This window comes from Grampus griseus (genome assembly GCF_964374135.1).
Source record: "Grampus griseus genome assembly, chromosome: 1".
Classification (NCBI taxonomy): domain Eukaryota; kingdom Metazoa; phylum Chordata; class Mammalia; order Artiodactyla; family Delphinidae; genus Grampus; species Grampus griseus.
In genome coordinates, this window is record NC_139017.1 from 86,972,021 (window position 1) to 87,099,413 (window position 127,393).

At 45.4% G+C, this 127,393-nt stretch overlaps 4 protein-coding genes across 8 annotated transcripts; 2 read left to right on the forward strand and 2 right to left on the reverse strand.

The window, feature by feature from the left end:
* Positions 1–711: 711 nt before the first annotated feature.
* Positions 712–10,314, forward strand: ALX3 (ALX homeobox 3; the record flags this gene model as incomplete). The annotated part of the gene is made up of 4 exons (XM_082657917.1): positions 712–988; positions 6,117–6,433; positions 9,285–9,413; positions 9,821–10,314. 4 exons carry the CDS (start codon positions 712–714, stop codon positions 10,127–10,129), a joined length of 1,032 nt encoding a protein of 343 aa, XP_082514043.1. The 3' UTR covers positions 10,130–10,314.
* Positions 10,315–14,980: 4,666 nt separating this feature from the next.
* Positions 14,981–33,125, reverse strand: STRIP1 (striatin interacting protein 1). 2 transcript variants are annotated; one of them, XM_082667839.1, is made up of 21 exons: positions 32,940–33,125; positions 30,422–30,491; positions 29,602–29,676; positions 29,037–29,171; positions 28,818–28,938; positions 27,968–28,036; positions 26,864–26,970; positions 26,628–26,755; positions 25,188–25,370; positions 24,583–24,800; positions 23,326–23,391; positions 23,157–23,220; positions 21,993–22,064; positions 21,442–21,516; positions 21,147–21,244; positions 19,718–19,844; positions 19,411–19,511; positions 18,579–18,645; positions 17,944–18,048; positions 17,128–17,332; positions 14,981–15,946 (listed from the first exon to the last, which is right to left on the reverse strand). In XM_082667839.1, the coding sequence occupies exons 1-21, from the start codon at positions 33,117–33,119 to the stop codon at positions 15,699–15,701; spliced, it is 2,514 nt and encodes an 837-aa protein (XP_082523965.1). In that variant the 5' UTR covers positions 33,120–33,125; the 3' UTR covers positions 14,981–15,698. The 2 variants fall into 2 exon arrangements, with proteins under 2 accessions (XP_082523965.1, XP_082523964.1); XM_082667838.1 differs by having other exon boundaries at positions 30,422–30,494.
* Positions 33,126–42,595: 9,470 nt separating this feature from the next.
* Positions 42,596–43,135, forward strand: LOC309830534 (thymosin beta-4-like). Its single transcript, XM_082667129.1, has one exon. The coding sequence runs from the start codon at positions 42,651–42,653 to the stop codon at positions 42,783–42,785; it is 135 nt and encodes a 44-aa protein (XP_082523255.1). The 5' UTR covers positions 42,596–42,650; the 3' UTR covers positions 42,786–43,135.
* A 6,196-nt stretch (positions 43,136–49,331) lies between these two features.
* AHCYL1 (adenosylhomocysteinase like 1) lies at positions 49,332–96,658 on the reverse strand (the record flags this gene model as incomplete). Of its 4 annotated transcripts, none has more annotated exons than XM_082656508.1 (17): positions 96,521–96,658; positions 64,456–64,567; positions 61,797–61,940; positions 60,521–60,621; positions 59,982–60,084; positions 58,719–58,813; positions 58,033–58,139; positions 57,095–57,211; positions 56,776–56,839; positions 55,882–55,970; positions 55,448–55,518; positions 54,977–55,071; positions 54,793–54,891; positions 54,330–54,398; positions 53,794–53,872; positions 52,534–52,654; positions 49,332–52,015 (listed from the first exon to the last, which is right to left on the reverse strand). In XM_082656508.1, the coding sequence occupies exons 2-17, from the start codon at positions 64,544–64,546 to the stop codon at positions 52,009–52,011; spliced, it is 1,452 nt and encodes a 483-aa protein (XP_082512634.1). In that variant the 5' UTR covers positions 64,547–64,567; positions 96,521–96,658. The 4 variants fall into 4 exon arrangements, with proteins under 4 accessions (XP_082512634.1, XP_082512631.1, XP_082512633.1 ...); XM_082656505.1 differs by lacking the exon at positions 96,521–96,658 and adding an exon at positions 90,349–90,692; XM_082656507.1 differs by lacking the exon at positions 96,521–96,658 and adding an exon at positions 69,693–70,045.
* Between the last annotated feature and the right edge of the window lie 30,735 nt (positions 96,659–127,393).

Genomic DNA, 127,393 nt, shown 5'->3' on the forward strand with positions numbered 1-127,393 from the left:
ACTAAGTGGCTAGTTCAAGGCTCCACAGCTAAGTAATGATCGTGCCCAGCTCCCAACCCTCATTGCCAGATAAGAGCTGTTTCCACACAACACTCCCAGTGACTCCTCTCCCCTCCTCTCCCCGAAACAAGAGCTCTCTAACGGAGGTGTTTTTGGTGGAGGCAAGTTTTTCCAACTCCCAGTAAAGAGAGTTAGATAAAGTCCCAGCCCAGCTCCTACCTGCTGCCTGGCCATTATCCCAGGCTAATGTCAGGAGACCAGGCCTAAAAGTATTTGTTGTGGGTGGAGGTGGTCTCTATCCCTGAACTGCCTCACCCCTCCAGGGTCAAGAGCCTCCAGGCCAGATATCAGGGCCAAGGGTGCTGCTCTAAACAAGGGACTCACCAAGATGGGCAGACAAAAAGGACCCTGCCCTCGAGAGGGGGTGGTTTCCTCCCCCTCTCCAACTGCTTCTGATACCGCGACTGGAGTGAATCAGGGGGCTCCCGGGCTCCGAGGGGTTAACCCGCGCGGGGCCGCACGTGACGTGGATGGTTCCAGCATTAAGTCAGAGTGCGGCCCCCTCCCCTGTCCCCCGCCCCCCGCGGCGCGCGCCGCTCCCGGGGGCTCCGCGCCCCCGCGCCCAGGTCCCTCCCCCTTGGCGGGCGCTCACAGGCCGCGCGGGCAGCGCGAGCCCCGGAGCCCCCGGCGGCCTGTGTGCCCCGAGCCGGCATGGACCCGGAGAGCTGCGCGCCTTTCGGCGTGGGGCCCGGGCCTCGCCCCTACGCGGCCGCCGGGGATGAGCCTCCGGGCCCCCAGGGGACCCCGGCCGCCGCGCCTCACCTGCACCCTGCGCCACCCCGCGGCCCGCGGCTGACCCGCTTTCCGGCCTGCGGGCCCCTGGAGCCCTACCTCCCGGAGCCAGCCAAGCCGCCCGCCAAGTACCTGCAGGACCTCGGCCCCAGCCCGGCGCTCAACGGCAGCCACTTCTACGAGGGCCCCGCGGAAGGTAAAGCGCGGCGCGGGGCGTAGCGCGCAGCCCCTACCAGCTCTCCGTCTTCCATCCCCGGGCCCGCAGGGGCCTCCCCGCTTCCCTCTCCCGCTCGCCTACTCTTAACTTTTTACCTCTCTCGCCCTTCGCCGCGGCTCCCTCTGAAGCCGGACCGGTGCTGGTCCCGGCCGGGCGAAAGCCAGCGCGGTGCGGGAGGCAGAGCCACGCGTGCCTCTGGTGGCGGGAATGGGAGGCGGGAGGTCGAGAGAGGGTGGAGTGGCGACGGCCCGGGGCCCACTCGGGCCCGAAGGCGGCCGGAACCGGGAAAGAGAGATCGTGCTTGGCCGGAACTGACACCGACCCAGAAGCCCGGACCGGGCCCAGGACCCGGGCGCCACACTTAACTCTTGGCCCGCATACGGGGAGAGAAGCGCGGCTTTTGTGTCTGGCGCCCGCTGAGGGCCCTGAGGCTGGCCCCGACCTACAGTGGCCAAGCCGGGACTCAGCCGAGGGCTGCGGCCTGGCCTCCCCGGGAAAGGCTCTGCTGCCTGCGCCTTAGGCGCTCGGCGCAGTGGCCGCGGCTAGTGCCGCAGTGCCGGGGCCGTTCTCAATACGGAATAACTGTGTTCTTATTTCCCAGACTAACCTGGCCTCCCCGTCGTTATGCACGGCGATGGCCGCCCTTCTCGCAGTCTTGGCTTCCTCGCACTGGATCGTCACCGCGGGGCCGTCGGGAGCGGGCCTAACCCCTGGGTGCCTCCGGCTCCTGGGCCAGTGCCCTATTCACTAAGGCCAGTTGGACCGCTCAGTCTCCCAAGAACGCGCCTGAACTCCGGGGCCTGGCGGGCGGGTTCGCAACCCCGCCGCCGCCCGCTGCACCGGCTGACCTGTGGAAATGTCGGTGCCCGCGCCCGCCTCATCTTTGCTGCCGCATCCCGCAGCTTAGGCCCAGAGCTGGATCCTCCGAGATCGGCTGCAACCCGCCTCCGCCCCGCTGGCGCCTCGCGGGCCTCCTCGGAGAGGCCAGGCAGCTCGGGCCTTCGCCCAGTCGGGGCGGTGGGAATGTGTAGGGGAGGGCTGGGAGGTGTGTGGGGGTCAGCGGAGGAAATGAGCGAGTCCGCGGAGCTTCGTGTCTGTGCCCTTTGAAAGAGGCTCTCCTGATAAAAACCACAGTTGGGACTTAATGAGAAGCAGTTGGCCTGGCTCCTCTGATCCCAGACAGACGGCGGCGGCCGCGCAGCGCCGTGAGCACCGCCGGGGACAGGTACCCGGCCTGGCTTGGTGCGCCACGTCCGGCAGGACCCACCCTGCAGGTCCGAGTCCCTGCTGGGCGCGACGGATCCCGCACTGACCGCCAGGATCGCGACCGGCCCCGGCCCCGGCCCCAGCGCCGAGCAAACTACGGAGAGCGCTGGAGCAGAACGAGCGGGCGGGGAGGAATCTAGCGACGGCGAGGGTGTTCACAACGAAATGCGTGGAAAGAAAACCAAAAAGTGTAAACCACCACCAAAAAGAGGGAAAAGGAAATTGGACAAAACAACAGAGGAGAGAGGAAAGAAGGAGAGCTAAAAGGCGGTCGGCGAACTGGGCAGAACGGAAAGGAATAAATGAACGAATGAAAAAAAGAAAGCAAGGGGAGGATCGAACGAAGCGGGTAAATGGAGAAGGAGGGAACGGAGGAAGAGAGAAGCAGCAGACAATACGAAAGAAAAAAAGGACATCCTAAAAGAGTAGAAAATAGCAAAATGGGAACAAGTGGGAGAAGGAAATTAACGATTCCAGCTGAGCAAAGGACAGACCAAACGAAAAGGAGGTGCGGCGGGTGCGAGCCGAGTCTGGGTAGAGACCCCGGCCGCCACTGGATTCCTCAGTGCCCTGGCCTGAACTCGGCAGTCGGGCGGGTGGCCTGCGTCCCTGTGGCAGAGCTGGGCTGCTAGGGAGGGACAGCCTCGGGGACTGGGGCCCGCGGTCTGCTTGGTGGGAAATGTTGGTCAAAGGGGGAGCCCGCTTAGTTTCTTGGCTTTTAAAATAACGAGCTCCGAGCGTTTCCAGTTCAGACCAGTGAGCGCGCAGCTGCGCCCATCTGCTGCGCGATCCTTGCGAGGCCGGGCAACTGCGCGCTCGAGAGCCTGGCACGGCGCTCCTCTCCAGCCCTTGGCCGCCCTGTGCGGAGAGCGCCCAGCCCTGGTCTGCACCGCGGTCGCGTCCTGGCGGCGCCAGCCATCTTCGCGCCCTCAGCGCGTGGCTGCTCAGAGGGACGGAGAAGTGCCTGGCTGTTCCTTCCTGCTCTGCCGGGTTCTGTCCCCTAGCTTGGCTTCTTGATCTCGGAACGCGCCCGCCGCCGCTGAGGCCCTGAGCCGGATAACCAGGCTGACCGCGGTCTCCGGGCCGGCCGCGGACTTCGAGAAGAGTCCTCAGCCGTTGGCCCCCGCTGAGGCCTCTAGGGCAAGGCTGGGAACCTCGAGGGAGAGCACCAAGGCCCCACTGGGGGTTTACAAACGGCGTGTAGGTCCACACCAGCTTCGGATATTCAGCCGGAGCAGCGGAAGCGCAGGCTTCAGAGCGCTCTGCGGGTCGCTTGGGAAAGGGCGCGCGCGGAGCAAGGCTGCCGCGAAAGCTGAAAGCCGGATGGCTGGTCCTGCGGCGTCGATGGACGCCATCCATGGGGCCAGTGGGGCTCCCGAGCTGCCAAGGCTTCGAGGCAGCCGCTAGTAGGGGCTCTGGCAGCCCCCCGCGTGGGGGAGTGTCCGGGGTGTGAGAGCCCAGTCAGGGACAGAGCTCTGCTGGTTCTTGTCTTTCAGGCCCAACAGACTGCTGCTGTGGTTCTGCGGTTGTGCAGGCCACGGACACCCCAGTGCTGAGCTCCAAGGCTTCCTGTCTCCAACGGGAGCACTACCCTCTTAATCACCCAGTGTCCCCACCAGGTGCAAGTGACTCCTGTACAGAGCCTGTGCACATCTTAAACATGCACCGGGCTTACAGTGCACCTTTCCCCTGATAAGCTTAGATTCAAGCTGCTGGCTTCTGTTCCTGCTCTGCCTTTCTTTGATCGCTGCCCTTCGCTTAGCCCACCTCCATCTCTTTTCTCTTCCGGGCCTTGCTCCTCGGGAGGCCGCTTGGTGTTCTATGAGGCGTGCCCCTGTCTCCAAAGTGGGGGACTGCTGCCCTTACACTGGAGTCCTCCAGGCGGATGGAGGTTCCAGGACAATGGCAGTGAAAAGGGAAGAAGTTCTGTGGGCGTCTGAGAGGGCTGCAGAATGGGCAGTCCTGGGAGGCCACGTCCCAGGAGGCCAGCAGGCTTGGCTCTGTTTTTGGATAGCTATTCTGAGACGGGACCTGCTGCATTTTCATCCTTTATCCTGGTAGCTAGGTGGCTTAAGGTCAAGAGGGCAAGTCCCAGAGCTCCAGGTCTGATCACTTCCAATCTGGGCAGATCCTATTGAGATAGTCACTGAGGGCCCAAGAGGCAGATGAGCCAGCCCCAGAGCTTTCGGGAGCCCTCTGCAGTGACATCAGTGCTCCTCTGACCCCGTCCCTGAGCCACCCTCGCCCTTTTCTGCCTGGAGTCCAGCTGTCCCTCCCTCTGAATCCAAGATACCGAGAGCCCTCCCTCTCAGGCCTGCTGTGTGTACAGTGCCCCCTCCCAGTCTCCCTGGTCTTCCCGACCATTTAAAATTATTTGGTTTAACTCCCATTGAGTCCTCCTTCCTCAGGTCCTACCAGGTGGAACTACCCCAGAACCAAAATGTGTTGCCCAGGAATAGAAGTCAGGGACTGAAGCATTTTCCCCACCTATGCTCCACCTGAATTATGAAAGAAGCCTGGTGTCTGGGCTGTCACTATGCACTGGCCTGAGAGCGGGCCCTACCTGACTCTCCCCGGCCTCCAGGACACACTCACGAAGCGTAGCTTATTTCACGGCCTGGGTGGTCCTGGGAGGTCACCCACCACCTTCCAGCTGGGGGGGACCTTGCCCAACTTGTCCTCCACAGGCAGACAGGGACTCGTCAGACCCAGAACCCCAGAGCCCATCTCTCCAGTTCTATCCCCACCCCCGCCCCCACCCCCCAAGCTGTAAGTCCTGGGAAGAAACTGCCTCTTGGTGCTAGGTTACTGGGCCTCCTGGGGGCCAGGCCCCCCTGGGGATGGGCCTGGGGCCAGGGAAGAGGCTGTGTGAATCAGTGGGACATCTTTGTGGCGCTGCTTCTGCCATCCCAGAGGACTGTTAAGAAGAGATTTCATGGCGACGCTGCTGGGGGTCCTTGCCAGAGGGAGAGGGCGGGGTGATCAGGGTGACCTATTTTTCACCATGCCCCAGTTGTGGCAGAGCTCCATTAAGTTTCCTGAGTGAGGGCTAGCACGTCAGAGTGGGGCTGCTTGTTAATCGTGGGCAGTGGGGGAGCCGTCAGAAACTCCTGGGGAGGGGAGGGGCAGACGATGACAAGAACGATGGGCTATGGAACTGTGCCCTGTTTCCACTGTCCCCTACCTCTCCTTTTCCGAGCAGAGCCTGTCTCTATCTCCTGCTCTCTAATGCTGGAGCTTAAGTCCTTGCCCAAACATCAGTATTTTCAGAGGAATTTGACAATCCTTCTTGAAGCTTCTTTGCCCCATCTTGCCTTTCATACCCCAGGGCAGGGGGACTTGACATTGTCCTGAGACTCGGGGTTCAGAGAATAAGGCCCAGCCAGATCGGCCAAAGGTGGTCTGAGCACCCCTGTCCCTATCCAGTCCTGGAGCAGAGGCACGGGCATGGGAGCCAAGGCCTGCAGAGTCAGGGTCAAGGAGGCCACCCCCACTTCCCGCCCCTGTGCTAGGCCCTGCCGTGGCATCCATCCTGGTACCTCCACACCCTGTGGGACGCGCCACCACAGGATACTTCCCCGAAATGAACCCCCCTCCGTCCCCAGCAGATCCACCCAGACCACAGAGCACATGGCTCCCCAGGGCCCCCTCCCCAGCTGGAGGCTCAGCAGGCAGGCCTCCGAATGCCAGGCTCCCTTGAAGGGTGGCTGCCAGGAGGACGGGAGGAAAAAGGAAGGGGGAGGCGGGGACTGAAGCGTCAACGTTCTTCCCCCTCCCTCTATTCCACCCACAAAACCCCCCGGTTCGGTTTCCATCCTCCTTTTTGTGTTTTCCATTGCAGCTGAGGAGAAGGCCTCCAAAGCTGCCAGCTTCCCCCAGCTGCCCTTGGACTGCCGAGGGGGCCCCCGAGACGGGCCCTCTAACTTGCCAGGCTCCCCAGGCCCCTGCTTGGCCAGCCTGCGTGTCCCTCTGTCCCCGGGACTCCCTGACTCCATGGAGTTGGCCAAGAACAAGAGCAAGAAGCGCCGTAACCGCACGACCTTCAGCACGTTCCAGCTGGAGGAGCTGGAGAAAGTCTTCCAGAAAACCCACTACCCTGATGTGTATGCCCGGGAGCAGCTGGCTCTGCGCACGGACCTCACCGAGGCCCGGGTACAGGTGAGGGCACCCCGGCCACAGGGCTCTCTGGCTGCCTCAACCGTCCAGACCATAAGCTGGGCCACAGAGGGGCTGGGAGAGGTGGACGCTGGTACCACACAGAGTCGGCCTGCCCCCGTCGGCCCTCCTGGGCTCCCCTCCACGCCCTGCTCTGTTGCAGCCACAGGCTCGCGGCCCAAGTTGAGGCTCCTGCAGGGGATGGGGGTGACAGGCTCCTGGAGTCAAAAGACCTGTATGGGAGTCCTAACTCTGCCACTTCTAGCTGACCAGGTGACTTGGGGCATGTCACTGAATCTCTGTCTTGGTTTCCCAATTTAAGAAAAGGGAATGATAGTACTACCTACATAAGGAGTATCTTTGAGGATCACAGATGTGTGCATTTTGGAAGACGTGAAATGCTAAAACACGAATCCGGGCTTCTCCCAAGGTAGCTGCCCAGAGTGGGGAGGGTCCCTGCCGGGGGGGTCTCAGGATCGGTGATGCTTAAAGCCATCCTGAACCAGTGACCTCAGTCCTGCCAACTCCCAGACTGTGGTTGGGAGAGCCTGACCGGGAGCCCCTGCCCACAACAAACTCTTCCCCAACAGAAATCAGGCCCCGGGGTGGGATGGGGCTGTTGCCAGCTTCACTAGGGTGGAGCCCAGCCTGTGTGGATGGGGTGGGAGGATGGAGGAATGCTGGGAAAGGACGAAGGGAAGGGAATCCATGTCCAAGGCATGCTGGAAGCGAGCAAGAACATGAAGGTGGCAGACAGGGGGTGGGGATGGAAAAGGAGGCTTCAGTAAGCGTCTGGCCCAAGAGGAAGATGGTCACTGCTGCCTTGCTCTGAACCTGCTTGACATGCAGCAGGCTCCCTGATGCCAAATAAGAGGCACCGGGAGAAGGCTTGGGTCTGGGCCTCTTGGGAAAGGTGAGGAGGTGACCTCTAAGCAGAGGACAGTCCCTCTCCCGGCAGAGGAGACTCACAATCTGGGTGGGGCCCCTCCAGAGGCTCCGAGGGCACTGGGGCAGGGGCCAGCTCTGGCAGAATATGGGAACCAGCAGTCAGTCTATAAAGAGGCCAGCTGCGGCCTAGCAGAGAAGGCCCTACAGCTGGATTCAACATAGGATCAGAGGGAGTTGGGCTGTTTCCCCTCCTCTGCTGGGTCTTCCTGCTTCCGTGTTCCTACCAGGTGGAACCCAAACCAGACTTCCAGAACTGTTCCTCAGGGCTCCTCAGGGCCTGGGGCCATCAGGGTAAGAGGCCCAGCATTCAACGTAACCCCAGACCACATAAGCCATAGAAGTCCAAATGTCGCCTATCCAGACACCCCAGCAGGCCTTAGTGAGGGTGGGGGGACTCTGAATAGCTGCCCCGGTGCAGCTGCTTTGGGGAAGCGAAGCACACTTCCCCCACTGCTCTTCTAGGCCTTTTCAACCCTAAAAGCGTGGAGGCGTGGCCACAAGGCCCCCCAGACCTAGTCTAGAAGCTTCAGTGATGATTGAAGCCCAAGAGTAGGGATGCTTGGCAGATGCATGACACCACCCATAGACCTCACCCCGTTGGGAGGAATAAGGGGACCACACACGGGACAGTGCAGGGGGCAGGTTCAGAGCGAGGAGGGGAGAGCGGGGTGGTGACAGGGAAGAATTCCCAGAAAAGTGATCAGCAACTCCAGGCTCTTTCATCTCCTGCAGGGAAGGGAGAGTAGGGAAAGGACAGCCGGTTGTGGGTCCTTCCTCAGCCTTGCCCCAGGCCTGCTCTGGGATCCTGCCTGCATGAGAGGCGGTGTGGGGAGTGAGGGACTCAGGTAGGGTTACTTTTACACACTCGCAGCTTCTTTTGTTGTGGCTCCCAGCTAAATCCCTGGAAAGCAGGAGGATTTGGGGGGTTTGGTTTGGTTTTGATATTGCCAATGTCTAGCCTAGAGCCTGACACATAAAAGTTTATTAAATGATAGAAATACACAATACGTGCACCAACACACACAGGGCACATACCAGATGACAAATCCACCCCAGATATGTGCACAGCACACAGGTATGCCACCCCACCCGCCAAGAGCTCACAAATGAATGGGAAAGGCGGATTCCAAACCAGATAATGGTAGTGGGATGTGGTAAGTATAATGAGAGCAATGCTGGCGTATTTAGGAAGTCCAGTGGAGGATGCGCAGCTCAGATGTATGTGTGTGGTGGGGATGGGTAGCGCAGGCAGGGAAAACGTGGGCAAAGGCAGGAGGAGTAAGAGAGCAGTGTTTTAAAGGCAAGCTGGGGTGAGAGGCAGCTAAGAAGAATCGAGAAGAACTGAGTGTTGTTGCCTGACAGGAGATGAGGCTGTGGGGAGGGGCAGGGTCAGTGCCAAGGGGCCTTGTGAAGGAGCTGGGCTCTCGGCCGAGGTCTCCAGGGAGCCTCTGAGAGTTTAAGCAGAAGCAGGACCCAAACAGAAATATCTTTAAGATTTCTCAGATGCGGTAAGGTGGGAACACTGGGAAAGGGATGAGGCAGGGGGGCTAGACACCCAGCATACGTGTACTGGTCCAGGGCCTCTGAGGCCACGGACCCCAACGATACCCTTACCAGACACAGCCAGGCTGGAGAACCAGAGAGTGACTCAGCCCGGGAGCGGGGGAGGGCCTATGGGGCCAATAAACCCGCTCTGGGCTTGGGCCTCTCTTAGGCCCCATCCCAGCTCCCTCGCTGGCCCTGAGGATGATGTGAATTTATAAGCTCCTGCAACTCGAGATCCTCCAGCCTGGAGCCGGCTCCCCACCACCCCACAAGAGGATGCAACCATCAACGGTCTCCCCGGTGGGCTCCACGCCTCAGGGCTGCTTTATCACCCCCTCAACCTCTCCCAACCTGCCCCCAGGTCTGGTTTCAGAACCGCAGAGCCAAGTGGCGGAAGCGTGAGCGTTATGGGAAGATCCAGGAGGGGCGGAACCCCTTCACGTCTGCCTATGACATCTCCATGCTGCCCCGAACCGACAGCCATCCCCAGGTGAGACCCCTCCCCCCCCAGACTCGGGGCCTGGCAATTCCGTGGGGAGGCCAGCAAGAGTGTGAACTGTGGTCCCAGGGAAACCTGGAGCAGCATTAGGGCTCCAAGTGATTGTGGGTAAATCACTTCTTCCTCTGCAAAATGGGCTCTTACCAGTCTCATGAATGGTGTATGCAGAGCAGTTGGTACAAAGGAATCACCAGAGGAAATCTCATTTTGAGATGTAATGGCAGGGGCCTTCTGAGATGCCACTGCAAGTGTTGGGGGCAGGAGGGAGCAGATTCTAGACCTGGACCAAGTGGAGTTTTCTTGTAAAGTTTCTGGAGCCGTAAGGGCAAAGAGAGTCCCTAGGTAAGGAGGGCCCCCCAGGCTCCTGATTCATGGGTTTTCTTTTTCTCTCTTTTCAGCTGCAGAACTCCCTGTGGCCCAGTCCAGGGTCTGGGAGCCCCAGGGGGCCCTGCCTCATGTCTCCAGAGGGCATCCCCTCCCCATGCATGTCTCCATACTCCCACTCTCATGGGAATGTGGCTGGCTTCATGGGGGTACCAGCCTCTCCTGGAGCCCACCCTGGCATCTACTCCATCCATGGCTTTTCCCCTGCCCTAGGGGGCCCCAGCTTTGAGCCCTCCCCGGATGGCGACTATAAGTCTCCAAGCCTCATCTCACTCAGGGTGAAGTCCAAGGAGCCACCCAGCCTGCTGAACTGGACCACATGATCTGTCACGTGGACATGCAGACTGAGCTGCCCAACCCCGTTTCTGTTTCCAGCTGCTCCCACCCCACCCCGGCCTGGATGCCAGAGAGGACACACCTCTGCCTCCAAGGCCCAGATGGTTCCTGGAGGACCCGGCAGAGCAGCTGGGACCCTCAGGCTTCCGCAGGGAACAAGCTACAGAATCTTTTCTGTTAGAATAAGGTGAGGCTGCCCAGGAGAAAAGGGGCTTCAAAGCAGGTAGGACTCTTCCTACCACACACTGGGTCCCCTCCCCCAAACCCTGGGCCAGAGGGAAAAAGATACTGCCCTGCTTCCTTCAGACTTTGTCTGAGTTTAACTGTCATCCCTCCAGCTGAAACAACTTAACTGGCGCTTCATTCAGGGAATGCAGGAAAATGGGAGGACGAAACAGGTTGAACTGGGCGGCGCTCCCTGCCTCTTAGGGGAAACCAGTCTTGTATGACAACCTAGGGCCGGCCTCACTTCCCCCTCCCACCACAAGGGGGTGTGCACCCAGCATCTGGCGCTGACAAGGGCCTGTAAACTGGAGGTCAGTGTAAAAGGTACCCCTTCTCCCCTGCTCAGCCGTCTCTACTCTTGACCTGCAACATGTGCCCCCTCCTGCAACATGCTATGGAGTCCTCTTACCCCTCCAAGGGGCAGAAACTCCACCAGAAATCACCAAATATTTGGATTCTCTTCCATGAGATCAGGCCAGAGCAATGCCATAGAAACCTTAGGCTCCCTTGGTTTACTCATTGGCTGTTGGTAAGAATAAAACAGATTTCCACAGACTCAACCCCTGAGATTCCAAACCCCACTTTTGTAAAGGTACTTTTGTAAAAAATGTGCTGCCCAGCATAATAATAAAGGTGGCAGTATTTTTTATACCAGGTGATTGTGTATCCTCAGGGTTTGGCACTTGGTTGCTCTAAGGCTGGTCTGTGCCCGGGGTCCAAGCAGAGATCCTAGAGGCTAGGGGAAGATGGGCCTGCGGCCAGCCCTCAATGTGTGCCACGCCTGGCTCTGTCACCTGCTCGGGGTCCCTGTGGCTTCGGCTGGTACAAGGAGGAAGGGGGAAAAGCCCGGCTCTAGGGTTGCTGGGCTCATCTGGAAGGGAAAATGCGGCATGGGAAGGGGAGTGAGAGAGCTGAAATAAGATTGTGGCTGAACGGACACTGGAGGGGAGATGGAACGGAAGTCCGGGGAGCCCACCGAGGGTTCTGAGCTCCCCTAGGCTGGGACCCCAGAGTAATGGGGGTGTGGCCATTCCCTGCTCCCAGACGCCCAGGAGCATGTCTGAGCTGTAGGGCAGAGACGAAAGCCAGGACTCTTTCTTGTGGTTTGAGAGTATTACCCATTCTATCCTTCATCCCCGCTTTCTGCCTTATCTTCCTGGAAGGCAGGGAAAAAGCAGGCCTGGCCCTCCCACCCTCCCAGTAAACACAACCACATTGCTCAGAGCAGCTCAGCCTCAGCTAGCAGCCCAGCTCCCCCGACCCCGGGCCTCCTCCTCCAGGCCCAGAGAAACCCAAGCACACAAAGATTCCAGTGGCCAGGGCCGTGCTTCTTCCCAAGGAGAGTGCAAATCCATCAGATCGGATTTGCCGGCCAAGACAGTTACTGTGACAAGGCCCAAGTATCACCCAGAGGAAACCAGTGTCCTCCTTCTCTTCCCTTCCCTTCATTTGAGGGCCTGGCTTCTGAGGTCCAGGTGCGAGCCCCATGTGCATCAGGAAGGGAAGAGTCTGGGCAGTAAGGAGAGGCAGCCCCAGCTACTGCTGATGAACAGAACCACCTTCGCCCAGCTGGGCAATAATGAACTGGGGTACAAACCCACCCTTCTAATTCCAGGGCTAAGAGAACTGCACTAGAAGTTTCTTCACCCAAGGAGTGGCCAGCAAAATTTTGGACTTTTTGTCTCACAAAAGTTAAGAGAGATGCAGAGAGAAAGATTAGTTTGTTCTACAAATACTGAGTGCCCACTCGTGTTAGGTATTGTGCTGGGTGCCAGAGACAGAGTGATGGTCAAGAAAAACCATGATTCCCTCTCTCACGGCTTAGAAAGAGGGAAGAGGAAAGAATCTGTGAAAGCAAAGGAAGCAGAAGTGGGGAAGAGACAGGCAAGAGAAGAAACTAAAGTTGAGTCAGAGATCAATGCAGCAACGGCAGGAGAGGCAGGCAGAGGCCAGAGCGAGCCCTGTGCGGGAGGGAGGCCCTGGTGGGGGAGGGCACAGGGAGGCCAGAGACCAGCTACTGGCTCCCATCCAGGGGCATCTGCCCACAGCTCATATTTTTCTGTCTAGTGACAGCTAAATGAAGAGAAAGCTAACTTTACAACCGCCCACTTCACACATAATGAATATGAATGGGCATCCCGGAGCCTGTTCCCTAGGATTATCTGTGAGTTGACGGGTTCTCCCACTGACTGGGCCATCCCAGCCAGCCTGTCCCCTGGCTGGGACTCAGGCAGCCCTTCCACCTGCTTCCCATTAGCCGTCCTTCCATCTTCCCCTCCTCCTCCACACCCTAGGCGTCTCACCCCTAAGACAGCCCCCAGGTCTCCAGACGCCCCTGCCCCCATGGCCTCACTCCAGAGGCAACCTCAGCCCTCAGCCTAGGCCCGATGTTTTCCCAAGGCCAGGCTGGGGCTCTGGTCGGCCCCTCTGAAAAAGAAAAGGGAAGTGGCCCCACTTGGAATCTCAACCTAAGAGAGGTGCTAGGCTCGGTCTCCCTTTGCTAAGGTTCCTCTCTGCTCCTGTGAGGCCCACCCAGAGAAGCCCTAAATCTTGGTCCTGGCAGGGGCCCGGACACCAGGCCCGGAGAGGAGGGCCCTAGCCAGATCGCCCTTCAGTCCCAGCTTCTAGCCTCAGTCCAGCATCAGGAAATGCTTCTCATTAGAGGCATTCAGTTTTCATGCCCGGCCTCCCCCAGTCCTTTACACATCAACCTGAATTACAACCCCTAAGTGCAGACCCTCTGCAGTCACAGACAGGAACAGAGCCCAGTATCCCCAGGAACTGGGCATTTCCTGTATCCGGCAGAGGGAGAACATACCTCACCCCTGCTCCAGCCTTGGCCACGGGCTCATCCCAGCATGAGCACAAAGCGTCCGCTCTTGGAGCCCTTGTTCCTGATGCTGGAGCCCCCTTGCCTTGCCCTCAACAACTGCAGCCTCCCCTCGCCTTGTCCCTTCTCCAGTAGGTGGGCACCAGCTGGGAGCAATGGGTCCTGTGGAGCCCTGAAGATGTCTGTCTCAGTACCTAGCACACTACTGCTCTTACTTGCTTTTATGGCCAGCTCTCCATCAACTGTGAGCTTGTCAAGGAAAGTAAGAGTGTGGTGTCCTATTCACCTGGACACTCAGGGCACCCAGAACGGGGACCGCCAGAACAGGCCTCCAAGGTATGATGGCAGGGCTGATGCTCCAGGGGTACTTCTGTACAAAGACCAGGCTTCAAACAGCCAGTCTGCCCAGAGCACACTCTGTGGCCATGGTAAGGCAGCTCCCCTCCTGGGCCAGCCCCTGGGCCCACAGATGCGGGATCCACCTGCCCAACCTTTACAGCCCTTGCAGCTTTGATATTCTGTGTTCTTTCTGCACAGAGTTATATAGAGATATTTACAGACATTTGCAAACCAAGAGAGAAAATGGCACCTCTAGTTAAGGTGAAGCCTCAGAGAAGCTTCAGAGGAGAGATTTGGGGAAATCAAAAAATGGGAAGGAGGTCAAAGCCTCAGCCAGACGGCTTCAGTAAACCAGGCTGCGTGGTCAAGCAAGAACGTGAAATTCCAACTTACTCAAATTGCCACCTCAAGATGCATACTTCCTATTGACCCTAGTAAGAAACAGCAAAGAATCCACTGTGCACACATAAATTGTGTCAAAGTCCCTTGTCCTGTGCAAGTTACTTTGTGGCAAAGGCCAATCACAGGGACTTCCCATCTCCTAGGCCGTGTGACTTACATACGGACGCACTGCTGGCTCCTACCGGCTGCTCATAATCACACTGGCGCATAAAGGCCTGTCCCAGAAGCCCAGCTCAGGGCCTGGACTGAGGCTCAGTGGACACGTACTGAACGGAAGAGCCAACAAAGGGGAGATTTCCCCCAGAATACGTTTATTTTATTAGTCAAGACCCCTTGGAGACTTAAAATCCCCTACAGGTGGCCTACAGGTAAGATAAGGGAACTTGAAGCAATTCCTAAAAGGGAACACTCCTTTTCTCAGCATCAGAGTGGTAAGATCCTCAGAAGCAGAGCGTCAAGATCGAGCAAGGCGGAGGCAGACACGTCCGGGGATCTGAAGGCCAGATGCAGGCTCCAGAAGCCTCAAACTGACACCGACCACAAAGGTGTTTGCTTCTCCCTCAGCCACGCGGGCTCCTGGGCCTCCCGACACTCCCTTTCCTGGGACTCCTGACGGTCTGCTTCCCCAGGCTCTGGGCACTTAAGCTTCCTCTCAGTTCCCATCTACCCCAGTGAGAGTCCAGCACAGTCGAGCCCCTCTCTGACCTGCCCCTCCCTCCCTAATACTGATACCAGCTCAGGGGTGTGATCCAGAGAAGCCTGGGGTGCCTACTGTAATACCTCTAACCCAGGGGTGCAGACAACTTACAGCTCCAGCAACCCAGAGCCCTGGGGCTGGGCGCCCTGGAGCAAAACCAGACTGATGTGGGGAAAGAACACTTGGGATAAGTGCCAACTCCCCCCCCCTTCCCCCTCAGATGAGAAAGGTGGGCAGCTTGGCAGGGACAAGGGGGTGACCTATCAATGCTGGCAAGAAAACTCTCTTTCTAGACCTGGAGGAGATATTCAGGGGCCATATTTCCTGCAGACAAGGCAATGGGCATTGTTTTTGCTTCCTTTTAATGTAAACAGAATACACAAACACATTAAAAACCCCAATATGACACAACAGAACACACACAGATTCATATATATTTACAGACCCTTGCACACCAAGAAAAAAAAAAATGGCACCTCTGGTTAAGGGAAGCTTCTCTTCCTGTCCCAACCCCGTCCAAAACCAAACTGCTGAGGCAGCTGCAGGAGCCTCTGCAATTGCTTCTAGATGAAACTTAGCAAGAGGCTGGAATGACATCAGAAAGCCCCCAAAGCAAAACCAAGATTCTGACTTTCTGGCCTGGCTCTAATCGTAAGCCCTCCTCTTTGGCAAGCTGACATGCCAAGGATTTGTGTCTCAGGAAGAGTCAGCGTGACCCCTGAAATTCAGATGCAGCGGGTTCCCAGCCCATCCCAGGTTTTCCCAGCCTTGGGTGGAATGACAAATGAGCTGCAACCAACTATGTCCAAGAGAGGAGGGCGCGGAGGAGTGAAGGAAGAGAGGATCCCAAGCAGAGAGATGACCACTCACGAGCAGGACGCTGGGAATCAATGAGAGGTCAGATGCAGACTCCCCAGCCAACCCAGCACTGGCTGGGAAGGGCACAGTGGGGCTGTGCTGCCACCTGGAGGGGGATGGGAGCACTGCAGCAAGGAACCAGGACAGCCCCTGGGGTACCTGGAGATCACCCCTTCTTTCATTTTCAGTCTCTTGCCCAGGAGCCTCACTGCAGCAGCTCCTCCCAGGAAATGGGCTTGGAGAAGACCTCCCTTTCTAACCAGAGGTCGTAGTTCATCTGGAAGTCCTCAGGGAGGTCCACCCGCTGGCCCAGGACACTTTGCAGGCAGTTGTCCACAGGCAGGAAGTCGGGGTTGCTGTGGACCCGGTCGTACCGCCTGGCGTTGAAGCGCTCGATGTTGGCACGAAGGGCACACTCCTCTGCCTGGAAGTCCCAAGGCCGGGCATCAAGATCTAGGACAAAGCAGGAAGCCATGGTTAGGAGCCAAGCCCTTGTGGCAGCTCCCCTGGGGTTCACTGCAGCTTAGGGCCACGCCAGCCTGGGCTTGGAATGTTGACTGTCAACCAGGAGCGGGAAACCTCCGAGCCCCATCCTCGGGAAAACTGACAGGACTTCTTTCCTAGACACACAGGTAAGTCAGGTCAAAGGCGAAAAGCCAGAGCTACGGAGAAAGAGGCTACACTGCAGTTTATGTGGATCCAGTGAGGGAAAGCCAGGGGTACAACGTGCTTCTCTCAAAGTCACGCTCTCCCTGGCTCTCTGGGATCAGAGGCAGGAACCTGCAGATCCCCTCCTCTGCTTGTTCTCTCAATTCCCTGACCAGGTGCCGTGGGCCACCTTGGCTCTGCACAAATTCAGGGCGTTGGGCGTGCAGATGCAGCCATATGGTCCTGGTGCTGTGGCCAGGAATCGTAAGGGTGCGGGTAGCATGCTCAGGGGACACCGGGAAGACCCACTCTGCCAGGGAGGCCAAGGTGCGGAGGGGAGGAACACATGCAGATGCAGAACGATTAGGGGGTACGGGGAGGTGCGCTGCCGGGAGAGGGTACAAACTGGGGGAAAGCATGGCCAATGTGCACTGACTGTGCCCAGAGCCCTATAGGTGTGATGGAAGCTGGGCCGAGGGGAAGCTGGAACAGATTAGATGAGGACACGGAGGGACAAAGTGTGGGCCTTAAATACGTTAAGAGTTTGGCACTAATTCTTAGGGAAATCAGAAGCCAATGAAGGATTTTACTCAGGGAGGTACCACCACTGGATCTGTATTTTAAAAAGATCACTAGAGCCAAGTCTGAGGCACTGATGGAGAGAAAGGAACTGGCAGGGAATCCATCAGGAGCTGTGAGAATTTCAGTGACCAGAACCACGGCAGCTGCAGGGGGGAGAGGACGAGAGGACAGAGAAAGTCTTGTGACCATTTCTGGAGAAGGAAAGGGGAGGCTCAAAGAGGAATGGGTATGATCACAGATGCCAAGCCTGGCAGCTTCTCCAAGTCCTTCCCAGGGCTCCCATCCTGACGCTACAGAAGCAGGAGCTGGCCTCTTCCAGGTTACTCAGGGAAGCTTAGAGGGAAAGCTGTCACCTCCCCGCGCCCCTCCACCCCCGCCCCGCCTCGCCTCGCGGGGAGCCTCACCGTTGCCGTAAGCCCAGTCGTCGTTCAGCCGATGCCGCACCTTCTGGTAGATGGCAGACATCGTCTTCATGTTGCTCTTTCGCCACTGCCGCCCCAGATACTTGGTCTGCACCTTGAGCAGCTTCAGCACATAGAGCTGCATCATGGCCTGTTTCACCTTCAGGGCCCGCTTCAAGATGGGGGCTGACTTGAACACCACCAGCATCTGGGAAGGGTTAAAAGGGAGGCCCACGTTGAGGGCAGAAATAAATACCTGCACCACCACCATGCTGCCATCCCTTCTGGGGTTAGGGGCAGGGTGACCAACTGCTGCAGTTTCCCCCAGACTGAAGGGTTTCCTGGGACTTGGGACACTTCCACTGCTGAAACCAGGAAAGTCCCAGGCAAAGCTGGATGGCTGGTCATCCTAATTATGGGTCATTCTGGAATCTGAAGAAAGCTATGAATTCCTTCACCAGAAATATCCCTATGTGCACACATACACAATTTCAGAGGATTCACGGACCTCCCCGCCCCAAAGGGATCCACAGACTCAGGGTTAAGGAGACTCTCAGAACCTTGGTGGAGAACCAGCAGAGATTAAGAGGATACAGAAAATGCCTTCTACATATGTAGATTTGTTTCAGCACATGACTGAGCCTCTTCCAGCTTCCAGTTCAACTCATCAAGGCACCAGAGATCAGCCCTTAAAATGCAAGGATGTGGCTATAGGAAAGTTAGGTGGGGACCCCTGCCCCCTAACGTGAAGGGACCGGACAGCAGGTGGCACGCTGCTTTGAGCTCCAAGATTCATGCCTGCTGGCTGCGCTGACTCACCATCGTCCTCGAATGCTTCCATTTTGTCAGCTTGTTCAAGATCCGAAGCAGATTAATACAGGAAAAGAGGTTCCTCCAGCAAAACTGGTTATTGTCACCTGCTTCCTACAGGGAAAACCCAGGAACAATCATCTCTTGCACAGCTGCAGGTGCTCCGCAGTTTCCAAGGCCCTCCCATCTGTGACGTCAGCACTGCTCAGTCTCTCCACACGTGTACCAGGAACCCTCTCCTCCCCTCAGCCCAGGGGGACGTCCATCCCAGAAGCTGGCAGAGGGTAAGGGGTGCTCCCTAGAATTTTCCTGCAGGAAACATGGAGCATGATATTGGGGGCTGTGTCTCCTCAGAGCTGTGGCCCCAGAGAGTTCGAGTGTGGGGAGAGGGAAACAACTCAACCAGGTGAGCTCTGGGTCGGCAGCACCTGAAGACCACACTTCTGAAACAAGCCCTAAATCCAAATCTTCCCACTCTGCAGGGTCCGCCCCTCAGCCCTTCTATGCAATTACAGTGCTTCAAAAGCCCGGCACTTAACAGTGACCGCACCTGTGAAGAACCTCTACCCCTGTGAGGGGGAGGCAGGCTCTCCACCACAACCCTCACACCAAAGGGACCGCCGGGGAAGAGGCTAGTTACTCACCAGACTCTCGGCAGTCAGCTCCGGCAGCTCGTGCACCACGCACTGAGGGTAGTCTAGGACAGAGATGCTGCACAGGGCAAGAGAGCCCAGGCACCCGCCCTGAGCGAGGGCTGGAGTCTGGAGGAGCAGCTGCTGGCTCCTGGCCTCCCTCCCGCACTTGTGGGAGCAGAAGCAGTAATCGACCTTGTCCGCACCACCCCACTTTCCCCAGCTCTAAGACGGGGAAATACCTGCTACGAGTGAACTTGTAAGATCCCTCTGTAGCCAGAGACAAGCTCGTAATCTTGTAAGGGGTGGAGAGAGCACATTATCCCTCACAGCAATAAATCTGGAGCGGGGGGCGGACTTCTCAAGGCAATTAATTTATGCCAAGCCGCCACTGGAGACTGTGTCTGGCTAACAGCTCAGCTTGTGGTGTTATCACGCCGATGAGCTGTCAATGTCAAGTACAGCTGGCGCCAGGTGATGGGGTCAGGACAAGACATTATAGTGCACGGGGCCAAACTCCTTTGAGAGCAAGCGCCCAGCCAGTCCCCTCAAAAAAAAAGGGCACAAAAGGGCAGTGAGGGCGGTATTGGAGCCCAGGATGAGAACCCTGCCATCCAGCCATCCAGGCAAAGACAGACTGAGTCACCTGTCACTAGACTAGCTAGACTCAGGTTTGACAAACTGGTGCTCTCTATAGGCAGGCACCATGTCTCATTCATCTTCGGGTCCTGACGCCTGGCAGAGCACTGGCTTGTGGGTGCTGAACGGACTCAGTGGGAGAGGCCAGCTGGGAGCCCTGCCATCTGGCCATACCCACCCCTTCCTGATCCCTGGTCCTTATCACCTGTTCTTGGCAGTGATGTAAGACATAATGTTTTGATTGAAGAATTTCAGGATCAAAGGGATGCAGTTGGCAAACACCAGGTGCTGTGCCATATACTCAAACTGCAAGCAACAGGAAGAAATATAAGCATGCCCGTGGGACCTCACCCTCCTTCCTCCAGGTAAAAGGCCTTGGGAGGACTGTGTCTTAGAACATTCATGCAGAGCTCAAGGAGATTTGAAGGCCAAGGCCTCTGTTCTTTGGGGCTAGAGGAGCAGCACTGCCTGAGGCCCTGGCCCAGTGGACAGAAGGAAGGGGCTGCAGGTACCTGGTAGACGTGGTTCAACTTAAAGTGCTTGAGCAGCAGCAGCAGGACCGCAGAAATGGCCTTAACAATGACCTCTTTGTGGCGGTTCACATCCACTCCCAGCTTCATGCTCTGCAACACTGTGGTGCTAGAAGCACAATCACCCGGGTGGGCCCCCAGCAGGTGCAGCACCCTCCTCTCTGGTGGTCCCAGGAGAGACGGGATTCCTGAGCCTTCTCTGGGCGAAGCTCCCACCTCACCCCCACCCTACGGACATCTCAGAGGTTACGCCCAGCTCCACCCACCCACCTAACAAGCAATCTAGCTCAGCATAATTGATTTCTTCCTTGTGATGCCCCAAACACATTCTTAGCCTATTTCTTTGCTTTTCCTCCAAAACTGAACTTCTCATCTCAAGATCTCCCCTAAGCTTCTGCCACCATATGAACCTGTGCTCCTCAGAGTGTGTTCTGTGGAATACCAGTATATTGAGATGTTTCATATTATGGGGAAAAGGGGTTTTGGAGTCAGATAAATTTAGGAAGCATTTACTTAAATCAGTTTCTTGCAAATTTAGGAGCTCTCACTATAAATCTTTATAAGAGGAGATCGATATTTGACTGTGGAGGCTTTTTCCCAAGGACCATCACGATGGCCTGGTGCTCCATGACATTCCCTTCGGTGTTAGCCAACGCTGCCTCCTCCCTCACTTGGCTGTCACCACCAGACGCAAGGGGTCCACCCACCAGGGAACTGGCCTCAGAGCTGGGTGGTACTGGTAGGCAGGCAGGAGATCAAGTGCCCAGGTCCTTCTCAAAGCACAAAGTGATCTTAGTTCGTACTCTCACATCAAAAAGATGAGGTCCGTGCCCCAGGGAGGAAGAACCCCTAAGGATTTTACTATCACCCTGAGACATTCAAAAATATTCTGCATGCCAGTTCACTGGCAAATAGGAAAGAATCTACACGCAGCTCAGGTCCAGCTGTTGGCTGATTTTTGTCCAGAAGCTAAAACTGTACGTCCTGGATGTCCCAATCACATAGCTTTCAAAGGAGCCTTTGGGGAAATGTCAAACACAGTCCGATTCATTTTACAGAGGAGGAAGTGACTTTCACCAATTCACTCAGATCCTCACTCAGCGGCAGAGTCTACACTAGAATCCAGGCCAACCAGATTAAGCCACCTCCCCAAGCAGTAAAACTGAGTATTTCACCCAGTACGTTTTCTTTCATCTGAGCCAGGAATACCCTAAACTTAATCTACAGAGAAGTTGAGCCAAAACAACAGCAGCGGCAGCAACAACAAAAACAAAGAATGACAACAGCAAACAACCTAGCAAACAGTGGGACCAAAAGGCAAACACTTCCCCTTTCGCCTCTACCCTCCTGCCCCTGACCTGCTCCATTCATAGGAGCCATACACACTCAATACTCAAGACTTGATACTCACGGCATCTCCTCAGGCAGGACATCTGCTAGGATGTTGATTGAGTCCGTTTTGGCCTTTGAGGTGGGAGCTGCGGCCAGCAGGATCTTCAGAAGCGCAATCTGGGGAGGAGCAGACTGTTCAGACGGTGTGGATGAGAGGGGCCAGGGGCAGCACTAGGCCCTGAGAGGTGGTCCTTCTGGAGGTGCTCAGGCAGCAGGAGGAGGGGTTAAAGGACACTGGCGGGCATGCTCTCAAGGCCAGTGTTGTGGGGAGGGGACCCCATGGCAGGTAGAACACTCAGGAGAAGTGCACTCACCATGTACTGCGGCAGGCTGGGGAGCAAGCCTTGGTAGAGGGTTTCTGCAGGGACTTGCTCGACTTCCTCTTCTCCCTTTCAACAAAATGGGTAATAGGTACAAATACAAAGCCCGGTCCTGACGATGCTCTCCTGAGCCAGCTTGCTGGCTGGCTGGAGGAGAATCTGTAAGTATGGATGTAAATGATGATAATGATAGCAAACCTTGAATGATACAACATGCCAGACACTTTACTTGTAAAAACACATTTAATCCTTACTACAACTCTATGGAGAAGGTACTATTGTCATTCCCATTTAAGAGGCTAGGAAACGAAAGCGGAAGGAGAGCCAGTACCTTGCCTAGGTCGCTACCCACTAAATGGATTCAGAGGAAGGTGGCCGGCCCAGAGTCTGTGCTCTTAAGCCCTGTACCTGACACTCGCCAGCCCTGCAGCGGGAGCCAGACTGGGAGCTTTTTGAGGGCAGGCCTGGGGCATTTTGCCGTCTAGGCCCAGCACAGTGCTGGGAACAGCTGGGATCCTACGGACTGAGGAAGGCCTCCAACTCACCCCTGAGAGAGGAGAGCGAAGGTACTCCTCCTCCATCTGCGCCTGGACCTCTGCAATCGACGTGTACTTGTGCTGGAGAGAGAGGGAACGAGGCGCCGGGGAAAACACCCCTCATTCTCTGGCCAAATGCCCACACCTGGCAAAGACCCCACACAATTTTCCTCAAACATCATCTTCTCAAAGAGCGCTAAGTCACCATACAGATCCCGAACTAAAATCCCAAACGTGAAATATTTTTCTAAGTGGGCACCTACCTCTTAAAACCAGTGTAAAAAAGCACACGATAGATCAGGAAAAAAGCAAATTAAAGAAGAAAAGGGGTTTTGCAGATAGTGACAATGACAGGAGGAAAACAAAAGCAGAATCAAGCACCCAAGTACTCAGAATCAAGGACTCAAATGCTCAGAAAGCCCCTGCATGAAGCCCACTTGGTACCACAAATTTCAAAAACATATAAACATTTACATTCCAGACGTGCTATTAGGGGCCACACCTCTTCCCCACTCGTGCTGCTTCCTCCCAGGTGGAGGGACACGAGTGCACAGAGCACTCCTGGCCCCTCCCCGCCCCTCCCCCACACTCACTCCTCCCCTCCCGGGCTGGCCAATACGGGAGGAGGAACAGGACAGTCTCAGCCCCTCTTTCTCTTCTCTCTTCAGAAAAAAGAAAAGCCTGTAAACTCTTCTGCTCCTTGACCAGGCTCAGCAGGGTTCTAGCACTGCCTGGTCTGGGTAGGCGAGTCTGCCTAACTCTGGAAGTGAGGTATCCGGACACCTATTGTTGTTGTGTTCTCATGCCTCATTCTCCAATCACTCCATGGGCAATAAAGCTGGCATTTCAATCTCCCTCTGCCTACTCCCCTAACTCAACTGCCTTAGAACTTGGGCAAGGAAAAGGCAGGCTACTTACTAAGCCCCTTAAAACCCAACTGTCAGGTAATATAATCTTTCATGAACCCCCAGTAAGTGCCCCAAACAAAACCTCAGTTAAAATAAGTAAAACGCATGAAAAACTGTTTTAAAGGATGCCGCCACTGTCCACCTGTTCCTCCACCCCCAGTTCCTTCAGGGAGACAGAAGTCTAAAAAGGCTTCTCCCAAAGGGCTGGTCTCACTTTACTCACTTGGGACCAACCTAGGCCAAAAGCTCACCCAAAGCCACCTACCTGCTTCAGAGTCTTGATGCTTTCGTGGATTGGCCTGGGCAGCCCCACCACTGTGTTTGTGTCACTGGAGAATAACAGAGGCCCTGTGTTAGGCCTGGGTCCCCACACACCAAAGGCTGGGAGGGTGACCCCACTACCTTTCTTTAAAAGGAACTCGGATCACACTCACCTGCCCAGAGTGTAACCTATGAACTTGCTGCGGCTGGACTCGAGGAACACCTCGATGTCTTTCTCTCTGCCAAAGGAAAAGACTGCAGCTTTCTTAAATGTTATCTCAAGTCATCATGGTTAACAAAACACAGAATGTCCAGAAACTGTGAAGCCAAAAGAAAAAGTCTCCCACAATTGTTTTTCTTTTTGGAAAAAAGAAAATAAAAAAACAAAGAACTGAAATCTTCAGACTATTTTAAGGTCCTTCATAATGCTGTTGGATCAATAATCTAAAAATGTGTAACTAGTTTATTCATTAGATTAAGGTGATACATCAAACTTAAAAGCATACTTTATTCAGATATTAATAACAAGTTTGTCACAACAGAATTTCTCAGATATTCACAATTTTTACAATTAGAGCTGTAAGCTACTGATTTTTTCATATGAGTCATACTGTCCTGTCTCAGACAATCAGGCTAGCTTGCCTTTTCTGATGACTTGTTTTGTATTCCCACCACAGATCACTGAAAACGGGGGCTTTAGCCTGGATCAAGAAAATGACCCCTATATCTTTTCACATGTTCATCTATTTCTTAAGTTGGTGCCCTTTCAAACAGATACCATTTATATACATCCAGGAACCTTGACATCCACTGACTCACGCACATATATCTCAAACATCTTAATTATGGTTCTAAAGAAATTCTCCCTTAATCTATAATATTCTGTCAAAAATCATATACAGGGCTTCCCTGGTGGCTCAGTGGTTGAGAGTCCGCCTGCCGATGCAGGGGACACGGGTTCGTGCCCTGGTCCGGGAAGATCCCACAGGCCGTGGAGTGGCTGGGCCCGTGAGCCATGGCCGCTGAGCCTGCGCGTCGGGAGCCTGTGCTCCGCAACGGGAGAGGCCACAACAGTGAGAGGCCCGCGTACCGCAAAAAAAATCATATACAACCCCAGGGTGGGTGGAGATGGGTTCACTTAAATGTCCTTGTTTTAATTTTTTCCCGCTCCCTTTCACTAGTATCATGTCCAACCAAGAGCTAACCCACGTTACTGACTCAAGAGCCATATAAGGGCCTCTCTGTGCAAGGCCAGCACCCTGACACCCCCAGGGCCAGCACTGGGCACTTTAAGAGAGGCTCATCGCAGAGCCAAGGCCAGAATGGCCCTGCACAGGACCTCACGTGACAACTCAGGCCCGGTGCCAGGCGTGGGGATGTGACAACACTGGTTTCAGGAGCACAGAGTGTTGCGGAGGTCTGAGACTCACCTGACCTTGGGAGCCCACGGGAGCCCCTTTGGGCAGGTAAGCCTGTCAGTCTGGGGGTGCTGCAGTGGGGGAGGCATCACCTCATCCCGCTCAAGGGGGAATGTCTCCCCCTCCAGACTGCTGTCGTCATCGTTCTCCTCTTCCTCCTCTCGAGAGTCATCAGCCTTGTAGGGATCCCGCTCGTTGAAGGCATCCAAGTTGTCCTGCTTTATCAGAGCCTGAGAGCAGAGGGACGGGAGAGCAGACAAGTGCCAACTGACGAACTGTATAAAAAGGGGCATGGAGGCTAAAGAAGTGATCACACAGAAAGGTGGTAGGAAGAGAGCCAGGAGCAGTGGAAACCTGAGAGGAAGTCAAGGTTGGGCCCAAGTGACAAATCAGTCCTTGCCCAAGTCCCTCACAAGTGCCACATTCTGAGTGCCCACTATAAGCTGGGCCCTGGGCTGGGGACACAGTGTCCCTGCCCTAAAGGCATTCATTCTGACTTGCTGATCAGGGGAGACTTCAACAACCGTCCAACAACCTGGGGCTCATCCAGTGACTATGCCACTGCACCCGTGCACCTTGAGAACTCTCAGGAGTCGTAGGGACCTTGTCGCCCTCACCTTGTGCTCCCGACGGCCCCGTTTCTGCTGCTGCTCGATCAGGTCAGAGGCAGACGCTGGGGGAGAGGCGGCCCTCATGTTGCGGATGACTTTGATGCTGTCCTCAGGCAGCGGGGGGAGGCCCAGGATGGCACGCTTCTCGGCCTTCATGCTCTGCAGCTCCTCAAAGCCGCCCAGCGTGCACTGTGTCACAGACAGGCGCAGAGCCGGGAAGACATGTCCGTAAGCGGGTCCCTGTCTGTGTCAAGCTCAAAAGCATCTGGCACACCGTGACCCATATCTTTAGAGACCCACACAACCTCCCAACAAGGGACTGAATGCACCCCCAGGAGAAACGAGCGACATCAACATGGGAGAGGAGCACAGGGGGCAAGGAGTGGAGATGCGCAGGCTGACTGAGCCTAGTGCAGAGGCACGCCTAGCTCTGTGTGTACAACAGACTCCTCGAGTGAGACAAAGGCCATCTGAAGAGCTTAACCCTTCAAGTTCCTAGAAAAGTAGGTGAGACTCAAATGCTTCAAAAGCTGTACATGCCAGTCTTTCAAAGTCAAATGGGGAATACACTGTTGGATGTTCAAGTTAAAAACCAACCAAACAAACAAAAAACCCACCTTCATCTAAACATCCCCCTAGCAGCAAAACCTCAGCAGCGTTCAGCAACTTTAGGCTGCTCAGTTTCACTGTTTCTGAGCAATTCGGCTTTCCTCTCTGGCTTCAGTGAGGCTTCGTGGGGGTCAACAAGCTTATCTGGCCAACGTCAGATGTCTAGAGCACTCTAAGGAGGCCTAACCTCGCTGAGCCCCGGCTCCGCAGAGCTGGCCCATTGTGAAAGAGGGGAAGGTGAGTCCCAGCAAGAGCAGGAGTCCAGACCCCAGCTCCGCTGTCTCCCCAGGTCGCTCCTCCTGGAGGGAAGGGCTCCTGGTTTGGCCTGGGCCTGGCTGCTGACAGCGGCTCCCAAGCCAAGGGTGCTAGCCAGCCCACTCTGCTGGACCCACCCCTTCACTAGCTAGAGAAAGAGTCAGCTTTCACACCATACCCTGAGGAAAATGGAGGCACAGGACTCTTTCTTCTTTCAAGTGACATCTGACTGAGGGGGCCCCAATTACACCAGCTCTAATTTTGCCTCAAATCACTTTGCAAACTCCAGGTTCAAGAGCAGCGTGCCTGGAGAGACGTGTCCTATGACTGCAGAAAACAGCTTCCAGGAACCAGGGAGCCAACAGTCTATTCTGATTCAAAGGCCAAGTCCTCTTTGGCTGCAGTGAGGCCAAAGTGACACTTTTTTTGCCATCACCTTTCAGGAATCTTCTTTCAGAACTTTTTTTTTAACCAAAGCAATTATATATTCATATAATTCAATACTCAAAAGGATATACAGTGAAAACTCTCCCTCCTGCCCTGTCCCCTAGCACGGGAATTCCCCTTCAAGGACGCACTCACCAACACTGTCTTCCAGAGCAGCAAGAGAACCTTCTTCATGGGGAAGTGAGGGGCATGGCCGCTGCAAAATTTGGTCACCATCCCAAACAGCATGATGGCAAATGGCTCGCTGTTGTACAGAGGGGAACCTGGGGTACACAAAGGTATCAGGGCCACAGGCAGGAACAGGACCCTCCCAAAGCCCTCCAGCCTCAATTCCCAGGCAGGGCCTTGAGCCAGGATCCCCAGAGTCCTACCCAGCTCAGCCCTGAAGGTCTGTCGCATTGTCCTCCATTCGGCCTTATCACCCTCACATTCCTGGTGAACGGTCTCCACAATCAGGTACATGATGTTTAGCAAGACCCTGGCGACAAAAGCCAGCTATAATGAAGCAGGATGGGGGGTCAGGGGAGCACCCCCTGGCTTCCTCACATCCCACACGACACGAGAAAGGCCTGCGCACCAAGGCTGGCTGGGGGGGAGGGCTGTAATGTAAAAAAAACTACAAGAGTCCCACAGAGCACCTTGCGGTGGGTGCTTCCTTCTCTGTCTCTGGTGCTAAGGTTGGGACCAGATCGTCTTCCGTTTCTAGCAAAGTGCTTGCTCAAAGCAGGTGCTTAATAAGTGGCTGCTGAATGGATGGATATGAACAAGAACGGCCAAAAGCATTTACTACCCTGAGCTTCCCGGAATGAGAAAAACACAGAGGCAGGCGTGAGCTATGGAAGCCCGTGTTGGATCAGACAAAGCAGTGGATGATCAAGGTGAGAGCAAGGAAGTGTTTACCATGATGGAGGGGAAATCAGGAGCAAGCAGGGCGATGGCCAGGGACCATAACTACAGTGGGGAACACCACCAGTATCTAGCTGAAAACTTCCAAATTCACAGAAAGAGTCAGATTCTAATCCTTACAAAAATGGGAAGGTGTTCTTGTTCTTTAGCAGTTGCTATTACTTCCGGCACAGCCAGGAAACGTCATGAAGTTGTCAGGACTAACCCCACACAGACAGGCATCAAGCTTTGCACGGAAAGGCAGAAGCAGAAGGAGCCACCTCATGTGCTTTGTCCAAATACAAAATGCCACTCCACCGAGTTTCCCAGCAGCAGTGTGGGCAGGAGGCCACATTTCACTGTGGCTCTGTTAAGCATCTTCACCCTGGATTTCCGTTGGGAGTCTCAACCCAGGGCCCCACCTAGGGAGAGCCCTCAGTAGGGCCTACCGATCACACTGAGTCCATCACGCCTGCAAATTAGAGGGTGAGCACACACAGCAAGGAAACCCAAAGGTGCCCGCCCATGCCCTGCCCTGCCCTCGTTCTCCAGCTAGAGCTCAGGGAGTCTGGGCTTGCTGCTCGCCTCACCTCAGGTCCGTGCTATCAGCCAGGGAGATGGCCGGCTTCCTCACCGCACTGCTGCAGGCAGCACTGTTGCTGCAGGAGAGATGCGAGAGTCAGTGCCTTCCCCCAGGAAGGAAGAGAAATGGCTCCCCCGACAAGTGTCGCCCAACAGGGGGATAAAACCCTATGCTATGCGCTTAGATTGCAAAAGAACCCACAGGACCCAGTGCATAAGGACTCAAGCCCAAGACCAGACTGCCAAGGTTTGAATCTTGGCTCTAACACTTACTAGTTATGTGCCCCTGGGCACTCAACTTCTCGGTGCCATAGTTTCCTCATCTGCAAAATGGGGACAGTAATAGCAGCTAATTCATTAACATGAATTAGTACATGTAGTGTCCTTAGAACAATGCCTGGGACATATAAGCACGCAATGAGTGCTTTTATTATTGATGGTGTTTTCCTCAGACGAGCAGCAGCTGACCTGTCCACCAAGCAAAGGACTAGTGGAGACACAGGCTACAGCAGGCTTTGTTTGAGCCCATGTGTCAGACTTGTGCCTGGCTTCCTGCTGCGGGGAAACCTGTGGTGCAAACACAATGGAGTCTGAAGGTTCAAAATGAGAAGGCTTTTTATTTTTCTGAGGGGCACTGTGGGCCTGGGCAGGAGCTGCAGTGTCTGGCGAGCTCTCTGGTGTTCGCGGGCTGCGAGGCCCCTCACTGGTCTTCAACGTTTGGGTGAGCATCTCCCGTTATTCAAACTGGCTGGTTAGAACAGAACCCCAAGTGGCGCATATAACCCTCTCAAAAACCAGTTCTGCAAGCTCTGTCCCTCCGCCGCCCTTTCCCTACTTTAGCCCCTCAGAAGAACTCACTCTATTTCCATGTTCAGAAGCTCCACCAAAGCGTTGAACGTGCCCACCTCCAGGAGCAGAAAGATGTTGTAGCGCATCCAGGACTGCACCTCTGCCTCCGAGCTACACTCCCCGAAGGTGCCTGCAAACACAGGGCACAGCTCACTGAGCCCCTGTCCATATCTGACTGGGCAGCACCACTGAAGTGGGTGCCAGGGGTCCCTGGGTGTCCACTCAGACCTTGGGCAACGTAGAGGATCGCTCGAGCCACCTTCAGCCTCTTCTCCCTGGCAGTGACCTCCAAGCCGTCCAGGAGCCTCATAGCATGGGTGCGGTGCTGGTTGGTGTCCAGCTCAGTCCACTTCTTATCTGTCACTGCCGGGCAAGAGACCACTTACACTGGAGCCCACAAAAACCCTCACAGTGGGACGGACACCATGTCAACCCATCAAATTCAGGACTGCCACAGAACCAGAACACTCAGAAAGATAAATTACTCTCTATATAAGGGATGAGGTCACACTGCTGCCCTATGAATCTGAATTTCCAGCCTGAAACACTGCTTTTTTGTGTGCAATTTTAATCACATAAAGGTTTTTCCCCCCAATACTCACATTCTGAAAAGGCCCCACCGAGTACCTGCAAGCCCACCCTAAATGTCCCATCTGGCCTTGAATAATCATGGTTCAGCAGGTTTCTCAGGCCACTCCAGGATGACTTAAGTCATTCAGATGACTAAGAGAAGCCCTGCAGAGCTCTCATGATGCAAGTTGAAAGAGCCAAGAAGTGGGGGGAATCATCTCACCGTGCATCCGGAAGTCCTCCTCAAAGCATTTTCGATTCATCAGGAATTCTGGCCCTTCTGTATAGCTGTAAAGCTCTGTCAAGAACAAAGTGTCATCGTCTCCATGTCCACGTCCTACAGCAGGTGTCACATGTAGCAGAGAAGGTATGCTCCTAGACCCAGCTCTGTCCCTGAGTCACAGTGACTCCTGGACTGTGCTGTCTAATGACTGATGGGGTCTTAATGCTCTGATGTGCACAAAGCAGAGAATGCTGACTTCCCTTGCAGCCGATAACCAGATGCCAGTTAGGCATAAAGCCAGGCATTTCCAGTCCGACGTGCATCAACCCCACCATGCCATGCCACAGGATGACCGCCACCGTGAAAGTGTGTCTCGCAACTGGCTTGAGAATAGGGCCTGTGCTATGGAGGCATGAAATTCAACTCAGGCTGACTTCATATTACACGTGAGCAGCAGTGGCAGCGACAGATGGGCACAGATGCAGGCACACTTGCTGGCACTCCTCAGGACCCCTGTTCTAGGAGAGACCACTGTCAGGGGGATTGCATATGGCCAAGGAACATCAATGTCCACACTGGGACTGGGCCACAGCCAAGTAAGGTGATCATGCAGAGATGCTTCATAAAAGTAAAGGACAAGCCGAAGTTATGAGATACAAAGGGCTTGAACCCAATAATTGACATGTTTTACATATACACATCACTACTAGGACTATCTAGGGGGAAAAAATGAACTCCAAGATGACACTCACTCCTAATTTTATTAAAGACCAATAAGGAAAAACAGCACCCCCAAATAATACGAAGGCCTGTGCTTTACCTGAGAGCTCTGCAGCCCACTTGTCCGTGTCAGCATACTCAAACTCCAGGTCTGGAGACTCGGAATAGCCCTGCTGAGAAAAGGAGAGTTATGCAAAAGATCACTGTGTTTTCCAAAGGAACAAACACATATGCTTCCAGAGACACTGTTGTGTTACAGGACGTCCTTGCCTCTACTTTTCTGATGTTGTATCACAGTATATTGTCTCCTGGGAAGTTCAGGTCTCCCTAATAAGCCCTCTCAGAGCACCTTGCACTGCTCCTTCACAGCACTTATCATAATTCATAATCATATATGCGCATGTGTATCTGTTTAGTGTCTGCCTCTCCATGAGACTGCCAAGTTTCCCGAGAGTGGGAGTTTTGTCCATTTTGCTCACCAATGATTCCACAATGCCCAGCACACTACTTGGCATGAATGACTGACTGACTGACTGAATGAATAGCTTATAGTCAAATAGGTACTTGTTGGATGAATGAACACTGAAGCTTCCATGTTCTCTGTGCAGTGAAATGACCATTCCACATGGTGCTAAGATTTTGGGAGCCTCATTTCTTTCTGGCTAGTGGGCTACCAATAGCTCAGAAAAAAATGAGTATTGACACCCTCAGCCTTCCTGCCCTTCTCTCAAATTTCAGTGAGAACTGACAGAGAAGGCAGCGGCTGAACAGAAATGGGTTCCCTCCCACACGCAGGAGAGACTATGACAAAGAGAATCTTTTTACTGCTGGGGATAGGTGAGTACTGAGAACACACCATCTTGGAAGCCCTGTTCTGGGAAAAGAGTTGAAGAGAAAGGTAGTCCTCGAACTTAATTACAATCTACTTGGGAAGACAAAGACCACCCACAAAGCGATATACCCACAAACAGGGAATAACGTGAAGAACTCTACGCCTTATTCGGCGCAACAGAGTGCACACTCTCATAAGTTCCTGAGCTTCAATTTCTTCATTTATGGAATGAGGATGACACAAATCTATGTTGAAAGTTTTTAAGGACTAATCAAAACTGTGTGGCACACTGTGGACTCTCATCAAATATCTGCCTCCCTGGCCTGCAGGCATTCCTCATGCTCCCAGCCTACTGATTTCAGCTATGACTCAGAAAAGAGCCACATCAGTATCTGTAAGAAAACAGATTTACGCAGGTCTCTCAGCTTAAATGTGTTCTCTGCCTGACCTTCCACGTGTTGCGTCTATATAGAAATTAAAGGGCAGAAAGAGCAAGTGCATTTAATGGCCACTATTTTAAAACTAGGACTCCTCTCATGATGAAAGTGGATTCACGCCTACCACTTTCATAATCCTCCATACTTGGAAAATTATTAAGAAGTCGCCACTGATGTGCAATAAGCCCACCATGCAAGGGCTACTAAAACGTCAGTTTCATTGCTTTTTTCAAGTCATTCACTTCAAGCTCAAAGTGTATCTGATTGTAACTTGCTAAATTTTGATGTTTTATCAGAGGTTTGCTCTTGCCAACAAAAACCAAAAGCTTGAGAGGAACTGATTTCACATGTCTAAAGATAGCGTCATCACTCTTTGGTATGACCTGGTACATTATGTCGGGACAATGAGGAATTCCCTCTCACCAATAAGCACCTGACTGCTAATCAGCCTCGGTGTCCTCTCAGGTGAAGAAAACCTCACAGTAAGTGCTCTGGGAACAAGGTGATTAAGAAGCCCTAAAGCGCTGCGACGTGCGTGTCTTCATTCATGAATTCTACAACGGAGGCAGTGGGAGTAATTCTTTAACTCGGGGTGAGGTGACTAGTCAGCTCCAGACTACTGTGTCTACGGAATGGGAGGAACAGCCCACTAGCAAGAGAAGAGGGATGCTGAGACCTAACGCATGTTTAAATATATATTTCTAATCTTTAACAGTTCAGCATCGGGCGCACTGGGCACACCAACCACCGGGCACTGTCAAACCGTGGCCTGAACCTGCAGTGTCTAAGGTCAGAGTGAACAGGACTGCTCACCCTCCTACTCTCGCAACCTCGAGGCGCACAGTGCATACTACTAGTGCTAATTAGCTCCGTCAGTCTTCCAGGTGCCTTCCCAACCCTCGCCAGTCCCTTCCCTGCCCACACACGCCGTCCGCCGCGGAACCCACGCGACCAGAAGCTGGAGATGACTAGGGGGTCTGGGGGTGCAGCCGCCCCGCCCTCTGGAGCGCACGCTGACCACTGACTCTTCACCCCGAACTGAGGCAGGGGGTGGACTCCCCAGGGGCTGGGACCCGGAGGTCGCGCTCACAGCCCCGGCCGCAGAGGAGCAAACGAGCCGACAGCGGCTCGGGGAGGTTCTCCCGGTCTGCAAAGCTCCGGGCGGGGACCCCGCCTTCACGCCTCCGGCCTCGGGGAACGCCAGCCTTGCTTCCTGCACCTTTCGCTGTAAATGACAACTTCCCTGCCGAACCCTCCAGGAAACCCAGCCTGGACCCGAAAGTGGCCCCGGGCCCGGACCCCCTGCCGCCGCCTGCCTGGTGTTAGCCTCGCCCCCCGAAGCTCCTGACCTCCGAGTCTTTGCGCTGGTTGCGGTTGAACTCTCGGGCTTTGCCCCCGGGCACGAGGCTCCCGGCGGTCCGCGGTGCCCCAGTTGGAGGCTGCGCCGTTGCGGGCGGCGGAGGTGGCGGTGGCTGGGGCTGCTTGTTGTTCATAATCAGCAGGCCGGGACTGCCAACCGCAGGCTCCATCTTGGCTGCTCCACACCCCCGGCTCAATTCACAGACTGTAGCGGTGATGCAACTCTCGCGTGATTTCCTCCTGCAACGCTCCCTGGTCGCCATATTAAGTGTGGCGGCAAGTGGTAGAGCCATCTTGGCTGTCCAACATCTCGCGAGATTTCTTCTGTTTGAAATCTAGGCCTTCTACGTCTTTTTAGTTTCTACCCTGTTTCTTTTCCAGTTTAGAGGTCGTTTTATCTGTGAAGGTTCCCTTAGCCCCTTCAGTCAGTTTAGTGCCCCTCCCCTTCCTTTAACATCGCTTTGCACTTGTCACTTTTACAGCCCTGTCCAAAGGTTGGGGGTATTGTAGTGAACAAAATGGACACGATCCCAGTCTTCACGAAGATTACATTCACGTGGGGGCGATGTGGGAAACAAATGAGTAAATCAATGAAACAATTACAGTTTTAACATTAATTAATCATTCATTCAACAAACATTTAATGAATGCCTCCTAGGCTCCAGGCAGTGCGATAGAATGGGGGACAAAATCAAGTTCCTGCACTAATGGTACATAACATAGAGCCTAGTGGAAGAGACAGACAATGCGGTCACGATTAGACAAATAAGTGCTGAGAAGAAATGAAAAGAAGTGTAAGGGATTGGAAGGTGACAGTGATGGGGGTGGGGGAGGTGCAGCAGGGCTATATTAGATAGGTTGCTCAGGGAAGGCAGGCCTGAGAGTGCGAGTTTGAATGAGTTCTCAAAGCAGTCAGGGAGGGCCACACCAAGATCCATGGAAGCAACACAGGCAGAAGGACCAGCTTAACTGCAGGAGCTCTGAGGTGCCGTGGCAGGAACTGAGTGAGCCAGGGGAAGAATAGTAGGAGATGAGGGCCATGTAAATGCAGGGGCCAGTTAAATACAGAGGCTTGAAAGGCATGGATCGGAGTTTGGATTTTATTCTAAGTGAAATGGAAAATCAGCAGAAGTTGTTAACCAGGCAGATGTAATGGTCTGATGTTTAAAAGACCAATCTGGCTGCTTTTGGAGAAGGGATTGGGAGAGTAGGTGCAAGAATAGGTGAGGTTAGACAGGTTAAGAGACTGTATAGGTGGAAATGATGGTGGTTTACACCGGGGCAGATCACTGGGTTGATATGGTATTTCTATATTATGTAGGTAGTTTCAACAGGATTTGCTGAAAGACTGGAATCCTATCAGCAGGATAGAAAGGAATAAAGGATGAGTCCTAGATTTTTGGCTTGAGCACTGGGTGGGTGGTTGTATTGCTTATTAAAACAGAGACGTCTGGGAGAAAGAAAAATGGGTTTAGGGGGAAGATCAAGATGTCTGTTTTGGACATGTCATGTTTGAGATGCCCATTTGACATCTTAGAGGTGATGTGTAATAATTACCTGTCACTATGTTGTGAAATCCTTAAAGGCACTTTATTCATCTTTGTCTCTCCAGAACTACATTTTGGCTGCTCCACACCCCCTGCTCAATTCTTGTAAAGTCATTGTGATGCAACTTTTGCATGATTTCTGCCAAGGTTCCACCTAGTAGGTGCTTTAAAGTCTTTGCGGCAAAATAATGAATAAGCCCAAAGCTGTTTTGCCGGCACTTCCTCCTACCTATCTTCCTATCTTTTGCCCCTGTTCCTTCTCAAATCCAATAATACACTTTATAAATAAGCATTTCATCCAAGCTGGGCTGGGTCAAGCTGATAGGAAAAACTAAGGAATTTGCAGGAAAAGGACCAATGCTGAGAGGCTTTTTAGATAATACCAGCAAATCCCACGCAGCCCAACACCTGACATCTAGTTTCAGTGACCACAGTCTGGTCAAGTTCTAAGGCTGACCAAAAGCTTAGAAGCTTTGGTCAAGTTCTAAGACTGACTACCACAAGTTCTATCACCCAACATAGCCAAAAATAAAATAAATAAATTTATTTAAAAAATAGTACAGAAATAGTATTCCATTGTTTATCCAGTTACCTGTTGATAGACACGTGGGTTGTTTCCAGTTGTTCTCACTTGTTCAAACTTATCAAGAAGTAAATGCCAGAGCTTCCCTGGTGGCGCAGTGGTTGAGAGTCCGCCTGTCGATGCAAGGGACACGGGTTCGTGCCCCGGTCCGGGAAGATCCCACATGCCGCGGAGCGGCTGGGCCCGTGGGCCATGGCCACTGAGACTGCGCGTCCGAATCCTGTGCTCCGCAACGGGAGAGGACGCAACGGTGAGAGGCTCGCGTACCGCCAAAGGAGCACAGCCCTGCCGACACCTTGATTTTGAACTTCTAGTCTCCAGAACTGAGAAGAAATAAATATCTGTTGTTTTAAGCCACCCAGCTGGTGGTACTTTGTTACAGCAGCCCTAGGAGACTAATACAAATGGCTTCAAATGTTTTAAATGTATTCGTTCGCTACTGCAATCAGCAGATGTTAAAGGAGCACTCTTTATGTGCCAGGCACTTGGCTAGGTATATCAAAGATAAATAAGACATGCTTCCTGCCTCCATTCCTAGAATGTGTCCATCAGGAAGGACAGCTATGTAAATACATGATTGCAGTACTTGGTTAGGATTGTGTATGAAGTTCAGTGGTGGCACAGTGGAGCTGGGAGAACCACGGACGGTTTTACAAGAGACCTTTATGCTTGGTTTGAAAGAAAGAGCTGAAATCAACCTCTGTGGGAATTCTGCTTGATTCTGCCACCACTAGTGCTATCACCCCTAACTAGTTCAAGGTATGTAGCAACCTGTTACTAGAATTCTCTCACCACAGACCAGTCAAAGTAATTTTTATGTTTATTTTCTTATTTTGGCTGTGCCGCACAGCTTGCGGGATCTCAGTTCTCTGCCCAGGGATTGAACCTGGGCCTCTGCAGTGAAAGCACTGAATCCTAACCGCTAGACGATCAGGGACCTCCCCGAAGTAATTTTTAAAACGCAACCAGATCATGCTACTCTGCTGAAAATATCGATGGGTTCTTATCACAATGAAAATAAAATCCAAACTCCTTTTCATCATACAGCCCCATAAAATCTGATCCCTCCTAACTTCAGTCTCATCTCCTTGTACAGTGGTCTCCTTGCTGTCTGTGAACACTGTCAGGTTTGTTCCCATCTTTGACTTTGCACTTGCTCTGCCCGCAGACCCAAGATCTTCCGTGGCTCCTCTTCCTTCAAGTCTCAGCTCACCTTTTGCAGGGAGCCTTCCCTGACCACCCTATTTAAAAAGCACCCCTCCCCCATCTATCTTATTACCTTTTTTAATTTATGGCACATACCACTAATTGGATTTGTCTATTTCTGCCTGGCTTCCACCCCCACCTTACCCTCCATCCCTGACACCACAGAATGTGTGGTCAGGAATCAGGGATCTTGTTTATACTGTTTGCTGCTTATACTGTTCACTGCTGTGTCCCTAGTGTACAGCACATAGGAAGTGTTCAGTACAGAAGAATGAAGAAAAACTTACTCTTTTAGTCTCATGCTTATCATGTCAGATCATATGTCCCTATGACTCTCTTTGGGATGATTCCCAAACTGTATTCTTATAATTTCATTTTATAGTCCCAGCCTATTCCCTCCCTGCAAAATTACACCTTCATCTTTATACCCTTTCTGAGCTGCCCTCTGTAGTATTGGAGCTATCTTTTTTTATTATTATTATTTTATTTATTTATTTATTATTTGGCTGTGCCGGGTCTTAGTTGCGGCACACGGGACCTTTTAGTTGTGGCATGCGAACTCTTAGTTGCGGCATGTGGAATCTAGTTCCCTGACCAGGGATTGAACCTGGGCCCCCTGCATTGGGAGCTCGGAGTCTCAGCCACTGGACCACCAGGGAAGTCCTGGAGCTATCTTAATCTCTAAAATTCTGTAGTCTTATTTAAGAATGCACTGAGATTTAGAAAAGTTGCCCAAAGTAACACAGCCATAAATGGTGTTTCTAGGATTTGAACTTAGATCTCTCTCTGACTAGAGGGCCTTTCTGGCTGTGCTCCTATGGGGGCTTTTTGGTGAGTGGGAGGTACAAATCCAGAATTAAAATAGGAGCCCTGTCCATTTGGACTAGAACTAGCAAACACTTATTATTTGTTTCTATAAAAAGAGCTGGGTGATATTTGTTTAAAGGAATTCTAAAAAGTAACTTTAGTTTTTTTTGGACTAAAGTTAATTTGCTTGTTATAAAGAAGAAAGTAAACATCTACCACCCAGAGACAACTGCTGTTAACATAAAGAACATTTTTATCCAGTATTTTTCTGTGCAGAAAGAAAATAATGTCATGTCATTTTCCTACACAAATCTTTCTCTGAATTTTGAAATAACTTCCTAATGTAATTATTAGATCAAAGCATATTGCCAACTTTTTTTCCAGAAAGGTGACCCCAATTTACATTTCCATGAGCAGCACGTGAGTGCCTTTTCATACCGTGCCAATATTTTTGGTTTCCACTTCTTGGATTTTTCTTGATATTAAACTTGGAATATACATTTATTAGTCACCTACTATCTTCTATGACTTGTCTATATCCATTGACTATTTTTCTATTGGCAACTTAGTATATTTTAAATCAGTTTTTGAATTTTTATATTGATAATGAAAATTTTGTCATATTTGTGGCAAACTTCCCCTTTTTTGACTTATTTTTATTTTTAAATTTATTTATTTTATTTATTTATTTTTGGCTGCGTTGGGTCTTCCTTGCTGTGCACAGGCTTTTTCTAGTTGTGGTGAGCAGGGGCTACTCTTCGTTGCAGTGCGCGGGCTTCTCACTGCGGTAGCTTCTCTTGTTGCGGAGCACGGGTTCTACGCGCGTGGGCTTCACTAGTTGTGGCACGTAGGCTCAGTATTTGTGGCTCACGGACTCGAGAGCACAGGCTCAGTAGTTGTGATGCACGGGCTTAGCTGCTTCGCGGCTGTGGGATTTTCCTGGACCAGGGCTCGAACCTGTGTCCCCTGCATTGGCAAGCGGATTCCTAACCACTGCGCCACCAGGGAGGTCTGTTGACTTATTTTTAATAAAATGATGTTCTACCTGTACTGCTAAGCCGTTATCCTAATAAGTCTTATCTCTTTAATGATGTAGTCATCAGAGTGAATTTTTGTTAATAAAAGTTTTCAGCATTTTTAATTCTTCCACACAAACTTTTTGTCTTCAGCATACTAATTTGATAAAAAGCTTTCTCATTTTAATAAGTTGTATGGACTAATTGTCAATAACAAATTATAGCTAATTATCTCTGTGTATTTTAAATATATTGTAAGAGGAAGGTGACATAAGTACTTTTCCAGAATAGAACCAAAAATGTGAAATTGGAGGAAAAATTTTATGCTTGGAAAATATATTGAAAATGAATGACTTGAGAACTTCTGAGTGTACTTTCTAAGCACTCTCACCATTAAAGCATTTGGCATGCAACCTATCCCCCTCCTGCAAACATCTTTAATTTTGTGATAATAACTCAAATTTTGTAGTCAGAAAAATGGAAAATAGGACCCATTTTACATGGCTTTTCTAAAATCTCTAAAATTTTAGAGAGAATTTATGTCTTGCAAACATTTAAGAGGATTTTTAATGGCTTATAATATTAACATAAAAGAGGACAATTTGAAGATAAAAGCAAAAACATAGGTTACCTGAAATGTGTCGAACCAACATTTTCATTTTTCTTTCATCACAGTGAAAATACGCGAAATTCATTTTCAGAGAAAAACTTTCCAGAAGTGACTTCAAGAATTATTTGTGGTTGGCCTCAGTTCATTTCCATTTGAGGTGTAGTTTTAATAACTTTTTCAAGGCTTTCCACTTTTATTTCCCCATCAGTGGTGTTTTTAAATTTCCTTTTCGTCATTTTTTTGCTTGTTTTGTTAGGCTCCCTTAGAGCAGGATTCAAGTGGGCTGTGCAAGAAAAGCCATTGAAGATGTACAAATAAAATTTTAGAATGTTTATTTTTAATCTTATTGTTTCAGATCCTAATTTTATTTATGTTATATGGAGTACATAAAATTATATGTATCTAATTCATAAATAAATGCATTACAAGTTTGGAGAAAAAAACAAAACAAAAACATGGTAGTTTTTCCAGCTGGGCTCTGTAGAAGGAAACTGGCATATACTGTGTGTCTATAGGGTGTCAGGTACTGGGCAAGATGCTTCACATCCATCCACTCCTAAATGCATGATGGGAGGCAAAGTGAGCCTATTTCTGGCAATCTCCATCTTAGCTCTGGCCAAGATATTGCTAGTCACTGAAGTGCTCAATGTTAAAGTCATGACTCCTGGAGCATCTACGGGCCAGGTCTTAACCTCCAGTTGCAGTGCCACGTGGAGTTCTCTTCATTAATGGCTATGAGAAGAGGACAAGATTAATAATATTTTAGTTAGTTAGTAAATTAATAAATAAGGCAAATAATATTAATCCTGTCTTCCAAAGGAATCAGTTAGCCTAACTCTGTCTCAGGTCAGATTAATTTATAATCTCCTAGCCTCTTACATACAGTATGGTTTGGTCAGAAGCGGATCCAAACATACATCAAAGGGCTGATTTGACATCTCACTTGGATGTCCATTAGCATTTCAAACTTAACATGTTACAAACAGAACTCTGGATTCTCCCTTTCTTGCCCCAAGCCTGCTGTTCTCCTGCTTTTCCTTATCTAAATCAATGGTATTACCAACCACCCATTTTTTCCTCAAGCCAAAACCAAGGAGACATCTTTTTTTTTTTTAATTAATTAATTAATTTTTGGCTACGTTGGGCCTTTGTTGTTGCACGCAGGCTTTCTCTAGCTGCGGCCAGCAGGGGCTACTCTTCGTCGCAGTGTGTGGGCTTCTCACAACGTTGTGGTTGTGGGCGGTTACTTCTTTTATTGCCGAGCATGGGCTCTAGGCAAGTGGGCTTCAGTAGTTGTGGCACACAGGCTCAGTAGTTGTGGCACACGGGCTCAGTAGTTGTGGCACACAGGCTCAGTAGTTGTGGCACATGGGCTTAGTTGCTCCGCTGCATGTGGCATCTTCCCGAACCAGGGATCGAACCCGTGTCCCCTGCATTGGCAGGCAGATTCTTATCCACTGCACCACCAGGGAAGTCCCCAAGGAGACATCCTTAATTCCTCTCTTCTTCACCTCTCACATCTAGTCCACTCATGACTCTCCTACCAAAACATATCCTGGAGCTCCCTATTCATGATCATTGTCACGCTAGCCTTCCTCACTTACCCTCCTGCTGCCCTATAACTGATTATCCCTGAAGTCAGAGCTTTTAGAGCCACGGACCAACTCGTGTCACTCACTTGCTCTCAATCTGCCATGGTTTCCCACCTCACTTAGATTTAAATCCTAACTCTTTATCCTAACATGCAAGGCCCACATGGGGCCAACAGGGATCTGCCTTCTTCTCTGACCTCATCTCCTACCACTCTTCTCCTTTAGCCTCATGCCCTCCATCCTATCTCCCTAACATGCCAAGCTTGCTACTACCTCACAACCTTTGCACCTGCTGGTTTTCTGAGGGTAACAGCAGGGGCGGGGGAAGGAGAAGCCTGGAATATTTTTTGTACAGATAGTAATAATGATAGCATGCACACATATTTATGTGTGCTTACTGTATGGCAGGAACCATGCCAAGGACTTAAACTCACTGAATCCTTACAACAACCCTATAGGATGGACACTGGTATTTCTCCCACTTGGAGATGAAGAAACCAAGGCACATAGAGTTAAAGTATTTGCTCCAGGTCACATAGTGTCTTGGGTCAGGGTCCCCAGAAAGCAGGCTCTCAGTCAGAGATATGCAGTTCGGAGATGTTTTGGAGACCGTCCCTGTGCTCCTGGTAATAACACCTACCAGGAGGTGAAAGAAACAGGATTGGGTGGAGGGAGAAGTTGAACTGTGACACAGCTGCAACAGAGGTCTCAGTGTGTCCTTCAGGGCACTCTAGAACTGAGATGATCCCTCAGAGTTGTCCCGCACTGGAGGCTAAGGGGCCAGGCCTTTATATACCTGCACAGACAGAACCATGGACGGTAGACTGTCCCTAGGGAAGGGGCATGCATATCTTTATACATGGTAGGTTTCTTTACCAAGGGCAATAACTGGAGAAGGACTTAGCTGCGAGCTACCAGCATCCAGCTTTCCTGGCAGTAGAAGAATGAGAGCCCCAGCCCTGGATGGGGAATTTGAGCAGTACATCATAGTATCCAGGATACATCATGCATTTGTTTCTAGTTTGTGGAGCAAATTACCCTAATACTTAGAGGATTAAAAAAACAAACATTTATTAGGACTTCCCTGGTGGCGCAGTGGTTAAGAACCTGCCTGCCAATGCAGGGGACATGGGTTTGGGCCCTGGTCCCGGAGGATCCCACATGTCGTGGAGCAACAAAGCCCACGCGCCACAACTACTGAGACTGAGCTCTGAGAAGCCCATGCACCACAATGAAGAATAGCCCCTGCTCTCTACAACTAGAGAAAGCCCACACGCAGCAATGAAGACCCAACGCAGCCAATAAATAAATCAATAAATAATGAAAAGATAAAAACACTTGGAACTTTTTTTAAAAAAAAAAAACCCAAACATTTATTATCTCATAGTTTCTATGGGTCAAGAATCTGGGGATGGCTTAGCTGGGTGCCTCTAGCTCAAGGCTGTTAAAGAAAAAATTATTCTGACACTTGTTAAAATGGTAAGGAAGATTTTATCCAGGACAATTGTGATAGGTGTCAATGCTATCACAATAGGTGAGAGAGATTGGGCTCAACTCCAAATACGACAAAGACAGCTGGAAATTTGTAGCCAACAAGTGGAATGACGGGGTCAGTGGATGAAAAATTTCTTAAGAGGAAACATCAAGGGTAGGGGGATTCTTGCTAAGCTGACTTAATAGGATTCTTGCTGAAGGCAGGCCAGGATGATCAGCTATCATGGGTAGGGGATGGGGAATATGTTGAGATATCAAGGGTAAGGGGATTCTTGCTAAAGTGACTTAGCAGGATTCTTGCTACAACTGGGCTATGCAGGCCCAGCAAGGATGGGGGCCAAGGCCAAGGCCTAGACAAGAAGAAGGGTCAGAGAGCCTGACTAGAGTTTGGTTAAGTGGAGAGTATTTGTCAAGGCCTCTCCTGAAGTTACAGTCAAGCTATTGGTCAAGGCTGTGGTCTTCTCTGGAGGCTTGAGTTGGGAAGTGGGGAGATGGTGGAACATATTCAAATGATATTTAAGTGGTAAAATGGTAGGAATTGTGGGAGAGGATTCTGGGAAGATACAGTGGAGTAGGAAGCCCTAGGAATCTGGCTCCCCACCTAGACAACATTTGCACTGGCAGAATAGTCTGATGTAATTCTTTTGGAACTCTGGAGTCTGTTGAACGCTTACAACTTCCAGGGGATACTTGGAAGGTAAATTGTGGTGTATGCATGAGCGAAATATGGTACATACATACAATGGGATAGTATTCAGTCTTAAAAAGGAAGGAGGGCACTCGGCGGCGACCACTGCGCAGGTCGGACCTCGTTCGCTCGTAACTCGCTCCGCTTCCTCTGCAGCCATGTCTGACAAATCCGATATGGCTGAGATTGAGAAATTCGATAAGTCGAAACTGAAGAAAACAGAAACGAAAGAGAAAAATCCACTGCCTTCACAAGAAACGATTGAACAGGAGAAGCAAGCGGGCGAGTCGTAATGAGGCGTGCGCCGCCAATATGCCCTGTACATTCCACGAGCACTGCCTTCTTATTTTACTTCTTTTAGCTGTTTAACTTTGTAAGATGCAAAGAGGTTGGATCAAGTTTAAATGACTGTGCTGCCCTTTTTCACATCAAAGAATGGAGAACTACTGACAACGAAGGCCGCGCCTGCTTCCCATCCGCCTGTCTGGCTGGCAGGGAAGGAAAAGAACTTGCATGTTGGTGAAGGAGGCTGGGTGGGACGACAGTGAAATCTAGAGTAAAGAGCAAGCTGGTTCAGGGTGTCCTGCGGGCTGTAAAATGCAGTTTAATCAGTGCCATTTTTTTTTGTTGTTCAAATGATTTTAATTATTGGAATGCACAATTATTTTAATATGCAAATAAAAAGTTTTAAAACCTGAAAAAAATAAAAAAAAGGAAGGAAATTCTGGGCTTCTCTGGTGGCGCAGTGTTACGAATCCGCCTGCCAATGCAGGGGACACGGGTTTGAGCCCTGGTCCGGGAAGATCCCACATGCCGTGGAGCAACTAAGCCCGTGTGCCACAACTACTGAGCTTGTGCTCTAGAGTCCGTGAGCCACAACTACTGAGCCTGTGTGCCACAACTACGGAAGCCCACGCGCCAGAGCCTGTGTTCTGCAACAAGAGAAGCCACTGCAATGAGAAGCCTGTGCACCGCAACGAAGAGTAGCCCCCGCTAGCCGCAACTAGAGAAAGCCCGCGCGCAACAGCGAAGACCCAATACAGCCAAAAATAAATAAATAAGATAAATAAATTTTTTTAAAAAAGGAAGGAAATTCTGATACATGTTACTACATGGATGAACCTTGAAGACATTATAAGTGAAATAAGCCAATCACAAAAAGGCAAATATGTATTATTACACTTATATGAGGTACTTAGAGAAGTCGAATTCTTAGAGACAGAAGTATAATGGTGGTTTCCAGGGGCTGGGGAGAGGCGGGAATGGGGAGTTATTGTCTAATAGGTACAGAGTTTCAGTTTCACAAGATGAAGAGTTATAGGTATGAATGGTGGTGATGGTTCCACAACAATGTGAATATATATACACCACTGAACTGTGCACTTAAAAATGGTTAAGATGGTAAACTTTGTTATGTGTATTTTTCCACAATGAAAAAGGAAGACTTCAATTAAAAAATCAGTTGAATATAAATATTATAAATATTTCTGGGACGAAATGGTAGGGGTTGCAGCATCTTCATTTTCATATTATTTAGTGATATTTTCATCTGATTTTTAAAGGTGCTTTTATTATTTTTAATTTTTAAAATTTATTTATTTATTTGGTTGTGCCAGGTCTTAGTTGCAGCATGTGGGATCTTTTAGTTGTGGCATGTGGAATCTTTAGTTGCAGCATGTGAACTCTTACTTGTGGCATGTGGGATCTAGTTCCCTGACCAGGGATCAAACCCAGACGTCCTGCATTGGGAGCGCGGAGTCTTAGCTACTGGACCAGCAGGGAAGTCCCTGTTTCATCTGATTTTGAGAGGAAAATTAGAAAAGAGCAAAGAGCTTGTTTGCTGGACATTAGGAAACCCATAGCACAGATAGGAAAAAGCTGCAAGTGCTGGTTTGCTCCCCATTGTATGTGTGAGAGTTTCTCCTTCTCATATCTTACCATTAGACTTGAGATAAATTAGTCTTTCCTTGAAAACAAGTTTACACAAACCAATCACCTCTGTTGACAAATTTGCGTAAAAGCAAGCAGTGAGAGCTAGTGCACCTCAGAGAAGGCTTCGCTCAGTTGACCTTCAGCTCCGAATTACACTTCTACTGACTAAAAAACACTTCTAAATGGCCCTTGGGAAGTAATTTGCCCAGATAGAAATACAAAGGCAAGAGAATCATTGAAGAGAAGGGCATTTTGTTTGGCGTTTAAGCGCTGAAATAGAGGAATCAGTAATGAAATGTGTGGTAACTTTCGTGATTTAAAAACAACCAGAGCACAAGGGCCCAACTGCTCATCAGTGAATCTTTGGGGCCCCAAGAGTAGGTAACTCTGCCCCAATTTGGCTCTAGCTTCGAGAAGCAGAGGCTGGTGCACTAGGATGCAGCAGGTTCCTTAGGTGTTCGGGGCTTGCATTCAGGAAGCATTAGGGAAGTCATGGCACCTGCAGTTTGGGTCTTCATGCCCATGTTAAGTTTCTTCTGCTGAGATATGATTACCAGGGGACTACTGCCTGAAAGTACCCTTGGGGAGTCCCACGGTGACTCCAGATTAGGGCCACAGGAAGCCAGAAAGACCAGGGTCAAATCCTAGCTCTACCTATCAATTGCTCTGTGACTCTGGAGAGATATTTGACTTCCTTATAGCCCTGAGAGTTTGTTTCAGTAGGTCTGAGACAGGATCTAGGAATCTCTATTTTTAACCAGCCCAGCATATGACTCTTGATACTAGAATCCTGGTTTGGGGCTGTTTCCTAGAATTGGTAGTACCTAGAGTCAAGCATGAACCCTGGAGCCAGACTGCCTGCGTTAATTTCAGCTCCACCAATTTAGGAGTTGTATACTCTTGGGCAAGTTACTTCACTTCACTGTCTCAATTTCCCTATCCATAAAATGGTGATAAAGGTCGTACCTATCCCATGGGGTTATTGTGAGGTGATCTCAAGTATGCTAATTGCATAAAGCATTTAAAATGAAGCCACTTACACAGCAAACACTGTGTTATTCTAGAGCTACAAACCTTTATCTACAACTCCAAAATTAAAAGAATACTAAAAATCAAAAAGTCTTCCCCTGACGTTTGGCACAAATTAACTTGGCAGCAAAACCTGATCTAACTGACAGGAGGCTATTGTTAGTCTGTATTTATCCCTTATTCTGTATTAATAAACTTAAGAAATATCAACATGTTTGATTATGGAATGCTGCTCCACAGCCCCAGAATAGGTGTAACATCATAAATTGTATCTTTGTGTATTTCCTAAAAATCTGAAATATTCTCAATTTCAAAACACAGGAGTTTCAGAGAAGGGAGTGTGAACCTATATTTTATTATCCTTTGTTGGCCAGAGACCCTGTGTGACAACCATTGTGAGAAAACTCGCCATCTGGTGGTTGCAGTGGAGAACAAACAAAAACAGAATAAAACAAATAAAATAAACAAAATGCCATTATTAAAAGTTCCAATAGTGTAGAGCTTCCAATACAGTATATATACAAAAAATTGATCGTAACTTAAATTGATTACTAAGTCTAAATTGATTAGACTCTAAATTGGAATCATAAATTTAAAAATATTTTAAAATTGCTTTATCAGTTTGCTGAGGTTTCCTAATCCCAGAGTGACTCCTACTCCTAGCCAGGATGCAGGTGGATTTAGCATGTGCTACTTAGACTAGAATACTCTTTGATATTTTTTACTTTCCAATGCTTTCATTCTCACTTTCTTCTCTGAGACTTTCTTTTCTTACCTAATAGAATGCAAATCAAATGCCTTTGGACACCTTTCCCTTTATACCTAACACAACCTTTATGCCTGGGGTCAGCAAACTTTTTCTGTTAAGGGCCAGTTTGGACTTTGTGGGCCATTTGGTTGCACCTACTCAACTCTGCCATTGTGGAATGCAAGCAGTCATAGACATTACATAAATGAATCAGGGTGGCTTGTGTACAAAACTTCATTTATGGACACTGAAATTTAAATTTCATGTAATTTTCACAAGCCACAAATATTAGTCATGATTTTTAAAAACCATTTTAAAATGTAAAAACTATTCTTAGCTTGTGAGATGTGCAAACACAGGCAGTGGGCCAGATTTGGCTCATGGTGTAACAGGGAAGAGCCAATTCTGACTCCATGTTGGATCTGTTTCTTTTACTTTAAGCTTTGCTTTTTGTTGCTTTTGATATTGTAATCAAATTACAGTCTATAGCTGTAAGCATACATAATGGCCTGCCACAGGGAACCCTGCCCCTCTGGCTGTTAAACTAAAAGGCTTTTGTTCAGCTCACAGAGAGACATTGACCCTGCCCACCTGTGAATGGCTGCAGAAAAGAAATGAACACATCCCCTCCTATTTTTTGTTTTTTTTAAAAAGATTTTATTTATTTATTTTTGGCTGTGTCAGGTCTTAGTTGCGGCATGCAGACTCTTTGTTGCGGCACGTGGGCTTCTCTCTAGTTGTGGCACACAGGCTCCAGAGTGTGTGGGCTCTATAGTTTGTGGCACACAGGCTCTCTAGTTGAGGCACGTGAGCTCAGTAGTTGTGGCACACAGGCTTAGTTGCCCTGCAGCATGTGGGATCTTAGTTCCCTCAGCAGGGATCGAACCTGAGTCCCTTGCATTGTAAGGCGGATTCTTTACCACTGGATCACCAGGAGGTCCCCATCCCCTCCTATTTTGCAAGATAAATGGTCTTTTTACTTTACTTCCTCACCTCCTCCCCCTTTGTTCTACAAAAGAAACTGGCATTGAGACCCCGATAAGATGGTTTTTTGGGGACCCTAGTCCGCCATCTTCTCGGTCTGCTGGCTTTCCAAATAAAGTCTCTATTCCTTGCCTTAACACCTTGTCTCTCGATTTACTGGCCTGTCTGTCATGTGGCGAGTAGAGCTTGGACTTGGTAACAATGGGAGGGCTATAGTTTGCTGATGCCTGCCCTAACTCAGGGTTTCACAACCAGTTAAGCAGTGATGTCAATTCTTATTGTACATTCTTTTAAAATTCAGACTTCTCTGGAATTTCCCACATTCAGAAGTTATTTGGCAGGTAAGATTCTGTTCAGGGAGCACTTTGGAGTCAGGCCGCACCCCTTATCCCCACCTTCCTGTTGAACCATCCAGGTCTACGTATTACTTTCACTGAGCTTGTCAAATGAAATACTTTGTTTTGTGCAGGCGTGTAAAATATTGTTTTTCTGTTGCTTTCTTTTCCTTTGCTAACCCAGAAGGCTTAAGACCTTTACTATTACTATCTGGTCTAAGACGTTCCTAAATGGAGCAGATTTTTAAAATTTTCTAAATCGATAAAGCCAAAGTCTGATTTTTTTGTTTGTTTTGGAACTATCATTAAAAATTTTTTTTTTTAAATCTTTGCAATAATCAAACTTACAAAAACGTTAGTACATTACAGATAATCTTCTCCTGACCCATCTGAGAGTCGTTGACCTGATGACCCATCGCCCCCTAATACTTCATCAGGAAATTAACACTGATGTTACTACCACATAGTCCTCAGACTCGTTTCAGCAACTGTTCTAATAACGTTCTTGATAGCGAAATGATCCACTTCAGTTCGTTCAGTTAATGTATGTGTCTTCAGTTCTTTGGTTATTCTTTGACCTTGGTAGCCTTGGCACTTTTGAAGATCATAGGCCTGTTACTTTGTAAAATAACAATTTTCAATTTGGATTTACCTTATACTTCCTCATGATTACATTCAGGTTTTGCATCTTTGGCAGAAATATCACAGAAGGGATGCTGTGTTCTTCTCATTGCATCCTATCAAGTGGTGGAAGACTTAGATTTCTCTCATTTTGTTCACTTAAGGTGAACTCTGCCAGGCTTCTCCATTTTAAAACTCCTCTTTTTCCCATTGTACTTAAAAAATATTTTATGGAGAGGTACTTTGAAATTACTTACATATCCCATGCTTCATTAAACTATTCATTCATTCATATCAGTATAGACTCATAGTTTTCTCTTTTATTCAGTGATTTATAAGCCATTATTTGGATGCTCAGATTGTTCCAGATTTGCCCGGTAAGTCCCTTAAGGCTGGGTCTGTGTCCTTTTGACATGCGATTACTTTTTTGAGTACTTCCTTGCTTTCTTGCTCATCTTGTACTTTTCCTGCCCGGCCATGGAATCCGCCATTTCTCCAAAGACTCCTGGCTCCTTTAAGTGGAGAATGTAGTGCCTGAATCTGGATGCTAGGTGTATATGCACTGCACTGGAGGAAGAGGGGAACTGCTGCTCCACGGCTCACTTAGTGGACAGTGCTCCCCTATATTTCTTTATGTTGAAATTCATGAGTTCACACCAAAACCCAATACCCCCTATATTCAAACCCAATACCAGAGTTTATTCTAGTCTTTTCCCTTTCTGATGTGTAACATCTCCTCTAAAAATGAGAAAGCTGGCTTCCGTTATCCTTAATATTTCTGCTTATTTAATCAAGTTCCCTGTTCCTACCCAATCCACCATTGCCATCCCTCCCCTGCGTGGATGCCCTCCCCATCCCAAGTGTAGGATGACTTCCAGCACTAGGCCACACCCCCAGCTCCTACCCACACACACCAGGCTGGGAACCCATGTGGATGCCTGCCCCCATCTAATGGTGGAATTGTGGGTAAAGGAAAAAGGGGAAGGGGAAGGCTGAGTCTTGTTGAGGTTTTATGTAAATTCCACAAAGGAAGAGATCTTGGTTTTTGCTGATGTATCCCAAATACCTAACACAGATCCTAGCACGCGGTAGGCAATAAAAAACACCTTGAAAAATTTATAAAACGATAGGGTAAACAGTTCATTTAAATTCTTTATATTCAAATATTTAACTTCAAGATATTTCCCCATCATAATAGATGAACTTTTTATAACTATAAAGTTATCAGGTTCAGGAAACAGTTAAAAAGAAAGGTTAAATCTCTGATTAGGCAATGTGAAGTTTGTCTTAAATTTGGATTTATGTGCAGGGATAAAACCTCACAGAATCGCACTGAAAACAACAACATTGCTTGGGACCAATTTAACAAAATAGAAAAGGCATTACTTCTGAACAATATTAACAGATACATTGTTAAATCAGAACACACGGAGACAACTTCAGAGATGGATACAGGTATGGGGGGGCTGAAGCTTACATAACTTTGGAAGCATTTTTTAAGGAAAAGAATTAGGTACAGGGTCTTATAAGGGGACTGTGTAAGTGAGGAGCCCTGAATTTTAGGTAGCAAGTCTGCTCCTGGAAGGAAGTCAGAGTGAAAGTGTCCAGGCCCAATGCTCAGCACAGAGCAGGCATACAAAATTTTAAGATATTACTGAAGAACTCTGCATCCAGCCTGTTCTTCCACATATTAGGTCCTAAACAAATCTCTCTTAGATACTGCTAACTGACCCCTGACTTGTCCCTTCTTAGAAAACAGGTTTTAACGAAAGTTTTGCTGTTTAAGCAGGAATGACACAGGATTCCAATAAGGTCTTATCATTTTAATTGACTTTAATGATTATTGCTCATCTGCAAGGATTAATATTGCATTCATTAAAAATCATACAAAATAAACTTGTTCCTCCCAAGTTGCTCTCTACACGCTCCCTCTGATGCCAGACATTTTCCCACAGTGTCCTTTGTTACATGGCTTGACAGAGACGGAGCCCTTATCTAGTATTCCTATGGACACAGTAATAGATATGGGAGCAGGGGGCAGGCCACAGGGCAGCAGGACCTGGGCCCCTTCCCTCCAGCAGAACTCACACGATGGATACCACTGTTGGCCAGGTTACCTCCCCTAAAGGATGTGCTGTTCTGATTGGCTGGTTAAACGCCTTGGGAAAAAGGGCTTGAACCATTAGCATCTACAGAGAAGAAAGCATGGTCACACTGGCAAGGAGTGGGAATGGGCTGGTTACGGAGAAACAGGAGAGGGAAAAATGTTTTGGCAAGATCACTGACCCCTGCTAGGAAGTCACAGAGTGAAAGCTTTCCTTCTTAAGTTTCTATTTTTAATGTCTGTCTTCTCTGATCAATGGCAATAGGGAAATGAAAATTTCTAGTACCTAGCACTACTGCCTGACCCAACTTTGAAGGATCACCAGCTAGAACAAGTTGAGAATTTAGAATCCTGGATAATTATACACTTAAAGCTCATGAGCACAAAGCTCACCTGACCATGCAGAAATGCTGGTAAGCAGGGTGCATGGCATGGGAGTACATCTCTCTTATCTCTGAGGATTCTTTCAGAGTGTGAGCCAGGACACACCGATTATTTCCTCTATGCACAAACTGCCCTTTAAGGTCTCAGTTCATAAACTTTCTGTGACATGCGTCAATCAAAAGTGGTACTGCTTCTGTAAAACTAAAGCCCCAGACAAGTTATACAGAGCTAATTTCCCTCAGCCTGACCCAATTTATCATTCCTCCTCCCATCCACATCTACCTCCCTTTAAGTATTTTAAATTGCAGAAGCACAGCTGATTAGAAACTTGCTCTTAAAGGATAAATCCTAAAGACAGAGCTCAGTGCTGTATACTGAGTAATGGCTCAAGAAATTTGCTTTCAGCACAAGCTGATGGGGCAGAGCTGATAAAATTTACTGTTATGGCCCCAGTTCACTGATGCTATAAACTATGGGCTAGAAACAGAGGGATTATCAGAGTTTGAGATCTGCATTTCTCTAGACTCAACTCTGCACTTTTAGCTCCAAAGGTTCAAAAGATAAACTGATAACAACCACTCAAGCAGCTCCTCAGTATTAAGACTAAACATTTTTCTTACTTAAAAAAACAAAATAAAAAAACAAAAACCAAAAAAACAAACAAAACAAAAACAAACAGAAAAACCCAGAAATAAATGCTAGGGGACAAAATTCAACTTAATAGAGTACAGTCTGGATAAAAACCTGGAAAATGAGAGGGTCTGGTGGGAGTGGAGGAAGGGCTGTACTAAATCCAAGTGGGCCTACCAGATCTTAACAAGCGACACTCACTAGTACACATCTCTGAACCAAACATACCACCTTTACACAGGAAACAGGGCTTGGAACATCTAGGGGAAATTAACATGCACCACCTATATATAACCTACCTGCCTGGTAGGTACCATCCCTGCTCCTCTGAAGAAGTGAAAGAGCACTGATTTCAGCAGCTAAGAAATGGGCTCTTTTAAGGCAATTTAGACATTGCAGATTGTTCCACATAGAAGGTACCTTAGCATTTCCTGTTAATAAGGTACCCAATTAAGACTATGAAGTCCCCAGAAATGGTAAAGAAAGAATCACCTTTCTGGGCTGGGAGAGTAAAATCCTTCTTTAGTGACTAGGGTGAGAAACCTTGAATCTCAGTTTCATCTAAAGAGCCATGAAGCAAGTTCCTGTGTGGTCTGCAGAACTTGGATAATGAGATGAAAAAACAAGAAAGAAATTATAGGAAAAAAAATCAAGAGGAAAGGATTAAGAAGAAAATAAAAGTTTTCTTAAAAAATATTTCTTTTAGAGTTGTGTGGTTCACGTGGACTGGTCCTTGGTAATACGGTCCATTAGTATCTGTAAAGAAAGAGATTGACTGTTTAGTATTTGTGTCTTCCACATGAGCGTTCCAAGAAAAGAATCCAAAACAGAGAACACTCTCCAGGGTCCTTCCCCTGCCCAGGCCAGGGATGCCTGCAGTAATTCCCCAGGGATTGTTCCTCCCTGCGCTTCCAAAGGATTTCCAGCAATGCCACCTCTAGCTGTATTTCCTGCTCTCTAACACTATACATCAGTGGTCTTCAACCCTGACAATACATTAGAATAATCTGAAGTTTTACAAAATAAGCCGGGGCCCCATTCTAGACTAACTCTATTAGAATCTCTGGGGGTGAGGCTCAAGCTCCAAAATCTTAGGAAATGCTGACTTCTTTACATCTACTACTAGATACACAATTTCTCTGTTTACCTTGTTAGTGCGGGGCAGAGTTCTTGTACTCTTCAAAATTAGCTATAACACTATTTAAAAAAGCTGGCTAGCCTGCATGGCTTAATATTGGGGAGAAGAGCTTTTCATTTACTTTCTCCCAAGTTACCTGTAATAATTGGGTTTGAATGGCCCGTTTTTGTTGAGTCCCAGATATTTTGCTTGGTCATCTGTCAGCTCTGTCAGGTGGGCATCAAATGATGGCAGGTGCAAGCTGGCAACGTACTCATCTAGGAAGAACAAAGCGGCAGGGGGGCAGACTCCATTTCAAATATGCCTCTCAGGGCATAGCTTCCCCCTATTTTCATCTGAAGCTTCTTTGAGAGAGAGGACAAGGCTTGGAATAACTTCGAAAGAATCTAACTCGGAATATTTGCTTAATTTTAAAAAACCCCTCAAAGTTGCCTTTAAGGTATTTCTCTCAGTACATCCAGAGTGCACTTAGAAAGCCATTTGCCAGCGGGACAAAATGGGCCGACTTGTTCCTCCCCATTCTTCTCTGGCAAAGCTTTTGGGTTCACCTCAATGGCCAACATACCATGTACTATTCTCACTTTCCTGCAGCAACTTCCTTAGCTGGATCATAGTCAAATTATGAATCAAAGTGGACACCAGTAAGGTCAAAAGAGTTAAGTCATCAACATTTACTTACGATAAGATCCAAAAAGGCCTCAAATCTTAGGATCATGGATTTCTAAGGCAGCCGGCACAAATGTATTAGTTTTCCATAGATAAGCTTCCTGGGCTTTTGCCTTTATGAATATGAATTAAAAACCAAAAGCCAACACCCAAAGGTAAGCTGAGGTAAGCTGTTGAAGGGGACAACAGCAAGAAGTTTTTTAGCTTTAAGAGGACAGGGGTTTGGGCTGACCAATGAGAGGGGAGGTTGGCACCATATTCAGAAAGGTAAAGAACTAAAGATGATGCATTATGTCACGTGAACACAACACAGTTGACCCCTGGAATGACAGATTTTTTGTATATCTCATAGAAGATGGACAATAAAAACTGTATTTGTTTGTTTCTCTCATTTTGGTCCCAGGCTGTAATCAGTGGTAGTAAGTTTACTAAACTTCATAAAGCTACTCAGGATAAGAGCATCTACCCTAAACCATTGTGCTAAAGCACCTTTACTCATCAGCTGTAATTCTTACTAAAATTTTGCAATATATTTAGTATTATTCTCACTTTACTGATAAAGAAACTGAGGCTCATGGAGATTAGAACTTGTCCCGAGGTCCAAAAACCACTAAGTGCTAGAATAGGGATTAGAATCCTGACTCTAAATCTAATGCTTTTCATGATATTGATTTTACCACACCATGCAACAGTCTGGGGATCAATATAGGTTTCTACTGTTTTCACTCACCCATTTTCTTAGGAAGCAAGTATACATCTTGTTTGTATCGTCCCTCAGGTGCATTATAGAGTTCTATCAGTGCCAAAGCCTAAGAAGGGAAAAGAGGGTCAAAAAACACAAAAACGCTTCTTAGGGACATTAAAAAACAAAAACAAAAGAACTAGATTTAACAGGGTCTTGGGGTAAATATTTAAGTGATCTACCACAGTGACAGCACACAGGACTTGGACTGTAATAAACACCAGCACACAACATGGGAAGATTTACTGGTGCTTTTGTTTAGTTCCTAATAAAAGAAGACACTAAATACAATTGAGCTGAAACACTATATTCTAAATTAAAACAGCCAACCAAAGGGACACAAACACTGACTCTGCCTGACTAATGATTATTTTCTACACTTGAGAAAGCCGAAATCTTGACAACTTGTAACCTGAAGAAAACAGGTTGATAAGAACACAGGAGGGCACACTCTCATTGGAACTCTGATCTACGCCCAGTTCCACTCATCTTAGCGCAGGCTAAGCCGGCCTTTTGTCACATACCTGTGTTGTAGCTGTGATGGACAGAACAAAGGTGGGAACTGTGGAGCAGCTCAGATTGAGCAGACGACCCTAAAAAGTTGAAACAGTTGTGTTATCCCTCTGTCATGTCATGCAAGTCACACAAATGCTGGAAAGGACTTTATACTCCTTCTAGACTCAGTTAGTAGAGGAAGAATTACAGTTCCAAATCAGGACTCTAGGTTTTATCTTATTTTCTGCAAGTCCATCTGAGTCTGACAAACTGAAGAATCAGCGGTGGTCAGGAAGTAGTATGTTACTTAGTAAAAAGTAGGTATTTTTTGAGTGATTCTGTTTGGAGACCAGACTATTTGAGAAATATACCTCTACCCAAAGACAGAATTCAGGGAAACATAGGCCGAATATGTTTACCCTGCCACCCCTCCCCGGATGGCTCTAACCATATTGTTTGTGCTGTACTGCCCGAACCCTTCTGTGTGTGCACCTCTGCCAGAAGGACGACGCGTTTGCCATCTGGCCAGATGACATGATCCACCTGAGAACGTACTCGCTCCCATGTAAGCTCCGGAGTGCGGAGGCTGGTCTGAAAGGAAGAGAGCGCAGTTGACTGGCTATAATGGAAGGAAGCAAAAAAAGGCCTAGCAACAAATCAATGAGAGAAGGCTTACCACATCAATTTCCGTGTTTGAGTGGCCCATATTGCATACGATACAACTGTTTTTCATGCGATCCAAATGCTCCCGTGTCACTACGTTCTTATTTCCTAAAAGTAAAGGAGAGTGGCTGAGGAAACAGATCCTGGTGGGGAAAGGTACTGACTAGCTTTCAGTTAGAACGTGGGACAGAGGTTTGCTGGCACTAAAGAGCATGTATACATTGTGAGGAAAGAAATGTGTGTTGCCTAACAGCTCTTTAGGCTCAGTTATTTGGTTTTAAGATCAAGCAGGATAAAAAGCCACCAAGGAAAAAGGCTCTTTGTTCAGGAAAATATGTTAAGGTTCTGATAGCTTACTCTAGTTCTCAGACTTCTAAACACAACACAGGTCTTACCTACTTTATATAAAAGTTAATTAGATCATTTTCAAGATTTAACCTCAGAGTTAATACTCCTCCATGTACACCAAAGCACTGACACTTACCTGTGCAAGTTATTACGACATCAACTTGCCGGATGACTTCATTCAGCTTTACCACCCTGAACCCATCCATGCTGGAAGAAAAGGAAGGAACACTATGAGCAAAAGCAAGGAGGCAGTGGGACAGAAGCTGGTCACAAAATGAGACAATTAAATGTCTTTCTAAAGTTAAATCCAGGGCTACCTCGCTGGAATGGTAGTAATAAGCTGTGCTAAACTATACACACTGGGCTCTTCAGACTCCCCAAGATTCCATCCAGGAAGGGAAAACACCAAGAAGCTCTATGAGTGCCCTATGATTACAATGCAGGGAATAAAGCAATCTTAGCCTTCTCCTTCTTTGAGAAATTTCTCCAAGGAATGGTTAATACAATAATCAAACTCTTAGAAACATAAAGTCCCTGGAGTGAACCTAATGGTATTACCGCTGTTCTTACCAGGCCTGCAGAGCACAGATGGGGTCAATTTCTGTGATATAGACAATTGCTCCGAGGGCCTTGAGAGCAGCACAGCAGCCCTTTCCCACCTGCAGAGCATAAGGAAGAAGTCAGGTCCATTCAGGCACAGATATTTAGGCAGGTAGGCTCTCTGGGAGATGGGAATTAGCCTCCCTGAAACCACCAATCATCTAGCAAGTCCTTGCAAAGATGCTCCAATCCAAGCAGAGGAGAAACAGATCCTGATTATGTTGTGACCCTTAGAGGAGTGATTTAGCAGACATTTCAAGGGCTTTAGCAAGGGCTGGAGCTTGGGATAGTAGAAGAGATAAAGGAAATAAAAGTATCACCATCAAGGAAACAAGACCAAGGAAGATCAACTGTAACCTCTCGTTTCTTGTTCCAGGAAAGCCTGATAACTATCACTTGAGAAGCATCTCACTCAAGGACAGCCTAGCAGCTCAGAAACTTCTGTGGGTCATTGTTTATGACAATAAATAAAGTCCCCTGTCATCTATTCTAGTTTAGAGATAATCAACTATATGCCACTTCAGGTTTTACCCTTCACTCCACTAAGTCACCTGTGGGACCAAAATGCTACATATTTACTTGAATTAAGTCTCATAATGAAAAGGTTACTGTTATAACTGGGGGGAAATGATGGCAACATTCCATACCATAAGACAAAGTGGTGAAATCTGAAAACTCAATTCATTCTATATGTCTCTATTCATAAATCTGAATAAAGGACTTTTGCTACTATTTTGAGACACTTTATCTAAAAGCATATTTTAAACCCTGCATCAGTAACTCTACACTGACAGCACAAGTCTCCTTCACTCAAAATTTCTAACAAGTCTGTGAAAAGGCAGACACTGAGGCCCAGCTACTTACCTCACCATAGCCACACACCACCACTTGTTTCCCACCAAACATTACATCTGTGGTCCTCTTCAGGCTGTGGAAACAGACAAGCCTCAACTCAAACATTATTAGATCAAATACAGTCCCTCTGAAAATTTAAGTGTGGGCAATGCCCCATAAGAACTTCAACTGGAAGTTGGCTGGGCTCAGTATGAGATAGAATGCCTCTAACAAACTTTTAAAGCCATAGGAAGACCAGGGGGCAAAACTGGAGGGATATCAGACTAACATTATAACCCAACCCAAATTTACCCCCTATAAATTTGAATAATTATACGTTTCAACCTACCCATCTAAAATGGATTCTCGGCAGCAGTATAAGTTATCAAATTTCTGTTTGGTAACAGAATCGTTGACGTTCATGGCTGGAACACAGAGTTTCCCAGCTTTGGAGAGCTGATACAGCCTAAAGGGAGAAGAAAGCCACAAAAACAAAAACAAAGTTAGCTGGTAAAACACAGGAGCTGGCAAAGTCTGCCTAATTCTCTTCAAGCTCTGTGCTGCCCTCCCCAGTCTTATTTATTGCCCAAGAATATTAGTAAACAAGGTAATTCCTTGTTATCCCTCCTAACTTCTTTTCATTTTCTCTTTCCCAACTCCCCCCCGCCTTTTTTTGGAAGGAAAAAAACCTTTCAATTGAAGAAATTTACTTCTCTTTCATAAAAGGGGATACATTTCCTTAGACCAGCATTTTCTTAATCTTTAAAGAAAATCCATGCCTACTTCTGATAAAGATTATCAATGATTCTGATATGGTTCCGTGTGTGTGTGTGTGTGTTTAAGCATGTGCAAGGTGCCCCCAAAGGAGAAACACTCTCTTAGATATTTTATAGGTACTCCAACAAGCAAATAATATTTTGCCCAGTTTTATTTTTTGTAATGTGTATAACATATAGTTTTACAATAGATTTTTTTCGTATTTCAGATATAAAATTATAATCCAAAATTGAATACAGTTTTTCAAGATATATTCATTCCCTACCTCCCAGCAATGACTGAGAATCACAGTGGAATAAATGGGAGAGAAAATCTCTGAACTAGAATCTGAAATAACTTCCTTTTAGGGTCTCCTTGATTTTTTCCAAAGGTATATATACTCAAAAGTTTTATCTAATGAAGATACTCCCATTTAGTTACAAGGCTGAAACATAGCCCTAAAGCCTAAAAGAGACCAGAAGAATCTGCTGAGGCAAGGACACAAGGGGCAGCTACTCCAGAATCTGTTACCTGTGAACACCAGTCACGCTCTCTTCCACAATGCCTCGGATCTTCTTAAACACGTTTGGATACTTCTTATAAACCCAGTGGGTTAAGTCTCCCCCATCATCCAGGATCTATAGAACAGCCAGAAGACTTCTATGGGCATTCAGGCTGCTAGAGCTGGGGGGAACTTTGAACCCACTTTCTGCACTAGTAAGAGAGCCCTGTATGTTTTGGAGAGCACTCCTCAGAGCTCCTTAGAGCAGGTTTAGACAGTGGAAACACAGTCAAATTTGTTGGTGTAAAATGGTTATAAGGATTCCTAAGTTTGTTCTAGGCTATGGTGAAGAGTAGTAGGCTAATCACAGACTCATTTTTTAGTCTAGAGCCCTGATATAAAGCCCCTTGGAACGTAAAAGGAGAGCTGGGGCAGGAAGGAAAGAAACCAGAATTTTACTCCAAAGAGGTACCATATCATTTTCTTCTATTTCATTCTGCTGTGTATGAGCCACATGTGTTCAGTTGGTCTTACCCTTCCCCCGCCTTTCCATTCAGTACTCAGACCCATCCTGAATAGGTATCAAGCTAACCATTTTGGCAACAAAGTAAGTGCATAAGACCAAACATCCGAAACATATTTAGGGAACCATGCTTTGAGGGAAAAAAGGAAAGAAATCCATTGTCAAAAGTGTAGGATGAATATGCATTATTACCATGTTGGCTTGCCACCCATCCATGTTCACACAGCGGTCAATACACCACCAGAAGTCATCTTCTGACTCGCCCTTCCAAGCAAACACTGCAACTCCTGTAGATATGGAAACAAATCAGCTCATTCCTCTTTGAGGGAGTGTCCTATACCAACATCACTCTCTGAGATCCAGGTGAAGAGAAAAAGGCTAAAGAAATTACGCTGGAAAGGAAACAACTTACGGAGGGCAAGAAGTCAAAAGAGCATCTTTAGTTCAGAAATTAGTTAAGAATTTAAGGGATTTTTGTTTTTGAAAGTATTTTAGAACCTTAAAATGTTATTCTCTTCGGTCAATTTTATACGTGGAACTTTATTCTAAGGAGATAAAATGAAGTGGGAATCAAAACAAAGCTGTTCACTACAGCATTATTTATATTAGCAAATATCTTGAAACAAACTAAATGTTCAACATTAGGAAAACAGTGAAGTAAAATCCCATGGCCATATGACTATTATAAAGGATGCTGTCGAAGTTTTCAGTGACATGGAAACTACTTCTGAAAATGTTATATTTACGTTATAAAATTGTATATATACCGAGACTTATTTCATTTCTGTAAAAAGTGAACAGAAAAATGGAAAAATATGTCAAATATCATCTCTGTGTAGCAGGATTTTAGTTTTTTTGGGGAACCTCTTAAATTTTCTGCAATAAACATCAGAAAAGAGTAAACAAGAAAAACAAAAGTACTATACAGTTGTTTTCTGAGGGTCATAGGAAGATGGGAGAACCTTAAAGAAACTTCAGAGTGATTTTCCTTTGAACATTTTAACAATAAAAATTACTTATGTTTAACTGAACTCGTAAGTAGTTCATATATTTTCAATGAAATATTGAATACCAAATTATCTAATGAACTATCAAATAGATGGTACCTCTTACTTGTGTTCTCTCAAAAGTGAGGAGACTTTTGTGAAAGGAGACCAGCTGAGCTCATACTCACACAGCTCACATAGTTTAAAGTTCTTTCTCATTCATTTAACATTAGAATTGGGCATTTCCCCATATATTATATTCTTTACAAAGCTCATTTTAAATGACTATACAATATTCCATTATGCATATGGACCTTTATTATCCATTTCCTTCCTGCTGACACTTTTATTACCCTCCACATTTTACAGCACCTAGACATACATGACATTGTAAAGATAATTCTGATATGTAAAAATTATGTTTAGATAATTATTTTGCAGCAAAGTCGGTGAAAAAAGCCGAACTTACCAGCCTCAGCCAGTGCTGCAGCCACTTCATTTTGAGTGGAGTAGATGTTGCAGGCAGACCAGCGGCACTGAGCCCCCAGGGCACAGAGTGTTTCAATCAACACCTATACAGATGTATAGGAAGACAGAGTGAGAAGGAGGAGGGCCAGACTTGAGTGGTAACTAAGAGAACAATGCCCAGCAACTCAGCAGCAACAGGTGCTACACTGGGAAGTTACAAAAGGGTGTGTGATCCACTAGTCAGTACACTGGAATCTAACTTTACCCCCCAAAAATGGTCCCAAACGTCTTAATAACATATTTATAACAATCACATTTTTGCAAATCGAGATCTCCCTAAGTCAGGTTGGTTAAAAGTAGGTTATATCTACACAATCAAAGTAGAAAACCCCATTATTGTGTAACTGGGAGGTTCCACTTAATAGTTAGCACTTGGAAGTTAGATAGGGAAGGAAAAGCAAGTTAAAAAAAAAAGAAAAAGTGTCCCTCCCCACCCCCACTCCCATCAGAAGATCATCACTTTTCTCCCAACAAACTCACCGCTGTCTGGGCTGTGATATGTGTACAGCCCACTATTTTAGCACCAGCCAAGGGCTTCTCTCCCTGAGCACGTTTCCTGAGTGAAATCAGAGCAGACATGTCTGTGAAAGAACAGAGTATTTGAGCTAGGTCTGCACTAGCAATATCATTAATTCCTGCCCCAGCGACATCTAGGGCTGGTCTGGATCTGTTGAGATATGGTGAGGTAAGGAAGAAAAAACTCTAAGCACATTTTTAATTTTTATTTAATTTTATTTTATTTTTGGCCGTGCCACGCGGCTTGTGGGATTTTAGTTCCCCGACCAGGGATTGAACCCGGGCCCTTGGCAGGGAGAGCATGGAGTCCTAACCACTGGACAGCCAGGGAATTCCCTCTAAGCATATTTATTTGATGTCTGGCAGCTTCAACTGCAGAACAACAGCAGTGAGTTGTCATCTAATCACTTGGAATTTCTCTCTTCCTCTACAGTTTCAGCCTTATATACAAAGGGCTTATATGTAGTCAAATTCTCAAAAGTGATAGAAATGGAAGGTGAGTGTCACCATTCATCTGGGAGAAGAGGGAAGTAGTTATGGCATTGGCTAATGGATTCCTATATACTACAATCATCAGACCAGGAAGAAAGACTTTACATCAGCAGAAGCCACTTGCTTTTGTTTTTCTACGCTGTCTAATCCTATTCTATCAGTTTGTTTGAGTTCTGTACTCCTGCCCGGTATAGAACATGTCTCCAATGTGAAAACAACAAGAGTAAAGAGACATTATTGCGAGTGGGGCTGGGTAGAAAAACCAAGATTTAACTGATTGTCAGTCATTTTTACTCTTGCTCCAGCAGAGGGTGCTCAGGATCAAAGACCAAAAGAGACCCTAGGTCACCACATCCTTAGCTGAAAACCCTCCCACATTTGCTGCTTCTGGGAAATCTGGGTCTCTGAGATTGGCAGCTATGGTAGGATCCCGCAGAACTAACCACCATGTACTGATCCAGGACTTGCTGACTCTGCAAGCAGATCTTTGAATATGGTGTCATGCGGGAGGAAAAGGGAAAGTACTCTGTGTAATTACCACACGCTGAGAACAGGAAGCAGCAGGGAGAACAAGAACAAGAATCCTGAGGCTCAAGCTCCATACAGATAGATTTGTTTATATAAAAGCCCAGGATACTGGAGTTTCCCAGGAGACTTTCAAGTTAGCTTTCCAGCCTTAAGCTGTTTGTGCATTCTGATGACTAGCAAGTGGGCTGCTTCTGGTCCCCTACCCACTCCCTTTCTTTACCTTGCTCTGCAATCTCAATCTCCCGGCGTCCAAATTCTGCCTGCTTGATGTTCTTCACACAGAAATTGCTGCTGCCCTTGGAGTTGGTTTGCTGCTTTTCTCGGGGGGAAACCTCATCATCAGAGCTATCTGTATAGGACGCAGCTAGAACCAGGAAAGAAAGAAATGAGGAAAGAAAAAACTCAATGGCCCCAACTCCACAGAGTGCAGTCACCAAGGGACTCTCATTTAAGTTAAGCGAACACTCTTAATTGGAGCCACCTTTTACGTCTCTCTCCGTTCTACTCCTCCAGAGTCTAAGAAATGGTATGAATGAAACTGTTGTAGATCTTTCGGTATTGTGGCCCTTTCCCCGCCCCGCCCCACCATGACTTTGCCATTAGTGCCTGTGATAAGGAGCTATTGATCCCAAACCTGCACCAGCTCAAGAGAATCCCTCAAAACAGGGGCACTTGGTCCCAACCGGGACTAGAACCAGACATGGCAAAAATGGAAGAATAATTTAGGCCATATAAGGAATGTTATTTCTATAGATCACTAGTTCTCAAACTTAAGTATCTAAAGCATCTGTCAGAATCACATGGAAGGCTTGTTGAAACACAGATGGCTAGGGCCCCACTGCCAGAAACTCCCATTCAGTAGGTCTCAGATGGGACCCAAGAATTAGCATTTCTAACAAATCCCCAAGTGCTGCTGATATTGCTGTTTAGAGGATCATACTTTGAGAACCATTAATGTAAAAGAATAAAAACAGTAAGATAACCTTATCTTATAAAATCTTATAAAGAGATTTTACACTAGGTTGCACTAAGGAACACAGAAATGCCACAAAAGATGAGCAGCACTGATTCTGTTGCCAGCCCTGAGATCACTCAAGATGTTCAACTTTAAAAAGCAGCTTCACAAAAAGCCAAAAATGTCCTTGCAGATAGATACGCAGGAGAATATAAAGCAAGGAGAATATAAAGCAATCACTCCTTACCTCTCAAATCACTTTTTTTCTCTCATTGAATATTTTCCTGATCACCGTCTCTGCCAGTGTACCAGGTCTCTCACTGACTTCTACATACACATCCTCCTCTGTCCAGCTAACACAAATACTACTAAAGGTTATCTATCCACTAGGACAATTTAACTCTATCACTAAGCTTTTAAAAATGCTCTACTAGGTCCCCATAAAACATGGCCATCAAGATCTTTAAAGACTTCTTAAAGCTTCCATCACTCATCCCAACTTTTTCTCTCATAACTCAATCTTTCAAATTTTTGTCTCTTAGCTATAATTAGCCTGCTTGCCACCTATCACTTTTTGTATCTGTCTCACTCCAAGACACCTTTTCACTTATGACAGCCATTATATTTTGGAACCTTTTCTTGCACACATGCTCACAGTGAGACTGCATATTCATTTATTTCCGTACTTAACCCTGTATACCACCATTTGTACTTGTCTGCCTATCTTGTCCATAATGGGTTAACAGTGTCACAGGGCAGAGAATAAGTTTTTAAAAATTGTCTATCCGTTTCTTTTTTTTTAAACAGTCCTTATACCTCAAGCCCAGTCCTAATGTTAATAATACAATGCAAACAAGATTATGGCAAAAGAAAATAAATGGCTTTTGGTACAAATTCCTTTGCTGACATTCATAGCAATCTATGACCTTGAGCAAGCCTTTTAATCTTTTAACAATGTTTCCTCAGTTGAACAATGAGGGGGTTGGATTAGATGCCCCGTTTCCTCCAGTACTCAAACTGAGATTCTATATCCTTTTCCATGTTAATTTTCTAATACCCGCCTCTAAAGTTGAGAAGGGCACAGTTCAAAGCAGAAAAAAAGACTGCTTATATAGGGATAAGATAGGAGAGGAGAACTAAAAAGAAACAGCTGGAGCCACATTAGTTGGACTCTTTCCCACTCCAGAGGTTAAGAGGGGAAGATACTTCAACATAAAGGGTAACCTAGTAAATAAAAAGAGCTAAATACTAATTTTTTTTTGCGGTATGCGGGCCTCTCACCACCGTGGCCTCTCCCATTGCGGAGCACAGGCTCCGGACGCGCAGGCTCAGCAGCCGTGTCTCACGGGCCCAGCGGCTCCGTGGCATGTGGAATCCTCCCGGACCGGGGCATGAACTCGTGTCCCCTGCATCAGCAGGTGGACTCTCAACCACTGCGCCACCAGGGAAGCCCACTAATTTTTATTGTTGACAATTCAAGCAGTCTTAAAGGCAAGAAAGAAAAATAGGTGGCAGGGTATATCTTTAACAAAGAAATCAGAAATTATGCTTCCAAAGTACACCTCTTCTTCAAGGCCAGTTCTGGCAGCCAAAATACCATTGATTTTCTCCCTTCTCAATGTGGGTGAATAAACGTGGGAATGGGAACCGGCCCAGTACTACCAACCAGGAACTGGCCACAGACCACACACAGAGACCATCGGGGAGGAAAGTCTCACGATGACAAAAGCTTCTCCAGCTACAACCCTGGCTGGGAACATTCCCATTGCTCAACCACTAGTTATCAGCTTTCAGCACAAAGACAGGCAGTCCTGACATGAGGTATTTTCAGATCCTAGATAAGTGAAAAGAACTGGGTAGAGTACTAGCTCAAGACTCTGGAATAGGGAGGAGAGATCAGAAAGAACAGGAAGTTCACACCTACCTGAACTGTAGCTGTCAGTGGAGGACTGAGAAATAGAGCGAGACAAAGATCGTCGACCAGTCTTGGTGGGGAATTTGGTGAACTCCTGCATGTCATCAGCAAACTGGATTTGCTATAAGAGGAAGACAAAAAGTTGAAACTTACAACAAGGATTCTATGAAATGTTTCATTTTTAAAGGCTATACATTGCCTCCCCTAAAAGCTAGTAGTATCAGGTGGCTCCTACTAAGCCAGTAATTCTTCCACCAGAAATGAGGGTGGAGGAGGCTATTCTTTGACTCCTCCCAAAATGCCAATTACTATCTCTTCCCGATGGCTTCAGCAGAATTTTGTGGGTACAGGGGGAGGAGAGAGAGCTTAAGACCCAACTTCGTTTAGCATTTGTCTAATTTCACAGGTCTTCCTTCCCACGTTCCATAAAGTTTTCTTTTCTCTTCTCTTCTAACCCTGAGACATTAAACTCTTTACCCTTGCTCTCAACTCTATCAAAAAGCAGGCATAATCTCTTAGGGCTTCTGCTTGATTTTTATTTCAGAATATTCTCTTGTAGCATATTCTTATCCTGAAGTTAGCAATGGTCTTGTTTTTTTGAAAGAATTATGAAGAGATGCCTTAAATGGTGATGGGCATTGGGGTGCTAATAGTCAGAGTCCAATCATGTACCTACCCTTCACAAAGCCAATGGAATACTGCCAGAACCTTCTATACACAGTAAAATACCAGAATATTCTAATAAAAATTTAAAAACTCACATACCATAGTAAATTCCAACTAATTAGGACTAATATATATATATATATATATATATATATATATATATATTTTTTTTTTTTTTTGCGGTACGCGGGCCTCTCACTGCTGTGGCCTCTCCCGTTGCGGAGCACAGGTGCTGGACGCACAGGCCCAGTGGCCATGGCTCACGGGCCCAGCCGCTCCGCGGCATGTGGGATCTTCCCGGACTGGGGCACAAACCCGTGTCCCCTGCATCGGCAGGTGGACCCTCAACCACTGCGTCACCAGGGAAGCCCAAATTAGGACTAATTTGAAGGAAGGAGAGAATAATGACTTGGTAAACTCTGTATTAAAAACTTACTTAACCATAATTCAAAAAGAGTCATGTACCACGATGTTCATTGCGGCACTATTTACAATAGCCAGGACATGGAAGCAACCTAAGCGTCCACTGACAGATGAATGGATAAAGAAATATGGCACATATATACAGTGGAATATTACTCAGCCCTAAAAAGAAACGAAATTGAGTTATTTGTAGTGAGGTGAATGGACCTAGAGTCTGTCATACAGAGTGAAGAAAGTCAGAAAGAGAAAAACAAATACCATATGCTAACACATATATACGGAATCTAAAAAAAAATGGTTCTGATGAACCTAGGGGCAGTACAGGAATAAAGACACAGACGTAGAGAATGGACTTGAGGACACGGGGAAGGGGAAGGGTAAGCTGGGATGAAGTAAGAGTAGCACTGACATATATACACTACCAAATGTAAAATAGCTAGTGGGAAGCAGCTGCATGGCACAGGGAGATCAGCTCGGTGCTTTGCGACCACCTAGAGGGGTGGGATAAGGAGGGTGGGAGGGAGATGCAAGAGGGAGGGGATATGGAGGTATATGTATGCATATAGCTGATTCACTTTGTTATACAGCAGAAACTAACACAACACTGTAAAGCAATTATACTCCAATAAAAATGTTAAAAAAAACTTTCTTAAATGAAATAAGGCAGAAACAGATAACTTTTGAAGGATACTTGGAAGACCGGCTTTAATAAATAGCAAATAGCTTACAATTAACATTATTTATAGTTAAATTAATTAGTGTTTCTAAAGTGTAGGAAAACACTTCTATTAACTGGTTTAAACCTTCCTCCTAAATGCCTGTTTAAACTCTGACAAACCCTTTCTTTGAAATATAAAATAAACCTCGACCTCCTCTGAAAAACAGAATGGTTTGAGAATCTGAATCAAGCTTCTCCTCACAAGCTGATTAAATCTGAAAAGGTTCCCATGGAGAATTCATTAAGCTAAGTTTTCAGCAAATAATATCTGGAAATGTAACCTATTACAGATTAAAATCTTCTCTCCATAATGCTAGCAACCTGGTTATAGGCATTTTGAAGCCAGGAATAGTAAAACGCCCATTAGTTACAGCTGCTAAACATTCCCCTCCTCTGTCATATGTACCCTCCAGCTAGGGTAGCATCTGGTGGCAGTGTAAGAATCAGGAATAACTGTGCAGCCTAGGCACAGGCAGCTAATATGAGCAAGGCGATTACTGAATTAGTAGGATTCTACAGGTAATGAAGCAGTAATCAAGGGAACACAGACTTGTGTTTTTACACCAAGAATCAAAGCGGAGAATACTGATGTCACAGATAATACTACTGGGCAGCAGGCCTGAAAGAAAAACTTCAGTGTACTTTCATTTTAAACCTACCTTGGTTTACCATCCAACTGGGCAGTTTTTCTTTAGGTTACTTTGTGAAATAGAGAGGAGGCAGAGTCCACAGACTGTATTTTTAAGTTTAAGGACAGATCCTAAAGGCATGGAAGGGAAAGAGAGCTACATATTCTGGCATCTAGACCAGGATCTTGCACATAGGAAGCGTTCAATAATTATTTGTAGAATGAGTGAACCTTTCAAATTTCTTTCTTCTATAAGATCAAGTCAATTGAATTTCAAAAATAAATAAGTAAATAATAAAGATTCAAGCTAAACCACAAACACTACACCTGAACTTGATTAACAAGTATCTTCGTACACCTGAAGAAGCAGCTTTTTTAGTTTAGGTGCTAAAACTTTAATTAGCTTAAATGTCAAAAACACAACTGCCTTTCAAACCCAAACCAAACCAAACCAAAACCATTTATTGAAGTGACCACAAGTCAGCACCTGCCCTTCTAGATAGGATTTCCCACTGTATGTTCACATGACTTCTGCAGTCAGCAAAGCTAGATTTACTGAAGGGATTAATCCAGGGCCAAGGTAATGACTTTCAACCCAATATGCAGTTATTTTGGTGGCAGAAAAAACAGTCAAGAGACCATCAACACCGTTTAACACTCTCCAGAGGCAGCTCTTCCTCCATCAGCTTCCTTGCTCCTGGCCTAGGCAGCCTATTTGGAAGTTGCTCTCCTCTAATGACTGTTACGACTCCCTCCCTGTTCATCTTTTTTTTCCCCCAAAGGTTCTGGGTATATTCCCAGACACCACCTACCTGGGGGTAGGAAGGGTGAAGGAGGGAAATGCAATAACACTTGCAGTTTTTTTAAATAAAAAATATAGACAGCCTGCTGTGTCAAGACAGATATGTATTTCTTTAGCAACCTAAGAACTAATAGTCATAATCCCACCTTGTAGAATGGGATTAGGTTTTAGTAGCCTAAAGCTTAGCAAAATCTTTCCCATCTAAAAATATGAGACTGTTGCAAGCAGCTTACTAATCACTGCAGCGCCTCATCTCTCAGATAATGAATATGGTCCATATTTGAAGTGGGCAGAGAGTTAACTCAGGCCATGACATAAATGGGTCACTGTCTATTCTTGCAGCATATTGATAATCTCAATGCTTATAAATAAAATGATTCAGCTACACAAAGATACATGATAACCTTGTCTTCTCTCCCACCCCAAACTACGTGCAGAAGAGAACCTATATCAATAACTGCTGCTGTGAAATGCAGCTTCTCTGCTAGTTTCCATCAGGCCTGCTAGCTCCACTGGCTATCTTCATAGCTAGTAGCTCTGTCTTCTTGGTGAAATACCTCCTGGAGTGTTGTTCACCTTCACATTGTAAATAGACAGTGCTGCCAAAAGCAATTTACAGATATCACAAGTTTTCTCTCTAGTGAAGCCAGATCTCAATAATAGCCTTCTAATTGGGTTGGACTCACTGCATTTAAGCAAAACATGGTTATTTAGTTGAAAACAAAATACAAAAAATGACTACAAAGTCGTCTGTTTACATTACTTCCTATTTATCATGATTTCTTCCAATCATTATTAAGTCTTAATTGGTATGCTTTCATGTTTCTTCAAATCTAGACCTGTAAGGAATGCCAGGTCTAATATGATGTAGGATGGGGATGAGGAGGAGGGAAAAGAAGATAGTTGAAGTCCAAAAAGATCTGAAAATCAAAAAGTCCTATGTTAAAGAACTATTCTGTTTCAATACTCACTACCCCATATAAACAGCCTTACCCACAACAAACACACCAGTGTTCTATTTTTTTGGCCGGGCCACGTGGTTTGCAGGATCTTACTTCCTCGACCAGGGATTGAACCCAGGCCCACGGCAGTGAAAGCACGGAGTCCTAACCACTGGACCGCCAGGGAATTCCCACCAGTGTTCTATTCTTGAACTAATATCAATCATATATGAGAAAGGTTAGAATATCAGATTGACCCATTCTGCAAATAGCACATCCAAATACAGAAGTGTACTTGCTGTGCCTTAGCGACTCAATTAAATGTCAGGCCAATTTTATGTGCTATTTTAGAGCACCTTTTAAAATAGCTTGGTGGGTACAATGGTTGACTCTTCTATGTGATACTGAGAATGGTAAGAAAAGCTCTACTGAAGAAACAATTTGGCGTATGGTACATCTACCACCTAGTGGTAAGTCTAGTGACAGACTGAGCTAAAAGAATTGCTCTACAGAACTTAGCAAGAAGAAGGAATCATAGGCAATCGATAACAGCTATAAGACTCCAGAGAAGAAAAACAGTCGTATACTACTTGTTTAGTTGATCTTAATTGATATTTTTTACCATCAGAAGCTGAGAAGTTTACTTCCACAAACACATGGTCTATCTACTCAGATTAAGTAGCTTAATTACACTTCCTTCCCAGGTCCCACCCAATTTTGCCTTCTAGGTCCTAAATCAGAGAATTAATAGCCACCAGAATTCTGCTATGACACTATGGCCAGTGGAGGGTGATCAGGATAATATTCAGGGTATTACATTCCTTTAGCCAATACATCTAGTAGGCACCAACTAAGTACTCAGTGCTATTTCAGGAAAGATCTATGGAAGATCTATGGACTCCTTCCAGGACTCCTACCACATCTTTTCTAATCCCCTTTTCACACATCTTCTGGCTAATTTATTCTTTCTTCCACAGATTCTACTCTCACCTGCTTTTTTTTCAGAGGAAATGAAGAGAGTATGGCTGTCAGCATAAAAAAAGTCCAAGACCTTTTCTTGATACTTACCACTGATCAGTCTGATTTCCATTTCAGATGAATCCAAAGAAACAGTTATCAATAAACACCAACTTCTTGGTACAAGAACTATTTCAGACTTCCAATCAGGCAAAAGAAACTTCCCAAATGAAAGGCATCCCTTCCTCAACTTGTGGCCCGCAGGTACACCAACAGAAAACAGTTTATCTCAAGGGAATCAATCTCAGGCCACAGAGTCGAACCCAGAGCCACCTCCAGTCACTTCTTCCATTCCCTGGTGCAGAAACCAGTCTTCTGAGACTCGGCAGGTTTTGGCTGCTCACTGTCCTCCTTCCCTGTCTCAAGTTTCTTAAGTTCTCAGTTTCCCCAGATGGGGCCTGAGTTTCTAGAGGGAGGGGGTAGGCAAGCTAATCACAGCACACATCTCCCTCCCCCACTCCACTGGGCTGTGTCTCAATAGTAACAGGATATAACACACACACACACTGCTAGAAACCAATTCCACTGTCACAAGAAACACTCCTTTCAAAATGGGACTCAACTTGATCTTTCTTCAATGTTGGTGGGAGCAAGGGGTGTGGCAAAACCAGGGCCCACACTGCTGAGTCACTTAAATGGTGAGGAAGGAACATAAAGCTTGAAAAACTCTGCCAAAGAGTGGTTTTACCCTTATCAGCTACTCCCCCTCTCTTTGTATTAGAGAGCACACTTCATTGGCTTTCTATTATCTCCTAAAGTGCTCTAGTGAAAGTGAGTGATCTAGGCCTCCAACTGCCAACTAGAGGTAAAATTAAGAGGTTTAAAAAATGGCAACAAGTGGGCTTCCCTGGTGACGCAGTGGTTGAGAGTCCGCCTGCCGACACAGGAGACACGGGTTCGTGCCCCGGTCCGGGAAGATCCCACATGCCGCTGAGCGGCTGGGCCCGTGAGCCATGGCTGCTGAGCCTGCGCGTCCGGAGCCTGTGCTCCGCAGCGGGAGGGGCCACAGCGGTGAGAGGCCCACGTACCGCAAAAAAAAAAAAAAAAAGCAACAAGTAAGAGGAAAGCCTTCCTAATCTTTTGAAAACCACAAATTACAACAGAACATAACATGCAACCGGACTACGTTTCAATTGCCTATTTAGCTATCTACCTGTCCAACTGCCTGGCCAGTTCCAACTTTCCTCATCCTCAATCCGTCTACCAATATTATATGAAAACATTCCAGTCATTCTTCTTTTTCTCCTGACACTGAATTATCATTAACTCTAGGGTTGTTTTTTTTTCGTTGCTGTTTTTTGTACAGGTGACTGAAGAAATCTAGGTTCTTGGAACATACCCATGGCTTTACTGATACGCCAAAGTTCCCCCCACCGCATCCCCCAGCACCAGTTGGCACGTTCTATTTATTTTTCCAACTTTATTACGATCATTTTCAACATAAAAAAATTAACACAATATAATGAACATTTGTATACCCTCCATCTAGATTGAAGCTTTCCATTTTCCATATTAGGTTTCTTTCTCTATCTCTATACATATACACACATGCATACTTTCAAACAGTCCTGCAAAAAAATTTTTCCAAATATAAAAATTCATAATAAATTCTTCAGAATGCCTCTTCTAACAAGGATATTCTTCTACAGAGCCCCTATAACATTATAATACTTAAGAACATTAACAACAATTCTGTATCATCAAATATCCAGTCTGTATTCAAATTTACTTAATTTTTCTCAAGTATATCCTTCATAGTTGTAAACCCGGCTCTTCCAACCCAGGATGGAATCAAGGTTCACTAAATGCATTTGGTTGTTAGGTTCTTTTAGTTTCTGCTAATTTAGAAGAGTTCTCCTGCTTCCCACCTGCCCCCACCCCCCACCCCACCGTGCTCTGTGATACTGACTTTTCCTCCCAGAGTCCAAGCCAGTTGCCTTATAGAATCTCCTTTTTTTTTTTTTTTTTTTTGCGGTACGCGGGCCTCTCACTGCCGGCCTCTCCCGCTGCGGAGCACAGGCTCCTGACACGCAGGCTCAGCGGCCACGGCTCATGGGCCCAGCCGCTCCACGGCACGTGGGATCCTCCTGGAGCGGGGCATGAACCCGTGTCCCCTGCATCGGCAGGTGGACTCTCAACCACTGCGCCACCACGGAAGCCCTCTCCCATATTTTGAATTTTTCAGACTGTTTCCTTCCTGTGAACTGGATGTTCAGTTTTGGGGTTTGATTAGAAAGAGGTTAAAATTTGGCAAGAATATTTCATAGTTGGTGTTGTATACTTTACTTCGCAGCGTATCAGGAGGCACATAAAGTCAGGTTGTTCCACTACTGGGGACACTAACCTGAAACCCTTGGTTAAAGTGACGAACATCAGTCTTTGAAAGGAATATTTTCTCCTTTGCAAGTAAAGGTTAATTTGTGGGGTGATCCTTGTCAGCCTGTGAATGTCCTGTTCCCTAGTGACTTTACCATCTGTTCATAATCCTTGCCTGAGCCAATTATACTGGGGGGGAGGGGGGTTTATAGAATCATGATTCCTATCATTCTTTCCACATATATTAGGCTGGCATGTAAAGAAAAGCTTTTCTTCTTTCTCTTTCACTTTTTTTTTTTACGTGTCATTCATATTTTATTTATCCAATATGTTACACTCAATTATATGAGTGCACTGAATGCTCCAATTGTCCCAAACTGGGCCAGTGGGAGCCTCCTTTAAGCTGACTCTTCTGTTCTTTTGACATGATCCCATTTAAATGATTCCTTTCTTTCCGACATAAGAAGATATACCAGGCTCATCTTGTTCTTTCTCTGCTTCAGACCTAGAATCAGTCATTTCTCCAGGGAGCCCTGATTTCTTTCAGCGGGGAAAGGTATTTAGAAACTAAAATCTGGATATAATGTCTGCCTATTGCTATGAGAGGTGTCAGTGCTTCTAAGTTCTTTCAGTAGAGAGAGAAATTAATCTTTTTTGTTTTACTCATGAGTACATATTGATACTTTTTTTCAAATTTAACATTACCATTTTTAAAATTTTTAATTTTCCTATTTGTATCTTTTTTTTTATGGTGACAATCTTGGTCTCTAACAGCAATACAATATTTACTTATTTGCTTTAGTCTATACTACACATAAAATAGTTTCAAAATTACAAGGCTAATATTATTAACAATAATCTATGCAGTGAAGTGTCAATATTTCATTGAAGTTCTTTTTTTCCTTAGAATATATTTCACAAAGAGTATGCATAGTCAAAGTACTTTTTTCTGGGTGATTGTGTAATCTTCCTGATATGTAGTTAGGTTCATTTGTTTCTGTTTATATGCAATTTTAAGATTTCCTTTTTCTTCTCTTAATTTTATTTTTTGACATATAAAACACATCTCAAAAATTTTAAAGGTATACTCAGAGAAGTCTCATTTCCATTCCTATCCCCCCAACTCTGTTCCACTCTCCCCAATTTTCATTAATTTCTGGTTTAGCCTTCTTATGTTCATTTTTTGAGGTAGGAAAAGCAAATATGTATTTATATTCTTATTTTCCCTCTCTTTCTTATTCAAAAGGTAGCAGCTAAAATATTCTGCACCTTGTTTTTTTTTTCACTTGTAAATCACTTTGTATTGGTTCAGACAGTATAAGAATCAACAATTCTTGAATGTCAGGAAAGACCAAGCCTGGTTACACATATATACAAACCTTACATGTTTGTAATAAAAAGTCATTAGCCTTAATTCGCAGTCCTCTTTAAAGCCAATACTGATTTTCAGTGAAGCTCACAAGATGTGAAACTTGCAAACCTTACTGCAAAGTACGCTGGGATATTCTTTAAGATGAAAACACAACTGCTTACAAATTAGGCAAATCTGTATTCTTCAAACAAATTGCTATGAGAAGAAAAGTTATCACTGAAAGCAAGTAATCAGTGGATATCTCTAGAAGGAAGATGGAGTCTGGCATTTTGGAAGGTGGCCACATAGACTGAGTAAATGCCATCTGTGTAATTCCTTAGCCTATCAAATTGGAACAAGATTGGAGATGTTATAAGAACAATTCTTCCTTCCTTGATCTGGAAGTCTAGCTTAAATAAACTTGAAAGCCAATTACATCTTAGAAATTTAAACCCTCTTTACATATTCACTTGAGTGAGTGAATCCCACCTGTGATATGGCAGAAGAAATACAAGTAGCTCCCAATAAGTAGCAGCTGAGTCCACGAGGGTCAGCATTCAGAACCCTAGACTAATACTCAACAAAGGTTAATGAGACATTTTTTTTAGTCACCATCCACTGCTTCCCATCAAGTACAGGCTCAAGGGAGGAAAAAATCACCAAAACTCAATATTAAATAACATTATCTGACTTTAAAGACCTAATGTTAAATACTATGTAGTAACAGGTATTGCTTCCAGAGATGAGTGGGTCAATGGGACTCTTCAGAATCCATTCTGTAGTTAGACTGGATATTTTCACGTTCAAAGGACAAGGTGAAACCACTTTAAAGATCAGCTGCAGCAAGCTTTAGTTTCCACAGCTCTTAAAAACAAAACACAAAATATTAAGCTTCTAATACATGGACAAGAATCTATCAAAGATCATCAGTCACATCAAAAACATGATTGTAGGGCTTCCCTGGTGGTGCAGTGGTTGAGAGTCCGCCTGCCAATGCAGGGGACACGGGTTCGTGCCCTGGTATGGGAAGATCCCACATGCCATGGAGCGGATGGACCCATGAGCCATGGCTGCTGAGCCTGAGCGTCCGGAGCCTGTGCTCTGCAACGGGAGAGGCCACAACAGTGAGAGGCCCGCGTACCGTAAAAAACAACAACAACAACAACAACATGATTGTAGGGACTTCCCTGGTGGTGCAGTGGTTAAGAATCCGCTTGCCAGTGCAGGGGACATGGGTTCGAGCCCTGCTCTGGGAAGATCCCACATGCCATGGAGCAACTAAGCCTGTGCGCCACAACTACTAAAGCCCGTGTACCTAGAGCCCGTGCTCAGCAACAAGAGAAGCCACCACAATGAGAAGCACGCGCACCACAACAAAGAGTAGCTCCCATTTGCCACAACTAGAGAAAGCCCGCGTGCAGCAACGAAGACCCAACACAGCCAAAAATAAATAAATAAATAAATAAAACATAATTGTATTTTTCATTGTAGAGAGGCAGTATTTGCCATCCTTCTTGATGTTCTAACTTGAGGTGTTTATGTTCAATTTTAGATAAGTCTCAGTATAAAATAATGACCTTAGATAGCCTACAAGAAACAAGCTGGTTGAAAGAAATTGTAGGCCGAAACATCTTTGGAGCTATTGAAAAATAAGAGCTACCTGTTGTTCCAGAATGAATACAGTACAATCCCCCTATTCTCGCTGCCTCCCAGACCTGAAGACAAAGTTTGCGTTTTCCTGACCTATGACTTTCTGATTAGCCATATTCTAATGAGTAAAGTGGACAGATAAGCAAGGATAAAGGTCTCTTGCTTTTGGCTGTATGGTAAACCAAAAGCCAAAACCAACTCTTGTATAGGAAAAGTTATTCAGCTAATTTTACCAGTAACACTGCTAGAATATCACTGATCTAAATGTTTTTCAAACCATTTTTGTTTAAATCTTGGCATACAAAGAACAAGCAAATCCACTCGAGGGCACTCAATTAGGATTTTTTACTTAAAGCTGATTAGCAGTTTGAAATCCACACTTGCTAGCATGGTGAAAACCAAGGTCCTGAATGCCTAGATTTCTATGACTTTCTAGTTTAAGCAGCTGCTTCAACATTAGTGGCTGTGGCTAAGATTTTCTTATAGAGGATTTGTATTTTCAAAACATTCTGGAATCCTTTGACTGCTGGATCTACCCTTCACAGATGACAAAACAGAACAGGGGTGAGAGTTAAGTGACTTGCTCAAGGCAATTTGCTACCAACATTAACAACAACAAACCCAGTTAAGTAAAAAACAAAACAAAAACAACCCCCCCCCCCCACAAAAACAGTACTATTATCCTTCCTTTGTAACAGGCGGGGGGAAACAGCAGCGTTCCCCTTTATTTTCAAGGAGTTAGTTTACAGAACAGTCTACTATTGCACTAAAGCTTTCTGAACTTACAATATCAGTTGAACATGGTGAGCTTTGGGGGAGGGAAAAGAACTCTCAGTTCCAAAATCCACACTGGTTTTGGGAGAAGTGAAATGATGCAAAGAAAAGTCATATTAAGTTGCCCATGAATTGCCATTGAGAGATACTGCTCCTTAGACGTGGAAAGGGTGAAGAGAGAACAGGAGAGCCCAAACATTGTGGAAGCAAAAAGCTCCACTCTGGCATATGCTTCAACTGTCTTTTGGGGATGGATTGGGGAGGAGGAGAAAGTACAAGCAGTCTAATCCTGACACTTTCTGATGAAAGAAATGACCCATGAGCTTCCCATTGGAATCAAAAGCAATTTAAAAACTCCACCTGATATATAAACCAATTCAAATGATTGTGCTAATTTATTTCTTCTAGTTGAACTACCTATAAAGTAGAATTACATATTTATAACTATATAAGCCTAAAATTTTAGACATGAAATTTATTATTATTTTTTTAGCTGTATCAAAGCAAGAAAATATCTTAAAACGTAGATTTCTCCCAATAGTGAGTATTTACTTCCTTTTAGGAAAATGCCCCTTCTGTTGATATTTTATATTTGGGTTTTAATGTAATTTGGATTGGATACAGAGTTTATCCTTTACCCCTCTACCCTTTTTTTTTTTTTGGCCGCACCTCACGGCATACGGGATCTTAGTTCCCCAACCAGGGATCGAACCCGCACCCCCTGCAGTGGAACCTCGGAGTCTTAAATGCTGGACCACCAGAGAAATCCCTACTGCTCGTATTTTAAATAATTTCTGCTTTCTTTTAAATGAGAAATATCTGATCTTTTAAAAAATATATAAGTAGAACATTTAAATGTAATTTATTTAGTACCTTTCATGTAAGGAGGAGAAGTTCGTGTGAAAGATTTAATATTTAAATTTTAGATACTCTTAAACCTTCCAATCCTTAGTGTCTCTAGTCTTTCAGAGCCTCTTAAAAAAATATAGTAAGTCCCCTACATACAAACCTTCAAGTCGCCAACTTTCAAAGATGTGAACGTGTTTGCTTGTCCAATCACGCAAGTTAGTTCACGTGTCTGGCATACGTTGTGCATCCCCTACCAGTGGTTGTGTTTTTGTGTACTTTACTGTATAGTACTGTATAAAGTACAGTAGTACAGTATCTTTATTTCAAGCCCTGGATGTCCAGAAGCAAGTGTAAAAGCAGCAGTGATGTAGCTCGTACTGCTAAGAAGAGCCAAGCAATAACGATGGAAACAAAAGTGAAAATAATTGAGAGAGTGGAGCGACAAGAGGAAGAAGTAACTGAAGAACCAAAGAGATTCACAACCCAGGAAATGGCAAGGGAACTTTCTTTATTTGACGAGGCACTGTTAGTTTTTGAGGCACAGGACCCGAACATAGAATGGTACACAAAGGTTGCAGCAGCCTTCAGAATGTTCAGAATGCAATCCAGTGCTACCGTGTTAACTATGATGAGAAAAAAAAGAGCTACTACCCAGACATCACTGGATTGTTTTTTAAGAGGGTAGATAGAATTGAATCCAGCAAGGAACCAGAACCTGTGCCATCAACGTCAGGCATTTGAGTGAAATTGCAGTTTGCCCTCTGTCTCCTGTTGCTGAAAATCCTTCAGCTTTCCCATCTCCCACCTCCTCCAGTCAGTAACTCTTCTTGCCTGTTCACTCGATGCCAGCCCCTGTATGCCAGCTGCTGTACTGTACTACTGTACTTTTCAAGGTACTGTACTGTAAGATTAAAAATGTTTTCTTAAAAAAAAAAACTCCACCTGTATTTACTTATACACAGAGGTTTTCAATTTGGTATGGTTAAAACTGACCAATGATTTTTTTTTCTGGTTACCTTGGAAACCCGCTGGCTATCTTCATAAGAGATGACAATGCTTTAAAACATGCAGCAAAGAATATATTTTAAATGTGCTTTTTATCAGCGTTTATTTATCCTGTGCAGAATAGTGATGGGAGAACTTTTCTTTCACACACTAACACTTAGTATAATTAGAGAACATGCCCTTAAATTGAGAACATTCTACTAGGTTCCTTTCTCAACTGTGGTGTACCACTCAAACACTACCTACTTCAGGTCACTTGCACTTTATAACATGTCTGAAAGATCTAGTGAGGTTGGATTTTCCCAATTCAAAATGAGCTATAAGTAAATTTGGGAACCTCCCAGTAAAATTTTTAGATAAAGACACATTTTGTCACTGATGCTTTCCCACTTTCTGGTACCACTTCTCTAACTGACTCTGCTACAACTAAAAAAAAAAAGTTCTTGTAAGGTTATTAATTTTATTGAAGTATTCTGGACTTAAGTGACATAATATATGATTACTGAATCTTGGTTTCATATCCACGGTAGACATTATATAAAGTACTCATTTAATGAACAAGAAAAAAATCCTGGCTATATGGTTTTTAAGAACAGTACAATTTTCCCAAAAACTCAATAGTAGGTTTTAACTATATAGCTTCATAAGCTGAACAGAACCTCAAAATAAATCTAAACAGACCCAGGAAGTGAGGTCTGAAATTCCTTTGATCATTTTAAAGGGCTTCTTTAAAAATAGAAAATAAAGATAGTTGGTGGTATGATTATATTCTACTAGATTAGGTAGCTTTGACTTCAATGCATCATTGAGCAAACAATGAGATGTCTTTTATATTAAATAGCAGGTTGTAAGGTTTCACAGCAAAATATTTTTTCCATATGCTGGAGAGCAGTTACAACTGGAACCATCTAGAGCCTCCCGGCTCCTCTGGGGAGGAGGACTGTGAGTACTGTTCTCTAACGGGCTCTGAATTTATAGAAGTTTGGCCTGGAAGGCCTTGAATACAGCACTTATTCAGCAACCCCTCAATGTGGGTCTGGAAAGTTCTCCTTAGACTTAGGCAGAGAAACAAGAATATCCCTGTAAAGACCACCTTAAGAGGTCTTGGCCTGTGGTTATACTAAAGGCCAGATTTCAGGGAGGTAAAGGTAGAACTGGCATAGAACTCTGCAAGCTTGTTGTGCTCCAATCTCTAAATCTGGCTGTGTCTTTTCTACATAATTCTTTCTCCCGTTGCCCCAAATGAAATTTCATTCATATTTCTGTAGTACATGTTACACACTGGACTAACTCTGAGGAATGGTTCTGCCATTCATTCAAGTCAAACACCAACTTTTCTAGGGATAGAGACATACTAATATTGGTATAAATAAAGCAAAGCCTTATCTACCCTCCCCTTTTTACCCTAACGTAAACAGACCCCTTCAGGACTAAAAAGGAATCTTTTGTCTGGGTCTCAAATCTATTCACTTCGGCTTAAGGAGGAAACTGCTCTCCTGGCTACCTGGCTTACCAGCTTAGTTAATTGTCTTTCTGAGCTCTGCCCGTTTTTTCCTATCATCTTTCTCTGATCTTTTACTCTTTGGCTATTTCCTCAGTCCCTCAATCAACTCCTTCTGTGATTTTCTATGTTTTGAAGCCAGAATTTCACTAAAAAGTCCTCTCACGATCTTTATAATTTTACTATCTTAATCCAGGAATTCACAATATAAATTATCATGTTAAGGAAATTCTCATATTCTGACCTGATTTTTAATCTATTGAATCCAAGAAGCTCAGCCAACCAGAAACTAGAGATGAGGACAGAGAGTCAAAGTCATTCCTGACATTTCAAAGAGAACACAGACTAAATAAATGCTATTGGTTTAGTGGAGGTCTAGCCATTCCTTATACTTTTTCTAGAGACACCCTTGAGTTCTTGGCAAACTACCTTGGCTATACAGATGAAGAAACCACAGTCCTGTCCTGCTAGGAGGTAAAATGCCCATACACCCAAACTCATGACCTTGCTTTATCCCAATCACGACATTAATCAATTCTAGGCAAGCAAGCTGTCTAGGTTTTTAGCCTGGGATCCATGGATGGGTTTCAGGCTGCCAACTCCCCCTTATATGCAAATTGTTACATGTATGTAATTTTTCTGGAAGATAAGCACAGCTCTGATAGGGCTCTAAACTCCAAACAGTTGGGACCACTACACCAGACTCACATGACCCAAATAGTAACCTCATAAGAATGTAAATGCCACAGGATAGATATGGACCTTTGCCTTGTTCACCGATGTATCCTAAGCAGCCAGCACAGGTCCAGGGACACAGCAGATGCTCAACCTCGAGTTGACAGGGATGCATGATATCTGGTTATGGCTTACTCTGCATACCTTGGGAAAGAAGAGTAAGTATAGGCTATTTTCCAGGACCTCTTTTATGGGGCACAAGATTTCCCTCATGGCCAAAGTCATCCGAGATAGGTGGTGGCTGCATTACCATCCAAATAGCAGATTTCACAACAATTTTGGCTAGCCTTGCTAGATAATCTGAAAGAGTGGTTCTAAATCTGGGATCTCTCAAGTTTAGCTGAGAAAGCTGTTCCAAAATGCACATCCCATCCCATTTTCCACCTGCCCCTTACTCTCAACCCCTCCCCATTCGGATTAAGTAGGTCTAGGTTAGGGCCCCGGTTACCAATATTTTGAAAAAGCTCCCTAGGTGACTCCCTAGCTAGCTCCCTAGCTTTTACTCCTTCCCACTCCATGAGGAGGACTGATCTGAGACAATCTAAGCAGGATCTGAAAAAGCAAACACAAGCACATGGAATTTACCAGGCTCTTGATAAAGTGACTCAAGGAACACAGGGAACAAATGAGTTAGTCTTGTACAGAAATAAAACAAATAAGGCCAAGAAGTAGAAAATCTGCTTTTAATACCAACTCCATCTGTCAGCTACAGACAATCATTCAGATGGATCCACAAGGGTTTAGGAGAACATGACAAAGCCTGTCTGAGGAAGAGAGACTGTATTTTTACAATGCGTTGGTCCAAATTCAGTAAAAACTGGCAAGGTGCTCTCATTCCAAACATGCCCAGTGCTCAGCTAATCCCCTCCCTGTGAAGTCAGAAAAGAATGCGCAGAATTCTGAACCCTCTACTCCCCAAATAGGAGAGGTTCCTTCTCCTGAATGCAAGGGTTGAAACTAATCCCATCAACTCTCCACTCCTAATTACAAACTAGAGAAATGAGGTGCCTTCTCAACATAGGTGCTCTTTTTAAATTTATTTTTATTTTTGAATTTTATTTTTTATACAGCAGGGTTCTTATTATCTATTTGATACATATTAGTGTATATATGTCAATCCTAATCTCCCAATTCCTCCCCCCTACCCCCCCCGCCCCATGCTCTCCTTCTTAACCGTTCTGATTTGTAAACATTCTTTACTCCACCAAATTAAAAACCAAGCCTTTTCCAACCTCAATTAATTCTCAACTGGCAAATAAGAACAGAAACCACCACCAGAGTAATGTTTCCCTCTGGGAAGTCCCGGGGAAGGGGTGCCACAGGGTCAGTCTATCCAGTATGCATTTTCCTTGGACTTACACTTAGAACACAATGTTCCCAACCAGCTTGGTCTCTTCTCTGTTACAAACCTGAAGTAAACAGATTCTACAGCAGCTACAAGCCTGTTACCAAGGCCACTGTATTGATCAGTATAATTAACATTCACAATTCATCTAGTCCAGCATGACAAGCCAGCTGGGCTATTCTCTATAAGAGCTGAACACTGGGAATCTTCATGTCTTGCTTGCAAAGAAGTCTGGTGCTCTGGACACTAAAAACTCAAGTACTGAATTAGAGGCTGGATGCCACCTGGCCACCCACAGGAAACTGAATTAGTTACTAGAACAACTGAACACACTTGCCATTTCTACAAAGTACAGACTTCTACTTCCAAAACAGCAAAATTCTGGAGGTCCCCCATTCCCCTGAATCCTGCCTAGGTTACATACTGTGGGGAAACAACCTACACAGAATTCTCAGTGCCAACCAGAGCCCAAGCTCCTGATTAGGGCAAGCACTGAGCCAGTTCCCTGAAGACTGTGACTCTGAAGGTGTGTTTCAAAGACAAGGGCACATATAGCTTTTGAGCGCTGAGCTCAGCCTTTGGTGCATAAGAGGCAGCCAGGGTTGCAGAACGAGAAGAATCAGAAGTTTGCTCAGCACTGCCAGGCAGAGCTGCTGTTTATTACTTTTATGATTCCAACACAGATTCCAAAATGAAACTGTTCAACTCATCAGTGGCCCCCAAATCTCAAACACCCTAAGAGTAAGCTTAAATCAAGAGTAAACCAGAATACCACTTTCAACTGTGGGCAGTGTCCCTAATGCTAAGGGTTTCAAACTTGGTGGGAAATTCAAATTACCTTTCCCATTATGTCATAAGGACACCTCTAAGCTTCTGGCCTACTGCCTTGTGGTTCTCATGCTACTGGACTAAGATTCTCAAATCTTAGCCCGAAGAGTCTCTTACCTATTTCTGGCATTATAAAGGGATCTACTAAGCTGTTAGAAATTCTCATCAATTTCTCACCTGCAGTTCTTGGTACTCCGTTATCACTCACGTGGGAGGGGGTCTAAGTTAGAAAAACAACACTGGCCAGCTGAAGGGGAAAGTGAGGCAAAGCCACCATGTGAGTCCAACTCACTTCCTCCTAGGGACAAGCATCTCAAAATACTTTACTCAGTAAACAATTATTGTCAGTATTATGTACCAGGCCCTACATACTATACATATGTACGGGATATGGTCCTTGTCCTTAATACTGTTGGTCTAGAGAAATCAAATGAAAAGTAAGATTCAGATATCACCGTCAGTCTTGAAAACAGTCTGAGAAGTACTACATTGAAATCAAACCTATTTTTGAGAGACACAGAGGAGCAAATTATTTTGTTTAGTTTTGATACGCAGTCTAGTGAGTCCCCTATTCTAAACACTGCTATGGAATCCACTCTGGAGATTTAGGGGTACCAACAGTTCCTATGAGAGCAATGGGGCTGAGATAGTACAAAAACTCCCCAAAGTTGCTGAAACGCTGGTTTCAGTGTGCGTAAGTTCCTCAGTTGAACCCTCAAGGCATTGATAATGAGTCTCTTGGGAAGCTGAGGAGCATCCCAAAGAGGGGGGTGAAAAGAACACCAACAACCTCAGCTTTGTTCCAAGGACAAGCTGCAAGCTGGAAAGTTAATCTCAGCTGTTTCTTGATCTGTAAGGGAGAGAGATACTATGGCTTAGAGGCCTGGCCTTCTAAATCAGGGCTTTAAAGCCAGGATCCAGAGATGAGTTTCAGGGAGTCCCATAAATCCTCTGAAAGTATAAGTTTCTGTGCTCCTGAATTTTGCCGAGGAAAGAACAGTGATTTTTATAAGACTTTTAAAAAGGGATCTGTGACTCAAAAGATTAGGAACCACTGTTCTGGAGTCTCTAATCCAGTGAATATCTCAGGAGCATTCCCTCAAACTGGCAAAAGAGAAACCTATTTATCTACCTTTCACACATATTTGTCTACTTATTGACCTCCCTTCTGAAGTTAACAACAGGGGGTGGGGGGTGGGGGGTGCAGTTTGAGAATTTAAAGCGAGTAGCTCTTTTCTACATCTCCAAAATAAAGCTAACTGTCATGAGAACCCCAAAAGGTTTTCCTTAAAGCCTTTGAGTAAGGATACAATGTGGGGGTGGTCCAAGAGGGCAGAGCAGAATCTATCCTATTGACTTTCGTGACAGGTCTCCTTTTTGATTTCAGGATCCTAAAACCATAACTGGAATAGGTCATAGCCCAGAAACTTTGACTTGCAGTCAAGCCAGTCCTGGGGTAAAGGGAAAAAGTAATTCCCATTATAATACCCATGGAAATCTGTCCTTCAAAGGTTCACCTTAATACAGTTAATAAGTACTAGAAGAGTAGGAGCCATTTATTAAAAACAGAACTTCCAAACTCCTGACACTGCTCAAAACACAGTGGTATGAACAACTTCATTCAGGAGGCCAAAATGAATGGAACATGGTTATACTCATCTGCTCCAGGCCTTCAGCCCCTTCATTCTGCTACTCACCAGTTCACCATCCAGCTCAGAGAGCTGCGCACACTGCAGATCAGCACATTAGCATTTTCCTTGGCACCTTGAGCACATAGGCGCAGTGGGATTCCACTGATGCCATTGTACACACACAGGCTCAGGAAAGGAGAGAAAAATACATAAACAACAGGGCTTGCTCTAGCTGAGCAGTTCTTCAGATTGTAAAGAACTAAACCTGAGGCAGGTCCAAGATGAACAGCATGGAACAGTGAGCAGTCCCAAACCCCTCCCGTTAAATCCTCACTGCTAGCACACAACTAAGTACAGGGTGTCCATTTTAAAAGAACTGAACTGGTTTGGGCTGGTAAAGGAAAACACTTTAAGCCCATTAAGCCCTAGAAGTTAAGTACAGAGGCACATTAGCTGAGGCATTGGAGCTTTCAAGACAAGAAAGCAGGAACATGCTTTGCCGTCCTAGACTGGCGGTTCTGTCAAAGTACTTTCCCAATCTCTCCCCAGCATTCCAAATAATACCTTTCATCAGTAGTTCATTACACTGTTTTATGCTGTGTCCTGTTTGGGTAGTAAATGATTAAGCCCCACTGTATATTGCTAAGCAGTACCAATCATTATATACATTCTGAGATTAAGGCACCTGACTGAATCCTTTAGAAAAACTGAACAGAGATAGGAACAAAAATGAAACCAGTATGAGTGTTAACAAAGGCAAAGGGTGCTCCACCCTAGATCTGTAACTGCTATGGAACAAAGGCCACACATTTCTGCAAGAGAAAATCAGTTACACGTAATTAAGAGCAGGCTGTTTAGAGCAGAGAGAAACAGTACCTGAGTGGGTGTGAGGGAGTTGGAGTACACAGGCCTGGGATCTGAAGGTGACCATATACAAACATAAGGTCACAGCTCAGATGAGCCTTTGGAATTGTTTCATGTGATTCAAAGATTCTAGTTTGGAAAGACTCCCAAACTATTACAGGTTGAGGAAATAAACTCCTGGACTCAGGCCAATGTCTGACAAACGCCCTCATTCTATGGGTACACTGTCATTATGGGGAATGAGGTGGGGGAGTGGTCAGGTAGAACATATCTCATTTCCATCACAAGCTCTAAACTCTCCCACTGTCTATATACTTCCTGGAAATCAACAAATAGTCTAGTGTTCAACCAGAGTAAGCTCTACATAAAATAACATTTTTGTCAGGGAAATTTCCTGTTGAAAAGATATTCCAATAGAAACATCTTTGTTTTGGCTCTTTGAGAATATTTTGAAATTCCATCTAAAGCAGGGTACTTTTCAGAGTGTAAGAAGGCACTCACTGACTAGCATGCTGGGATAACAGGCATAAACCTGAATTGTACCAGGTAAACCAGGACATATGGTCACTCTAGTTATAAAGGAATAAGTACACTAATTAGTATTTACTAAATGCTAGTCTCTTCAACAATCTTGTAGGACTATCATTATTCCTCATTCCACAGGTAAAAAAATGGAGGCTCAAACAGGTTCAGTCACCCAGCTTGTCCAAAGGTCACACAACTTTGAGATGGTAGAGGCTGAAGGTAAACCTCACTCCAAAAATCAAGTGCTTAACTTACATCATACTCCTCCTCCTCCTCACAGTTTTAAGAATAAAAAGGCGGAAGTTAAAGAGGTCTCAGGTAACAGCCAAACAACAGTGGGATAGCAAGAGAACTACCTGAATGAGTCAAAGGGAAATGCGGAATCAGAATAGAATTCACAATTCAATGTGAATTTTTAACTACTTACCATATGCAAGGCACTGATAGTGCTGACAAGAGTTGGAAGGAAAATTTGTGGTAAGAATCTGTCTTTAACCTTGGATTCTCGGACTTCAGGAAAAAACTCTGGTCTATGCAAATGTACTGTTCTTCATACATGAGGGGGGTGCCTCTGCGCCACCTCAATGTGATGTATTCTGAATTATTATACCCAGTATAAGGTTGGCCCTTCTTTATAAAATTTAATATTCAAATTTCCAAACTTGGGAAACAGATAGGTATAAATGATTCTCCTTTATTGGCCAGTTCCTTTAAATAACAGCCCCAAGAGAGCATTAAGGTGCTTATTTACAGATTGCAACTACTTGAGGTGACAGAGTAAACTTTTAGGAGTCACAGGCAACTAAAGATCTACATGATTCTACGTATCAAAATATCTTTTATAAACAACTTTACAAGAATATTATATTGGGTAACACACACTGGATCCAAATATACCTTCCTGATGAAACAAAAGGTACACATTTATAATCTTGCCAGCAAAGTATCTAGACAATGAACAGATTTCTGTTACAAGTTAAAAATCTAAAGGAATTTACAACAAAGTAATATGGAAACTGTGCCTAACAAACTAAACAGAATCAAATAAGAAAAAGAGAGGTAATCAATATCTGGGGGAGAAATCTAAAAGAGATAGGATCTTCTTACACCTCTGATAGGATCTTCTTACACCTCTGACTCCTGTTCAAAGACTGGCACTAAAACAGTAGTCATTCTAAAGAGAAGTAAGAGATACTAATGATGTGGAGAAGATAGGAAATGTCAACCTATCAAATCACTTCTCAGTGAATCTAAGAAGTACAGGTGTAAATTCTATAAAACTGCACCAAGGGCTTCCCTGGTGGCGCAGTGGTTGAGAGTCCGCCTGCTGATGCGGGGGACACGGGTTCGTGTCCCGGTCTGGGAAGATCCCACATGCCGCGGAGCGGCTGGGCCCGTGAGCCATGGCCACTGAACTTGCACGTCTGGAGCCTGTGCTCCGCAACGGGAGAGGCCACAGCAGTGAGAGGGAGAGGCCACAACAGTGAGAGGCCCACGTACCGCAAAAAAAAAAACAACAAAAAACAACAAAACCGCACCAAGAATTAGCCATAACATAATCCTGATAAGAAGTGGATCATCCTAAACATCTAAGCATTCCACTGGGTCTCTACCTGGTATGCTTCCTAAGTCTCAGCTGACCCTTCTGATGAATTAGTGCTATATATGCTTTATTCAAATATATCCTACAAAGAATATCCTACAAGCAAAATTGTTCTGTTGTGTTCTTTGTCTCCTTTCCCCTATTGTGCTGGTGGTAAAGGTCTGACTGGATAGATCCTAGGTCAAATGCCTAAGGTATCACTCTAGAAAGTCACCCCAAATGTTCGTACAGATGCTCTGATAGACCTTCCAGAGAAACATGTCTATCTTACAAGGTTTTCATCAACAAGCTTGGGTTTATTCAATGGAAAAAAAAAAAAAACCCTTGACACAATGTCAATTTCCAAAGGCCCAAGGACAAATATCACAGCTGTAACACGAAGTAGCAGAAAAAGAGGGATAAATACCCAGTTATGATGGGGAACTAGCTGACTTGTTTGGTTTGACTGATAACTGCCAACATTAAACAAGGATTCTCTCCAGCTATGGTACAATGTACACCGCCCTTACAACTCAAGGACTCCTTTTCTCTCCCAAATTTTCCTGGCAATTCCATCTGAAAGCACCAGTGACAGTCATGAACAAGCCTTAACACGGGAATCAATACTATAGCTATTAATACTGTCCTGTAAAAATTTCCTTTAGAACTTACTACCAGCAGAAGTTGTCTCCCTGAGGAAGTGGTGTGTATCATTTCCCATGTCTGCTAATGAGACTATAATTCTGATTCCTTTTATCCTCTCGCTCCTAGGAAGCTTAGAGTTGCATGTGATGATCAGCCTCGTCCACTGTCTTAGCCCTCAGGGTTAACAATGTTTTTTTCGTTTTTTCTATAGTTTGGACTTCCCATCTGTATTGTGTGTGTCCTGTGTTATAAGCCACCTCAAATGCTCATTAAAGACAGGGAGTGTAAGTATGCTAATGGACTTCTTTTTAAAAACCACTTTTGCTATCTTAGCTCCCAACACACACCTATCTGCACTTGTTCCAAACAAAAAGCACTTATTTGGCAGATGAGGAAACTGAGGCACAGAAGCTCACTTGCTCAAGGTGGTACCCATTTAGTTGGCTTTTTGACACTCAGATCAAGCTCTGAATCAAACCAAAACAAGTCCCATTATCTACACACTACTGTGGTAGATCCCGGGGCATACAAAAATGAGTAAGTTGTGATTATAGCTGAAGAATCTTGCTAATCTATGCTTTTAGTTAAACGACATCTAGTCTATCCTAAAGTGAATAAAACTTCACTAGTTACAATGGAATCTGTTCTGACTGAAGACCATCAAGGTCACCCTGCAGTAACCTATAGCCTCCGACTGGCACCAGAAATGTCCTCATTTCCTGAGGGGCCTCAGGGCTTGGAATGATCCAAGGATTACTTGGTCTAGAGCCATGCTGGAATCCTCACAGGCAAAGGACAGCACTATTTGAAGAGGCCTTTTCTCACACCATTCAATACATGCCAAGATAAAATTTTTTCCTCTTACTTTGCTCATGCTTTCTCACATTATCAACACATGGCAGAGGTACAAAAGTGACTTAAGTCATTATGTCTGATTCAGCTGAAGTTATGAAAAAACAGATTACTTAGGACTTGCAATGTGACCTTGACTAGTCCTCGATCAACTCATTAACTAGATAAATGCCTTTCATCATCACTAGGGGAAGGGTAATTAGTCATCATAAAGCACTTTAATACAAAGTGCTGTGTAAACACTAAACAACAAAGCTCAGAAACAGCAAGATTAATAAGAAACACAGGGGTACATTTACCAGCAAATGGAACTTACAACAGGGTCTTCCCACATTCCTGGCAGAGACCCCTCCTTTCAGCTAATGGAATATGAGTCTCTAAAATCATTAGCACTTGGCCTGACAATAGTTCACATTAGCAACATTTCTCCTTGAAAGAAAAGAAGAAAATTTATTCCTGGTAGGCAGCCATAAAGACATCTCAATTACTAGTTAGCCAGATGGACAATTACTATTTGAGTACCTACTATATGCTAGGTACAGAGCTAGGCACGACAGATACAATGGTGAACACAAGTCTCTGCCTTTATGGAGTCTACAATCTACAATACAAACTTTGTCTTATTAATAGTGGCACCTGCAGAAACAAAGCCTTACTAAAATAAAGGCAAGTAAAAAAAAGATGCCTAATCCCTGAAGAACTAGACAAACAATAGGCTAATGGGGAGAGGAAGAGTTCCGGGAATTAGGTTACCAGGGATTTCCCATTCTTTCCCCTAACTCATCACAGGTACTATCCATATTCCATTAGCTTATAAAGACTGTGACTTTGTCTCCACACAGTGCAGATTACAAAGGTTTACTGCTCCAACAAAGCAGTCAGCTGAACTGAGAGCACTAAAAATAAGGTCAGTCAGACTTCTTAGAATCAAGGGATCTTCTACAAAGTGTTTTTAGGCATTCTATTGGTAAGATCTAAATTTTGTGGGAAGACAGAGCTAAAGCACACTATGGTGACCTGTCTTTTCAACCCTGCATTTGATTTCTGGACTGGTAGGTTAATTTCCTTAAAAGAAAAAAAAAAAATCATCTCTCCCACTTATGACAGCTTACCTAGTTCAGCCTGAACGACTGTAACTATTCCTGCAAACCTTGCTTTGTGCAGCTTATACAAGCAGTGCATCCCATCAAACACTGCAGGAAGAGATAGCCTTGAAACTCTCTGTCTTTATATAGGAGGGAAATATTTATCCAGGTTCTTAACTGGTTTCAGAAAGGTCACCTCTCTGCAAAGGTTCTCTGGTCTACTGTTAACTGGGTACCAGTTATGTGGAAAATCAAGATGTGTTTGGCAGAAAATGCTCAGAAAGCACTAGGGATCCCAATTCCACCATTCAGAGAGCTGGTTAGATTAAAACCTCCAAAGGCTGTCATTTAATCTTCCACAATAAGAGAATTAGAAGGATGTCCTTTGAGTTCAACCCACAGCACAACAGACTAAAGTTGTTCTGCCTCACTAAGTGCAGTAAAGAATGAGCAATCGTTCCTTCCCACCCACCCCTCCAACCCACCCAAGCTCCTTTCTCAAGGGATGCCTAAGTGATCTATTCACATGACTCTACGATCAACCTGTATCCATGACAGTATCTGCTGTCACCAACCTCCAAAGGTTAATTTCTTAAATATGTCTAAACTAGACGACCACAGAAGGTGAAAATCAGTTTTCTTTTCAATTTCATGCTGCCCTCATCGTTTTCACCTGCATAAAAGAGCTAGCTCCACGCATTTTTTTCATCTTGCCTCCAAGATCGCACGCAGTTGTTGGATAAGCCGGCCACTGCTCCCAAAGAAGCACTATCAGATTTTCACTCACCTGAGAGGAGACTTCCCGTACACCCTCATCCCGAGACTGGTCACTGGGGTCACTTCGTCACCCCCTCCCACTCCCATCTTCCAGGCCCTTCATCCAGGAAAAGTCAGTCGCAAATTTAAGGCCCGGCCCTGTCGGGTTTCGAAAAGATCCCGGAGGACTTGGGCCGAGGGACAAAGGAAAGTGAGGTCAGGGTCTGCCTTTCCAGCTCGGGATAGGCCTGGGGCCGCTCACCCTCCACCCCTCACACCACCTCCGTCGTCCCGGGTCCCTCAAACCTTGCCCCTTAAGTCCCGAACTAGCTGGACCCGGGCCCGGAGCTCGCTCGCGCCCCTTCCGCGAGGCCCCAGCCCGGACCCCTGCCGCCACCCAGAGCCCCCCGCACCTTCTTGGGCGCCTTGGTGACGGTGGCCATGAAGGAGTACTTCTCGGCGTCCTCAATCTCCTTGGCCTGCTTCAGCTCCTCCCCGACACCGGGCAGCGGCATCGCGTCAGGCATCGACATCCCCCGGCCGGCCCGGGCCGCGGCTGACCCGCCGCCCCCGCCTCTTTCCCTTACGGGCGCCCGCCCGCCTACCCGCGCGGCACCCTGCGACACGCGCTCGCCCACCCTCCAGGCGGGGCCCCGCGCCGAGCCGCGTCCGGTGCTGAGATGCTGGGGCCGGCGCCTCGTCCGCTCGGCCGTCCAAGACAGCCGGACAGCAACGGCAGCGACAGGAGCACCAGAAGCAAGCAACACGGAGCTCCGACCGGCCCGCGCCACCACCTCCGCCGCACGCAAACACGCACGCAAAGTAAGGGTAGAGGGCGGTGACGCCACGTCGAGTACTGGCAGCTCCCGGCGGGCAGGGGAGAGGCGGGGAGAAACGGCGCTCTGTCATGACGTCACCACCCTGGACTGGGCCGCCGAAGCCACCCCTTTTCCTAGCTCGCTCGGGAAGAAGCTCCAGGGGTGAGCCGGGCCCTTTGTACCGCCAGGTGGCGCCATTAGCCTTGTGAGCGGCGCGTGGTTCCTGCAAGGTTGCCGCGGAACTGGAGGGCCTTTGGACTATGGGGTTCCAGGAATGGTCTCAGAAGGGCGTAGGGATGCTTGTGAGCAGACCAGAGCCCCACACGACACAGCCTTCACCCAGTCCTAGGAAGCTTCCGGGGCCCAAGATAGCCCACTCACTCACTGCCCCCTCCCCAGACCCTTTGAAACAGAAGCCCCTTCCTAAGAGGCAGCGTTTGCCTCTTTGACACCATAAGGGTGGGTAGAACAGACCCAGAGCAGTGTGGTTTCTGCACAATTCTTTGTGACCTCCTCCACCACCGTCTCCGCTGGGCCTTGCTTGTTTACAGGACCTTCGTGCCGCAGAGCTGGTGGGATGGGGCTAATGATGGGTCAGAGGATGGAGAAGGAGGGGTGGGGGAGGGGAAGAGAAGTCGTTGTGTTCCCCCCCACCCGCTCCGGATCAAGCATTATACTCTGACAGCTTCCAGGGCCGCACCAGGGCATTCATGGACTATTCACGTGCTATTACTGGGCTCTACTATGTGCTACCCCTGTGCTAAGGCCCTGGATAGTACAGATGTGTGTAATACATTTTATGTTTCGTTAAACCTTAGTCCAGCTGGCAAGGCAATGTCAGCTAAGGTTGCTTGTCCTTTGACATTCAAATGACACTGGCTGAAATTCCCACGTCCTGTGGAAAGTCCAATGCTCCCCCTCTCCCCTGATTTCTGTGAATTACTGGGGAGACTTAGATCTTTCAAGGTTACCTCTGGCTCTAGTTTTCTGCCTCATCTGAAGTTTTAGTCACTCTCCTGGTCTTGTGGCTGTTTCTTTAGTTCCTGCTGTCAATTCAAATATGGAAAACAGTCCCTTCTCCTTTCAACCCGCACCCCTATTCCAAAACAACCACAAAAATAATGCCATAACATGTAGCAGAACTTCTAATGAAGGTTTTTGGGCCACAGGGGAGAGGTTACATCACACCACAAACAACTTGAAGTCACATTTCTGAAATGTTCTGAAAAGTTATTTTGGCTATCTCGTCACCCGGGACTTCTCATTAGCCACACCGCCCCACAAAGCTCCCTGGCCCATGGTCGTTTCATCTCCCTTCCTCCTGTTCCTCCCTTCCCATCCCTCCACCTCACCTTCCCCTCCTTGATTGACTTTGGGAAGCCAGATTCCTCTCTACTCTGCTGAGTGTTCCAGTCTTCCCAGGGCCCTTTTCTTAAATTCCTCCCATCCCACCTTCTTATATCCAGAAACCCAGCAGGTCTCTGGCAGGGTCAGCTCTTTCAAGAAAGAAGTTGTGATTTGAAGAAACGTTTTCCCCACTGGTTTACATTCAAGGTTAGGAAGAGTGTGAAATACTTGCTTCTGGGGTCCCAGAACTCTTAGAGAATCCCATGTTCCAACCACCCAGCCCCATGAGGCTGTCTGTTTGAAGTAGGCTGTGGAAGTGCCTGGAAGGATGCACTTCTGCAGATCTTCATCTTTCACTGTTAGGATTGTCTCTTCTGCCCATTCTTTCAAGCCCCTTGACTTCCCTCTCAGAAGTATTCCTGTAGCAGAAGGGACAAAGAGATGGGGGAGCAGAATATGAGATTGATCCATAAGGGTGCCAGACTGGCACTTTTCTTCTTATTCCCCAGCTGGGGCCAGGAGCTATGCCTGCTTGCCCAGGACTCTTTGGATATATGGTCAGAAATAGCTTTCATCCTGTGGGTTTGCCCAAACTGTTGTCAGAGTCCAGGGATCAGAGCTGCCTGCTTAGAGAACAGAGGCAGGGCCAGCTGGAACAGAGGTGAAAACTCCACATCCCTTGAATAGGAAAACATGTGACTTAGGTTAGCTTATTTGAAAAAAAAAAAAAAATAGGTGTTTTTGTCTTTTGGGTTTGATTTTTAAAACTCCCGTTGTCTGAGAGCTTTGTGTGTCAGTCCCCCAGCTCTGCCGTGCCTGTTAGCATTCAGACTGCAAGACGGCTGGGGACTGGAGTTCAGCCTCTCTTTTATGCCCCCTGAACCAAAGTAACAGGTTTTCCCTTACACTAGGCTCACAGAATTGCCTGCTGCTGCTGCTGATGGTGACAACAGGGCCAGGTCTACAGGAAGCAGTACCTTTGCAATCTGAGGCAAAAGGAGATCAGCAGGTGTGACTCCACTTACATGAGTGCCTGGCCCAAGTAGAGGATGGAGAGGCTGACCTAGAGGAGTCAAGGTGCTTACATTGAAAGCGGGAGGGCCAGCACTCCCTGTCCTGGTGGAAAGGCAAAAGGCCTAGGTGGTTCATGTCAGGCTAGAGCCAAGGGCATTCCTGGAAACAAGCACGCTGTGGAGGACACGGATGGTTGCCATCCCCACTGCTATGTGTGGGCTGGAGATCAAAGAGCTCACCCAGTCGGAGGGTGTGACGCATAACATCGGTGAGAACCACCGCATGCTCCCCGCCCCCCACCAGATGACCCCACATGGCCCAGCTACGGGCATGACTGCTCATGGATGGAAGAAGTGACCTTCCCACCCAACCTGGCCCCAAGTCTAGCTACCAGTCTACTCACCCACCTGTCTGAGCTGAGCCTCCGCGCTAGGTCAGGTGGGTGAGTCAGGGCTCACTCCCCTGAACGGCACCATCCCGACGACAGATGTGGCTACCAGGAGCCAAGGTTTGAGAAAAGCAGGGACCCAAGGACAGGTACACCTGTTGTGTGTGGTGGGGGGAAGTCTCCAAAGGGTCTAGAGCCCAGAGGGACCCTGCTCTAGAAGGGAGTAGCCTGAGGAGAGAGGTGAACTGGGAGATGCTGTTACCAGAAATATGGTAGCAGGAGGTACAGTATGTGGGTGGGGGCTGGTTAATCAAATTCACTCTTCTGTCTACCCCCAACATAACCCTCCACGTGCATTCATTTCTACTTAATTCATAAGATATACCCTGAATGCTGAAGATGTGCTGCGAGCAGCGCTAGATGTTGGGACGACAGAGACAAGTGAAGTGCCGGGCCCTACCTGGGAGTGCTGGTGGGGTGGGGGATGGGAGGGTGAGCAGGAAAAGCTTTGCAGAGAAGATGCTGCCCCAGCTGATTCTTGACATATAAGCAGCTGGACAAGGCAGGAAAGGGATTCCAGGCTGAGGGAATAGCCTGAGAAAAGGCAGGGCAGTGACACAGCCTGGCATGTTACAGGAACTATAAAGATTTCAGTGTGGGTGGGGCATAGGGTGCAAAGCAGGGTGGAGCGAGAGCTGCAGCCGGAGCCAGATCCCACGGAGCCTGGTGAGCTGTGGGTGGCTGGTGGTGACGTCCCCCGGGGTTGGTGAACACAAGGAGGAAGAGAAGCAGGTCAGATGGAGGGGCTGCTAAGATCAGGAGTGAGCTTGAGACAGGATGAGTTTGATATGTGTGTGCAGTGCACTGTCCCAGAGGCCCAGGGGAGCCTATGGTGGCTGCTCCCTGCTGGCCTGGCACCCTTCTAGAGCAAGGCCGTGCTGTCTCTAGAGCCCATTCACCTCCTGGGGTCTGAGCCCCACTCTAGTCATTTTCTTTCTGTCCGGGAGCCCCCTTGTTGCACAACCCTGGGAGGCACCGTAGACACAGTAATTGATGTGAAGGGTGCCCTGAGATGTGACTCCAGATTGCTAATCTGCCCTGCTGGCCCTGAGGGGATGCCCAGGGGCAAGATTCCCAGCTGCACCTCTGTGGCTCTGGGCGCTAGCTCCCCAGGCGTGCCAGGCTCCTACTTCCCACAGCTCCCGGTTCCCTACTTCCAGCCTCCTTCCCTCCCCTCTCTGCAATCCCAGCCCTGTTGGGAAGAGGCTCCCGAGGGCCAAGGGCTGAGAAAGACTCCTCCTTCTCTGTCTCCTCCTCTGCTTGTTATGATCATATGTATTATTTATTTTACTATTTATTATTACTTTGAACATAATCTTTAGAGGAAAGAAAAACCTGTGAAGATAAAAATCTCTTTAGGTCTCCTTAAGTTCACTTCTGGTTCTTCTCAGTTTGCAGAAGCTCACTTTTGCGTACCTGTGATCTGTAGGTACATGTCATTTTGCGTTCTGCTTTGGTCAAATTACAGTATTTCAAAAACATGTTACCACATACAGGGATTGTTTACATACTTATCATTGTCAGTGCTTCCCAAGGGTGCTATCAGATTGCCAGAGGAGCTTTGCCTAATTGTTTTCCTATTGTTGTTTGAGTCGTTTCCAACTCAGTGAAATATAAGCAGAGTGTGCGTCGGGGTAGGAGTCAGAGTGGGAATGGCTTTCAAGCAAAATGGACAAGCTAGGGTTGCAGCATCAGATCCTTCCAGAGAGAAGGAACAAAAATGTTCAGCACTGGGGTCAATTGTCCCAGCTGTAAACAGGGCCTGGGGGAAGGCACATTTTTGCCATAAGGGCGTGTGAGGTCCATTGCCTGGACCTCATGATGGCTGACTCATGGGGAGGCTGCATGGTATGGAGGGAAGCTGGGCAGATGGAAGTGTGGCCTCAAGTCTTGACTCTACTACTAACTTGGCCGCTGGAATCCTGAGGTTTTCTGGGCCTCTGTTTCCTCCTGCAAAACAGGGTGATAGCTCTCCGTCTGAGGCTTGTGATGACCCAGTCCAACAAAATAATAAATATAAAAGAGCTTTGAACAGCTCGCAAGTATTGTGCACATGTAAGTTATTAACATGTGGATCCAAGCTAAAAATCTGGAGGGGAAAGGAGTTATTGTCGAGAATTTGAAACTCTCCCTGTGCCTTGCTTCCCAGAATGACAAGAATAAGCAGAAACCTGACTGCTGCAGAAAAGGATTGTCATTGCCGGTCCTGAGTACTTGTTTACACTGGGATTGTACTTCCTTGAAAAGGAAGGCTGGACCTGCCCCAACCATGAGCAGATGTTACTGCACTGGCCCAACCTGGCCCCTGGGTATGGCTACTGTGTGTCTAGCAGCCCCTCAAGACTTCCTCAGATGCTTTCTTTGGGGGGTTGGACCAGAGAGTCTGATGTATCTTTCTTTAGTTTCCAAAGCTGCAGCCCATAAAAGTCAAGGCTGAGAAGGCACCCAGTAATTGTAAACAATGTTCAAGGAATCTGTTCTGATGATTCTTTGTGCTACTTTGTGTACTTTTGACAGTGTGTGTGTGTGTGTGTGTGTGTGTGTGTGTGTGTGTGTTTGTGTGTGTGTGTGTGTGTGTGTTTGTGGTGAGGAGCTTACCAAAAAAGGACTCCAGAAATTGTGAAACTGGCCTTGGCTTTCAGCCTCTGCCCATGTCTCTGCCAGTCAGTTATTTACTGAACACCGGCTCTGCTAGGTGCCAGGGAGCCCAAAGTCAACAAGACAGGCACAGTTCCTGTCTTCATTGGGCTTAGAGTCAATAGCAGGCCTTTGTCACAAAATCTGGGTCCCCCAATACCTTCTCAGAGAGGAGCCCTCCTCCTTACTCTCTCCATGTGCCCTACCCGGCAGAGTCCTTCCTAGAAGTAAAAGTCATCCTCTCCCTGCCTCTGAGACGGTGCCAGGCCCCAGGGTGGGGAGAAAGACAGCAGTCCATCCCCAGAGTTCAGATAGACTTACCAACCCTTGGAGTCTCCCTGAGTCTTTAAGAAGCTTCTGAAATACTGTCTCCCTGGCAGATATCCTTTCCCAAGACAATGGAGAGTGGGCTGGCAAGGTGGAGCTGCCGGTTTGCCGAGATCAGGCGCTGCAGTGCCTATCTGTGCCTCTCACAGGTACCGCCTCTCCACCCCCTGCCTGCCACTTGCTCCTTGCCAGGCGATTAGATACCCTGTTGGGGGCTAGTAGAGGCGTTTGCCTTGATTGGAAAGGCACTGGGACTGGATGGAGTGGGACAGGCGGAAGCGGCAACTTCCCAAATCCCAGGTGGCCAGGGTCTTGCCCCCTTCACCCCAAAGGCCCTGCCCTGTGGCTGGTTTGTTGGAGCTGGAGGAGAGAGAGTGGTCAGCTGTTGGTTGTGTGGAGGCCTGCTGCTGGGTGGGAACCCGCCTTCCTCACCCTTTCTGGTGTGCAGGGCGGGCCCTATTGCGTCACCCTTGGAGCCTCTGCTCCGGCTTTGCAGCCAGCTGGGCCCCTGGAGGAGGGACTCTCCCTGTTTTTCAAAAAACCGTTAACCATTTCATCCTCCTAGGCCTTCCTATAGCAGATCTGGATTCCCCAGGCTGCCCCTCATGCCTCTGTCCGGGCCTTAAAAACCCCTGTTCTGCTTCACGATGCACAGATGTTCTGCCTGGGCAGCCTTTTGAGGGTTGAAGTTTCCACCTTACCCAGTGCACGCCTGGCCTCTTCCCCAGGAAAGGAGTTAACCTCCCTCAGCCCCACCCTAAGCAGTTGTCCCATTCTGCAGCAGTGAGGAATGATTCGTCAGCCTCTGTCATGAGCTCATGCCACTTCCACACTCCAAACAGCGTCGGACAAAGGGTCAACACAATGTTTTAGACCAAGAGGAAGAGTGGCGCCCAAGACAGCATCTAGGAGCTTGGACATTGGCCTTGCTCCACAGCAACTCTAGCCATTTCCTACAGACCTGCTTGGGCCTTTGCCCTCTTTACAGGGACCAGGGAATGTGTGGGTGGAGCGACGGTCCTAAGGGGCCCAAGGGTCTGATGGAGGAGAGTCCCAAGTACACAGTGTTTCCCTGCTCCTGTAGGGGCTGGGAGAGGAGGCATGGGGGGCAGAGTGGGGACGGGAGGAGTGCAGAGAGGCCCTTCCAGTCAGGAAGGCCCAGACTACATTCCTGCTCAGGACTTTCATCTCCCAGCCTCAGCACTCCCCTCACTACCCCACCCGTTCCAGGGCCTGAAATAGCCTGAAACTTCATCCAAGCCTAGGCCTAGGTCCCAATTTTAGTTCCACAAACATTTGGCTGCGCCATAACTTGCAGAATCCTGGGCTGGGTCCTGTAGGGGATGTAGAGATGAATGAGGCCCAGCCTCTGCCTTCAGGGAGCTTGTAAAACATACCCTGTGACTGTAGTCAAAGGCATAAGACGTCTGTGGGAGAAGAAAGATGGCTTTCTGTGGAAGGAGTGGGAGCAGACTTGTGGAGGAGAGTTGTTCTTGTGGAATCTCAAAGAATGAGTACGATTTCAACAGGCAGAAATGAGGGGCACTGATTCTGGATGGAAGGAACAGCAAGAGCAAACCTATGGAGGTGTGAAACTTACAGTATGTTCTGGAACATGGCCCGAAGTCTGGTTTGACTGGAGCGCAAGGGGGACTATTGAGCGGTTTACAGTTTCCATGCATGTGTCATTTAATTTACCAGTGAGTTTGTCTAGCCTTCTTGCAGGCCGAAGACTCCCAAGGGGCAAAGACCTATTGGTTCCTAGAACTGTGCAGGCCAGAAAATGGGGGCACAGAGAGGTTGATGAAACTTGCTTGGAGCGATACAGCACATCAGTGATAGAGCGAGGACCAGGTTCCCCTACCCTTCTCTGTCTTGGCTCAGTTCAGGTCCCCTAGTCCAAGGAGCTTAATCCATGAGCTGACTGACCCCTTAGGAGGTCAGGAAGACGTTTGAAATGAACAGCCACGCATCAACGATGAACACAAAGATTTAGCCACATGTGTGTTCCTCATGGTGTTGCATATAAGCGTGGAATGAATAGCCCCATGACACTTGATGGGAAAGAAAGGCCAATATTCTTTATTTTTCCTAGTTTATTTAATCTGGTCCCAAGCCCCATCACAGTTGGTGAGAATTTTAGGATCACTATTAGGGCTTCATCCCTCGGCTCATCGGGTTTTACAAAAAACAAAAAACAAAATTCCCCAGACAAGCAAACAAAGAGCCTGGTCTTGTAGAGTTGGGGCAGCTGGTCCTTGTTCAGTGGAGATGGCCACAGTGTCGTTGCTCCTTGTGCCCTGTGTTGAATGCCGGTCCTTTCTGTCTGTGGACACTGCTTCTCCAGGCAAGCTGCTAAGCCACCCACTCACAGCGGCCTCTCCCAACAGCTGGCCACTTAGTGGTCTTTCTTCCTGCCTCCTCTTTACGGCCATCTTCATACCAGTTTTTGCCATCCTGAGAGGTGGGAGACTGTGTGTGTTCCAGGTGGCTCTCAACTTCTCCCACTTGTGGACGTTCATGCTCCCCCACCCTCTGCTCAGGTACTGGAAATCACTGCCCCACAGGTAAGCCTCCTCCCATTCCTCAGTTGGAAAACCAGCCCCAATCTTCTGTGACCTCCAGGACTGGAAGTCCCAGCTGCCCTCCTCGGAGGATGTGGGAAAAATACTTCACATTCTTTTTGGAAGAGTCCGCAACCAAGAAAATCAGATACGACTGATTTCTCAATCAGGTTACGCCGCCACATTAAACGTTCAATTAATCACCCTGTCCCACCACTAATAGCAAAGAAGAGTTCAGCAGTAGGTGACCAAAAATACGGTAAAGGTCATTCTGTACAACATGGAGACTGTTTAATAACATGGAAAGGTATTCACAATAGAACTGACAGCTGAAAAAAGCAGCTTTTAAGATAGCATTACAGTTTGAACTAATTTTTTGATAAACATAAAATTATGTGTTTATACAAAGGAAAAAGAACTGAAAAGGTAAACACCAAAATGCTTATTTCCTCTGTGTTGTGAGATTACAGGTCATTTTTATTTTCTCATTTTAGCTTGTTTTTATTTTCTAAAAATTCTACAATGAGTGTGTATTGCCTTTTTTGGGTGAGTAATTTGAAGAAAACATTAATTTTAAATGATAAAAGTAATGCATACTCATAAAAAAATCTAAAGAAACAGATGTATGTGCAACACAAGTGCAAGTCCTCTTCCCTGTTCACTTCCACACTCCAGGCTTAGAGTGAGGAACCTCACTCCATGTGCTGTTTTTTGTATTTTCATACATACATTAAGAAAATTGCACAAATAGGACTATCCGTATTACTCTACAACAGTTTCCTAGTAAAACTGAGATAACAATGTTACCTATCTTACTGGGGGTTTTATCACAATTGAGTTAATATATGTAAAGCACTTAGAGCAGAACCTGGCATATAAAAAGCACTACATGAATTTTAAGAATTTTAGTGTATTTATTATTTAATTTCCCATTCTACTTCATAGACGTCACTTTATATTAGGACTATATCAATTTAATACTTAGGAAAAATTAAAAATTATTTTTTTGAAAGTTGAAACAAATAAATAGCTGACTTCTCATCTGTTCCTCCCATCACTTGGAGATGGGCTGCCTGGTGGAAAGTTCCCCCTTTGTTGCTTTCACATTGATGACGTGGGCTGGCATTTACCTGAATGACCATGGGCCTCAGATGGGCAATCTATTCAGCCAAATGCCATGTTTACCTAGAGGCCTAGGCTTATCTGAACTATTTACACCCTTCTGGAGGAGAAGGAAGCTGAAATTCCCTAAGCCCCCTGGAAATCTACATAGTTGTGAACTGCACAGCGACCTTGGCTCACCTGGTTGTAGATTTTGTCCAGGTGTGGCTGCAAAACAGAGGAAGAAAAACAGAGATCAGGTTGACAGTGCAGCTGTAGGAAAATGTAAACATTTGTTGCACATTAAACATTTGTAAACATTTGTTTTCATCAATCACTGAAAACACGTCAGCAGGGAAGACCAGTTTTAATAATTGGCAATAAGATAGTGAGATTACAAAAGTCAGTTATCACTGCAGCCAGCATGACTACCATCTGTATTTTGGATTCAGGAGCAAAACATAGGAGAAATTATATCCAGTTCACAGGCCAGCAAATACGACTGTCTCAGAACCCAGGAAGTATCTTTTATGGGATGTTTACCAAATCTTTGTCATTTCTTAGGTTCTATCCTTTTTAAAATAAAGAAATGGCTCATTAATAGGATGTCATTATACTCAAGCCAGAAAAAGACATCACAAGGAAAAAAATTACAAATATCTCTTATGAACATAGACACAAAAATCCTGCACAGAATATTAGAAACTAAAATCCAACAATATAATAAAAAAGAATAATATACCAGCCCATGTGAGGTTTATCCAGAGAATGAAGGGCTTGTTTAATATCTGAAAATCAATCAGTGTAATTTCCATATTTACCATTTAAAGAAAAAATCAATATGATTATAGCAATTGATGCATACAAAGCATTTGACAGAATTCAACATCCGTTTATGATTTTAGAAAAGATATAAAAGGAATGTGGATTACAAAGGAAGAAATATTACTGTCCCTATTCACAGAGAAGACCAAAGAATTCTCATACACATACAAAAAAATCACCTAGAACTAATAAGTGAGTTTAGCAAGATTGTAGAATGTAAGATTGATACATAAAAATCAGTCATATTTCTATACACTAGCAATAAAAATTGGAAATAAAAAATGTTAAAAGTAACACCATTTATAATAGTTAAAAAATGAAATATTTATATATAAATCTCCTAAAACATATACAGGATCTATGTGCTGAAAACAATAAAACGCTGATGAAAGAAATCAAAGAAGACCTAAATAGTGGAGAGACATACCATATTCAGGGATTAGAAAACTCAATATAAAGTATAGATTTAATTCTCTCCAAACTGATATGTAGATTTAACTCAATTCTAATCAAAACTTCAGTGGATTTTTGGTAGATAGACACACAAGCTGATTCTAAAATTTATACAGAAAGATAAAGGAACCAGAATAGCTAAAACAATTTTGAAAAAACAACAAATTTGGAGGAATCACACTGCCTGATTTTAAGACTTACTTCACAGCTACAGTAATCAGAAGAGTGTGATATTGGCAACAGGAGAGACACATAGATCAGTGAAACAGCATAGAGACTCTAGGAAGTAAACACAGAAATATGGTCAATTGATATTTTACAAAGGTGTGGAGGCAATTCATTGCAGAAAGGATAGTTTTTTTTCAACAAATTGTGTTGTAGCAGTTGGACATCCATATGAGGAAAAGCAAACCTCATACCTTATATAAAAATTAGCTCAGAATGGATCATGAATTTAAATGTAAACATAAAACTACAAAACTTTTAGAAAAAAAAATAGGAGAAAATCTTCATGACCTGAGGTTAGGCAAAGAGCTCTAAGACTTAACAAGAAAAGCATGATCCAGAAAGAAAAATATGGATACACTGGACTTCATCAAAGTTAAAAACTTTTGCTGTAAAAGAAACAATTAAGAAAAATGAAGAGACATGTTACAGACTGGGAGAAATATTTGCAAATCATATGTCCAACAAAAGATGTATAGAGTATCTAAAGAACTCTCAAAAGTTTCTTACTTGACAGTAAGAAGGCAAATAATCCAATAAAAATGAGTAAAAGACTTAAACATTTTATTAAAGAAGATGAGCAAAGCAACTAAGCACATGAGATGATGTTCAGCATCATTAATCATTAGGAAAGTACATATTAAAACCACAGTGAGTTAACACGTCACATGTTAGAATGGCTAAAATAAAAATACTGACAATACCAAGTGCTGATGAGGGTGCTCTCATATAATGGAACATTGTTCCAATACATTGTTGGTAGGAATGCAAAATGGTGTAGCCATACTGGAAGACAATTGGACAAATTCTTATAAAATGAAAGGCAAATGACCATATGACCCAGCAATTTCACTAATATGTGGTTACCCTAGAGAACTGAAAACTTATTTTCCTATGAAAACCTGTACAGGAATATTTATAGCATCTCTATTTGTAATTGCCAAAAATTGAAACAATCCAAATGTCCTTCAATGAGTAAATGGATTTTAAAAACTGTGGTTCGTCCATACAATGGACTAAAAAGGAAGAAACTATTGATATATGAAACAATCTTGATGAATCTCTGAGGCATTATGCTAAGTGAAAGAAGTCCCTCCTGCTCTCTTTTGATTATTGTTAGCATGATATATCTTTCCCCATCCCTTTAGTTTTAATCATATTTATATAGAATCTATATTATGTTTAAAGTGGGTTTCTTGTAGACAACATGTAACATGTAGATCATTGACATTTAAAGTGATTATTGATATAGTTGGACTAATATCTACCATATTTGTTACTATTTTCTATTCATTATCTTTGATTTTTGTTCCTATTTTTGTCTTTTACTCTTTTTCTGGCTTTCATAGTTGTGAGTATTTTTTATAATTCCATTTTTCTCTCTTAGCATACCAATTATACTTCTTTTTAAACTTTTTTTTTAGTGTGCCCTAGGGTTTGCAATATACATTTACAGCTAATCAAAGTCCATTTTCAAATAACACTATACCACTACAGGAATAGTGCTGTATCTTCAAATAACAAAGTATTCCTAATTTCTCCCTCTGAACACTGTTATCTATTAGATCAATTAAGAATAGTAAAAATAAAAGTTTTAATTTTACCTCCATTTATTTCTTCTTTCTTTATGTATATCTGAGTTTCTGACCTATGTAATTTTACTTCTCTCTGAAGAACTTAACATTTCTTGCAAGTCAGATCTACCAGCAGCAAATTTCCTCAATTTTTGTTTGTCTGAGAAAGCCTTTATTTTTCCTTCATTTTTGAAGGATAATTTCACAAGGTACAGAATTTTAGGTTGATGGTTTTTTCCACTCAACACTTTAAATATTTCACTCTGCTGTCTTCTTGCTTGCATGGTTTCTGAAAAGTCAAATTAATTTTTATCTTTGTTCCTCTATATGTACGGTGGTTTTTTCCTCCGGCTTCTTTCCAGATTTTTTCCTTAATTTTTGATTTTATGCAGTTTGAATATATTTAGATGTAGTTTTTATTGGTATTTATCCTGTTCTGTATCCTTTGAGCATCCTGGATCTGTGGTTTGGTGTCTGTCATTAATTTGGGGGAAGTTCTCAGCCATGATTGCTTCAAATATTTCATCTGTTCTTTTCTCTTTTTCTTCTTCTAGTATTCCCATTGTACAAATGTTACTCCTTTTGTACTTGTCTCACAGTCCTTAGATATTCTGTTCCATTTTTTTTTCAGTATTTTTTCTCTTTGTTTTTCAGTTTGGGAGTTGCTACTGGCATATCCTCAGACTCAGAGATTGTCTTCCTCAGCCATATCCAGTCTACTAACAAATTCATCAAAGCCATTCTTTATTTCTGGTACTGTATTTTTTTACTCTAACATTTCTTTTTGATTCTTTCTTAGACTTTCCATCTCTCTGCTTGCATTATCCATCTGTTATTGCATGCTGTCTACTTTTCCCATTAGAGCACTTTTCCCATTGAGCATATCAATCATAGTTGTTTTAAATTTCCAGTCTGATAATTCCAGCTTTCCTGCCATATCTGAATCTGGTTTTGATACTTGCTCTGTCTCTTCATACTGTGTGTTTTTTGCCTTTCAGTATGCCTTGCAACTTTTAAAAATTTTGGTTGAAAGCCTGACCTGACGTACTGGATAAAAGAAACTGGTAAATAGGCTTTTAGTATTGTGGTGTAAGGTGCGGGGGGAGGGTAAGCATTCTGTAGTCCTATGATTAGGCCTTGGTCTTTTCGTGAGTCTGTGCCCCACACAGACTCACTATGAATTTCATATGTGAGTCTCAGTTTTCGCTCCCTTTAGGTAGAATAGAATGTCTAGAGTGGGCTGGAGTTGGGTATTTCCCTTCCCCCAGGTTGATTAAGCTCTGATAAAACCCCAATAAGTTAGGCTCTGGTCAAATAGTTTCTCTTGAGAGCAGGCCTTGTTAAGAAGAACAGAAAGAATTTGCTGGCATATTTCAAAATGGTCACTTTTCCTCTTCCCCTGACGGAATCATGAGGGGATTTTTCTCTGACATTCTCTGTGAGAACCTGGTAGAGCTTCTATAGCTAAAACTCACAAAAGGGTGGGGGTCACCCCTGATTGGTCCCCCTGGAGTCTTAAACTCTCAGGCTTGTCTATACTGAGCCTCTAGCAATTCGTTAGTTATAGTGTAGGTTGTCCTACCCCAATACTGGTTTTCACGGAAGTTCCTGCTCGGGTAGGTAGCGATGCTCTGTATCTACCTGTCTGTCTCTCCCATTTGGGAAGCAGCAATTTGCCCTGTGACCTTGCTTCTCTGAAGGATCTAAGAAGAGTTGTTGATTTTCCAGTTTGTCCATCTTTTTACTTGGTGTCAGGATGGAGTGATGACTTCCAAGCTCCTTACACACTGGACCAGAGACCATAAGTCAACTTTGTTAATTTTAAAAAGAAAGGACTCTTAAAATGGTTAAAATGTAACTTTTATGTTATGTATATTTTAAATGATAAAATTTTTTAAAAAGAAAAGAATAAGAAATTATAAATGAGGAACAGTGTAAGGAATAAGGTGATTTTTCCAAATCCTTGAAGGATATCTGTACTTGATAATGCCATCAATATATCAATTCAACATATTTTAAATCCTTGTAACTTACTTTGCCTCCTATATTTTTGATTTTCATTATAGTGCCACCTTTCTGTTGGTTACCCACGCTCCAAACCTTGGGCCATCTTTGACCACTCTTTCTCTCCAATAGTCTATCAGTTGCCATGTCATGTCTATTATGTATTCAGAATTCAGTTGTACATCCATTTTCTCTTTTCCTTACCTCCTGCCCCTCCTCCAGTTCATCATCACTTGTTAGGACTTTTGGAATTGTTTCCTAACATCTCCCTCCCTTAAGAATCAGCTTTGGGGGACTTCCCTGGCGGTCCAGTGGTTAAGACTCCACGCTTCCACTGCAGGGGGCACAGGTTTGATCCTCGGTCAGGAAACTAAGATTCCCTCATGCCGTGCAGCTCAGTCAAAAAAAAAAAAGAGTCAGCTTTGAATTCAGACTGACTTGAGTTTAAATTCTAGCTTTGCCACTATCTCTGTTTTTGATCTTGAATATAATATTCTTAACATCCTTGCTTTGAGGTCAAGCATCATCTGTAAAATTGAGGTAGTAATATTCAACTCCCAGGGTGATTATGAGGATTGGAAAACACCATGTGCCAGGCACTGAATCTTAAATGCACTGTCTATTACATTTATTGAATGAGACAATGTTTACAAAGGGCTTGGCATGGTACTGGGTGTATAGTAAGTACTCTATCATTGCTGGCTGCTTTATATATCCATCTTAGCCACTACTGTCAAATTGATTTTCCTAAAGAGCAGCTTTGATTCTGTCCATCTCTTGCTCAGAATCTTTCTTTGACTCCTTCTTGCCTGTTAAAATAAGCCCAAACTCCTTTGCCAAGCATTCAAAGCCCTCCTTGATTGGTTCCCTCCTGCCTTTCAGATTTTATGGTCTGAATTTCTCTACTCACTGGACCCCATACATACTCCTGGTTTTCCCTCCTCTTCAGTTTTGTTCAAACTGTTCCCTCTCCCTGGAATGCCCTTCCTCCTCCCATTTTGCTCAGCAAATATTTGCTGAGTAAATAGATGCTATCCTTTGGAAAAGCCCCTCCCGAGAAGCCAATTCTTATCCATGCCTTATGACCTTCCTGTGCTGGAGACACACAAGGGAGCTTATGTTTATTTTCAGCAGGACTCTCTGTAGGGGAGACATATATATAAATAGAGAGGTTTTAAAGAAGTCACCCCTGCTCCACAGCCCTCTCCACCCCTCCTGAATATTAATGCCACATAAAGCTGATGCCAAGAGGAGATATTGCTCATGTCCTCTTGTTCAGTGAACCTCTCAGTTCAGAGCATATTTTTGGAATACCTACCAAGTGCTCTGCAACACATTGGGAACTGTGGGGGTCAGAGCACATTTAAGACCATCTGGTTGGTGGAGAGAAGGCTTATGCAACAATGGCAGACAGTGCATGGGAGCTGAGAATCAGGATCTAAATTCTGTGATGCCGAAGAGAAGTATCTGACCAGGATGAGCCTTTACACTAGAGAAGGGGTCAAAGAGGCTGCAGCCAGATGATGCTTTGCGATAGCCATGCCTGGGGTGAGTTTCCACATCCTGCATGCTTTGAGAATGTATGGTATGCTAAAGCAAACATCTGAAGTGTGCTGGGGAAATGCAAACCAATGAACTTCTCTCTTCATGTGATAAGCCAGGCTCAGGGCAGCTCCTTAAAAGGCAGCTTTCCTAAAACCACTGATAACTTTCTGCTGCTAAAGGCATGGATACAGGTGGAGATTTTTTCCAAGGACCAGCTTCCCACACCAAATGCAGTCCATTTGGTTCAGCACAAGCTCACTTATTTAAAATGCTAAGGTATCTTTAATCACACTAGGAGTGATAAGCTTCAGGTTAATGAAAAAATGAGCATGTGTAGCCTTGTAATTTTACTCAAGACCTTAGCCCAGCTTAACTCAATATCTAGGTTCTCGAGGTCTCTAGTCTAGGTTTTATTCCCAGAACATTCTCAGCTCCTGGATTATTCAGAGTAGGATAAGAGTTAAGTTCAATCACTTACTAGCTCTGTGACTTTGAAACTCAGAGAAATGCTCTATGATTCAGTTTCCTCATTTTGCTCATTGGGATGATACCACTGATGTTAAGGTTTGTTGTAAGGATTTAATGGAATGACATGTGTGCAGTGCCTGAAAGAGTAGGTGCTCAATCTTTGACGGTTACTGGAGGCCCCTCTACCATACTCCATTCTATGCCCAAACTCTCTCCTCCAAAGCTACCTGAACTCTAAATTTAACAGCTTCCTCTGTATTTCCTTTACACCTCTTAGTAACAGTAATAGTAGATATTAATAACAATAGCAACAGCCCAGCTATAATAGTGGGCCTACTGCATGCCATGCCCTGTGGTGGGACTTTCTAAATTTTATCTTCAATCCTAATTATTTCCAGTTTACAGTGCAGGAAACTGAAGCTCAGGGCAAAAAAGTGCCTTGTCCAAAGTGGCAGAGTTGGAATCAGAACTCAAGTCTTCTTTCTCTGAAGCATATGCTCTTTCTAATCAACCATATTTTCTCTACTGGGACGACATCCCTTTTCTGGACATGAGGATCAGAGACACTAGCTACACCTTAATAACTTTCAGATCTTTTCTAATAATTTACCTCTGTAACTGCAGTTCATTCATTCATTCATTTCACAAATGTTTAGGGAGTGTTCACTAGGTGCTAGGGATATAAAATTGAATAAGACTGTCCATGTCTTTAAAGAGTTCACACTCTCCAGAAACATGGATGGACCTAGAGATTATCATGCTAAGTTAAGTAAGTCAGACAAAGACAAATATTATATGATATCACTTATATGTGGAATATAAAAAAATGATACTAATGAACTTACTTACAAAACAGAAACAGACTCAAGACAGAAAACACACGGTTACCAAAGGGGAAGAGGGAGGAGGGATAAACTCGGAGTTTGGGTTTAACAGGTACACACTACTGTATATAAACTAGATAAATGACAAGGACTGACTGTATAGCATAGGGAACTATATTCAATATCTTGTAATAACCTATAAATGAATCTAAAGAAGTATATATATATATATATATATATATATATACACGTATAACTGAATCACTTTGCTGTACACCTGAAACTAATACAATATTGTAAATAAATCAACTATACTTCAATTAAAAAAAAATAAAGACTTCACCCTCTCATGGAGAAGACAGACAAATGGATGGGAAATCAATGATTAAATAAAAGGGCACAGTGGTACCCCAGAATCCAGGTAAGGTTGAAGGGAGCAGTGATGGTGTCAGATAAAGCTCTCAAAGGAGGTGATTTGAGTTGATTCATTATCCTGCTCTTTATTTCATTCATTCCTGAAACATATTTTAAGCAACTACTGTGTTTCAGGCTTTAGGCTAAGCCCTGGGATTAAACACAGGCAGTCTCCATCCAGTATATGCCCCAAAGAAACTTACAGTCTAGCCAGGAAAGATGGATTGTAAATAACTCAACATCATTAAAATTGTGTTGGGATGCACAAGGAATGGTTGATGCTGTAGGCCAAGGGTTGTTTCAGAGGTCCAGTTTCTTTTAAACGTGTTTTTTTCTCTTTCCTATTTATCCCAGTCTTCTGGCACTTTAAACACCTTTGAGGATATTCCACAGACCATGCCAAGTAAAAATAGCCATCCCAAACTGCATTTATATTTTACGATACTCTCTAGGGGAAGAAGCTACAATTCAAACCACAGTATGTCAAGATGGGACAATGTCTCCATAACCAGCAACATCTTGGTAAAATGAAGGAGATGAAACTTTGACCACTGTATTCCAAAATGCAGCTTTAATTATGTTTTAACTGCCTGTTATTTGTCTACTGTTGTCATTTCTAGAGCGCATTACAGTGCAGGACAAAGTCTAGCTGTCTAATTGCATGATTCTCCTTTCATGAATCATTTTTTAGACCTACTGAACCTCAGACCCTGTAGGTAAAAGATTTAATAATAAGTATTCAAAAATAAGGAAATTTAATGTATGATAAAGGTATCCTTTGTATCAAGGACAACTGTTGGCCATTTGGAAAAATTTAATTTGATATACTTTAATTTTTCCATACTCTATGCCTTTACACCAGAATAAAATCAAGATGAATCAAAGATATTTAATCTTTGAAAAATGAAATTTTAGAAGCACCAGAAGAAAACCTGAGTGAGTTTTTGTTTTCCTTTTCATAATCCTTGAGTACGAAAGGGCTAAAGCTATAATAGAAAGTGTTGATAAATTCAGTCACATGAAAATCAAACATTTCTGCATGGCAAAAAAAAAGAAAAAAAATCACCATAAATAGTCAAAGTGAAATAACAAAGTGGGGTGGGGGGGAATATCTGAAACTTAATAACCACAAAAAAAGACAATATATAATATCCTTTTAATATAGTAACATATAATTATGTTATTAATATATAATGCAGGTATGATTATATATGAATTATTATTTCTGGATACTGCAGATAGATCTAAGCAATTCTGGAGGGAATTACATGTATATACAAAATTATTATACATATATATATATATATTTTTTTTTCCTCAAGTTCCCTCCAGAATTGTTCAGATCTACCTGCCCCTCCAGGACCTCAGTTGTTTGCTCAGTGAAGTGTTCGGCCACTGCCCTTGTTGCCTTGTCCCCAACACACTGCCTAGCTTGTCCTCCACCAGGCTGAAGCCTGGGCTAGAACCACAGCTGCATTGATGCCCAGATCTGGAAGATATAATTCTCCCCTCATTTGAACTCAGATTAAACATCATGCCATAGGACATGGGACCTGGCTTCCCCACCAGCTGCGCTGGGTGATGTAACCCAGAAGTGCAGGGCAGTTGATGCCCTGTGGGGCAAATGTTGACCTATGAGAGACTACAGATGGGGGGGGTGGGGAACTGACGATAAAATTCTCCCCATTTCCGCCATCCCTCCACCTCGACATTTATGTAACTGAGCAATTGTGTTTCCTCATGAAGCTGTGGCCAGCTCCATACTGTACCACCTTGTATTTGCTGCCCCTCCTTTTTGGCCTCACTTCCATTTCCCCCTTCACTCTTGCTATCCTGGGATTGCACTCCCCCAGTAAGCATGAGCATGTGAACTTCCTCTCAGCCTGTTTCCTAGGGAATCTGAGTCAAGACCATGTATAAAGAACTGCTAGAAGACAGTATGAAAAAGACCAACAGCCCTACAGAAAAGTAGGCAGATATGAAAAAATAGTTCACAAAAAAGTTACTCTAAAAGCAACTATAAATAACTTTAAAAAATATGAAAAGATGATTAATCTCACTCATAAGAGAAAGACAAAGTAAAGTTATAATGATATGTATTTTTCAGCTGTCAAATTGAACAGTCTGATAACATACTGTGTGAGCAAGGTATAGAGAAAATAGGCACTCTCATTGCTGGTGGAAGTATATATCTATGTAAGCTCTAAGCAGGATAATTTAGTAATATCTTTAAAATAAAAAATTTGCATACTCTTTAGCCCAGCAATTTAAGCTCATTGTTGTTTTCTTTGTAAAAGGATTGGAAATAATTAGAAACTGGTTCAGTAAATTATGGTACAACCGTAAAGGGACACCTATGCAGTTATTAAAAAAAAAGAAGAGGTTTTAAAAAAAAATGTACTGATATGTAAAGATCTTCAGTTTATACTAAGTAAAAATATCTCTAGAAACATACACAGGAAACTGGTAACAGTGCCTCTGGGGTGGGCAGTCTTACTTTGCACCTTTTGTACCTTCTGAATTTTATACCACATGTATCTATTTTTTCCTTATCAGGTTTATTGAGGAATAATTTATGTACAGTTAAACTATATCCATTTAAAAAGTACAATGCAATGAGTTTTGAAAATTGTATACACTTGTGAAACCACCACCACCATCAAGATACAGAACATTTATATCATCCCCAAAGACTCCCCATGCCCCTTTGCTGTTCATCTCTCTCTCTTCCCTGGTCCCTCACAACCACTGAACTGCCCTCTGTCATTAGAAGTTAGTTTGCATTCCATATAAATGGAATCGTATAGTATGCACTCTTGTATCTGGCTTTTGCACACTGCATAATGATTTCAAGATTCATTGATATTGTTATGTGTATCGATAGCTCTTTACTGAATAGTATTCTATCATATGGTTATACCACATTTTGTTTATCCAGCCAACTGTTGGTGAACATTTGGGCTGTTTACAGATTTGGGCTATGTGAATAATGCTGCTGTGAAACTTTGTGTACAAGTCTTTGAATGGAACTATGTTTTCATTTCTTTTGAGTAAATACCTAGAAGTGGAAAGCCTGGATTGTATGGTATATGTACGTTAACTTCTGAAGAAATGCCAGTTTTGCAAAATGATTGGACCATTTTTCATTCCCACCTGCAGTGTGTGAGAATTCCAGTTGCTCTACATCCTGCTAATACTTGGTGTTGGTCTTTTAAATTTTATAATGAATATATAATGGTGTATTACCTAATTTAAAAGATACACTTAAGAGTAAAAATAAATAAGTTGGTATTTACTTATAGCATTTCCCCCCCAAGTCTGTAAATAATATGATAATAAGAAAGTTAGTTGTTGAAAGTTTTAGGAAGGGTGTTAGTTTTCTATTGCTATGCAGCAAAACACAATCTGCATTTATTATCTCGTAGTTTCTGTGGGTCAGGAGTCTGGGTGTGGCTTTGTTGGGTCTTTTGCTCAGGGTCTCACATGGCTGCAATCAAGATTTGAGCCCAGGCTTCCTTCTTTGGTGGAGCTTGGAGTTCTCTTTCAGCTCACATAGCTGTTGGCAGAATTCAGCTCCTGTGATTGTAGCACTGAGGTCCCTGTTTTCTTGCTGGCTGTCATCTGAGGCCCGTTCTTTAGCATCTAGAGGTCACCCACATTTCCTCTCTCAGCATTGCAGCTTACCTCTTCAAGTAGGAGAATCTCTTTCCTCTGAGATAGTTTTATATAACGTAATGGAATCACAGGAGTATCTATCCCATCACCTATGCCATTTTCTATTGGTTAGGTGCAAGTCACGTACTCTGCCTGTACTTAAGGGAGAAGGTTATACAAGGACATGAGTCACTGGGGGACATGGTACATTTGTTCATCACAGGAAACATACTGTGCCAAACTTGTCACAGCTCTCAGATTTGTGTGTGCACAAGAATGACCTGGGAGGGGGGGCTATTGAGATTAAGTTAGGATTCCTGGGACCCATCCTCAGAGTTTCTGACTCAGTAAGACTGGAATGGAGCCTAGGAATTTGTTTTGCTGGTTGGCAGTTAATTTTTCAGATGTGTCTAAGGCAGGGTCCCCAGGCCATATCTACAGAAACACTGTCATGGAGGTTACTTTATGACTTTGGAGAGGGACACACTTGGATCTGAGCCTCCCCTTTGCCAATAAGCAAGTGAGACTGATTGATTCCAACTTCTCTTCTTGAAGACCAAAGGAGAGTCTGGATACTTACCAGCAGAGCCCCACAGAGGCAAAGACCACAGCCAGGGCCAAAAAATTCTACAAAGCAGAAAAACTCTTAGGACAAAGTAATCCACTAGGACATTGCTGAAAGGCAAGGCCAATGAATCAAAGTAAAACCAACTGGTAATATAATGTTTAATACAATTTAAATTATGGTTCTACAACTTCTAGATGTAAAACATTGTCACTTAACCTCCCTGAGCCTCAAAGCCTGCAAAATGAGGATGATATCTACTTCCCAGATTTGTTACCACATGTCAATGGGACACTGTCGGCCAAAACAAAACAAAACAAAATGCCCACATTCAAACATCTGCCAAGTCCTATCTAAAAAACTAGAATTTCAAAAAGGATTCAAGACTGTCAAAATATTACCACAGAGGTTGGTGCTTCTGTTTCTCCACAGAGACAAGTTAAAGAAAACAGGAAAGGGACTTCCCTGGTGGCACAGTGGTTAAGAATCCGCCTGCCAATGCAGGGGACACGAGTTTGATCCCTGGTCCGGCAAGAGCCCACAGGCCACGGAGCAACTAAGCCCGTGCACCACAATTACTGAGCCTGTGCTCTAGAGCCCGTGAGCCACAACTACTTAAGCCCGTGAGCCACAACTACTGAGCCCGTGTGCCACAACTATTGAAGCCCGCGTATCTAGAGCCTGTGCTCTGCAGCAAGAGAAGACACCCCAATGAGAAGCCCATGCATCACAATGAAGAGTAGCCCCTGCTTGCTGCAACTGGAGAAAGTTTGCCCGCAGCAACGAAGACCCAACGCAGCCCATAAATAAATAAATAAATTTATATAAAAAAAGAAAACAGGAAAGTAAAAAATGGTGCAATAAAAATAAATATAAGTGACAATAAAAGATCATACAAGTATATCATTTATATTACATGTCAATGAGATAGACTTCCCTATGAGGAGAAAATAAGTTTGAAGACTGGGTTATAAAATAAATATAACTATTCATTACCTATAAGAAAAATAATTAAAGCCAAAAGACTATTTATTTATTTATTTTTATTTTTGGCTGTGTTAGGTCTTTGTTGCTGCGCATGGGCTTTCTCTAGTTGTGGTGAGTGGGGGCTGCTCTTCGTTGCGGTGCACGGGCTTCTCATTGTGGTGGCTTCTCTTGTTGCGGAGCATGAGCTCTAGGTGTGCAGGCTTCAGTAGTTGCAGCACGTGGGCTGAGTGGTTGCAGCTCGCATGCCCTAGGGCGCACAGGCTTCGGTAGTTGTGGAGCATGGGCTTAGTTGCTCCATGGCATGTGGGATCTTCCTGGACCAGGGATCTAACCCGTGTCCCTTGCATTGGCAGGTGGATTCTTAACCACTGCGCCACCAGGGAAGTCCAAGAATTATTTAAAAAGGACTAAAATGATGGGAGTATTCTAAGTTCTCTTATGAATGTGTAAAAAACATGATGTCAAATAAATTAGATTTTAATCACAAATATTAAGGGTGATAACCCAAACTGAGCAAGGAGTGCCTAATAATTCTCACGTTTTTGGTCTTAAATAATGTAATAATAAAGACATGTAAAAATTAAAGAGAAAAATAAAAAACAATTGCATTTGGATTCCGTGGCACTTCATTAACTGGTTAATTTTCACTTTAAAAGAGAGAAAATTAAATCATGTATGAAAAAGAAAAGCAATTTTTAAGCATATAATCATATTTTTAATAGTTGTTGAAAAGACTGTCAATAAAGTTTAACATTTATTCCTTTTTAAAGCTTTGAAATAAGGTGTGGAGATTTTTATTCTTTTTTTTTTTTTTTTTTTTTTTTTTGCGGTACGCGGGCCTCTCACTGTTGTGGCCTCTCCCGTTGCGGAACAATGGCTCCGGACGCGCAGGCTCAGCGGCCATGGCCCACGGGCGCAGCCGCTTCGCGGCATGTGGGATCTTCCCGGACCGGGGCACGAACCCATGTCCCCTGCATCGGCAGGCGGACTCTCAACCACTGCGCCACCAGGGAAGCCCGATTTTTATTCTTTGATGAGAAAAATCATGTACTTAATTTGAAAAGCCAGTGTCACACTTAACTGGAGATATAAGAGTTCCTCTCCTTGAAAGCAGGAACAGAAGGTTCACCCAGCGCCATTCTTTTCAACATGGTATTGGAAATGCTGATAATAGCTATTTGGGAAGGATATAAAAATTTAGGGATAAAAAAATACTGCTTTTTATATTTGACATGATTATATACCTGAAAGTTCCAAGAAAAGCAAACCCTAAATTACTAGAAATAATAAATGAATGCAGCAAAGATATAGCCAAAAGAAATCCACATAGAACAATTGCATTTCCATCTGTCAGTGAAATACAGCTGCATATTAATTAAAACATAAAACAGAAAAGGGAGAAAGATTCCATTTATAACCACAAACCAAAAATGAATTTGAGGATTTTCTTCGAGCCACCAGATTTATTCCAAGAAAATACTTGAACCATAACAGGAAAAGAAAAGGAGGATGTGAACAAATGGAGAGATACACCAGATTGTTAATGAAAAAACAAAATCTAGTAAATGTGACAGTGTTAATAGATTTAATGCAATAGTAGTTAAAGGCCTTATAAAATACTTATAGTAGCTGAGTAATTGATATGAACCTTAGAGAATAATGGGAAAAAAAATAAGGACTCTCTCACAAGATTTAAAATGCGTTATAAAAAATATTTATCAAAACTATAGGTCCCCAAAGAGAAAAAATAAATCAGTGGAACATCTCTACTTGGTATAGCATCTTAAGCTTAAAACAGGACCAACTCCAAAGTCCAAAATATTCCTCCAAATCCCAAACTGAGTCTGCTTCATCTCAGTAAATGGCAAAACCGCCCTTCCAATGTTCTGGCCGAAATATGTGAAATCATCCTTGACCTTCTTTTTTACCACCCACCACATCTAAGAGGTCAAAAACAGGTCCAGAATTGACCACTATTCACTGCCTCACCTCCATCAACCTGACTGAAGTCATCATGGCCTCTTTCCTGTACCAGGGTCAGGGACCTCCTAACACATCTGCCATCTCCGCTGCTCTCCTACGGTCTGTCTCAGCACTGCCGCCAGAGCATACCAGGCATATTTCTCCTCAAGGAACTTGACGTTACTTTACAACTCTGTTCTCTTGACTGGAACCTTCTTTCTCCCAGCTATTTGCATGCCTATTCCCTCCCTTTCTTCAGGTTTTTGCTCGGATGTCATCTTCCCAGTGATGTCTTTAAGTTCCCCGTTGAAAAATTCAACTTTTCACCCCGCCCCGTGCCAGCCTCCCTATTATTCTTTCCTACCTAACTTGTTAATTCTCCATCTATCAACTCTTTTAAAAGTTTGTCTCTTTCCCCCCATTCCTCCACCAGAATGTTAGCTCCATGAGGGCTGGAATGTTTGTTTTGTTCATACCTGTATCCTTAGCACCTAGAACAGTGCCTGGAACATAGTAGGTGCTCAATAAATATTTGCTAAGTGAATGAAACAAAACAGAAATTCTTGTAGCACAGATGTCCTACTTTAGAAACTTAATTTACAACAAAGGAGAAACAATACAACAATGCAGAAAGACTTCATTGCTTCATTGCTTACTAATTGTTTGGGTAGTGGAATAATGAGGAAGTTATTTACTTTAGAGTAATACATCACATCATAAATAATAAATTTCAGATGCATTAGAGTAAAACATACACTAGTATTTTTAAGAATGGGAAAAAATTACATGGCTATCTCATGTTTGAAGAAGTGATAAATGTCTGACTGTTGAAGAAATGAAAAATGTTATTAAGCACAAGATAGAGAAATATGAATATGTAAAGATTATTCTAAATTTTATGGTAGATACATATAAAACAAGGCTATAGAAAGAAAAGATATGTGAAAAATATAGTTACTAGCAGCTTATTCCAAAAAAGGAAAGAACTGATACAAATATATAGTTCATGTCTAGATTCCACTCTGTAAGTAGCCAAAGAAGAGGAAGAGTTTATTCCCAAATAAAAAGGAAGAACAAATATCACATAGAAAAATATACAGCCTTGAAAGTGGTAAAAAAATATATATATCTAAACAGCTTAAAGATATCATTCTAGAACTATTAAACTACTTTTTTTCTTTCTTTTTCTTTTCTTTTTTAAAAAATTAATTAATTAATTAATTTTATTTTTGGCTGCGTTTGGTCTTTGTTACTGCACGTGGACTTTCTCTAGTTGCGGTGAGCATGGGCTTCTCACTGCGGTGGCTTCTCTTCTTGCGGAGCAGGGGCTCTAGGTGCGCGGACTTCAGTAGTTGTGGCACGCAGGCTCAGTAGTTGTGGCTTGTGGGCTCTAGAGCACAGTCTCAGTAGTTGTGGCGCACGGGCTTAGTTGCTCTGCGGCATGTGGGATCTTCCCAGACCAGGGCTCGGACACGTGTCCCCTGCATTGGCAGGCAGATTCTTAACCACTGAGCCACCAGGGAAGCCCCTATTAAACTATTAAAGCAAATAAAAATGATAAACTGCTTGTTAACAGAACTGTGGGGAAATAGGTACTGATTTGTTGCTGGTGACAATATGAGTTTGTGTAATTCCTTAAACAAACAATCAAATGATATGTATCAAAAGCTATAAAAATATTCATATCTTCCAGACTATTCCACTTGAGGAAATTTAGCTACAAGGAAGTAAATAAACCACAAATTAAGCAAACAAAAAAAAAAGTAATCTGTTTTTGTACTGTGCAGAAAAGCGGAAAATTGGAAATGGCCCAAGTGCCAAAGAGTAAAGGAATTTCTAAGCAAACTTTCTTATAATAACACGTTGGACCATTACAACTGACAATGTGGGGACTTTTTTTTTTTTTTTTTTGCGGTACGCGGGCCTCTCACTGTTGTGGCCTCTCCTGTTGCGGAGCACAGGCTCCGGACGCGCAGTCTCAGCGGCCATGGCTCACGGGCCTAGCCGCTCCATGGCATGTGGGATCTTCCCAGACCAGGGCACGAACCCGTGTCCCCTGCATCGGCAGGCAGACTCTCAACCACTGCGCCATCAGGGAAGCCCTGTGGGGACTTTTTTTAACACTTGGGAATGTGGCTGTCAACACAGCATAATTACCATCCTAAATGTTGAACTTAAGGTGTGATCTTTCTGTAATCAAATAGAGGTCACCTTTGGGATCAGAATTCTAATCTTTGGGGCAATGCATCCAAGAACGATCGTATCAAATGAAGGACTACCTTACACAGCATTATGCTAACTCTTCAGAATGAAAAGTCTAAGGAACTCCTTGGTGAGGCTTGAGGCAGGAAGTCAGGATTTAACTTAGCCTCTTGGGTGCTATTAACTTGGTTTCAGGGACACACTTGCCCTGCAGTAAGTGGAAGGGAGGAGGAATGGCCAAATAGGCAGGACTGTACAGTTCAGAGGCTGAGCACCCACTGAGGAGGAAGCAGTAAACCATCTCAGAGGCTCCTGGAAACTAGAGGACCTCACAGGGAGCCCTGGGCCTGGGAGCTGCCCTCAGAAGCTCCAGGGGTGGCAGGTCTGAGGATGGGAAAATGCCAGAGGAAGGGTCCAACATTATGGAATTCCGTGTGGACCCGGAGCCCTCTGTATATGAGGCAGGATCCCTGAAAGCCCTAGACAGAAGACGTGGCAAGGTGGAGAACAGCTGCAGTTTATTTGTCCAACTCACAATCCAGGTGATCAGGAAGATGACGTGTTTGCCTAATGGTGCCAGACTGGCTGGATTTGAATTCTGACTCCACCACTTATTGAGTGACCCTGAGCAAGTCACTTAAGTTCTCTGTGGCTCGGTTTCCCTCTGGGGAAAATGTGGGATAACAATAATACCTACCTCATAGAGTCGCCATGAGGATTAGATGCAACAAAACAGGTAAAGCTCCTATGCTGGAACTCTTGTCATTTTTATGCACTTGGAGTGACTTGCTTAAACAACAAAGTGCCTGTGAGCACAGCTTGGAGAATCAGAAAGGGCTGGATCATGTCAGAGCATAAGGAATTTATAGCTGAGAGTTACTGAACCACGTGAGATTTTACCCAGACTCATTTTTTTTTGTTGATGACATTAGTTTGGGAGGAGGAAGAAGGAAGACCTTCAAGATGCTCACATTGGAGATGCTGTGCTGGCTTGGGGAGGTGGGATGTCCCCGAGGGTTTGGGCCAGATGGGCTGTCAGGCAGGTTTCTCCTCCTTGGAGTCAGCCTCGGGGCCCTGGCTGGAGGGCAGTTCCCCTAGAATTTCTTCTTGTGACAGAGGGCTGGTCCTAAATATGTCCAAATGGGACCACTGGGGACTCAGACCTCACTGTGTGGCAGACAGATCTAGGAACACGCCCAGGAATTTAGGAAGTGGATAGTGCTTTTTTTTTCCCCCTCCTTGATAGCCTAGCCATTGGTTGAGAGCAGTACTGTCAAAATTAAATCCTGATGCTCATGTGTTTTCCCTGGGAACAATTACAAGTTTGGCTGCCTGGGGCAGTGGATGGGCAGGCAAGTGGAGAGACTGAGTGAAGGGGCCTGGAGGAGAGGGAGAAATGTCTCCAGGGCATTTTTAGGAAGCTTTGCTGTGTAATGTCCTCCTCTTCTATGTCTCCAAGAGAATTTTGCTAAAGACTGATTCATCTTTTAAGGCTTCTTTGAAGTTAGGTTTAGATTTCATTGAAATGTTGTTCTGTGATGGTCCTTAAGGTGGAAGCAATCCATAGATATGGGGTTATTAATTTGTATAATTATTTATTAAGCACCTACTGTGTGTGAAGCACCATATTAGGAACAGAGGTAAATAAGGTAGAATACTTGCTCTCAAGCTGCTCACAGTCTACTAGAGAGACAGGCAAATATACAATGAAAAGGTAAATTGTAAGTGTAATGATAGTCAGTAGGCTGAATAATGCCTCCTAAAGATATCCGAATCCTAATTACTTTGAGTATTGCTTATCCAGGTGAACCCTAAATGTAATCAGAGGTGTCCTTAGAAGAGAGAGGCAGAGGGAGATTTGACCCCAGAGGAAAAGGTGGTGATGTAATAATGGAAGCAGAACCTGGAGTGATGTAATCTGAAGATGAAGGTAGGGGCCACAAACCAAGGAATGCAGGTGGCTTCTAGAAGCTAAGAAAGGCAAGGAAAAGACTCCCTTCAGAGCCTCCAGAAGGAACCAGTCCTGGTGATATCTTAATTTTAGCCAGGGGAAGCTGATTTCTGATTTACAAAGCTGTAAGAGAATAAATTTATATTGCTTTAAGCCACTAAATTTGTTGTAATTTGGAACAGCAGCAATAGGAAGTGAATACACTAGTGTTGAGTGAAATAAGTGGCACATAATGCAATGGATGCTCTGACTATTGTCCCATTGACATGCAGTACGCACAGATATGAGGAGAATTCAGAGAGGTGTTGCCATTGATTCTTCCAAGTGGGGAAGGACTGTTAAGGCCATCTTCATAGCACTCTTAGGTGTGGAGAGGTGAAGGGATTGTCCGAGGTCATACACATTCTTTCACTAAGCAAACATTTATTGAGTATCTGCTCTGAGCTGGATGCTGTGTTGACACTGATGGGGATCTGAAAATGAATATGGCAAAGTTCTTGTCCTTAAGGAATTTACACTTCAGCAGGGAATAACTTGGCATAAAAGCCCTGGGTTTGTCATTACACTGGACCAGTGACTTAACCTCCTTGGGTTCAGTTCCTTCTGTGTAAATCATAAAAAGAGCTACTTCACCAGATGTTGTGAGGACCAAATGATAAAATACATGCAAAAGTGTTTTGTAACCTGTAAATCATTTTGTAGGGCTGAATCCTGGTCTTTCCATAAACCCTTCTTAATCTGCAGATTTCCCTGGGCTTCCTTACTTCCACCACTTTCACCTTAGAGAGGGTCCCGGCTCCTCGTTAAGGTGTCCAGTATTAAACCCAGGTGGTGTGACTCCAGTCAGGGCTCATCCCACCAGCAGTGCTATCCCAACAACAGGCACAGAGTCCAGGGCTGGCCTCCATCAGCCTTTTCTTTAAAAAATACTGCTCAAGTTAAAAAAAAAATTTTTTTTTTTTTTTATTGAGAAGGCTGCTCACTGTCAATTCACGTGAAGGATGAAGAGAATAGTTTCTGGGAGAGATGATCTGTTATTGTGAGCCAAAAATCAAATGCTGTTTAAAGTATGTTCTATTTGGACCTCTACTGATATTTCCGTATCAGATTACGTTGTGCTGAAAAATTGATGGAGAGAATGTTTGCACTAGAGCAAAAGTCCCAGCTCAGCGTTTGGTTCCTGGGTAAAAATAAAGAGGGAAATAATTGATTTAGAAGTTGTATTTGTCTTCTTTTTCTGTTTTGTCCCTTCCAGCTCTGCAGAGCTGAACTGAGTGCCTTCTCTGCCCAGCCGTGCGCTGCGCGGTAGGCAGGCTCTGTGAATGAGTTCAAGTCTGGTGAGGCTGTGTGTCAGCTGTGGTTCCTCTACCTCGGTGTTTGAACTTTTAAATCAAAGGATTATGACTTTTAAGGAAGATTCTGAAGCCCATTTCAAATCTTTCCTCCTCTGTGTATTCTTCACTAAACGTTAGCTAGAATGTCTCTCTCTCTCTCTTTCTTTTTCTGTTTCTGTCTCTTTTTTTTTTTTTTTAATTTATTTATTTATTTTTGCTGTGTTGGGTCTTCGTTTCTTTGTGAGGGCTTTCTCTAGTGTGGCAAGCGGGGGCCGCTCTTCATCGCGGTGCGCGGGCCTCTCACTATCGTGGCCTCTCTTGTTGCGGAGCACAGGCTCCAGACGCGCAGGCTCAGTAGTTGTGGCTCACGGGCCTAGTTGCTCCATGGCATGTGGGATCTTCCCAGACCAGGGCTCGAAACCGTGTCCCCTGCATTAGCAGGCAGAATCTCAACCACTGCGCCACGAGGGAAGCCCTGTTTCTGTCTCTTTTTATGTTTCTCTGTCTCTCTATCTCTCTCCCTTCCCCACCCCCTTCCTCCAAGGGTAGTCTTTACTCTGTACCCCCCAGGACAGTTCAGATTTCAAATATTTTGCCCCACAAGCCCTACGTTAGAATGTGCTACAAATACAAACGTTTTCACAACCAAGCAACAGCTTCTGAAATACTTCTGTGTCCCAAAATAATAAAAACAGAAACACTTGCATAGTGCTATTTTCCAGGACAGTTTTGAGACAGGTACTATTATCATCCCCAATTTACAGGTGAGGAAACTGAAGCACAGAGAAATTAAATGACTTGTCCAAGGTCACCTTGGTCAGATCCTGTGGACCAGTTTTTAGCTCAGAAGATAATGGTCCTCACAATCACCCATCCTCACAGTGGTCTCTTTCACTCCTCCCTAGCCCTGTCTGAAAGCTTTGCACATCTATGTCCTTCATCCCCTCATGGACAGAGACATTGCTGTAGTCACATGCCTTTGAATGCTCCACCGTACCTGCCTTGTACAAAGTGGAAGCTCAGTTAATAACTACGGATCCGGGGCTTCCCTGGTGGCGCAGTGGTTGAGAGTCCGCCTGCCGATGCAGGGGACACGGGTTCGTGCCCCGGTCCGGGAAGATCCCACATGCCGCGGAGCGGCTGGGCCCGTGAGCCATGGCCGCTGAGCCTGCGCGTCCCGGGCCTGTGCTCCACAACGGGAGAGGCCACGGCAGTGAGAGGCCTGCGTACCGCAAAAAAAAAAAACAAAACAAAAAACTATGGATTCGTTAATCAGCTCAGAAAAACATAGAAGATAAAAGAATAAATAATATTTATAAAAATTGTAATGATATGAGAAATGGTTCATGATTATGATATTAAGTATAAAATTGATATAAAACTGTATATACATTATGATATTAACTATATAAAAATCTAAGTAGACTATTAAAAGACTGGAAGGAAATACAACAGAACGTTGGCAGTGGCTATTGATAAATGGTGTGGGTAAGAGTGATTTTATTTTTTTATTTATACTTTTTTGTATTTTCCCACTTTTCTGTAATCACCTTGTGATAACTTTATAAACAGAAAAATGTAAGTTTTAAAATATGTCATCCACTTAAAGGAAAGCAAGAACAACATGGAAGAGACTGGTCGATTGGAGGGTCTCCCCAGGGATTGAGCTGTGTGAGTAGAATTGGGGTTGTGGTGTGGCTCTCACAGCCTCTGTGTGTGTGTGTGTGTGTGTGTGTGTGTGTGTGTGTGTGTGAGAGAGAGAGAGAGAGAGAGAGAGAGAGAGAGAGAGAGAGAGAGAGGGAGAGAGAGACAGAGGGAGAAAGAGAGAGACAGAGACAGAGACATCTGTGCCACAATCCAATGGTATACATATGAGGACATAGTTTAAATGATTACTTATGAAGTAGGAAACAAAAAATCTCTCTCTTTGGTATAGTTCAAATGGCCCATGAACTTTGGAGGAAACTGATCCCAGAAAAGATTAGCATGTCAGAGTGGGAAAAGGGCCACCAAGATCTAAAATTGAATCTTCTTTTCTTATAGATCAATATCTGATGCCTATGGCTTGAGCTAGACCAGAAAGGAAAAGGTAGAAATCAGAAATAGAATTCTCACTTCTTCCTCCTCTGTCTGGGTCAGACCTGCAGTCTGGTCCTGTTGCCCAGGGGGAGGGCCACGTAGGCATGCCTCCGACGGTGGGCTGCTGCCCTGGTCTAGCCCTGCTCAACGTACCTGTAGTTGTCCCTGGTTGTCTTCACCGTCGGGGGGATCATGTCTCTGTGGTTGTGTGTGTGTGATGTCTTGTGGTGAGTGATTTGGAGGAGGGCACAGGGCAGTGGGACTGGGCTTTCTGAAGACCCAAGTCCACCAGCCAGGCCAGCTAAGCTATAGAGTCTGCCCTGCTGGCCTTCCTGATGAGCTGTTCTCCACTCCTGCTGTGCCCCTGTGACCAGCAAACTGGTCTTTGTGACCAAAATGACCATTCAGAGACATCAAACAACCAGTGACCAACCAGTAACTTACCAGTAATTTGTTCAGTTGGTCACACTGCTTTGTTTGTTTAGGTCTTGCTGCAGAAGGTAACATTTTGTGGTTCTGTGGATGACTTCAGGAAAATCACAACTTTACGCACAGAAGGTTTTACAAAATATTAAAAAAAATTTTCTGATTATAAAAGAAATGTGAACATATTATTAGGAATTAGAAAATATAGAAAGAATAAAGAAAGAAAATAAATCCCCCATAATTCTAATCCTTAGTTATAGCCTCTATTAACATAATTGTTTTTCCTTGCAATTAGTGGTTCCCTCCAACCTTTTTTCTCTCTATAGATATATGGCATAAAGTATATATTTTTTATTCCTGCTTTTTCCCCTAATGCTATATGATAAGCATTCCCCATATCCCTCAAAATTCTTTGAAAAGTATGATTACTGATAAATGCATAAAATTCCATGGTAACAATTAACCATCATTATGCGATTATTCTCCTAGTATAGGAGAATACATTTCTAAATTTTAAAGATAAAAATATATAATATCATTTATATTCAATTTATGGAAATGTGGGTGTCAGAGGAACACACTAGTGACACTATAGCACTGCAATCAGCAAAATCCAGATTCCAGGAAACTCTACAGGGCAAATGAACCAGTTTTTTCCAGCAAATAAACTACTGGGGGGAAGAGATCAGGGGAAGGGATCCCGTAGAGTCCTGTGGATGAAAAGAGGTTTAAAAGGCATATCAACTAATTGCAATGTATAAATGATATTTGGGTCCATATTCAAACAAACGCTAAAAAATTTAAGAGAGAGAAATGGAAACACTAACAGATATTTAATGATATTAAGGAATTATTATTTTTTTCAGAAGTGATAAGAGCATTGTGGTTATGTTTCTAAAATCAAATCCTTGCTTTTTAAAGACTTTTAAAAGACATTGCCCAGGAAGGGACTTCCTCCTTTCATGGTGGATTCAGGGTTAGGAACAGGGTCAAGAGAGTAGAAATCTGTCATAGGCACACCCGCTATCCAGTGCCAGACTAAACAGTCCTTCTGAGGGGAATAAGGCAGAGGATGCTAAGGCCCTGGGGACCTTCAACTCCAGGCTGGCACAAGCTGTCTGTTTGCACAACAAGTATCTGTCACTAGGGTGTGATGTGACAAGAGTGTGGGCTTTGAAAACACACAGACCTGGGTTCAAATCCAGACTCTGCCACTTACCAACTGCTGTGACCTTGGTCAAATTTTATGCTTCTCTAAGAAAAAAAAAGAGGATGTTAGCACCTAGCTCATGGGGCTGTTGTAGGGTTGAATGAAATTGCATTTTTATAGAGTACCTCACACATAATGGGTAGTTGATCAATGAAAACTGTTCATCCTTGTTGGCGGCACTGAATAAGGGAGAGGAATAGACCATGCCACACTGCTTGAAACCATCCTATGGCTTCTTCTGCCTTAATCATTCTGAAGGCCTGCAAGGACCTGCATCCTGGGTCAGGCCCCCTATTAGAAGCTCTCACAGCACTTGTATCTTCCTACATCTATTTACATTTTATGATTAGATACTTATTTGTGTGGTTGTTTGGATAATACCGGTCTGCCCCACTGGCTCTTCTGCTCACCATTCTGTGCTCAGTGTCTAGCAATCAATGGGGAAATGAATGAGTGGATGAGGATGAGGCTCCAGCCCTCACAGACCTCACTAGGGGCACACATGCAAAGAGAGGCTGGGGCAGGAGTCCAGGACCTCGGGGTAGTGATGGGGCCTGTGGGCCAGAGAGTCTGGAGTCCAACATGGAATTCTCACCCAGCCATCCTCCAGAAACTCACCCGACAACTCCCTTGACCCAGCCTCCTCCACTCCCCAATCCATAACTTCTTCTGCCCCACGGCCACCCAGTCCCGGAACTGCATCCATGTGGACTCTACACAGGGCCATGGGGGTCAACCTGTGGGCTTCCCTGTGGTCCCAGACCAGGGGTGGGACCACAGCTGCCACAGCCCCGGCAGGGCTTCGGGAGCGAGCGTCTCTGTGGTTCCTTACTTTGCCAGGGGGCCTTACAGGCTGGCACAGTCCACTTTGTTCCCTCAGCAGTCCCAGCATCCAGGGCGGCAGAGCCTGGTCACCCCCCTTCCCAGAAACTGGCCCAGGAAACCAGGGGACAAAAGTGCTGCTCTGGTAGAGGGTGCCTTCACTGGGGGCTGGGGGCCCTTGTCGGGAAACATGGTCTCTTTCCCCAGGGCTGCCCTGCAGCTGACCTGGGCCTCAGGCTGCCTAGTCACTGCCCATCCCCTAATGACTTTAGCTCCTCATTCAGGGGGTCATCAGATACCCACCCAGGCCCTGCCCAGACCCTAGGCCACCCCAACCCCTTCCTTGCCATGGCCTGCAGTCTGCATGAGGTTAACCTCAGGCTTCTTCCTGGTTGTCTCTGATTCAGTTTCCTGGCTCTGGCCGGATAATGGTTTGGGGTTTGGCTGGGCCCTTCTGCTTGCATACTCAAAGTCAGAGTTCCTGACCCTGCCTGTTAACAGGCACCCTGTTAACAGGCACCTATGTCCCAGGGCCATTTCCTGCTCAGTCTCCCTTCAGCCCCACATCCTTGAGCTACAAGGTATCTGAATCCTCATCCCAGCAGGAAGCACCTGGCTCTGCCACCTTCTGCTGAGTACAGCCAGGCTCTGGCAGCATCCTGGGTCCCCAGTGCCTGCCCAGAGAGGAGCTGTGTTTGGCCTGGGCACCATGGGACCAGCTGGCAGGGGCAGCATCAGAACACACTTTATCTGAGGGCAGCCTTTAGAGTCCACAAGGTGCTTTGGGGTTTGTCCCTGCATTTGAACCTCAGGCCAGGTATACCTGGCTTGTATTCTTAAGCCAGTTCTAAAGATGAGGAGAAACCTGAGGTTCAAAGGGATTAAATACTTCCCCAAGTTCACACGGCAGGAAGAGATCCAAGCCAATGGCTTAAGTTCTTTGGCTCTGAATCCAAAGTTGATGTCGTTCCACAGATACGACACTTCTGAAGCAGCACCTGCAGCACATGAAGCCCAGGAAAGGCTACTGAGATTCTCTGGCATTTCTTTCTGGATACCTCCTGGGGCCTCTGGAAAGGCAAGTGATGGGCAGGGGCATTTGTTTGTTTGCCAATCCTTGCTTAAAGTCCTTGAAATTACATTCCATCCATTGCCCAGTGATCAGTTAGGGTTCTAACCTAGCCCCGTCTCCAACAGAAGCCAGGGAGACCTGCTGAAAATACCTCCTCTACTAATGAATTGTAGTTATTGGATATATATTCCACTGGTTAATATCAAGTAAGCCCCTAGAAAAGGCCACCATTAAATCTGGTCAGAATTTGCCTTACTATACCTTTGTCATGCATTCAGTATTGACCTTTTGATGGACATTTATTGGGCACCTACTGTGTGCCAGATACTCTCAGGTGCTGGGATGCAAGGAGGGATACAGAACAGTTCCTGCCATAGTCAGTGGCCTGGCGGGACAGACAAATAAACAGGCTCTCAGTCTGTGGGAGAACAGGGGAGGAAGGAATTGAGCTAGGGTGGGCCTCCGGGACCTGGGTCAGGCTGGGAAGGCTTCTCAGAGGAGGCAACTTTTAAGTTGTGACTTGAAGGAAAAAAATATGAATAAGTTTCTTCAAAAATCTTTTCTGAGGAGCTTTTGATAGAAAGGGAAGAGCTAGCTTAAGGGAAA

Excerpts from the sequence above, each read along its gene's own strand:
- STRIP1 (XM_082667838.1), bottom strand. The coding sequence starts at position 33,119 with ATGGAGCCTGCGGTTGGCAGTCCCGGCCTGCTGATTATGAACAACAAG. Across the intron at positions 25,371-26,627 it reads TGCTCTGGAAGACAGTGTTG|TGCACGCTGGGCGGCTTTGA; the intron begins GTGAGTGCGTCC and ends TCTGTGACACAG. Across the intron at positions 23,221-23,325 it reads ATAGGTTACACTCTGGGCAG|TGACACAAACACAGTGGTGG; the intron begins GTGAGTGTGATC and ends GTTATTCTCCAG.
- LOC309830534 (XM_082667129.1), top strand. The coding sequence starts at position 42,651 with ATGTCTGACAAATCCGATATGGCTGAGATTGAGAAATTCGATAAGTCG.